This window comes from Euprymna scolopes, chromosome 1 (genome assembly GCF_053919585.1).
Source record: "Euprymna scolopes isolate OS-2025 chromosome 1, ASM5391958v1, whole genome shotgun sequence".
In the NCBI taxonomy this organism is placed as follows: domain Eukaryota; kingdom Metazoa; phylum Mollusca; class Cephalopoda; order Sepiida; family Sepiolidae; genus Euprymna; species Euprymna scolopes.
In genome coordinates, this window is record NC_136482.1 from 139,864,588 (window position 1) to 139,967,087 (window position 102,500).

The 102,500-nt window shown below is 33.9% G+C and overlaps 1 protein-coding gene across 1 annotated transcript; it reads right to left on the reverse strand.

The window, feature by feature from the left end:
* Positions 1–6,944: 6,944 nt before the first annotated feature.
* Positions 6,945–71,032, reverse strand: LOC145274611 (uncharacterized). Its single transcript, XM_080127458.1, has 11 exons — positions 70,855–71,032; positions 54,073–54,150; positions 53,380–53,424; positions 34,722–34,877; positions 31,313–31,393; positions 22,651–22,695; positions 16,627–16,782; positions 12,358–12,432; positions 11,248–11,292; positions 9,745–9,907; positions 6,945–7,081 (listed from the first exon to the last, which is right to left on the reverse strand). The coding sequence occupies exons 1-10, from the start codon at positions 70,898–70,900 to the stop codon at positions 9,759–9,761; spliced, it is 876 nt and encodes a 291-aa protein (XP_079983584.1). The 5' UTR covers positions 70,901–71,032; the 3' UTR covers positions 6,945–7,081; positions 9,745–9,758.
* Positions 71,033–102,500: the final 31,468 nt, after the last annotated feature.

Here is a 102,500-nt window from a genome sequence, read left to right on the forward strand (position 1 = left end):
CTTTTTTAAAGCAATATAAAAATAGAATTTTTTATCATTTGAAACTATGAAAACTTTTTTAAAGCAATATAAAAATAGAACTTTTTATCATTTGAAACTATGAAAACTTTTTTAAAGCAATATAAAAATAGAACTTTTTATCATTTGAAACTATGAAAACCTTTTTAAAGCAATATAAAAATAGAACTTTTTATCATTTGAAACTATGAAAAATTTTTAAAGCAATATAAAAATAGAATTTTTTATCATTTGAAACTATGAAAACTTTTTTAAATCAATATAAAAATAGAACTTTTTATCATTTGAAACTATGAAAACTGTTTTAAAGCAATATAAAAATAGAACTTTTTATCATTTGAAACTATGAAAATTTTTTTAAAGCAATATAAAAATAGAACTTTTTATCATTTGAAACTATGAAAACTTTTTTAAATCAATATAAAAATAGAACTTTTTATCATTTGAAACTATGAAAACTTTTTTAAAGCAATATTAAAATAGAACTTTTTATCATTTGAAACTATGAAAACTTTTTTAAAGCAATATAAAAATAGAACTTTTTATCATTTGAAACTATGAAAACTTTTTTAAATCAATATAAAAATAGAACTTTTTATCATTTGAAACTATGAAAACTTTTTTAAAGCAATATAAAAATAGAACTTTTTATCATTTGAAACTATGAAAACTTTTTTAAATCAATATAAAAATAGAACTTTTTATCATTTGAAACTATGAAAACTTTTTTAAATCAATATAAAAATAGAACTTTTTATCATTTGAAACTATGAAAACTTTTTTAAAGCAATATAAAAATAGAACTTTTTATCATTTGAAACTATGAAAACTTTTTTAAATCAATATAAAAATAGAACTTTTTATCATTTGAAACTATGAAAACTTTTTTAAAGCAATATAAAAATAGAACTTTTTATCATTTGAAACTATGAAAACTTTTTTAAATCAATATAAAAATAGAACTTTTTATCATTTGAAACTATGAAAACTTTTTTAAAGCAATATAAAAATAGAACTTTTTATCATTTGAAACTATGAAAACTTTTTTAAATCAATATAAAAATAGAACTTTTTATCATTTGAAACTATGAAAACTTTTTTAAAGCAATATAAAAATAGAACTTTTTATCATTTGAAACTATGAAAACTTTTTTAAAGCAATATAAAAATAGAACTTTTTATCATTTGAAACTATGAAAACTTTTTTAAATCAATATAAAAATAGAACTTTTTATCATTTGAAACTATGAAAACTTTTTTAAATCAATATAAAAATAGAACTTTTTATCATTTGAAACTATGAAAACTTTTTTAAAGCAATATAAAAATAGAACTTTTTATCATTTGAAACTATGAAAACTTTTTTAAAGCAATATAAAAATAGAACTTTTTATCATTTGAAACTATGAAAACTTTTTTAAATCAATATAAAAATAGAACTTTTTATCATTTGAAACTATGAAAACTTTTTTAAAGCAATATAAAAATAGAACTTTTTATCATTTGAAACTATGAAAACTTTTTTAAAGCAATATAAAAATAGAACTTTTTATCATTTGAAACTATGAAAACTTTTTTAAATCAATATAAAAATAGAACTTTTTATCATTTGAAACTATGAAAACTTTTTTAAAGCAATATAAAAATAGAACTTTTTATCATTTGAAACTATGAAAACTTTTTTAAAGCAATATAAAAATAGAACTTTTTATCATTTGAAACTATGAAAACTTTTTTAAATCAATATAAAAATAGAACTTTTTATCATTTGAAACTATGAAAACTTTTTTAAAGCAATATAAAAATAGAACTTTTTATCATTTGAAACTATGAAAACTTTTTTAAAGCAATATAAAAATAGAACTTTTTATCATTTGAAACTATGAAAACTTTTTTAAAGCAATATAAAAATAGAACTTTTATCATTTGAAACTATGAAAACTTTTTTAAAGCAATATAAAAATAGAACTTTTTATCATTTGAAACTATGAAAACTTTTTTAAAGCAATATAAAAATAGAACTTTTTATCATTTGAAACTATGAAAACTTTTTTAAAGCAATATAAAAATAGAACTTTTTATCATTTGAAACTATGAAAACTTTTTTAAAGCAATATAAAAATAGAACTTTTTATCATTTGAAACTATGAAAACCTTTAAGTTTAAACAATATAAATAGAACTTTTATAATTTTACACAACGTAAAAAGCTTTATTTTCGATTCAAAATTGAATCACGTGATTATTATTAAATCACGTGAGTAGCTATAAACGATACAAATTAATATTAAGCACGCGTATTCTATTGCGACTTTTAATAAGTTTATCATCTATTTTCTTTCGATTATTTTGAAATTTATTAATTTTCACGTGTATTCTCTTTCACAACTATGGCCACCACTTTTAACATAAAAATTATACTGTTTAATATTCGAAATACTACTTGTTTGCGGAAAATTAAAATATTTAATATATAAAATATTCGTTTCAGCATACCAGAACACCAGTGAAAGTTGTCATTTTAAAAGAAAAAGGTTAAGATGGAAACCAAATAAAAATTTCACCTTAAAAATTATAAAACGTTCGGTAGTTATGTATTTTATGTACCGTTCTGAATTAACGTTAATGTTTCGAAAGCCATTCTTAACATGGGGAGTGAGGAGTGTTTTGTAAGTATTCTCTGCTTCCACCTAACAATTTGATAAAAACAAAGATATCGTGAAACTTCAATTTAACCTGAAAAACTATTTTAAAATAGCGCAGTCGCAGTACCAAAAATACATAAGCACCAAACTTTTAGCTACATTGATTAAAATTAAAAATAAAAAAGATATAAAAAATTCTGTTTATATTGCTTAAAATAAGAAAGATTTATATTGATTAAGATAAAAAGAAAAAGATTTATCTTGTTGAAAATAAAAATAAAAAGATTTATATTGTTTAAAATAAAAAAAACTGTTTATTCTTTTTTTTTAAACGTTGTTTTCATTTATTTGTTTTTTTTAAGAAGTTTACTTAAAACTCAACTTCTGAAAGACCAATGTCACTGTTTATATATTGTTGGCATAGTAACAGAACGGTGATTAGGGAGTTTGGTTCCTCTTATTTGATAAAGGGTTCGAGATTATTTTGTCACCTACACGCCCGTCTTGACAGAATTTTGGGTACTTGTGCAGTGTACGAATCATGCTGAAATAATAACGTTATTATTTAGAAAACCATTCTTAACATGGAGAGGGGGCTTGTTAACTATTTTGCACTTTCACCTAACAGTTTAATGAGAAAATAAAAATTATTTTAAGAAAAAGGAAGAAGCTATGTAAATTAAGGATATAATTTGAAGAAAAGAAACTTATCTCAAGGAAACAGGTGTATTAAAGAGAAAGTAATGTCGATTAGCACTTGTATCGATGAGGGGGCGAGGATGATAAAGATAACATTTCATTTTTAGAGCAACATCAAATTTTATTTAATTTCGTTTAAAAAACGAGGAAGAAAACTTGTTTGAATGATTGCTTTCGTGTCAACCTTTCATGTGTTGAAATAGTCTCGTAGCCATGTTTTGATTGAAATAAATGGCAATCTGACTATTTTGGCGGATTTTCATCTGTTGAGGATTCGAACGTGAATACATGTTTTGTTTTTGTTATGAAAATCATATTCATTGAAATTACTTCTTCCACTGTAAGCGAAGTAAGTGTCGAAAATAATCAAGTGCATGTATTTTTATGATAAATGGAAAATATCTCGTGTTATTTAAAATATTTTAAATAACATTTAAATATATATATATAAAAAAAAAAAAACAGGGGTCACTAAGAAATTTGTTAAAGGTTTTTCTATGACTCAATTTTTCGGGAAGATGAGAATAATAGTCCGAATAAAATATATGAGACATTTTATCTGATTAGATATTATTATTATTATTATTATTTATTTATTATTATTATTTTTTTTTTTTTGGAAATAGACCTGTATTTTGTGTTGGCATAATGTCTTGTGTGAGAAAGCTCTCTCAGAAAAACTAAAAATAGTAAAAACGCATTCGGAAAAATTTGGCAGTTTCTGTTTGGTATCAATAGTTGTTCATCTAATCGAGAAATGAATAAAATATATATAGGTGTTTCGTAAATGCCATGTAACGCCTGAAAAAAAAAAAAAAAAAAAATGCATGCAATCGAAACGTAAGAATATTTAGTACTTTTGCATAATTTCACCCGGATTCTCGGGAATTTCCGTCAAGCATAGATCGGTAGGTGTATCAGAATTTTTTGGGAATTTTTGACACCCCTAACACAAAACTGCGAATAAAATATAAAAAACTCGTAATTTCTCTTTTTTAAAGTGGGTTGTTTATTTCCTGTATAGAGTATACTTCCAAAATAAACTATTAAAGTTGTTTAAAAAATAATAGAAATATTATTTTTTATTAAAAAAAACAAACAAAAAAACGAACAGTGTTTACAAAGTGCCGGTGCGTGCGCGTGCAACCAGCCATTTTTCTACGTAATGAAATCAATTGAATTTTACGCGTTAATTTTTTTTCAATTTTAAAAATTTAAAAATCTGTCAAAATTTTTCTATTGGTTCAATTTTTACAATATTTTCAGGGTCAATGTGGAATTTTATGCTCTTTCCAATAAACCGAATATAATATTTTAGACAAACAATTTTTTTAAAATTCACCCCCCCCCATTTTGAAATGTCTATTAAAATTTAAATAATTAATTTACGTACCAAAATTTTATATATCACAACTTGAAGATAAAAGATCAATAAATAAAATATTCTAATTTAAAACAAAAAAAGAAGTGTTTTTGGAAATTTATCTGTAAAGTCCAACGTGTAAAACCTTTTTTTTTTTTTTTAAACCACGTTGATTTTTTTTAATTAAACCTCATGTTATGTTTATATTGTCAAGTAAATACCGGACACTAACAACAATTTTTTCTATTTCATTTAATGTTTTCCTTTTTTAGATATTTAAAAAAAATCACTCGATAAAGTAGAAATAAAATATAATAACAAAAACTCGTGTATTTCATTAAGAGAATTTAAAAAAATATCGGTCGACTGGGTTATTTGTTTAACGGCAAAAACTTATAAGTGAATGTGTGCTTTTTTTTCACCTATGGCGGCCTCAAAATACTAATTTTGGTTAACAACACGCAATAAAAAGAGATATTAATTATGGCGTTTATAAGTTACCGTAAGATAATCGCGAAAAAAAAAATCAGATTCGTCTCCCTTTATTTGAACAGTCAAAAAATCTGAGTTGGCGTTTTTTTTTTAATCCTTGTTTAAAAAATTATTTGTATTTAAAAAGGACATGGAATATAAGTATAAATATGGATAAACTCTTAACAATGAACAATGGAAGTACACATTGAATAGAATTTTTTTATAGGTAAGTGATTTTTTGGAATTTATATATATTTTAGATTTTGATTAAAGAAAATCAACGAAATTTTACTTACTTCGATTATAATCGAAGTAAGTAAAATTTCATTGATTTTCTTTAATTTTTTTTTTTTTTAAAGAAAACCGATTTAAAAAAAACAAATATTACATAATTTGCAATTAAACTTGTTATTTTTTAAAAAGATTTGGTCTTTGCTCCTCTAATTGAAAAAAAAAATTCGAGTTTGAATCACATTTTTCAAGTAGTTATAAGCTTCGAAAGATAGTAAGTTGATTTATTCAAGTTCATATACGGCATTTTTAATGGCCGCTTCTGATACACTTAATGGATTGGGCGAGACCGGCAATCATCGGTTTCAGCCGAGCGCTGTTCAAATGTTGAAACGCTAAATTAACTTTTTATTTTTATGTAATGGATTTAGTATTTTTTCTGTGATAATAAGGGGGGGGGGCTGATTATTTATTTATTTGTAATTCATTGAATGGGCGTTTAATAAAAAAGAAAGATACCATAAAAATTTAATTTAATTTTGAAATCCTCGTACACTGTGAAAACACCGAATATTTCTCTGTAATCAATAATTGTTTATCTAATCGGTCACACAATAATAAATGATATACAGGTATGTTTTCGATAAGTGAATAATAAAAAAGATAAATAGGTTTTTCTTTGTATTAACAAATTGAAAACTGCGAGTGAAATTTACGTAGTATTTCTTTTTTTTTTTATTAATACAAAAAGACATAATCAAAATATGTATCGTTCTAGTATCATGCTGTTTTAAGTGTGCGCATGCGCAAAAATGTCGACTAGTGGTTAATATATTTTATATGTAAATTTGCCGATATCTGTACGCGTTATTCATGTATGTAAACAAAGATATTATTCACTATAAACCATCCTTGATGCATGAATATTATTTCCTGAGAATTTTAATGTTATGTAACTAGTATTTTAGGAGTTTACCTGTTAGATATTTACACACGCACATACATCTACTGTTTTATTTATATAAAATGTAAAAAAAAAAAAACTGAAAGTTTTTTTTTTTTACATTTTATATACTTTTTTATCAGAGTTAATAAGTTAATAATGTAAATATAAATTTATGGTTCTTTTGTATAACATGGGCACAATCTAAAGTTAATGTTTGCTTTTTTGCTGGTTTAGGAGAGATGTGGGGGCATTTTTATTTGGAGTCATACAAAATATCACACACTAATGACCTACAAGATCATCTTTGGTTTAAGAAGAACTGTAATATATGACCTTTTGCCTTTGAAACTTTAATTCAATACGAAAATTCACTTTCGAATTTCTAAGGAACACAATGTAATGTTAATTAATAATTTTTTAAAATTGTGTCCCTCCGAAATCCTAAAATGATCTTCAAACTCTTAAGCAACGAATAGATTGTAAGCTTGAATCAAAGTTTAAGCACAAAAGTGCTTAATTAATTTGTATGTCTATCGGAAAATATGAATTTTTGACTGTGCCACTGTTGTATCAAATAATAAATTCTTCTATAAATTAGTAATAAGAATTATTTTCTGGAACGTTTTCTTCGTCTGAGATTTGAGCGTTGAGTATTTGGAGTGTAGCTATCTGACCATTATATTTCATTCCAAAATATCTGTATCACCTGAAATATACAAAAACCAAATGTTGAATGGATTATAATACTACCATAGAATAATGATAATACTAGTTTATATAAAAAAAGAAATGGCATTCACGCACGCACGCACGCACGCACGCACACACACACACACACACACACACACACACACACACACACACACACACACACACACACACACACACACACACACACACACACACACACACACACACACACACACACACACACACACACACACACACACACACACACACACACACACACACACACACACACACACACACACACACACACACACACACACACACACACACACACACACACACACACACACACACACACACACACACACACACACACACACACACACACACACACACACACACACACACACACACACACACACACACACACACACACACACACACACACACACACACACACACACCTCTATATAATTAGAAAACTCTGTGGATCGTCCGGGCTTACTTACTGGCATAATAAAAAAGATATATAGGTTTTTCTTTGTATTAACAAATTGAAAACTGCGAGTGAAATTTACGTAGTATTTCGTTTTTTTTTTTATTAATACAAAAAGATATAATCGAAATATGTAGCGTTCTACGATCGATGATCGAGCGATTCTATCTTTAAAAAAGGGATGACAGATGAATTTATATATATATAGGTTATCTGTTGTGCAATGTTATTTTAGTTTTTATTTTTTTTCTATATATACACGTACATATACATACATACACACACGCATATAGACATGCACACAAATACATATGTATACATACATATATACATATGCCCGCATACACATTTAATCCTTTTGGGAATCTTCAGTGCAGAGTGTCACGATTAACACCAGTCGATAGAGTCAAACCCGGCAACACAAGCTATCTCTGGCTTGATTAGCAAGGACCGTATCCATTCGGCTACCATTAACCGCGTGAAATAACATTGAAATTAAACATTTTATTTTTTAAATGTTTTTTACGTCAGTCAGAGTGATCTAATCATTATATGATGATCTATGCATACGAGCTAAATTGACCGACTTGATTCAACTGAAAATGCTCAACGATAAGAAACGAGTTTCTTAAAGGGGCTGACATAATTATTTATTATAATAATTAAATACCTACAGATACTAGTGTTTCAACTGAAAGTACTCAACTCATATATATATATATATATATATATATATATATATATATATATATATATATATATATATATATATGTATATATATATATATATATATATATATAAAATTCCCCAAAACCTCTAACCTTGATGGAGGAGAGACTAAAACTGGCTGCTATGTTTTCAAATGATCTTAAATAACAGCAGGGGGAGACTTGATTCCAAATATTCCTAATATGTTATATCTCCCCTTTTTGGTTCTCATACATAAAATAAATTTCACAGTATATATGGATTATTTGATACTGGAAATATTCATAATCGTACCCTATTTTCAAAAGAAGGGAGGTATAACATATGAGAAATATTTGGAATCAAGTTTCTTCTTGCTGTTATTTCAGATCATTTGAAACCATAGAAGCAAGTTTTAATCTCCTCTTCATCAAGGCCAGAAGTTTTGGGGATAAGAGAATAGTCTGTTTACATTGAAAGAAATTATTGGCTGAAGGTGAAATTGTCAAACTGAAATTATCAGTTTGACAATTTCACCTTCAAATTATATATGAAGTAATTCACCAGTCTGCATTCTAAAATAATTATTTCATTTTTGTTCTATACATTTTTTATTTACCAAAGATAGATAGATAGATAGATAGATAGATAGATAGAGAGAGAGAGAGAGAGAGAGAGAGAGAGAGAGGGGGGGAAGGGAGAGAGAGAGAGAAAGAGAGCATCTGAACCAAAAGGAAAGAATAAGAGTACTTATGCTATTAAACAGTAACATCTATCTAGAAGAGGCATTCTGAATCGAAACAAGAATTATAAATACCTCGGTCTACAAGGATTTCTCTACAATTGATCGAGAACAGCAAAGATAGAGTATAGTATCAGAAGAAATAATACGTTTTTTTTTATTGATAATGTTATTTTACTTACTTTTTTTAATTGCTGTTTCACTCCAAATAAGACACTTGGATGTAAGGGGCTGCTATTTGAGACAAAATTTGCAGGGATAATGTGTAGGGAGTTGAGCAGCAAAAAGTCTGTTCACATTGCACGTGAACTTCTGCATGTCAGTAAAGTCGGGAAAGCAAGATCCCAGAAGGGAATTCCAAAGTCTAGCAGTTTAAAGGAAGAAACTATTTGAGTTCAAGGTTTCCCAACATCTAAGGATGGTTACAGCATAGGATAGGGGTGGCATTTTGCTGCTTGTTGGGTTAGTTGGGGTTATTTACAACGAGTGGGGTACAAGCGCTTAAAGTTCATTGGAGCAACGTCTATTAAAATACTAGTAAAATAGGCATAGGGACGCAATATTTCGTTGATGGAACATAGCCTGGAGCTTAGTTAACAGTGCAGAACTTATTAGGTTGGCGATTCTTTTTTGAACTTTGAAAATTTTTACTAAATGACCGTTCATAATTTGGTTTGTATTGTATGTTGCTGAAATAACTACACATAAAAATAACTCTTTAGATGACATTGATTTGTGAGAATTTTAACTTACACTTTTTATTGTCTTTATGTTGTTTTTTTCTTTTTTTGACATCTGTCTTCACACAATACCTTATCATAACCACGGCATTGACAGACAGTGCATTCATCTTGCATTGTAATTGATTCCAGTTTCATCATTTTCTTACCATTAAAGTAGCACACATTGTTCCTGTCTATGAAAGGATGAGAAAAATAAATTTATTGCTATTGAGATTTGAAATAAAAAACTATACTACCATTACAATCTGAAATAAGAGAGACGTTCCAAAAGTAAGGCCTCCTATTTTTTTGATGATGATGATGACGACTGAACTTATCTAAAAGTTTCATTTCTTTGTTGCAGATATTGACGGTGTGAGATTCTAAGAAAGCAATGCCTGTAATGCATGTGCATCAGAGGCAGAGATGCATCATTGAATTTTTCCATGCAGAAAAATGGAACTGATCACATTCATTGGCACCTGTTGAACGTTGCTTAAGCTGATGCAGTTGATGTCAAGGAATGGGTTCGTTGATTTCAGAGTTGTGAGTGACAAGGGACACCTGGACTTTTATGACCAAGGCAGCAAAAGAAACTTGCAAAAGCGCATTGAGAATAATGATGACTGTAGAAAAATAAATCTGGAGCACAAAAGGTTGCTCGTTTTAATGGCACCACTCCCGTCTTCCTAGTTCTTCAACATTTTAGTGTTTAGTTAAAAAATAGGAGGCATTACGTTTGGAACAACCCTTGTATAATACTCTTCCTTTTTGTATGAGTGTGTGGGGGAGATAGTGTAGTATCTGTTCTGTTGTCATGAAGCCATTCTCTCAAGCATTACTGCCTTCTTTGAAGAGGATACAGTGTAGTATATTTTTAGTGATGAGATGATTCCAATATTTTTCCTGATTCCGATACAATTACTGATTCCATATTAAATCCCGATTCTGATACAATTATCAATTCTGATTCTGATTCTTTATAAGTTTCTAAATATTTAACAATAGAGTTGCTGTTTTTTTCCCGATATCTATAAAAATACATGGTAAATGTGCAAATATTTTTGCAGACTTAAAATACACTTGTGGGGATAATCTATAAATTTTAATTTTACTCGTAGTTTAAAATCAATAAATATTTATTATTTTATCATTACTACCAGTAGTGGAAGAATTTGTTTTAAACAAAATCAAATAAAAAAAGACTATTAAAAGAATTGTCTTGGCATTGGAAAAAAGACGCAATTTTTCCAATATCCCCAAAAGTTCTGATTTTTCAAACTCCGATTCCAATTAATCGTCCCAACACTAATATTTTTGTTCGTCATGATACTATCCTTCCAGGTAGCAACGTTGTAGTTGAATGACTCATGTTCTTTATTCCTTCTACGAAGAAGCAAAGAAAGGCAAAACTTCAAAAAACGTACAAACAAAACCAACTCACATGACAAAAAGATATAGAGAGAAAAAAAAAGAGTTAAATATGATTGATGTCTGTGAAAAGCTTGTTTCATTAAAATGAATCATTACTCACCAGATACACAATATTTTCCGTCTTCAACAGTGCAGCAATTTTGTTCTGTAATGAAATGCATTTGTTAATCATTTTATGTTGTTCAATACTGATTAAGTGAATCATTCACTCACATCATTTAATGGAAAAAGCAATATTAGCACTCATTAGAATAATATGCACATATAGTCAATTAGCGTTTATTCAACGTTCTCAACTTCCGTCGTTCAAACCCTTTGGATTGTCTCATGTCTGAGCCCGAAGTATGCATTTATTAGTTATTAATTCCTTTCATTCTCGTGGTAATTGTTTGGTGGCTCAGAGGTAACGGTTTAGCAAATGGACACTAAGGTGGCTCTGTAGCTGGGTTCAAATCTTCTGTCCGGCAGGGGCTAAAAGAATAATTATTTAATATATATATATATATCTCCAGACAAGGAGCAAATAAAAAATACTTCAAGATCAAAAACTAGCCAACGATAAATATATTTTTCAATGCAGAGACTAATCCACAAAAGATACAGCTAATCAGCCACGTAAAAACTACAACAGAAGTAAAACAAAAAGATAGAACACTTTATGGAATCAAGAAAACTGAAACCGTATAATTATAAACTAACTCCACTCTCAAAAGAAAAAAAAATGTAGTGTCGGCATCAACTGACAGCACACCAAATAGTTGTGACGTGTCAAAGAGGATGGAAAAACTAAACCTTCACTGGATGAGTGAGACATTGGAGAGGTTTATTGCCACCCAAATTCTAGTGAAGTTGGTGCTAGTGAAAAATTGATGGTCAATGGCTATTGCAATAAGGCAAATTCATTTGGAAAAGTTATTGAAAAAAGTGAACAGTACAAGAAATCTGGGGAGACTTGTTGTCACCTACACTCTGGGAAACACAACAGGTTGTTCACAGAGGAAATCTTTGATGCTGGCCTGTGTGAAAACTACTAGTGACTACTACTACTACTACTACTACAATATAATAATAATAATAATACTAATAATACATCTTTTGTGATCGGAAGGTCACATTAAAAAAAAATGGGTGTGGAACGTACTAACGTATGTATAAACAAATGTACAAGCATGGCTAATCTAAAATGATCTTTAAAAAATAGCATTCTTACCTGGAGAACATTCCCTTTGATATTGGCATTTAATAACTTCGGTTGGGAGACGTTTCATAGGACAGAATGGTGTTTCTGTCAAGAAATACAATTAAAAGAAAATTAATAATTTTTAATATAAACGTAGGTGAAGTTATACTTTTATTAAATATGACATTTGTTTGCACAAACATTTATTTATGAAAATCAGATATCTATAGTAACAAATGGTCCAAATAACCCATTCATTCAAAACACGGTAGTGTTTGAAAATATGATTAAGTGCTAGTTTTAGTCATTTAGAACTGTTTTAAAGCTTCACCACTTACTCATTTTTCGACCAAACTTCAAAAAATTATTACAGTTTAGAGATCACATTCTCAGCTATATTGTGAAAAATACATTTTCAATTTTCGTTCAGTAAAACAAAAGTTATGATGAATTTAGTGGTGTTCAAAATCGTAAAAAAAAAAACGTAAGGAGGTAAGTGGCGTTTTTATGACTGGTTTCCATAGCAACCACGTTGCTTCAGTGTCTAGTGTTGCTACTAATTCACTGCTGTCGCGAAAAGAGAAGTAACAAGTGAAACAGACAGAATGAAAGAATGAAAGGGAGATAATTAGGGGGGGTTTATTGAAGTAGATGAGTGCTGTACATTGTATGTGTATGTCAATATGTTTATGAGGGCAGAAAAATAAGACAAAAATTGAACAAAAGAACAAGTGAATTTATTGAAAGCCTGGAAAAATCATGGATTGCAATAGAAAAATATGAGCATGAAAAGTAATATGGTTAAGCTTAAACATGGAAAAGTAAAGGACTAGTTGTTAAAACTGGAAAAAAAGGACAAGATATTCTAGTAAAAAATATAATAAATTTATAACTTAAATTTTTTTAAAATTCAATTTAACATTATATAATTAATTCTTAATGCTGCAATATTTTAAGCTATAAATTTATTATATTTTTTACTAGAACATCTTGTCCTTTACTTTTCTATGTTTAAGCTTTACCATATTACTTTTCATGCTCGCATTTTTTATTATAATATATAGATAGATAAAATAGATAGATAGATAAATATACTTTCATGTATACACATATAATATTATAAAGTAGTATAATATATTGTATATAGATTTTCAGTGTTTACTTCAATAGAGCTCAGTATAGCTTTGTGGTAAAGTATGAAAATATATTTATGGCAATTAAGCTATACAGAGACATCCACGTTTCAGCTCCACAGAAAATCATCACACTAAGTGCACAGATTTTTTTTGTTATTGTTGGTTTTTATATATCCACGTGGTGTTTAGTCTCGCTAACTAACCAATCAGATTTGTTGTTATTTCTCTCCCACGAATTATTGTTAATGGCTGGGCTTCTCTCAAACAAAGACACGGCTAACCTTTTTCTTTTATTTGACTTAATCAAAATCTTCTTGACACAATTCATATTACTATTACCACTACTATTATTGTTAATATTAAAAGCAATCATTTATAAACTCCAAAATTGAATTGCTGAATTGCACCAAATTTGCCTTGAATCATCATTGGCCAAAAGTCTACTACTACTACTACTACTACTACTACTACTACTACTACTAGCAGTAGTAATAATAACATTAATAATAATATCAATAATAATAGCTGAAATGTTATAAAATTTCATGAGTGCGGAAACCAAGCTACAGAGTCAAATAACTTTGATCAATCACAAATAAATTGAAATAGAATAAAAAATATCGAAAGAACATGAAACAAATCCAAGAGAACTGAAACTGCCTGATATCCGATAAACTAACGTTTTAAAAACTGGTAGCATCAGCCTTGATTGGTATCACACAAAATGCTCATAAAGTCAAGTGAGATGGAAAGATCAAGGCACTAGTGCATCATCTAGATCTCCACTGCAAGAACACTGCAGTCTTGGAAAGACTTAATACCACTTAAATTTTAGAGAAAGCCAACAGTCATTATCAATGAAACATCACTGGTTAGCGGCTGTTGTGATAATATAAAGTGATTTACAATCATTATAGAAAAAGATGCAGAGTGTTTGAAATCTGGGAAAACATATCACTCAGATTCAAATGCTACAGATGTAAAACACAAAGGAGTATCACATGGAATCATCAAATTTCTCATCTATTTTATTGTTGATTCTTATTATGCTATTACTACCCCTTTACATGCTTGTCTTTATTAGCCTCTCATTAACATTCAATTTTCTCAAAGCTCACTTGACTATTTCCCTTGGAACCCGATCAAATGTTTTTTCTAGATCAACAAAGATAAAGTAAAACCTTTTCTTCTTTTTAAGACCCTCTCCATCAACTTTTTGCGGTTGACCTGCTATAAATCTAGCATCTATAGGACCTTTACTAAGCATTGAACCAAACTGCAAGGCATCAATGTCTACATTTTCTCTAATTTTCTGCTCAAGGATTCTCTAAACATTTTCATGATATGCTCTAATAGCTTAAAACCTTTATAGAAAACCTTTCAGTTGCCATAACCGTACTCTTGAAATAACTCACAATCACACTAATGTTCCAGTCCTCTGGTATTTGGTTTTCTATATGATAGAATTTTGTAGTGATTTTACACAACCGTATGCTCTTACTAAAACTAACCAGTTTAGGAGACGGGAAACAGTATTTTTACTGCGACACCATCTCTTAGCTGATTAGCAAACAAAGTTAAGAGTTTCGACCCACCTTGTTTCTACTCCCTAAGTAGGTTTATTTAAGAGATTTCCTTCTCTTAAGCAAGCTGCTAATCAAAGTTTAAAAATTACTCGGCCTAAACAGTTAAAAGCTGCTACTCAGGATTTTGTTAGAGTTTGCTCCCTTAGCTTTTGCCTTTCTGAAGGCATCTGCAATATTACTGTGCTTATTTGACCATTGTTTTATGGACACCAGGGCGTATCTATATTCATGCACAAGTGAGCCCACGTGCCACACGTTTGGGGGCCAACCACTTCTGAGTCATTTGCAATTCAGTCTGAGCTTAGTTCATGCGTCTCGGTACAAAGAACCAATGCATAGAACTTGCTGATGGATAGAATAGACAGGGTATGGAGAAAGTCCTAATTTGTTTATTTCGTTTAATGGCATAATTAACCCTTTTCTGATAATTAAATGCAGAATTCCGTTATTTTGTCGAAAGATGTTATACTTCGAGTTCTCGATATCGTCAAATATTTATTCATAGTGATTGCTTGAACTATTTATTCATAATGAAGAGTCCTCAGGGGGTGGCAGCAAAAAAGATTCTTAACTTCCTTAAAACTTCCAAAATCAACGGTTTACAACCAGATGCAATTTCATGTCATTCACAATGCAGATTGTATTTAATTTATAGATGGTTCAACCTCTGTGAATTCATTACTTCTGTACTTTCTGTTGACATAATTTCTTGTAAGTTACCTTTAGTTTGTGTTATATTTTCAGGTCCTTTGTTTTATATGAAACAAACCATTTTTGATTCCACAGTTTTTAAAGTTCCTAAATTGAGCCCAACACATATTTCTAAATGAGAAAGACAGAAACAAATGAACTTATAGATAAAAAAAAAATCCTAAAACTAAGATATACAATTAGAATTTAAGGACCCATCTACTTTTCCTATATTTTTAACTTCTGGGGCTTAATAAGAGAAGAGAGACAAAAAAAAATTTTTTGTCACCACACAGCAGTACGACTGCGGCAACTGTCAAGTCAAGTGGACAATAAACGTAAACTGAATGTCTCTTTCAAAACGACCCAACATAATCCCAAACAACTACGTCGAAATGACCAAACATAATCCCAAACAACTCCATCGAAACGACACGATACCAGAACAACCTCAGCAGGCACTCGCTGAATGACTTGGCTTTTTATAGCCCTTGGACGAACCCATTTTCGCTGGAGGTAGATCAGACTAAAACAATGACACACCATTCTTGAGTGCTTCTTCACATGCTCGTCACATGATTGGAGTATTAACACAATTTACATAACTGGCTATACACAGGCTTCCTAGGCACCTTTGATAAAGAGGCAATGGAATTTTAGTATTGCACCTGTCTACATTCTGGAAATTGAGAAATAATAATATTAAGTGACACAAGAAAATTATCCACACTTGTCAGAATACCATATAGTGTCTTAATGTCGTATTTTGAATCCTTTTCTGCAGTTTTCCTCTGTGCTATTACCCCCCCCGTATTATCACAGCTTTCTAAAATATAAAAAATTCTTATTTCTAAATGTATAAAATCATTTTTGCATAACAAACCTACTTTCTTTGAATTCATGATCACCCCATAAGCATTCGTCGTCACTACATAAAATATTTTCATGTCCGGCGCATTCACAAAATGTACAATTGTCCGCAAGGTTTATGCTGTCTCCTATCCTCAGTCTCAAGTTTCCATATGTACACACATTTTTGTTCTCTGAAATCAAATTGATAAGAAAATTAATGCACAACTGAACGCATCAGTGATAAATGTAAAAGTGTTTGTTCTACAGTAATTTTATACAGCATGTTAACATAAACTATTTTAGTGAATATCCAACATAGTTCATTTAATGCAAAATTTAAAAAAATAAATATATTTTGCATTTAACAGGAAGTACGATTTTTAGATTTTGACGTGCATCTTTATAAGCAGCTGTGCATCTTGACCTTGTTGTACTCCGATTACAACTCTACATTTCCTGTAACAAAATCGGATGTTGGCCTTTTAACAACTGAAGAGCATGTGATAACGATGGGCACAATTTCGTCTCTTTCTGAACTTATCTTTCTTTGCACAGACAAATGGGGTGTCATTGAGACGTCACTGACAAACTGTATAAACGTGACACATTTTATTCCACACAAAAGTCAGTTAACAGTTCATCATATTGTTGCTGTTAGTCAATATGGTGATCTGTCACGACGACAACCAACCAGCAATAGCAGCAGCAGCAATAAATACTGACCCATTTAGTGGCGATCTACAACAACTAGAACTAACACCCTTATTCCGGCACTCTATAACTAGTAGCAGTAATGTCATCTCCATCAACGCAGTAACAGCCATCATCATCAATAGTTCCTACTCTATTTCCAACACTGTGAGAATTTAATCTTACATAACCCGATACCTCAGTGCCAGAAGTAACCCAACAAAGAAACAGGACTTACCTCCTCAATAGAAATAAATTCCATCCATTCTGGTTTAGCTTACAAAATAAGGGCGGACTGATTTTGTTGGCAAGAAGCCAAGTAGTTGAATCTTTCGATCAGATTTGTTAGTTGGATTCAAGATCAAATCTTATGGACAGTTCAGAAAGAAAAATACGAATAAAAAACACAGTTCGATAATTAATTATCGGTTTTACAATTTCCATTAATTGGAATAATAATTTTAGGTGGTTAATTTTTACCAACTCAAGAGAGTTCATACTTGAATTTGTCGTCAATCACATAGTTTGACTAGACGATTTAAAGGACATTTAATTATGTCCACTGATACAAAGACCCATTTCTTTGAGTTGTCGACGCCTTGATGTCTTCCTGGCAACTGGTTTCTTAGAAATAACACAATAAGACAGGACCGCTGATTGGTCTCCATCAAACCTTTTACTGGAAAACAAGTTTTGGCGGTATTTTGAATTCTGACAACACAGCAGCAGCTCTGTTCTTAGTTCCTTTGTTACATACCAATAAGTATAGACAGATCCTTTCACCAGTCAGCTACAAATCTGTGCCTTAAACTGCCAGGAAGTTAGACAAATTGAGTTGGAGGGAAAACGATTGCCGAAGATCGATCTGTATATTCAGGATGATGCAACTCCAAACACCTGCACTGCTATTACCATGGCTTCAAGTTGGAATTATATGGATACTAGCAAAGTCCCGACCTTAATATTTGACCTTGACTTGAAAAATAGTGTGCGCCATCCCTAGGTTGGAGACCATCATCATATCAGGTTTGATCATGATCGGTCCAGTATCTTATGCTGTAGAAGTGTTGTTGATGATTTACATCAATGGGTTAGCATTAGATGGTAATTCTACTTCCATAGTTTCTTCCCCAGAACTGCTAGACTTTGGAACTCCCTTCCGGGATTCTGCTTCCCCATCTGTATTGATATGCAGAAGTTCAAGAGTAATGTGAACAGACATCTTGCTACTCATAATACCGTCACAACTTAAGTCCCCGATAGTAGCCCCCTACTTCAAAGTTGCACTGTGCCTTGTTTGGGGTGAAAATTGAATTAAAAAATAAAAATAAAAAATAACAGACAGCGAGGGTGTTTTAGTGACAACCGGCCACCAAAGTGATATCTACATCCACAGATCCTTTACAATCCAACAAACAAATGGTGTTCTTTCTTCCATTCTGAGCTAAAAGCAATCAAGAAATCTTGACTGATGAATGTGTATCAAGGGTACGGCGAGTCAGTGATAGCTTTTCTGTTTTGTAAAGGCTTAAAGCAACTCAATGATGCATTTCATCATCGATTGAAGATGAGCTAGGCATCCTGATCTTGATTCAAGGCTCAGTAATATTGGGTGTCAAGTCACTTTTACATAATATCTTAGTCACTGTGGTGTCTTTAGTAATGAGACGGCAGATGAAAAGGCTAAAGAAGGGATAAAAAAGATCAATCAGAAGGCCGATATACTTACAGCAAAAGTGGTGATTACCCTGGCAACAAAATCATCTCCATGAAAGCATGAATTAAGCAGGAGGATCTACTAGAAAACTGAACTGATTAACTTAGCAGTCTCTCACAAGACAGCAACAAGTCAGCCTTAGTCGACTAAGAAGTGGTCATCACCCAGATCTCAAATACTGACTGGAAAAGATCAGAAGTGTATTAGTGTAAGTGTGCAGAGTGGGAGAGGAGATAGCAGAACACGTTGTCTGTGACTGCTCTTGGATCCATCATCTGTTGCAACGAATGGATATGAGAAAAGTGGATCTCCATTTCTTACTTAGATGTCTATCAACCAGCTGTAGGACCTCTCTAAATCATCATCATCGTTGTCGCCGTCGCCGTCGCCGTCGTCGTCGTCATCATCATCATCATCATTAGCAGCAGCAGCAACAGCAACAATGATAGCAGAAGCCACAAAACAATTTGTATAAATGCTAATAAATTCTGATTGATTAATTTTTAGGTACTAGTGCATTTTATGAACTGGAAGTCGGTACTGGTGCAAATTATGCACTGGAAATGTCGTAAATGTCTGGTATAGTCGAGCCAGAAACTTATCAAATTACTGATCAGGCTCTAGAAGTGTAAGCCATTTTGAGTTTCAGAACAGTTTCAGATGGTTCGCTGTTACACACAAGTCCTGGTAGGTGACTTGTTTGTAGTAGACAGTTCCACAGAACAAAATATTCTTACAGAAAACGATAACAGAAGACGACTTTTGATAAATTGGTAGAAAAGAAAAATTAACTTTTTTAATTTTAATCAATCATAACAAGGGACAACACGACAATGAATTTAACCAACTAGAATTTAACTAGAATAAATATTGCAGACACTAGAGCAAGTCCTAAACCCTAACCTATAACCCTAACCCTAAAATAAACCCTAACCTATAACCCTAACCCTAAAATAAACCCTAACCTATAACCCTAACCCTAAAATAAACCCTAACCTTAACCCAAAAATAAAACCTTAACCCAAAAATAAAATCATACCTCTAAATCTCACCCCAAAATATAACCCCAACCCTAACCCAGAAAACAAAACCCTAACTCCTATTCCCCCCTCAAAAAAAAAAAAAAATAAATAAATAAAAATAAAATAACCCCTATTCCCCCCTCAAAAAAAAAAAATAAATAAATAAAAAAAAAAATAAATTAAAATAACTCCTATTCCCCCCTCAAAAAAAAAAAAAAAATAACTAAAAAATAAAAATAACTCCTATTCCCCCCTCAAAAGAAAAATAAATAAATAAATAAAAATAAAATAACTCCTATTCCCCCCTCAAAAAAAAATAAAAAATAAAAATAAGAACAACCGGTGCGTAAGGTGCAATAGTATGTATTTATTTACACAAAATAAAATCAATATTTATTCATGATTTGCTTATGGTTTGTTGTTATATTATTAGTTTTCTAGTTTTTTTTAATTGTTATTAATATCCGATAAATGTTATTTTCTCCTAGCGTTTTGTAATTTGATTGGGTTTTCTAGCGTTTTTAAGATTTGAGCAATGCTTGGAATATTCCGGCGGTTGCCGTCAGATGCTGGCCAAACCCGGGCAGACATTTACGAGAAATCCAGTTCATAATGTGCAACAGGACCGACTAGCACCAATTTATGTCTTCAACCAATCATAAAGAGTTACTCTAAAAGCCGAGTACCTGTTTTGTACCAGGTAAGCAATAACTCAAAGGCAGTTAGGCAGTCAGCTCAAAACTTCCACACAATATTCAAATCCTCACCAGATGTTTCCATAACAATGCTATTACTACCAAACTCTTATGTGAACAAACTACATGCACGTAAAGCCTTTAAATCTCTCATTCTCGTTTAAATTAACAAATATTGAGTCTCTCTTTTTCTTCACGGAGACACCACTCTTTTACTTTTTTTTAAACCGAACTTACAAATAAATTCTAATTAATATTTCTGTGAATTGTCTTTGTCATTTATTAGGTGTGTCAGAATTTTTGGGGAATTTTTGACACCCCTAACACAAAACTGCGAATAAAATATAAAAAAAACTCGTAATTTCTCATTTTAAAGTGGGTTGTTTATTTTCTTTATGGAATATACTTCCAAAATAAACTATTAAAGTCGTTTAAAAAATAATAGAAATATTATTTTTTATTTAAAATAAAACAGTGTTTACAAAGTGATTGCGCGCGTCCATGCAGCCATGTTTTTTACATAATGAAATCAATTGAATTTTACGAGTTAAATTTTTTTCAATTTTTAAACTTTAAAAATCTATCCAAATTTTTCTATTGGTTCAATTTTTACAGTATTTTTCAAGTTCAATGTGAAATTTTATGCTCTTTCCAATAAACCGAATATAATATTCTAGGCAAGCGTTTTTTTTTTTAAATTCCCCCCCCCCATTTTGAAATGTCTATTCAAATGAAAATAATTAATTTTCTCACCTCAAATTTATATATCACAAATTGAAGATAAAAGATCAATAAATAAAATAAGCTAATTTAAAACAAAAAAAGAGCACTTATTTTTATAAACCACGCTGATTTTTTTGTTTTTTTTTTAAGTGAAACCTTATAAATTTGTTATATTGTCTAGAAAATTTCGTTGAATTACGATAATTTTTTCTATTTCATTCAATGTTTTTTTTAGATATTAAAAAAATTAACTCCATAAAGAAGAAAGAAAATATATTAAATCAAAAACTCATGTATTTCTTTGAGAAAAAAAAAATTGTCGAGTGTTTTTTTTTTTAAAGGCAAAAATTGATAAGTAAAATTTGATTATTTTTCATCTATGGTGACACATATTTCTTCACGCACAAGGCTAGATGGTTAATGCGTATGTGTTGCTTTTACGCCCTTCTATCCATCTGTATTTCAAAACAGGAAGAAACACAGCTTTGGCTCTTCGCTAACACCGGTTAATGCTTACATAATGGCAGTCTTTTCAAATAGTTGTTTTAAAAAATTCTTTTATTTAAAAAGTACATGGAATATAAAATATAAATATGGGCAAATTCTTATAAATGAAGAATAGAAGCACCCATTGATTAGTATTTTATATAGGTAAGTGATTTTTTTAAATTTATATATACTTATTATTTTTAGATTAAGTTAAAATTCGTTGAATTTTGTGAAATCTTTCTTAAAGAAAACCGATTTTAAAAAAATACTGTATATTTTTCGATAGAACCATTTATTATTTTAAAGTTTGGTCTTTGCTCCTTTTATTGAAAAATAAATAGGGTTTAAATTACATTATTCATATTGTTATAAGCTTCGAAAGATAGGGAGTCTATTTAATCACTCCTTTTTTAATGGCGAATTCTGACACTCCTAGTCACGCATTGATATATCGTTTTTCCTCTACAATATAAACATTAGCTTTTAATGATTTTCATTTTTAATGATTTTTAATGATCCTCTATGCTTACTTTTAATGATTTTTAATAATTCTACAATCTAAGCATTAGCGTTTAATGATTTTTAATAATTCTACAATCTAAGCATTAGCGTTTAATGATTTTTAATAATTCTACAATCTAAGCATTAGCGTTTAATGATTTTTACAGTAAAAAACAATCATTATTTTTCGAATAGATGTTGTATGAGAGATTGTCCACTTACTTGACACACAAACATTCTCGGTTGCATATTTGCAACATTGTTGATCTGAAAGAAGACAATGCAAAAAGAAACGATTTTATAGAAAGTCGAATACAGAAATGAAAAACTTAAACGAACAGGATAAAAAATCTAAACATGTTCAGCTAATACTGTATAAAATGAACTGCATTTGATAAGGAGAGCATTAGCGACCTTTTGCTAGATTGGTACAAGTGTGAAACGAAAAATTAAACAATGATATTTACCTTTAATACAGGATACAAATATGCAAGTTGACGAGTGCCCAATTTAATAAGTCAGTTAATTGTAAGTAAATACATGCCATTTGGTCCCACAAACTTCTTGGATCCTTGCATAGATATAACTGATTCACGTCACATAACCTATATCTTAAAGTTTTGCATTGTCCATCCTATTCGACTACATATTGATCAGGTACTGAATTAAAAGGATCAGTTTAAAATTGAATTTTCTCTCAACCAAGCAAACTATTTTATAATGCCGGAATAGCTTGTAGTTTGTAGCAATAATTTTCGCTGTTATAGCATCATAAAAGTTCACTTTACAATAAGGTTTACTAACAAATATGCATCTATAGAAGTAAAACGGGACCAGACTTTTATGTCCACAGCGTGCTAGTTATTATTGCAAAGACAATTTAAATAAGATGTCAACTTTGCTTTGATTATATTTTCCAGCGTGGCACTTGAGAGAGAGAGCAGACACAACAGAGCGCAGACATACTTATGACAGCAGCAGCAGCAGCAGCTGTATGTAAATGACCAAGCCATGTGCGAGGTAAAGCAAGGAAGAAGGAAAGCAAAAGATTATAAAAAAAAGAAAAGTGTGGTCGAGAAGGACAGAGATAAACGTGTTATACATGTGGTCTGACAGCAACAGGAAAAGATGTGTCCTAAACATGACTCAACAAAGACAGAGTACTACGTGTTTGACACGGCAGAGTTTTGTTAAGCACATTGGAGTATGAGAAGACTTTTGAACAAGAGACAAGGTGTTATTTTAGAAAGTATCTGTGAATAAATGTCTGTTGTTTCACAGAAATAAAATAAACAAGTCAATTTCTTTTCTTGTCTTTGTTTCCTTGTGACTGTCTCCAGATGAAGTACCGAGTGTTAACATGTAACGACTACATTATATAGATATTAGAGACCTATGTGACTCACCTCAAATTCATGATACAAACCATTTTACGATAATAGAAAACTATTATTTCTCAACAAATCACATAAAGAACAGAATAATTCATTTTAATGAATTTTTCAGCATTTATCCAATAATGCAAATTTTTAAATTTATCATCATAATGATTTTCAAATTTAAGTTTTGTGCCAGATTAGCACATATGTGCAATAATGCTTTTTGTTTTCAAAATATGTTATTACTAGATAAAAATTTTCATTGAAGGGACAGAAAATAAAACTATGAATGATCTCCAGATTGTTGGGTTTTCCTCTAAGATCCACTAACAAGCTTGGGCCATTCCCAGTTGGGAGTTTGGATGCAAGTAGCGCTGCCAAATAATCCATTATTTATTTATTAGTACTTTTTTTTTTTTTTTTTACAAAAAGGTCACCACTTACCAAGGCCCGGAGGCCACTTGAGGATAAGGTTTGATGTGTGTATGGTAGTCATTTGGACAATAGCGGACTAATCGTTAGTCATGGAAAGTTGGTATGATTAGATTATTTAAGAGGATAGTTCCACAAAGACTTGTTTACATTCGACTTGAAAACGACAATATTGTAGTCAACTGGAAAGTAGACCAGCAGAACAGAGTTTCACAGGTGAGCAGTTCTAGGAAAGAAGCTTTGCTCATGGAATCCACGTTAAGGTTTAGGTACTGATAAAGAGTGAGGGGAATTTTTGATAGTGATTTTGGCTAGACGAGTGTTTTCTGAGAAAGATTGGCAAGGGGGGGGTATAGATTGGAGGTCAGACGAGCACTTGCTATGACAATAACGATAGAGTAGAGACAAGCTCGCAACGTATCTCCTGTGTTAAGCACAGTAATACCTTCAATGGACATAATTAGGTTTGACAAAAAGGAATTTATATTTTATAAATCTTCAAAATACGAAGTACTAAATAAATTAGCAGTGCAAGCATTTATTCATGAAAAACTAACTTTTTGTTTTATTGGTACTTATGCATCTATGTTACCGTGCTGAAATAATAACGTTATTATTTAGAAAGCCATTCTTAACTTAGGGAGGGGAGGGCATTTTGTAACTATTCTGTACTTTCACTTAACAATTTAATTAAGATAAATATCGTAAAAATTCAATTTAACTCGAAAATACTATAAAAAAATAGCACAGTAACATATGTGCATAAGCACTGTTTTATTTATAGAAAGCTATGTACGTTCCTCCAGCTCTTCTAAGCACTAGCCTAATTTAACAATTATGAAACAATAGTGAAATATTAGTTTGCATAGTGTCAATGTCCTCTTAAAGATTTTTTTCACTGGTTTATCTTTGTTCTGCTGTTATCTTTACACATTTTTCTGAAGTGTTCTTATCGACACTCGATAATGTTTTTTCTGGTTTTATATCCAATGTATTTTATGGCACATGTTTTAGTGTTACATATTCAAATCTATATTTATATCTACCAACATTTCTAAAGGTTTTTCTAGTACTTTAAGACGGGGTTAATTTTCTTGAGAGATGGTAAAAAAAGTGATTCTTTATTTGGACGACCGTAACAAGCTTGATCTTCATAAATGTGAAGAGTTTACATTTCTAGTGTGTAGATTGCAGGTTCGAATTGTTAAAGAAGTGAAGACCTGCAGGAAATGAAATATTTCTATTGGTTATTATTAGTTTGCGATGTATACGTGTATATGATGCTATCGCTTGAGCGGAGCCTTAAAGATCATCAATATAGATAAATGTCTCATCAGTGTGGCTAGCACAATGATATTCAACCCCTAGGCCAAGTGAAGTGAGACTGCTGCTTGCCAACTAATTGCTGTAATTAATGGTATTATATTAATAGTATTATTTCTAATACGGATCCTGATTACGTTAGCCATTCATCCACTAGTATATATAAGGATACATGCATACATAGTGACAAAAGTATGAAAATTTCTGAACGTCCTGCACATATTAAGATCTTTGCATAACCTACCTGTCTACTCAGTAACCTAGCAATGGTATCTGTATAAATAAAGTTATGAAACTACTTCACTGTATGTTTTTCTGTGTTGTAGTTTTAATAATTACACTTCAAATTATTATTTTGGATTTACTATTTGTCGTACTTACTATTTGTTGTACTTTCTCGGTGTTGCTCAGGATGCACTAAGGTCATTTTAGTTTTTAACTTTTTTCTATTTACACATTTTTAAACTTAAGGTAAATAACTGTTATATATATATATATATATATATTTTACAAACGAGTCATCACTTATCAAGGTCCGGAAGCCACTCGAGGATAGAGGTTAATGAGTGTACAGTGGTTAAGGGGAACATGTTGTAGTCATATTTAATAGTGGAAAATTTGATAAATTGGATTACTTAAGGGAATGGCTCATCAAGAATTAATTTACATTGGACTTGAAGGCAACCATATTGTAGTCAGTTGGAAAGCAGGAAAACGAAACAGAGTTCCACAGGTGTGCAGTTCTAAGAAAGAGGCTTTGTTCACGGAATCTACGTTTAGGTTTTGGGGAAAATTATTGATAGTGGTTTCAGCTAGACGAGCGTTTTTCATAAAAGTCAGGGCAGGAGGGACCATAGATTGGAGTTCAGATGAGCACTTGCCATGAAAATAACGATAAAGCAGAGACAGGCTCGCAACGTCTCTTCTATGAGAAAGAGGTTGCAGGGAAGAGAAAAGGGTATCCCCCACTAGGCTACAAAGTCTATTTTGCACTCTGTCAAGACAGGATAAATTGCCTCTGGTAGCTCCTGCCCAGATGTGGCAACAATACTCCATCCTTGGACGTACTTGGCTCTTATACAGGTAGAGAATTGCATCAGCAGTGAGGTATCTACTAGAGCAGTAGAACAATCCCACCATTTTCCAACAGCCTTGGCGACGGATTTGATGTACAGTGCTGGCAAAAAGAAAGTCCGCACTTGTACTTTTTTCAAAAACTGCAAATTTAAGTTAAATTTAATGTCTTTTGTTTGCTGCCTATGTACATGTTCCATCTCAGATCAGGAGTAAGAAGTTTGTCAAAACATGGAGCCTCCCTAAAACAAGAGTCATTCATTTTGATTGATTACAGATAGGGATCAGAGTGTTGATGTTGGAAAAATAGAAGCTTGGTTAATTTAAAAGTTATCTCTCTTACTGATTCATATTTTTAGGTGATTATTTAAAAAAATATTTCATATTAGCAGTCGTGTGGGTCTGACTAAGTAATTTTTAAAGTAAGTTGTAGCCAAGTACATTTTTATATTGCCAATAACATAGTACAGCAATAACAAATAAAAATTGGCTAGTTAAAAGAATTTTTTTTTGCTTTATTTGACTTCCAATGAGAGATATTGTCACTGAAACTTACTGTGATCAAGGACAGAAGTAAATAGATGTGCAGCTAGATTTTTGTTTACATTACATTTAAATCTATGCATATTGGTATGAACACGGGAAACAGGAAGCAGAGAAGGAATTTTGAATGTAAACGTTCTAAGTAAAGAAACTATTTGACTTGAAAGTTATTTGGCATCTTTGCACGTCTAGTGAAGGGGTGAGATTTTGTTGCTAGTCGGGTTGTTTGTAAGTATTTACGTTAGCAAGTACAAGCTCATCGAAGCACATTTTGTAGAATTACTTGTCAAATAATCACACAATACAACATTCTAGTGATGGGGAAGAGGTTGGACCTTGGTAAAGCATGGAATATATAAAGTTAGATATTCTATTTTGCATCTTGTTAAAAAAAAGGGATGCACCAGCCAGGATATGGCAACAATCCTCCATGCATGGCCAAATGGTAGCTTTATAAATGTATCAAATATTAGCGGATACGAGAAATTTTCTAGTAAAGGGAATCCACTGTCATTGCAGCAGACTTGGCAGTATCTTCATATATATTTTTTCCAATTCCTGTTGTCTGTGAATATTAAATGGATTAGTTTGAACAATTTTCTTGCAGAAAAGATGTTATCAACTATGGCCATCGTTGGTTGCAAAGGTTCCTTATAATTATTAAAAGAAAGAACTTTGTCTCGGTAACATTAAATGTATTCATCCATATTGAACCTAATTTTACTACAAGTTGAAGGTTATTTTTTAAGGATTTCACCATTGTTGTGAAAATGTACATAGATGATCGATTTGCTTGTGTATCATAAATAAAGCATGGTGTCATCAGCAAAAATACCTATTTCAGACACAATTGCATCAAAGAGATCGTTTATGACGATCCAGAATAATAAAAATTCAGGTACCGACCCCTGGTCACCCAGATCTTTCTTTTAGCTAAGAAGGATCTGATTATATTAAATTACCATTAATACTGCACAAATTTATTTTGATGAGAAGATACCTTGAATATATTGAGTGTTACTGCCCTATGTCCATCTGCCTTATCCAGTACATGGTATATGCGATAAACAGCAGGCAGTCTGCAGTCGAACGAGATTGCCTAAATCCATAGTGTTGGTTAGATAGAAGTTTAGCTGTTCTGTTTTCACCTGATTATTTCGATTATTGATTACACTGATTTACAAAAATAACTTTTTGGTCTGAGGCAAGAATATGGATAGTGTTTTTTGGGGTGTGCTAAGTTGTTTTTTTGGGTGTGCTAAATTCAAACTTATAATAGTTTTGCTCTTTCACCTCTAGTTTTTTGGCTTTTAAATAGTCTCATTTTAGTATAAACAGAGAATATATGCGCATATTTCAAGAGTTGCAGCAACTTATAACAGCTAAATCAGGATATATAAAGAACACTGATTGGATCAATATACTTGGATGACACAATTACACAATTCATAGCACCAAAAACAGTCAAAAGTGTGTTTTCTTAGAAGGTCTGGTGTATTTTGCCTCCAGGATGTCATGCAAGAGCATCCAGCAGAAGTCTCCCATCATGCCAGGATTACATTTACCTTGATAGTTGCTCTCCATCTTCATAATGTCTTAGTGGAATCTTTGTCCACTCACTGCTCCAATGTTTGGTGGAAAGAAGTTGAGGTGGGAATGAAGAAAATGAATCTTGAGTGAAATTCGGCACCTCATATCTGCGTAAAACTTTAGCAACTTCTCAATACAGGCTTGGTAATCTGGTAATCTGTTACCAAGGAAGACACTATAGACTGACTTGAATGCTTCCCATGCTCTCAATTCCTTTAAGTTAAACAGCTCCTCAAAATCAGTATCCCTCAGCACTTCTCGGATCTGAGGTGTGACAAAGATGCCCTCTTTGAGCTTAACAGCACTAAGACCTGAGAACACAGTAGACAAGTGTTGGAAGGCAGCACCATTTTTGTCCAATGCCTTCACGAATTTCTTCATCAAACTAAGCTTGATGTGAAGAGGAAGAAGAAGCACCTTATTCATGCCCACCAGAGGATTCTCCTTGAGGCTGTGTTTGCCAGGAACAAAAGTGCTTCTAGATCCCCAGTCTTTCTGCTTGCAATGCTGGAATACAGAGACAGAGAAAACAACAATACTTTGTGAAACCTGCTTGCATACTCATAAGAAGACCAATGACCTTGGGGTCCCCACACAGACTCCATTGGTATCCGCTTCTAAAAGAAGCTCCATATTGTCATAGGACTCCTTTAGATGGACAGAGTGTGCAATGAGAATGCTGGGATATTTATTTCTGTTGTGCAGAAGAAGACCCTTGAAACTTCGTTTAAAAGAGTATAGACACCAGTCTGAAGGATTATATGGCAAACCAAGGGACGTCAACAAGCCAGGTATGTTTGTGCAGTAGCACAACTTGTTTTCTATGTTGAAAAAGAAAGCAAGGTCTTTGTTCCGATTCCTGCAACTGGTGATCCTTACATCTTCCTGGACTAGGTTCCACTGTTTAAGCCGAAAAGCCAAGAGCTCTAACTGCTGTTTTGACAAATACAAATCACGAGCAAGATCATTCAGGTCTTCTTGCGTGATCCAGTGTGACTTGTTGCCACTTGTTCCTGAATATGTAGACTCAATATCTTCCAAAGATATTGACTCGGCAAAAAGAAGATCCTTATTTACTGGAAGTGTGGGTACAGGAAGATCATCTGAATAGGGAACGTGTCTTATAGCAGATCGAAGGTTGGGATATTTGATCTTTTTTCTATAAGATGCATATAAACCAGTTATATTAGCTAAACAAAAATAACAATCATCTGCATGGTTTCCTGGCTCTCTCCAAACCATCGGGACTGCAAAGTTGAAAGCCGCTTTCTTTCCATTAAACCATGCAGTTACTCCATTGTAGTAGGGTTTACAACAGATGTGTGGAGCCCAAGATTTGTCCTGATCACCAATTTTACAGTAAAAATAGTGAAAGTAGGCGGTTCTAAGGAGGGAAGTGATGGTTCAATGCTGTGCAACTGTTGTGAAGTCCCCATACACGTAGAAGAAAGAATTGGCCTTGTTGAGGCATCCTCGACGTTGTGACGTGCTTGAAGCCATTGGAGAATCTGAAAATATAACAAAGTAAAACTAAATCAAATGCAAGGCAATACAATGTGCATTTGAACAACCCATAGTTGAGAGACACCAACCTTCTGCGCTGCCTGTGAGACAACCTTTTCCAATGATTGCCAGAGCACTTCTGAGTTTGTTGCCTTAACTGCTAAAATCTGCCTTGATACACACACACACACACACACACACACACACACACACACACACACACACACACACACACACACACACACACACACACATATATATAATGTAATGCTATCACTTACATTTAGTACATAATAGCTAAAATATAAACCATAAGACTCACAATATTAGATTTAACTCTGAATTCATATACATCTTTATGTACCACATATGCATAAAATGCACACTATGCATATCTAAAAAACTAGAGGTGATGAGTGAAAACGGGTTTCAAATTTGAATTCAGCCCAAATTAGGTAAAAACGGGTATTTTTGTGCTTGCCTCAATTTCTTTGTAAACCAGTGTTATCGATACTTATCAAAGACATTCTGATACAAAACTTCTCTAAGAACACTGCCAGGCACATAAAGCACCTTTCATAAAAATCGACCCAGCCGTTTTCGAGTTCATAGGGAACTCTCTCTCTCTCACACACACACACACATACACACACACACACACATAGACAAAGTACCTTTTACATAATAGTAGAGATGCAATAGCATAAAATAAAGTAAAACACAGAAAGAACATTTTTGAAAAATCCCATTTAAAAAGAATGATTTCATTTATATATGAAATCCATCAAAGTGCATTTCAACTTTCTATTTTCTAAATTTCGTAAAAGTTCACCAGCATTTTACAAAATTTCGACTGAGATGATTTCGTTGAGTGGGGGATATATTTTGATAATAACAATAAAATAACATAGAATACACGGTGCAGGAAAACAAAGAGTTCCCAATTCAGTCCTGAACAACTAGAAGTATTCTTGTTAATTACATAATAAATCCATGAATTTGCATAGGAAGAACATTCTACATAAATTTGCAATTTTTACCTCTTTTACAATCACTTGAATTGTTGCATGTATAATTCGCAAAACGAGGCTGCACAATTGGACATTTTGCAATCGATAGTACTGAAAAGATGAAAAAAATATTACAGCTAACAAATAAAAAATAGAGCAAAGACAAACACAAGAAAATATTCAATTTAAATTATCATTTTAAAAATAGTAATTAATCAGGATGCAATTATAAGATCAGTTCATTATAGTGAGACTTCTGTTTCATTTGGGATGGCATTATGATATCACTCCATAATCATATTTATTTTTTAGCCTTATTTGAGGTGATATAATGAGATCATTCTGTAATGATATTGATACTTCAGTTTTATATCATATGTAAAATGGTCTTGATGCTTTGGTTTTATTCAGCATATTACGAGGGGCGTGCAATAAGTAATGCCCCTGACCCACTTCCCATAGCAGTAGAGCAACGAAACTTGGCACAGTTATTAGTCTTTCTTTATATAGGAACCATCCAGAGTTATGCATTTCTCCTATCGTTTGATGCAGCTCTAGAGACTGTTTTTGTAGAACACCCCAGGTTGATCCTCCAATCACGACGTGACTTCAGAAATCAAGACTGCATCATCTAGGAAACGCTTTCCTTTCAAAAACAACTTCATGGCTGGGAAGAGGTGAAAGTCAGAGGGTGCAAGGTCAGGAGAGTAGGGAGGATGGGGGAGGATTTCTTAACCACACGCTCGTACTTCTGATCTGGCGACATGCGAGTTATGGACCGGAGCATTGTCCTGCAGGAGGAGGGTACCTTTGCTGATTTTGCCCCGCCTCTTGATTTTGATAGCTTCCCTTAATTTCCTCAAAAGTGAAGCATAATAGGCTCCTGTGATTGTAGTACCCTTTGCCAAGAAATCTGTCATCACTACTCCGTCCTGGTCCCAGAAGACTGTGAGCATGACCTTGCCAGCAGAGGGCTGCACCCTTGCCTTCTTTGGAGGTGGTGAGTCCAAGTGCTTCCACTGCATTGACTGGGCTTTGGTCTCTGGATCATAGTGATGGATCCAGGTTTCATCCTGTGTATTCAGTCTTTTGAAAAACTTTGACTCATCTTCTTGGCACATCTCCAAATTCATCCTTGAGCACTTGACGCGTTTTCGCTTCTGGAATGGTGTGAGCAACCTGGGAATTCATCTGGCAGACACCTTATGCATATGCAAATGGCCATGAATGATAGTTTCCACAGACCCTGTACTAATCTTGACACCTTGGGCTATTTGGCGAATAGTAATGCACCGATCTTCCAAAATGGCAGCCTCAACTTTACGGACAGATGCCTCATCAATGGCAGAAGGGGGGGGGCGGTCAGTTCTGGGAGCTGTTTCCACAGACTTCCGGCCATGTTTGAATTCACTATGCCAGCGTTTTACAAGGTCATATGATGGGGCATTATCACCATAAGTTTCTTTCATTTCATCAAAAGTCTCCTGTGGTGTGCGTCCTTTCGAATACAAAAACCGGATCACTGTTCGACATTCAACAGGCTCCATTCCACACCTGACTCAGTTCAAATACCTGTAAAACAGAAACCACAATTAGTTCAGAGCTGTAATTTGCCATATAACCCGTAGAGATATAAATCATTGAACACGCAAAATTTCATCTAGATCAGACAAATGGAAGGTGGCCAGGGGCATTACTTATTGCACGTCCCTCATATTTTTCCGTAAATGTGGAGATAAAAAAGAATAAAAGAAAAGAGTAAAAATTGACTGAAATAATAGACATTAAAACAAATAAAAAATTAACTTAATTTACGCTGAATGAGGGCCAAGAATATTTATTTTTGTTTATTTCTTTAGATTTTCGAAATAATTAAAAATTTTGACTTTTGTTTGCTTTATCTGTTAAATTATAGGCATATGAAATTGATATTTTCTTTTATCTAGAAATGTACATACAACTTTTGCCTTTCTTGTGAAAATGTGAATTCTTTTTTGTTTTCCAGACCATGTTTAAATTGTGATTTTGTAATTATCTGGACATGCATATTTTTTTTTTTAATTTGTAGTTGAATGTTAAAATTGCAAATGGATTTTTCCAAAAAGTTTAAGAAATGATAACTAGTTTTATTAAGGCCGGCATATTTTAAGTTTTCGTGGATTTTGATCCTGCATATCTTTGAGAAAATTCTAACCTATCCTTCATATTGTTTATAGATTGAAATTGGAAGTTTCTAAAATCAAAATATGTTTTCTGGAGACAAAATCAGAATTGGTCTGTTGGCCAACAAAAACAGACTGAATGGAATATTGTGTAAGAATTTCTTATGTCCAGAGAAATTCAAGGTTATATGAGTCAAAGGCTAGGCTTATAATGGAATTTTGGAATCAAAGTTGGATATCTCTGTAGATTTATATCGTGGCATATTTTAATTGGCAGCTATGCAGGTAACCGATAATCAGGATCAGAATTTGCACAGCATTTCCCATTTAAGAATAATACATGCATCATCAAAAGTTTAAGTATGCAACAAGTGCATACGCAAACTTGAGACTACAGTCTGTGATCATATGATATTTTAAGATTAGTTCACACAAAAACATTCATATATGCAGGTGGCATAAGGGCCAAGCAATTGCCAATTAATCAGTCAAGCGACTAACATATATAAATCATCAAGTATTAATAATTTATTCTGATTTAACACATTTTATTTATTATAGAAGAGTGCATTGCTTCATAATAATGATTCTCACCCCGTTTTAAGCCCTGTATCATCAGTGGCCTAAAAATAGAAATGTAGTGGATGATGACATTTGGAGTAAGCATAAATTAATACATAGTAAATATTTCCGTTATAAAACATGATTTTAAATACTGCTCTACTATTATTTTTACCTGAAATATAATTCTCGTAAGCATAAATACATGAAATTAGATGAATACGCATCAATTATTTTTCCACAGATTTAATTTAGATCTGTGAGCAAAGCAACACAACATAATGAAAATTTAATATAGATCCAATGTACCTGTAAATATATAGTTGCATCACATGGATTGTAAGATATGGATTTGTCAGTAGAGCTATGCTTCATGAATAGTATCTCTTTTTTTTAATGTACGTTTTAATATTATTAATTTCATAACCAATATATTTATTGTATATACATGTTTTTAAGTTATAAATATTTCATTAATCATTGATAGGCTTTAGTTTAATATCTTTTAAAATTTTAAATTACGCTCTCTTTTCTTCAAAATATGCAACATGCTCCATTTTTGTAACCAAATACAATGGACGTTTTGAAAAACATAACACTGTTATCACGAACCAATAGTTCAGGTCTACTTAACTCTAGAATGTTGTGATAAAGAAAAGAAAGATTATGATGGAAATTGTAAATAAGAAAAGGAAAAATATTACTATTTTCTTTACCATTGAGAGTTTTTGGTGCTTGCCAGCTACACGTTTCAGATGTACACACCAATTTGTCATCATCAAGGCAACTACATTCAGTACACTTGTCATTATCGACTACCAATTCACCAGCCAATATGGTACGTCCTTTAAGGTTGCACGTCTTCGTAGTAGCTACAAAATAACCAATTGAACAGATCTGAAATGTCATTGGAAGTAAATATTGAGTTTTTAGATGCGCCAATGAATCTCTATTAAGGGCTTTGTTTACCTGTTGTTGTCATCTAGCTGAACCAAATGTGCACGCCTACCATATTTAATTAATACCTCATGATCGCACTAAAGATGGTTTAATAAAAATCTGAACTGTGAATTCTAACTATATTATAATTATAATATTGTTAGAATTCACAGTTCAAATTTTTTATTAAAATTTTGCTCAGGGACATTTTCAGGTGCAAGATGAAATCCAAAATTGATTAAAAAATCTTTTTATCCAATTTAAGCGCTAGGTTTGGAGGGGAGATTCATATGAGTTATTTCGATATACGTCTGTATAAAGTGCTGTCTGCTGGGAAAAGAGGTCGACAATTCTCTCTTACCTTTGGACGTCACTCATGAGTTATGGTCACCTCTCTTTCCTTATGCAGTATAACTTGTTATATAGAGCACTGCTGGGAAATGCCAAGTAATCTGAGCGATTATTATTTTAATAATATTATTATTAAACGATTACTATTTATAATATATTTATTATATTATATTATATATTTATTATATATTATTTATTTATGATATATGTATTTTTATATTAATATATTTATATATATATTATATATTTATATTAATAATATATTTATTATATATAAATTATTATATATATTTATATAATTACTTTATACATATAATTATAATTTATATATATTATAATTATATATATTATAATTATATACATTATAATTAATTAAATTATATGTATATTGATATTTATAAATATTAATTAATTATTTACGTATTTATATGCATATTTATATTAATATATTAACAAATATATTAAATATATATTAATATATTTAATATATTTATTATATATTATTTATTTATTATATATTATTTATATAATATATTTATTATATTATTGTTATTGAGTTCAATGGTAATAAGAACGAAGGAAAACAGGATTTCAGGAAATGAGCATGTATTCACATATCTTACAGGCAAAGACAGTTGGGAATCCCATTCCTCAACTGTGTGCATTTGCACCCGACTGGCTTGGTCGTGTGCCAATCTCAGACTGCCGGGCACCAGTGCTCGATACCAGAAGTGACGTCGCCAACGGAAGTGACGCCATGAGGTAGTCCATTAATCCCATGGAGGGGCGTTTCCAACACCCCCCTTCCAAGCTTTTTGTTCGTAAAAGCTGTCAGTACCTCTTCCTTTTAGGGTTTACCATCAATGGCTCGGTAAACTTTCTCTTAGGAGTTGGTTGAGGAGGTTCAAGATCAAAAGTTTCGAAGACAATGTCTATCAGCTCATCTTCCAATGTTGGACTGTCACTGGTTTCAACTGATCGACATGTTCTCGTGACGTTTGTGGGTATATGTTGGTCCTTGGATGATATATACCATGTCACCGACTCTCTTAGTAATTGTACCCACCTCCCAGAATGATGCATTGTTTTTATAACTTTTGAAAAACACTCTTTCACCTGGTATGAAACGTTTACTGGGTACATAAGTGGTCACTAGTGGCCTTGACTGTTTGGGTAAGAGTTTGTCAAAAACGGATCTCACTTTCCATGCAAACATCGTTTCTGCAGGTGAGACTGCTGTTGGTGTGTTCGGGTTGGGTGTAATCCTATACACGTGTAGAAATTGTTGAAGTGCTTCCCTTTTAGTCTCCGATAGAGATACCGGGAGTTCTCTGATTGTGTTGCCCACCATTGTTTTTATTTCCTCGTCCGTCTGAAGAGTGGCATTTGATGGAATCTTCAAACGGATTCCTTTTCAATGGTATCAGCCTAGATAAGCTATCCGCATGGCTAACTTGTTTTGAAGACAAGTACTCCTTAGGTTGCTTTGGCTTGAGGAATTCTTTTGGCGTGGGTTTTTTTGCTTCCAGCTTTGCAGTTTCAGTTTTTTTGCCTCCTTTGGCAGATTCCGTTGCTGCAAGTGGAACGTTACATTTCTTCTTGAAAACGGGCAGAGTGTTTTATTTTAGTTCTTTGTACATTTTCCTAGTCCTGGTGAGAATACTTCTGAAAATTCATTTTTTAACTTGTCCTTCAGTTGTTGCACTTCCATAGATGAGTCTTCTACCCTATGACAGAATTTATTCATAGGTTGGTCCCACAATTCGAATCGCTCCATCCAACCAGTACCGAACAGGTTTTCAGATGTCCTATGTACATACACTTTCACTTTTTTAGTAAAACCATTTAAGGTCACCGGGAGTGTGTGCTCTCCCTCAAATTTCACTTTATCGCCTGTCACAGCTCGAGCTGATTTGTTTGTCTTCTGCATGGTTGGTTTCCTTAACCTTTTCCATGTCTTAAGGTTAATGATGGACCGGTCTGATCCAGAATCCAATTGTAGATGCACAGTTTTATTTGCAATTTTAACTGTGACATATTTGCGCTGGTTCTTATCCGGATCCAAGTTGGATCTAGTCTGTCGGACGCTGTTCTTGACCTTGTTCTTCCTGAAATGGGTCATTTTGTGGCCCTTCCTGCCACATCCATTTTAGTACTTATGTTTGTAAAAACATTGACTCGACTAATGTTTCCCTTGTGACTGGGTGGTACTTATTAGGTATAGCCTGAGTTTTCTTACTTCCAGCTTTGCTTTTCTGGGGTGAGTATTTTTCCGGTCTGAAGGTCGTCCTTCTAATGAATGTTGTGCTTGACTCCTCAATGTGTCTCGAGTTGTTTCTTACGCAGACTACCCATTGACAATCCTCGGCCAACTTCTGGAGAGTGAGGACCTGTTTGCTCTCAAGTCTAGAGAGAACACGTTGTCTAATCTCAGTGTTTTCGGATGAGACTAGACCCTGCGCAAAAATTGAACACTTGAAGTCATCTGCCAATAAGTCAGATAGGCGGAAATCATTGCAGTGTTTATTTACCACGGACACGAAGGTTAGGTAATCATCGTCGTCGCTTTTTTGCAAGTTAAAGCACTTCCATCTTCTATGAATTTGGGCTAAACAATTCGGATAAAAGTTTGACCGCTTCAAAAAATTCCAATTCACTCGTCTTCCTGGGGAGAATGTAATCCACAAACTTGCTATGTTCTGTGGTCCCTAATTTCCTCAAAAGTAGGCGAACTTTTTTAGCATTGCTCCACTTTTGACAATCCAGGGTGAACGTCCCCTCCAACTTCAGTCGGTAGTTGAACGTTTTATAGCGTTCCATATTGTACTTTAGGAAAAAGCAAAGCTGTCGTCTCTGTGTTAGAACGAATATCTTTAACAATAGCTTTTCTTGTTTCTGTTGTTGAAGTAGCATTATCTCCTCCAACGCTTGTTGCCTCTCTTGAAATTGTAACTGCAGCTGTTTATCATGTTCTTTTAAATTTTTCTCAGCCTTCTGCTCCTGGTTCATCTAGGCCTTAATTAGCTGTATTAATATTGTTTTAACCTCCTCCATTTTTAATGGCTTTTTTTCCAAACGCACGAAAAAAATTTTTATTTCCGTTTTTAACTGGAGAAGAGAGATAAAATAATAAAAAAAGAAAATGTCTTTTCTTTGAGTGTGTACGTATGAAAAGGGAGCAATGTATCCCTTACTTCTTGGTGAAAACCTTAGAGATAACCTAATGTGAGGGTGGATAAAAAAAGTTTACATTTTTTTTTTAACTTGCGAAACAAAACAAAAAAAAATGTACTGTGATACACTACAGTTGCAAAATAATAAAAATATTTATGGAATGGTCTGGCAGTTAACCAAAATGGCTAGTTTTTTTGTTTTTTTAATGTATGTGTGTGTGTGTGTGTGTGTGTGTGGGTTGTCCTCACGCGGCAGAAAAAAAAGTTTTTCACTTTAGAACCGACAGTTAAAAATAGAATATTTCAGAAAATTCCACTCAATGAAAAAAAGTCTTTCTTTTAGTCCAAGCAAAACGAAAAAGGAAAAACATTTCTCTCCCGTTAAAATATTGCATAAATTAGCAGCAAAAACAAAGGCAAAAAAAAGACTTTTCACTTCATTTGAAAAATGTTTAAATTTGCATACGAATAAACGGTTGACATTTTACGATAGAATTATTCTCGCGGTGAAAATTGGGTCAACATTTTTCTTTTTTCTTTCTTTCTACTTTCAATAAGCAAATAAATTAATTTTTAAACATTACAAAATGCGCTACGCATAGTTCTTTTCAATTTAAATATAGAGACAAAAAGATTAACTTTGATTCGATAACTTTGCCATGTGTTTGTTTCTGTTTTTTTTTGTTTTTTGAACGTAATTGCCAGCCGAATTCTTAGTTTGTAAATCCGACGTTCTTTTGAAGTCAATTAGAATTTCATTCTTTTTCCTTTTTTTGCGAAGGTAACCCGCGTAAAAGTCGAATTTGACGTCGCCAGTTGTTATGGGGTTAAATGGTAATAAGTGTAACACCAAAGAGAGGCAGCGTCAGACCATTAGGGTCGATGTGACGCTTTTATTTAACGTTAATAATTTATCCCGGGCAATATCGGGTAATTGAAGGATAGATGTTAAGATCTTATTCCGGGCAACACCGGTTAACTAAAAGATATATGTTAATATTTTTGTCCCGGGCCGACATCGAAAAAGAAAAGACCTTGCTGAATTCCAATTCTGTCAAAACATTTTTTTTCCTTTCTGTTTTTTTTGTTGATACACTTTGACACTTGAAACGGTACAAGCGCCTCAGCCAAGTTGAAATGCCCGAACGAATTCAAAGCATAATTTGATTGTTGATATTTTTTTCTCTGATTTGAATTCGCATGTACGCATTGGTCGGGTTCAAAGGATGTGCCGACCGTTTTGTTGTTGACAAATTCAAGGACACAATTCATGTGTCAGCTAGAAACAACAACAGATAGATTATGTTTTTGCTTTGAACTAAAAACTACACACACACACGTATTTGTTGGCGTCACAAAATATATTTGTGACAGATCAAAACAAGGATAAATAATTTCTTTAGAACTAAAATTTCATACACGCATTTGTCGGCTTCAAAGAATGTTTGTCGAATTAAATATTAAATGATTTTGTATGACTCTGATAAAACCATTTGAACCCAAAATAACATTCTCAACTGTTTTCATTCTCAAACCGAATCGCAGTTCTGAAATATAGATCAAAAGATTTTTGCCACCTGACAATTTTCAATAACATATTTTGTCGAGATGTTAACAGAATAATAAATTGTTTATTTCCTTTGATAATGACACGTGTCACATCTAAGGGCAGAATTAACGAAGCATTTTTTTTTTGTGGACGCAGTTTTCTTACTTACGCGGTTATCGCGTATTACGCAGTTTGGAAATTATCCAATGAGAAAAAACTGATTAGTTTCCATCGGGCGTTTTTGATTGAGCGGGGAGGAGTTAGAATTATTCTTGGATTGTGGGAGGTGGCCAATTACTGTCATCAGTCAAATTATCCAATGAGAGAGAATCAGACGATTTGGTTATCGAGCATTCTGATTGGTCGGGAAAGAAATTGGGAATTGCCGCCCCGCCCAGTGCTCTACTATATAAAGACCAAGAGAGTCAGAGCAAAACAAAGAGAGTCTGGGAAGTCGGAGCAAAAACAGAGCAAGTCCGAGAGTCAAGCCACCTCACCTCTCCTCTCTCTCTCTCCCCCCTCGCCTATTGGCAGATAACTAAAAAGGGTTAAATTAATAGACCTGTGAATTCCAGCAAGGGGAAGCCCCACTTAGAAGTTTAAATGCTTGCTTACAAATTCATACTCCAAACTGTACATGTGTTTGTATATATTTCTTTTATGGGTTTCTTTTAATACATTCCATATAACCCAATCTCCGGAGTCTTTGTTTATTCAAAATTCTTCGATTTGCTGATGTGCTGATGTTTTCATTATTATTTTCTTACTTGTGAAACTGCTTCTGTCAACGGGCACCCGGTATCTCCGAAGATGAAATCTCTAAACGATCACAGAAGATCCGGCCTTGTGAACATTGCAGCAAAGACGATTCCACCAACACACTGAAGAAGGGCTTACTGGGTGACGCGACGTACCGGCGGGGTTCATAATTGGTGCTGTGACCAGGATTCGACCCTGAAAGGTCGCTACGGCACATCAACCGGAGAAAAAAAAAAAAAATCCACAGCACAACATTCTTGAATGTGAAGAAGGAACCAGCCAACATCAAAGAACTACGGCACATCAACCAACTACGACACAACATTGTTGAATTAAAAAAAACCCAGCCAACATCAAGAACTACGGCACATCAACCTGGTATAATGTATTTTGAACATTATAAACTTTTTTTTCGCTCCGTGATTGAGCGTATAACTACAAGACCTCGACCAACGGGAATTCGACCCTCTGGATCTGAAGCGAAGCGGGATATAGGTAAGACCCTCTTATTTTTTGTGATTTTTGACTTGGGGTTTTTCTCGTTGTGGTTTGGGGTGCCTGGAGGCCATAATTTTGAAAAAAAAGAGAGAGAGAGTGATAGACAGGCAGATTCCTGATTGTTAAATTTTGAAAGAAAAGTGAAACAGAGAATGACTGAGTCGGTTGAAAGAGTGAGGCTTTGGGGGGAGTAGAGATGGTGGAGACTGTGACTGAGGGGGTGTCGAGACTACCAATAAGGGAGTTGCTCAGACTCATACAGGAGGCGGCTGAGGAGGTGGTATAACTGGCCGAGAGGGTGTTGGGGTTATCAATGAGGGCGTTTTCGGATGGCGCCCGGAGAGAAAATGGGGCCATCCAGGCTATGCCGGCCGAGGTGCTAGGAGAGGCCAGCACCGAAGGGAATGAGAGGGCAGACGTGGCCCTATCAAGCGGACGAGTGTGGACAGGGGTCCACGCCGCCCTATCGGGAGAGACGAACATGCAGGGCCCACCTCAGAGGAGGAGGGGGCTCTCGCCCAAACTGACCCGACAAACCCCACCCCAGCCCACACTCGACCCCGAAGAAGGTCGGAAGAAGGAACTCCCAGACGTCCAACCATGGGGGGAGGACGTGGAGGATTGGGAGGCGGAGGCTGACCCCAACCGAAGGGATTGGAGCCTTGCGGATGGGTTTTACAAACCCACTCCTGGCAGATATGGCTTGGTCTGTTGGACCTGCCAGGTTGAGGGGCACCGAGCTGTAGAGTGCCCCACGAGATATGGGAGACCACCTCGTTTGTTGGGACTGAGCTGTAGTAAATGCGGGCAGTTCGGCCATGAGAGCAGCTGGTGCAGAGCAGCGGGGGATGCAGAGCTGGGGAGCAATGCAGAGAATCTTTCAGTGCAGCCCCAGGAGAGAGGTACGAGGCCAAACATGGGAGCTAAGGGGCCCCAACATGGCCGCTCTCAACCGACTCCCGGCAGAGGTGAGTGGTTATGCTTCACCTAACACCCTGATGGACACGTAACGAAAGGGTGTCCCACCAGGTGGGGGGCGCCGCTCTGGGCGGTTCCCAGAGAGAAAGTGCTGATAACGGACGGGTCCCAAGTGGGCCTGTTGTTACCGGCCCCTATGTCCGCGGTGGTGGCTGGATACAGGGGGGACTTCTGATAAGAGGGTGCCCACTGGCTGGGGACGCAACTGCGGGGGGACGTCTAAAGGAACAGTGATCAGCGTCGGGGTTGTTCGGGGTGTGACCGTCTATGCTTGTCAGAATGAAATGTCTGTCCAGCCGTATCACTGTCGATGGGTGGGATGGTTCGGTGCTGGATCCTTTGATGCTTGAGCACGCTAGTACTGAGGGCACTCCTGGCAGTGCATCACAAAACCAGTGTCGGGAGGAGAGTTGGGGGCGACGAGAAGTTTCGACCCGCCAACTCTGTGAGCACGATTCAGCTAAGAGATACGGGAGAAAGTCGGCCGAAGGCACGAGTATCGGTCGCTTAGTTAAATGCCAGCTTTTTGATTTTAGCGTTAAGAGAAATGAATAATTAGCATGGAATTCATTTTAGAAAAAAAATAACACACTTAAATTTTGGAAGGAAAACCAAAGAAAAAAGATTTTATCAGAATATCTTCTCTTTAACTCACAGGGTGCGAAATGAGGTGTAATGGGCGTGGGCTGGTGTGGCGATGTGCACGGGCGGAGACAACATTCTGTAGCAGTCATAATTGTTGACTGGAGAATTTAATAAAATTCGGCAGAGAAGCCGGGAGGTCTCAGTCAAGAATGGTTGACTGGAGAATAAGTAGACTGAGAGGTCGACATAGACGGGCAGTAATACCTATCATAGGTAAGGCCCTGTGAGCTCTGTTTGGTGTGGTCGCTGAGGAAAATGTCGAAAGTATCCGACAAAGATTGAGAGCTGTGGAAAACGGGCAGAAGACATTAGCCCAGGTAATATAACGAGAAGGGCAGTGACGGAAAATAGAGCGACACTTAAGCACCCTTATTGGGTGGTTTGTACTCCTACAGGGAAGCCGTGAGTATATCAGTCATAAAGGCTGACTATACAATCTAAGGGGACACAGGGTGTGGCTCCCCAAAATGCACCAACGCACTGAAGAAGGGCTTACTGGGTGACGCGACGTACCGGCGTGGTTTATAATAAGTACGGAGGAACACAGGATTTTAGGAAATGAACATGTATTCACATATATTACAGGCAAAGACAGGTTGGGAATCCCATTCCTCAACTGTGGGCGTTTTCACCCGACCAGCTTGGTCACGTGCCAATCTCAGACTGCCGGGCACCGGTGCTCGATACCGGAAGTGACGTCACCAACGGAAGTGACGTCATGAGATAGTCCATTAATCCCAATTATTATTCATAATTATAATCTGAACGATTGTTATTACGTTTTTGATGTCTGTAAAATATGTATCAATGATGAAAGATATTTTTAGGATAAAATATTATGGTAGAAATGTATCAGGAATGTTAACGTAGGAATATTAAAACAAACAAGAATGTAAGAACATAAACAATGAAGATGATTTTAATGATGACACCAGGTGATCTTTATGGTACAAGAATTAATAACCTAATGAGATAGATTAGTAATACACGTAATCAGAGTTTTAGACTTTGGAGTCAGGCGGGAAAGGTCGGGTGAGTTAACACAAAAGATATCGTCTCCACATATTGGAAGCTGGGAGAAATGCGACTTCAGCATAATGTAGAAAATTACAACGTCGTCTTGCAGCTCCGATGGGAAGTCAAGAATAAAGTTATATCAAATATATAACCTATTGCTGTTTGGTTTCTTTCGGAGAGAAATCAACTTGAATAATAAGGAGAAACGAAGACACAACAGAGAGAGGTATGTTCTTTCGCTGACTGATGTTAACGAAATGTTTTGTTATATGTAAAATACCCACACGTACACACAACAGTAAAACATTTTAATCACTAGACGTCACACTGATATATCATAACGTTAAAGAGACATAATCTGTTTATATACCGCCCGACCATAAAACACACTTATCTACAATATTTTCAATTTTGATAACTTATAAAAATATAACTAATTTTTGAAAAAAAAAAAAAAAAAGAAGTTTTACACCCACGAATCATGCCAATTAATTCAATATCAAAACAAAATAACAAAATACACGAATCATAAGGTTACAACCGCTCTCCCACAAAAAGGACTGTTGAACATGCTCCCTCTTCAAATCTATCTGATATGTCATCGTCACTTTTCGCCTGCGCTCTTTATTTTATGGACGAAAATGAAAAGTTAGGCAACTTTGTTGGAAGAGAAAAGAATTTTATCATACATGTGTTGGAGTTAGGATCCGACGATAGCAATGATAGATTATTTTGTCTCTTAGTCGCCACAGGGCCAAATCCTATTGTATCTCAATAGAGGAGTGTAATGTCAACAGCAATGGGAGCCAGAAAGGAAGAAGAGCGAACGTTCTGGTCACTATAGCGTGCTGACCAAGGAAAATGAAGTTACCGTGCAGTTAACCTTTATATAAATTTTGTCACGTGCTCAGTTCGCCAGAGAGATGTCCTCTGATTAGGCAAACCTAAAGAGATGTTGACTGTTAGCACCTATCAGCTCGGAATTTACAAACAACAATATTAAAAATCTCAAACAACGTTACTGTTGCTGCTTTAAGAGCTTATGTGTTTGTTAATTTTTGGATGAAATCTGTCCGAAAAAGATACATTGAGAAAGATGAGCAAACTGCCTGCCCTCTGCTTTAATCCTCTTGATCTTTTATCTGGAGATCTGTCAAGAAAAATGTATGCTGTATACGGACTACCGATTTACACACGCTGAAAGCTAGGCAATAAAATCTGCATACTAGAAATACTTCAAAACAACAAGTGTGAAATTTAATATCGTTCACAGGTTTTAATAAAAAGCCCATGTCTAGGCTTACTTAATTTCGCATGTATGTGAATAATCCCACCCTCTGTGCAGAAATACACGTATGCCTCAAACTATAGTTCTCTTTTGTCCACATTAAGTGTAATAAAAGTTTATAATCAGGTAAAGATGATAGACCATCGGAAAACAATCTCGGGCGTAATTCACACATGGAGGAAATAGCTGCCCTCCCACTCTGCAGGAGTATCCTATAAAAAGAGGCCGGCAACCATGTACACTATTTGTGATGATGACATCAGGAGGAATGTGGCAAAAGTAATGAAAACATGACTTACACAAGCGACTGCGCCTCTGTCTATCCTGTTGGGTGACGAAATCAAGGGAGGAAAGAAGAAGGGAACACTTTCGTCTATAGATGGCTTATTAATATGCATATGCCATTAATTTGTATATGAGAACAGTGACGGCTGTGAAAAGGACGAATAGGGAAGCACAGGTGAGTTTTTGACAGCAGAGAGAGATATTTATAGAGAGCGGTCGGTGAAGATTACAGTTTAAGTCAGGAGTTGGCAAGAAAGAGTTCGAATAAATATTTATTTCTTTTTTTAAAAAACGTATTTTATTTTTACTCAATGTTCATCCTGTATGTTAACAAGTAAATGAGAATCGGTCGCACATGCAGGATAGTAAGTATATAAAAACTCACAATTTTTTTTTATCTTGTAATCCACTCGGGGATCTTTGCTGTTAGGTATTGAAATTCATTGAAAATGTTAGCAATTGGATACAACTAACAATGAACAAATAAGAAAAGCATTTCATCCAAGGCATGAAAATTGTTAAACAAAATGTTTTTACTATAGGCTTTAAAAATATAGGTACAAGATTCAATTTGAAATTTATTTATCTTCAAAGTGCACTTTTATAAATTTTACAAAGTAAGGTATAAAAATTTAATTTAAATTGAATAAAAAAATTACCTTGGATTTATTTTATGTAATGTACATCCTGTTGCACTTAAAAAAAATCATTGCAAATTTTATATCTATATCATTAATTGCTAGATGAAAGATAATATTTTTAAATTGCAACAAAATGTACATTACATAAAATAAATCCAAGGAAATTTTTTGATTCAATTTAAATTAAATTTTTATACCTTACTTTGTAAAATTTATAAAAGTGCACTTTGAAGAGAAATGAATTTCAAATTGAATCTTGTACCTTTATTTTTAAGCATTTTGATTAACAATTTTCATGCCTTGGATGAAATGCTTTTCTAACGTGTATCTTATCTTTTTAAGATTATATTTTAAAACTCTCCTTCTCTCTATTTCAGTTTGTATTTCCCCTCACACCACCTCTCATTTTTTGCAACCCTCTCTTTGTAATACAGGCCTGAATAATGAGAATATCTGAATTTTTTTAAACAAAAACTTTAAAATAACTTTTTTAGATTAAATTTTTTTAAACTTCTTTCAGAATAGAAAATCTTTAAAATTTAATAAGCAACATACTTCATATAGATTTCATTAACAAATATTCAGTACATAACGAGAAAAATAGAGATGAAAATTTCAAAAGGAATGTATAACTGGTTACGGTCAATAGTAGTCCTCGCCAGTGAAAGTCTTTGTTATTGTTATTCTATTATTATGATTATTATTTAAAACATTTTGTGTCCTGCTCTTTCGCGCAAGGACTAATTGATACATAGACTTTAGCCAATTTCGATAGTAATGTAATGTTACTCTGCTTTTGAGTCCACTGTTTCGGCGAAGCTGTTCTTTTGACAATGGTGATGGTCATATAGAATATTTTAATGATTAAATAAAAATTTCTTTTTGGTTGGACCGATCTGTGATTTCTTTGTTGGACGAAAAATAATCTAATCCTTGTTAATTTCAATTAATGAACACAGACAATTATAATACAGCCATTGTTTCTATTATTCACTTTTTCAATATAAGCAGAACAGAAAGAGAACTAGAGACAGTGTACTATATATATATATATATATATATATATATATATATATATATATATATATATATATATATATATACAGGCGGCAAAAAGAAAGCTCACACGTGTAATTTTTTCAAAAACTGCAAATTTAAGCTAAATTTAATGTAACTGTTTAAACAACCTATACCTCATTTGATTGGCCTTTTATTCTTCTATAATTTTACATGTTTATATTTGACTTTTAATTGAAATATTCTAGTGTTCACGTCAATTTAAAAAAATAAATTCAAATTGAGGAGGCAAACAGAAAGTCCGCACAATGGAAACTTGTTATTTAAATGTAACTTTAGGACATTAATGCAACACAAATACAACAGGAACACAATGAACTAGTTAAAATTTAGTAGCATAGTCCTTCTGCAATTTGACAGCCTGCAATCGTTTGGGAATTCCTTGACTGTAGCAATACTCCGAGGAAAGGGCATTTTTTTCTTTAATTTTTGTCCAAAGTTCTTCCAAATTTGAAATTTTATCAGTGCATAGCTGTTGCTTGATGTAATGTCATACGTTTTCGATAGGACTGAGGTCTGGAGATTGTGCAGGCCAATCCAAACACGGAATATCATGCTCTTCCAGGAACCTCTTGATATTGCCAGTTGTGTGAATGGGAGAATTATCCTGCATGAAGATGAGATTATCATCCAAATTTCGACCAAAGAAAGGTAGAAAATGCTCAGTCAATATATTAATGTTCTTGGTCGAATTAATTCGACCTTGCAAGCGAACTATAGGCCCTGGACCATTGGTACTAATAATGCCCCACACTAAAACTGACCCTCTACCACCTTGCAGTGTTGAAACTGAGCACTTAGGATTAAATTCTTCATTTTTTCTCCAATAGATGTACTGCCTACTATCACTGCCTAGCCTATTGAACTTGCTTTCATCACTAAAAAGCACCTTTGACCAATAGGAAGAGCCATGATTTTCATTACATCTGACGAAGTTCAGACGGCGCTTTCTGTTCTTTACAGAAATCATTGGCTTGCATCTTGCAACATATCCTCGCAAATTAAATTCCTTTAATCTGTCCTTGACAGTAGAAAGAGAACATCTTTTTACAAGATTGCACTGTTGTTGGATTTGGGGAGCAATTTCAAATCTGTTTCTTAGGCTGCGGATCTTGATAGCATTGTCTTCCCTGTTACTAAAAACTCTAGTACGACCAGATTTAGGGGCATCACGAACACTTCTGGTGTTTTGGTGCTTTAGCACAGTCTTCCATACCGTTTTCTCATCACATCTCATCTGCGGCCGATTTCTCGATTATATAAACCAGAAAGGTGGAGATTAATGATTCCTGACGATCACTAAGAGAAAGTCGTGGCATATGGACTAAATGTTATGTTGTATAACCTGGAACAACAACAATTACGATTAGAGATGCTTTGGTGCCTGGTGGTAGATATTTTAAACTGATCTAGGGGCGATAATGTAAGCTGGTTTTAAGCAAATTTGTTGTTGTGGACTTTCTTTTTACCTCCTCAATTTGAAGTTATTTTTTTAAATTGACGTAAACACTAAAATATTTCAATTAAAAGTCAAATATGAATAGGTAAAATTATAGAGGAATAAAAGGCGAATCAAATGAAATATAGGTTGTTTAAACAGTTACATTAAATTTAGCTTAAATTTGCAGTTTATGAAAAAATTACAAGTGCTGACTTTCTTTTTGCCGGCACTATATATATATATATATATATATATATATATATATATATATATATATATATATATATATATAAGTAAAAATGTGTGTGTGTGTGTGTCTGTACATTTCCCTACTAAATAACTCTTGTCCATTTTCGGTCTACAGACTCAAAATTTAACATAAGGAGTATTGAGATTTGAGAAAATCTTTTTAATTGGGTTTTGGTCAGAAATTTGGTGTTAAGGGGTCAAAGCTCAACGATTTGACATTTGAGAGCTCTACCCAACTCCTCCGCCAATTTTGGGTCTAAACACTTGAAATTTTAGATATAGGTTACTAGGATCTAAATTTATAATTTGATTTGATTATAATGCTAAGGGGGCATAATTGAGGTAAAAGTTTTTAAAAGATTGACCTCTGCAGGCCTCTACGAAATTACTATGCCAAGTTTTGGTCAAAACATTTGAAATTTTATATAAAGTGTATTCAGACATAGAGCAAGCTTTTTAATTGGTTTTTGGCCGAAAAGTTGGCTGCCAAAGGGTCAAAGTTAAAAAGATTTGACCTTTGTGATCTCTAGCAAACTATTAAGCTAATTTTTGGTCTAAACATTTGAAATTTTACATAAAGAGTATTCAGACATGCAGCAAGCTTTTTAATCAGTTTTTGGCGAAAATTTCGCTGCCAAGAGGTCAGAGTTGAACGAGTTGACCTTTGCAGGCTCTACCAAATTCCTCTGCCAATTCACTTGAAATTGTAGATGTAGGTTACTTGGACATGGGTCAAACATTTTGAGCCCAAAACAATACATGTCAAGGTGTCAAAATTGCCGCCAAAGTATAAAAATGTTTTACCTCTGCTGTCTCTACCAACTTTTCTATAGGGGTCAAAATTGGGGTTAAAGTTAAAAAAAATTTGACCTCTCAGCCAATTTTTGGTCTAAACATTTGAAATTTTACATAAAGTGTATTCAGACATAGGGCAAGCTTTTTAATCGGATTTTGGCCGAAAATTTGGCTACCAAGGATAAAAGTTTTGACCTTTGCGGTCTCTAGCAAACTATTCAGCAAATTTTGGGTCTAAACATTTTACATTTTACAATAAGGGTATTTAGACATGCAGCAAGCTTTTTAATCAATTTGGCTGCCAAGAGGTAAAAGTTGAAAGAGTTAACCTTTGCAGACTCTATCAAACTCCTCTGCCAATTTTGGGTCTAAACGCTTGAAATTTTAGATGCAGGTTAACTGGACATGAGTCAAACATTTTAATGTATATATATAAGGAAGGAAAAGATCTACCTTAAACCACTAACCTAGTTCTAAAACAGATCCTTTGTTCGATAAAATGCATGCCCATTGGCTGATAGGAGGGGGCGCGGTGGATACTAGAAAGCTGATTGGCTAACTAGAAATCCTCAACATATATAAAAACAAGAAGCAACCACAAAATTCGCGCATAAGCCTGACGAATCCTATAGTGGATGAAACGCAGAATATTCAGTGTAGCTTAATCGCCATATAAATTTTATAAATTACTATATATATATATATAAATATATATATATATATATATATAGATAGATAGATATATGCACATAAAGTTATGAACAATACATAGGGCTCGATCAAAGCTGGGCTGAACTGCTAGTATATATATTTAAAACAGTCAAGTGTTAACTGTTCTACACTTGCCCTGATGGATTGTTTACTATGAAGCGCTTTCAAGTAACAGATTCTGGAGTTAAATTCGACACACTACTATCAACATTCACTACTCAAAATTCGTCACACTGCTGCCAAAAAACTCCTTACTCCAAACCTTGAAGCCTTGCTGTCAAAAACTCAATTGCGAATCTCGACACTCTGCTGTCAAAATTCTCAACTTCAAAATATGAAGGACTGCTAGCAAAACTACCCCAACATTCAAATCAAAATCAACATAGTCTCTTAAAAATCAGTTTTTGTTTAATTTACAACAAAAAGTATCTCATTTGCATATTAGGTAACATATCGCAAGTATATAAAGACAAAAAACGGCCATTCTTTTTGTCTTTTTTGCTTCATACTTTCTGTTTGCACGGGACCGTACATGCTGCACAAAAGGCGTTTAATCACAGAAGAGTAACCCATCTTGCCTTTTGTAGCATTTTAGACAACAATATATATATATATATATATATATATATATATATATATATATATATATATATATATATATATATTAGAAAATTACCCGTCGTTGACTGGGTTCAAAAACAGCCTACAGAAAATGGACTCTGATTTATGAAAGTATGATAGGTTATGAAAAGGAAGAGTTGTAAAGAGATAGCTTCGAATTTGTGGGTATCAAAACCAAAGTAAAATATGATGAAAGTAAAAATAAAATAGATAAACCCCATAATTTATTATACTATACTTGTTCACACTGAAATACTTATCACAATATTCTGTGGATCTATATTAAAAACTATATTGTTAAACTTTGTGACATATTTCCATTCTATGGAGGTCAGTTGCGAACGAACACCCCATAATTTTATTATGCCATATTTCTTCAAATTGAAACATAATTATCAAAGTATACTTACACAGATAGATATGAAAAGTCTTTATTAAAGTTTGTGCCTATTTCCATTCTATGAAGGCCAGGCGCGAACGCAGACCTCACAATTTTATTATACCGTCCCTATTTAAGTTAAAACATACTTATCAAAGTACATCTATATCAAAAACATTTGTAAACGTTTTTTTTTTTTAATTTTTAAATTTTTTATTTCCATACTTTGTGGACCAGGCGCGAACGCAGACCCTACAATTTTAATTAACCACCGTTCTGCCAGATCAAACATACCCATTCCTGTGTCTCGATACATCTTCTATCATTATATGTAATCAGTTTCTTAAAATAGTCAACCATATAGGAACCTATTCGTGACCACACACACACACACACACACACACACACACACACACACACACACACACACACACACACACACACATTCAGCTTTATATATATATATATATATATATATATATATATATATATATATATATATATGTATAAATAACATACATAACACCAAAAGATGGAGGAAGTGAGGAAGCATGGCTGTGGAAATCTTTTTACCCGAATACGATGTCCAGCATGTTAAAAATATACCATTTGTTGTAAAAATCTAATGGATAAACATCTGAAGAAGTGGGTGAGGACATGATATTTTTACGGAAATATAAATCGTAAAATTGCCAACTCAGTAATGAAACGGCTGTAATGGAAAAATCCAGGAAATAAACGAAGGTTATAAAAAAGAAAACGTGAGTCTTTGAATTTTCAACAAAATTTTGCACTATATATATATATATATATATATATATATATATATATATATATATATATATATATATATATATATATAGCTACATCGTTAAACAGACTTCCCTTCTTTCGTTTTCCATTGAAAACTAACTAAAACTCGCCTCAGTTCTGACTCACGTGTCTCTTACTTTCGTTTCTCTGTTCCTGCATATGCCACATTTGACCAACTGAAGTGTCTGGCACTTACTTCCTATGTCTAGATGCCAAACCCATTCAATACATGACAGTAAAAGTAGATTTTTGTGAACGGTTCGAAGGTTTGTAACAACTACAAAAGTCCAAAATATAGGACCTACTATACGATGCAAAAATTTAAACTAAAACTAAAGCTTTCTATTAGCTTTATATTAGCTCTCTTTCTTTCTTTCTTTCTCTTTCTCTCTCCTTCTTTCTCTCTCTCTTTCTTTCTCTCTCTGACTTTCTTTCCAACACTGGCTAGCTGGTAGTAAAAGAAAAGCCTAATCATTAAAGATTGTTTTTGTAGACAAAATATTTACAGTAAAATAAAATTAAAAGGCCAATTTTGTTATTCAACAACGATAATAATCGCAACAAGGGGAAATATAACAGGTTATTCTAACCAGATTCAAAACTTATATTCTACTGGTTATATCACACTGAAATTAACAGGAAATACCAATCATACACCAAAGATGGTTTATAATGAGTAAAATCTTTGTTTGAATGGATGAATTACGCGCACAGAAATATGTCGGTAAGTTGAAACGAAAAATGTTAATATCAACTTGCCAAGATATTTCTGTTACATTTGCACATGCATAATTTTAAATGTTTCTTATCTATCTCCCTATAAGCCAGATGGTTGAGAACACAAATGGAGCGGTAAATGTTTTGGTTTCGATTCTAGCTGATGCCACCCAAGTCATTTTTTTAAAACTTGACCCCCCCAACCCCCCCAAAAAAAACAAATAAAAAAACAAAAGAAAAAACAAAACGGCAGCGATTCTTAAGATTCGCCCGTTCTATCTGCATATTTAATGATGAAAATAATATTTTAAACTTAAACACCATAGATCAATCATATTATTATAAAGGCTCTTATAGAAATGTTTAGGCGCATCTAAAAACAAACATCTTAATGCTATTTTAGGACTACATTTTTAGATAACTCTATCCATCAAGGAAATACACTTACTCAAAGAACAATAATTTCCGCCAGTAAAAGGACAACAGGAATATCCTGAAAATAAACATAAAATAATATTATTCATTTAATACAACCTTCTTCCTAGTAAAATACTTGTATGCTACCATAAAATCCCGTTTTGAATCTGTAGTTATATTTGTAATTTGAAAAATTATATTTTCTATTCATTTCAAAGTTTTCTTTTAGTGAAATTATTGATTTTATTTGTTAACTGTTCTTGTATAAGCTTCAAAATTACTCAATAGAGTTGTCTCCCATTTGTCGTGAAACATCTTTGAGATGTCAGGTGTGTCACGAGCAGGGCGGGGAGGGGGAGGCGGAAGAAGATTAAGATATACTGTTAATACTAGTGATGGGACGATTCCGATATTTTTCTCGATTCTGATACAATTACCAATGCCATGTGAGGCCGACAGAAGAACATTAGGAAAGACATACAACACAGCTATGCTTCTCTTAGTTTGTCCTTTAGTTCTCATATTCTATGAGCAATGTTTCGTAAAAAGGGGAAAGAATTGCTATTTTCTGGGTCAGAATCTATCCATCCAACACTTGTCCTTGGTTAATGTTTGACTTTGAAGTAGTATTTTTTTTTTTTTTTTTTTTAGCTCTTTGCATTAAGTGGCTTCATGCCTTGTCGGGAGCGATTTCTAGAAGAAAAAATAACAAGAAACTTCTTACCATTTTGACAATCAGCATCCGTTATGCATTTTACGGTCGTCACTGATGGTCGTTGGCGTGGGCATACCGACAGAACACCTGGAAGGTTAATAAATTGCATTCATTTAAGTATAGATTACATGTGAAATATCACAAAATATATTTTAAACATCTCTGGGGTTTGGTGTACGTTTAGGCAGCGTCTCTCTCCATATGTTCTATCGTACAAGAAAATACATGAAGTAAAGCAAAAAACGAAGGCAATATGTTTGAAATAGTACTTATTTATCGCGAACCCGGAATAGTTTGCTTCCAGTTGGATTGTGCGCATAAAATGTGTACATAGGCCCAAGAAAGTCTGAAGAAGAACTTGAAGGAATGTATTTCATATACATTAGATTTTGTGCGTGCGTTATGTGCCCGTGTTTCAAGCAAGACGAGGAAAAGTAAAGAATAAGAATCTCTTTGCATTTTGGCTTTTATAGTATCAATCTGAGTGCCTCCTAGCGTAGCAAAATAGGAGATAATTAGTGTATGAATGTGTAAATCATTGCGTGGGAAGGCAGGTAGTGTTGTATATCTTTGAAATAACTTAAAAAATATCGTTTTATCATCATTTCATATTTAAAATTAAAAGCAATGGGGATAGATATGTGCATGAAAAATTAACGGCTGATTCACAAAATGTAAAAAAATTTGATCCTTTTCAATTAGAAATTCAGAAAAATTCAGGAAATGAATTAATTTTAATGAAATTTTCAGTAATTATTAGTTAACAATCACGGAATATGGTGAACCCATTATCCAGGAAAACAATTTTGACTGTATCTATTGCGTATTCTCATTTCTCTGTTGGACATAAAAATTACTGGACAGAATTGCATGACATCATCATTCATGAGGTATAGAGTGACATTGAAAGTTAAAATATTACTACTACTATAGCTACTAATTGTAATAAGATTCTGTTTTAAACTTGGAAAAAATGCCACAGAAATGTATGGAATGCTTCAGACTGCTTTTGGACCATCTTGTATCAATCGAGAATCAGTTTTTGAGTGGCATAAGAGATTCAAGGGAGGCAAGGCGTTTGTGAGGGAAGATGAGAGGCGTAGGAGGAGAAAGGAAGTTAGAACACGACAGTTGATTGGCCAAATAAAAAAGTTCATGGATAAGGACCGTCGTGTGTCTATTGAGATAATATGTATCGACGAGAGTAAATTCCATGGATTTAAAAAAAAATATTCATTCGATTAAAACATGTTTTTTTTTTCAAAATATTATTGAAATCGTGTTAACATGGCGTGGAGGAATTGAGCGTATCATTACACTATTCGCATTCTCTCTTTTTTTTAATTGCGTAAATTGTCTTAATAATTAGGTAATTACAAATTGACTCAATCATTTGTTTTTCTTATTTTAAGTAAGATTTCTAAAGTGAATGGAAAAAACGCCGGATTCTCACACATTAAGCAACGTTTGGTTGATCTCTTCAAGCAGAATTCCCATCATTACTTGTAAATGATGCCAAAAATAACTAACAGTCAGCGACATGAGAACAATATATATTCGTGTCAATTCATACGATCGCTTGATACGTTTCGTTTCTTTTTCTTTGCCAAGGGCGCATTCTATTAATAATATCAATGAATTAACATACCCGTAAAGAAGTCGATTTAAAATGTAGCAAGATTGGTTCACATTTATTTATTAATCTTTTTTAGACATCTCTTATATTAATCATTAATTTCATTTAAACTTTTATGCAGTATTAGGTTTGTACAAGAATGCTCAATGCAAATTAGAGCAAGATTTTTTATTTGTTTTTTTTTTACATAAATATTTAGGTATTGTTACACAGTTATGATTATGTTTCCGTCAACTATTTATAAATAACTAGAAACATCATCAGGCGATGTTGCTTTTCCAAAAGTTCAGTCCTTAATGGATATTAGAGAAAGTTCCTATACGCTTTGGTTTGGGGAGCAGTCAAATTGTATTAAAACATATAAAATACATTAAAATAACAACGTTTAATGAGGATAAATTTATGACAATTTAATAAGACAAAACACCTATAGTGCCTAATAAAGAGACGGAACTAGTTGACTGAAACATACTCATTACTATTATGTAAAAACAAATAAAATGTATATATATATATATATATATATATATATATATATATATATATATATATATATATATATATATATATATATATATATATATAATTTCTATTATCTATCAATATAACATTTTATGTATCTATTTTCAGTACTTACTTCAATATGTAAATAGAGTTAGGTAGTAAGTTTTGAAAATATGTATGGCAATTGATTGCCATATATATTTTCAAAACTTACAACATCGTATATGCGATATCTTCGGTCAGTCTCAATAGACAGTGGACACACCTGTAAGAGTAGCTATGTGTGCAATTGTGAGGCAAGGGTTGTGTAATCTCTAACCACACCTTTCCTGAATCGGCACTGCTTAGGTTTAGTAGTAAGGAGAGGCCGAAAACTGCAAACAATGACTATAAGCGCATAAGCCTGACGAATCCTATAAGTGGATGAAACGCAGAATATTCAGTGTAGCTTAATCGCCATATATATTTTATAAATTACTATATATATATATATATATATATATATATATATTAAAACAGTTTCCAATAAAAACAAAATCTCAGAGTCCTTTTGTGCCGGAATAGCTGTTCCTAAGAGAAAATGTTATTTCCTGCTCAGAAAACATATTCAGATAGTTGGAGCAACGTATAATGCATATAGTTTCATTATTTATTCAAACCTAAATATTTAAGTTCAATGAACATTAAAGGTTCTTAGAGCAATTCCTGAGTAATTATTAAGATTTTGAGATTTGTTTTTTGTCGGAAACTTTTTCAAGATTTAATGGCTCTGAACTTACTCTAGAATCATCTAATATCCATTGAACTTAAACATCAAAGTTTGATTGTACAACCAAAATATATACATTATATATGCTTAGCAATAACGAAAAGATATTTAAGATTTCATGTAACATTCACAGCACAGCCCTAAAAAATAATTGGTATAAAAATACCATGATTAGAAACAAGCAAAAAAAAAAAAAAAATGCAGTAATTATAATAAAAATAAAAATAGAAGAAAGAGAAACATCATTTGGTTTACACTATCCTATAACCAAATGCTAAAAAAATAAACATTGAGGAGATTCCTAAAACTCATCAAAAAACAGTTTCCCATAAGTAAGTCTTAACACAAAATATGCAAGAAAAATAACTTAAAACTATTCTGGGCAAAGACTGATAGCATAAACAGAAAAGAAAATATGTTATACATGCACATAATTTAATTACCTATAAATTTGGCACCCTTAAAAAGAGATGCGCCACACTCTGCCTCAAATGATTGGATTTTTTACAGATTGTTCTTTTATTGGCCTTTTACCGGTAAAAATAGTTTTAAGGGATCAAAAATGAGTCAAAATTGACAAAATCGTTATACATTTTGTACATTCATCTTAGTTAATTTTTAATTTTTAATCAGTTCATATGCGTGTCACGTTAGTACAGTGGTAACGTCACTAGCTTAGAATACATTTTTTTTTTTACTTTTGAAATCACGACTTTATAATATGGAATTTCAACAAATAAAAATATCATATTTAAGCGTATTTGATGCCCGGGCAAAGGCCATCCCCCTCTGCTAGTAGTTAACTAAAAATGATCATCCCATAAGAAAACCGAAAAACCAATAGGGAATTAATTAAAATGAATATTTAAAATAATATGCAAATTTGCTAGATCTTTTGCAGGTGAATGCATATATAACAAAGTTGTATTTTCTTTTTAAATAAATAAAAATAAAGGTTTTTAATATTTTTTTAATTCAATTTTCACCCCAAACAAGGCACAGAGCCACTTTGAAGTAGGGGGATACTATCGGGGACATAAGTTGTAGGGGTATAATGAAGGGAGATGAGTAGTAAGATGTCTGTTCACATTACACTTGAACTTCTGCATGTTAGTACAGTTGGGAACGCAGAATCTCGGAAGGGAGTTCCAAAGTCTAGCAGTTCTGGGGAAGAAACTATTGGAGTAGAAAGCTTTCTTACACCTAGGGATCTCTACTGTGAAGGGGTGGGATTTAGCTGGTTGTCGGGTTTGTCGAGGGTATTCACGTCGAGGGGGTACAAGTGCTTGTAGTTCGTCAGAGCATTTACCATTAAAGTACTTGTAGAACAGGCAGAGGGATGTAACATTTCGTCGATGGGACAGAGGCTGAAGCTTAGATGAAAGTTCAGGACCTATCAGGTTGGTGACTCTCTTTTGAATCCTGTCAAGGAGTGAGAGACAAGTAGCAGAGGCACCAGCCCAAATGTGACAACAGTACTCCATACAGGGGCAAATGGTGGCCTTATAGAGGTACAGGATACTTTCAGGCATAAGTAGTTTTCTAGCATGGTAGAGAGAGTTGACCTTCCTCGTAGCAGCCTTGGCAATGTTCTCAATGTATCTATTCCAGTTCATGTTCCCTATAAACCTTAGGCTGAGGAGTTTAAAGAAAGTACTTTTGGGTAATGTGTTCTATTGGTGGTAGAGAAGGTTTCTTGTAGTTATTGAAGGAAACAAGCTTAGTCTTGGCAGGATCGAATGTGACTATCCATTTTTGTCCCCATTCCACTACAGATTGGAGGTCATCCTCTAGTGTTTCTGCCATTTCCTTAGATATGTGTTCATTTGTTTTCCCCTCATGCCTGTTATACAGAGAAATGTCATCAGCAAATATACCCATCTCAAAAACAATTTTATCAGGGAGGTCATTTATGAATATCAGGAATAATAAAGATCCGAGGAGAGACCCCTGAGGTACTCCCGCATTTATATCATATTGTTTAGATGTACGACCGTTGAGGACAACCTGAATTTTTCTCTTACTTAAGAAGGATTTAATTACATTATGTATTCTTCCAGTGATATCATATGATCTAATTTTCCTTAGAAGACCATCGTGCCATACCCTGTCAAAAGCCTTAGATATATCGAGGGCTACTGCTCTACCTTCCCCTGTTTTGTCCAGTGAATGGTATATATGTTCAGAGATTACAGTCAGGATATCTGCTGTGGGACGGGCTTGCCTAAATCCATATTGATTGTCGGTCAGGAGTTTAGCAGCTGTAAGGTGGTGGACTAGAGCTTGATTAATTATGGACTCAAATATTTTAATGAAAAACGGGAGAAGGTTAATGGGGCAATAATTTAATGGGTCAGTTTTTTCGCCAGAATTCTTGAAAACTGGTACCACAGAAGCGGTTTTCCAGCAGTCAGGAAAGCAAGATTTGTTAAGGCATTTGTTGTAAAGTTTGGAGAGAACTGGAGCAACCTCGGCAGAGCATTTTTTTAATAGCACAGCCAGGATGAGGTTGGGTCCACATGCTTTTGAAGTGTCTAGGTTTTTTATGATAACATGTACCGTAGAAGGAGTGATTTTCAAATTAAATATAAATATCAATACACACACAAAATACACACACAAAAAAAGAATTTATAGCAGTATATATATATATATATATATATATATATATATATATACTTGTTTATTGTTATATAAACATGGTCACATCCTGCTGCTACAAATAACCACTTGTTTCAATCAAACAACAGATATCATCAGGCAGCGACTTGACTATTCAAAAGTTCAATGAATAATCATTTATAAGTTTATTCATTGAACTTTTGAATAGTCAAGTCGCTGCCTGATGATATCTGTTGTTTGATTGAAGCAAGTGGCTATTTGTAGCAGCAGGATGTGACCATGTTTATATAACAATAAACAAGTATTATCAGCTCTTTTTATTGAGCACTATCTAACAACCTCGTTCATTAGTTCATTACTTTTGAATAAAAAACCCGAGTATATATATATATATATATATATATATATATATATATATATATATATATATATATATATATACTAGCAGGCTGCCCGGCATTGTCTGGTCGTAAGATACACTTAAATATGAAATTTTGATTAATGCAGTTTTAGGCCCAACATATATAGTAATGATTTAAAAATGACCGAGAATCGAAACCGAACCGTTTAGCTTACGATTTACTTCTTCCTTTGGCGTTAATGCTTGAGCTATGAAGACATGTTTGCTGCAAAGCTAAAACTTAAAACATGAACCAATAGCTATTACATTATGCATGCATATTCATAATGTTGTCGTTCGACCTTCATTTGGAAAATTCCATTTTTTTTAATTTTCACACTTTTGCATTGATTTTCCCTGGCTAAAACTCAAATATAAAGTTTCATGTCTGCTGACCAAAAACTGGGAGAGGAGTTTGGTAGGCAAAATTTTTTAAACAAATATATATATGCATACATAAATATATATAGAAAGAGGTTTGTGTTTACTATAACCTTTTTAAGCAAATATTATGCAAATATAAATCATGTACAATATCTGCATGAATATAATTACACGTAATAGTAAACTAAAAATGATTATCCCTTATCGAAAAAACTAATAGGGAATTAATTTAAATGAATATGAAAATTAGCTAGATCTTTTGCAGATGAATGCAATTCCACGACTCATATATAACAAAGTTTATTTTCTTTTTAAATAAATAGAAAAAAATGTTTTTAATTTGGATATAAATACACACAGAAAAATAAATTTATAGGAATATATATATATATATATATATATATATATATATATATATATATATATATATATATATATATATATATAGTGTATCACAAAAGTCAGTACACCCCTCACATTTCTTCAAATATTCAAGTATATCTGTTCATGGGGCAACACTGAAAAAATGATTTTTTTGACAAAATGAAAAGGAGTCTGTTTGCAGTATATATAACAGAGTTAATAAATTTTCCCCTCAAAATAACTCAAAATATAGCCATTAAAAGCTAAATCCCTGCAACAAAAGTGAGTACATCCCTTACAAAAAGTTGTCAATATTTACATACAATATGTCAACTCTCAATATTTTGTGTGGCCACCATCATTATCTAAAACTGCCTTTATTCTCCTGGGCATAGAGTTTACCAGAGTTTTACATGTAGCCACTGGAATGCCCTTCCACTCTTCAATTATGACGTCACGGAGCTGGTGGATATTTGAGACTGCGCACATCCACCTTCTGCTTCTACACATGCCATCAGAACCAACCAAATGAAATTTTGTCTCATCAGATCGTAGGACATGGTTCCAGTAATCTATGGGCTTTATTGACATGTCTTCAGCAAACTGTTTGCGAGCTTTCTTGTGTATTGCCTTCAGAAGAGGCTTCCACCTGTGGTGACAGCGATGCACACCAATTTGAGGAGTACAAAAACAAGTGTGGCATATCCTGCACTCCTCGGAACATTCAGCACACCAGACGCTTGGTTCAACCATGTTCACATTGGTCTGATTGGTCCATGACCGGTCAGTTACAGATTTACTTATCTCCTGACCTACATAGACCGTTTCACACAATGGCCTGACTCCATTCCCCTCAGAGACATTTCAGCTGAGTCTGTAGCATGAGCCTTATATCAGGCTGAATATTGTGTTATGGAGTTCCCACCACCATCACCACTGACCGTGGCGTACAGTTTGAATTTCAGGAACTTTCCAGAATTTTAGGGATCGAATGTATTCATACAAAAACCTATCATCTTGCTTCTAATGGGATGATAGAGCGCTTCCATCACCAATTGAAAGCAGCACTACATGTTTATCCCGATCAGCAGCGATGGAATGAATACGTACTTGTTGTCCTTCTTGGCTGTCATGTAGCTATCAAAGAGGACCTGGGATACTCTCCAGCTGAACTGGTCTATGGAGTACCTCTATCGCTGCCAGGTCAAATAGTGACTCAGATAGAGTTAACAACAACCAATTCAGCATTGTATGTTGACAGACTGTGAACTTATTTCAATACACTCCCACCTATGCACCCTAGGGAACAGACCATAAAATCTTCGGTCCCAAAAGACATTTCTTCATGGACTAACGTTTTTCTTAGGAAAGACTCTGTGAAAGCCCCTCTAACTCCACCTTACACTAGTCCTTATCATGTTCTTTCACGCACTAATAAACTTTTCACCCTTGACATAAGTGGTAAAAAAGAGACAGTGACTATTGACAGGATGAAAAGAGCATTTCTCAACACGAAAACAAAAGAGCCACCTACATACACACAGCATCAACATACACCTTAAGTGAAGACTCCTTCTGAAGAAAATTACATCACCACCACATGTAGTGGTCGATGGGTACATTGGCCAAAGAGATTATGTAAGACTCTATACATATAAGAAAGAACTTTGATACAATTCTTGCCTATATCCCTCCCCCCAATGAACATTTTGAAACATTTTTCACGGAACAGACATTTTTTGCCTCCCCCCCCCCACCTCCTCCAAAGATTTTCCTTGGAAAATAATAACTTTCACTGAAATGTGAGAACATTTTTTAAAACAAAAAAAATCTTTTTCTGTAAATCTAATAGACCATCCTATTTGCTATAATTTTTTCTCTTTGAACTGCTATCATTTCTTTTTTTCTATCGGTTTTCTGCCTAAGCAGGGGGTATTGTAGCAGTTACCATAACAGATTATTTTGTCGTGGATTAATGTCCCTTTGCTGACTGATTCGGCCACACACTGACCAGTCAGCTAACAGGTTGCATTAATCCTATGTGTCCCTTATTGGCACTTAATTTGATGTTCTGACTTCCTTACTCTTCCCACATCTCTCATCATCCCTCACAAACTACTGCCTTCCTTGAATCTCTTATGCCACTCAAAAACTGATGTTCGATTCATGCAAGATGGTCCAAAAGCAGTTTCTGTGACATATTTTTCAAGTCTAAAACAGAATTTTATTGCATATCGTTCTTCGTGCTTCTAAAGCATCCTTGCGTCCATATTGCATTTTTGAAATTTATCAGCTATGACAATCAGGGTGTATTCCAATTCCTGCTGTAGCTGTTCATTTGAACCTGAAATCAAAAAAATTAGTCAGTCATCGCATAAGATACTGAATTTTCAAGAGTCTACGACTATTTTAAATGCCTGTACAACAAAAGTCTGGAAACTTCATATATAAATTGTTTTTTGGATATGATTGCTGAACATAATTGTAATGCTTAAAATCTTGTTTGTCATGTGACAATTTCTACCATGTTTTTTCTACTGTCATTTTTCATGTTTTGTCATTGAGAATTCCAATAAAAGATGCAAGCAGTTTATGAAGTAAATTGCTTGCATCACTATTGTTTACTTTGCAGTTTCTCTAGAAATATATGTAAATCCATCCGAAATTATCATAGAATGATATATATATATATATATATATATATATATATATATATATATATATATATATATATATATATATATATATATATATATATATTACTTTTAAAGAACACCGAACGTAGTGTATAAATAATATTTTAAATTTCTATTTTCATCTGTTCTTTATATAAATTATTTTATGTATATTCAACACTTGTGATTAAATGTGTGTGTGAACTTTTGAAGAAGGCAAGCAAAATAAAGACAAGTTAAGCATTTTTTAAACACAGCTTTAATAACTGTGTTTATTGACGGCGGTAAAGTTGGATAATTACAAGGTCTGGCGACCTGGGTGTGTTAAATTCGTATCCTATCGGGTCATTAGCACGGCTTTCGCTTATGGATGTTAGCAACCTTTATGTGATCCCTCCTGCAAGTACTTGATTCTAGAAAGAATCTGGGAAATACATGCCAAAAACAAAACAAAATCAAACCGGTTGAATTTTTCTGTTTCATATGAATTTTCTTACTTTGTTAGCTGTTTTATTTGTCTCAAATAAATGTTTATCTATAAGCAAATAAATATGCTAACATGACGAAATAACTTTCTTTAGAGCAAACAGCAAGAAAGCATTAGGTAACAATATACGTACGAACATATTGGTTTAATTAAATCATTCGGATGTTGGTTTTTCTCAAGTTGCGTGTGTCTTTGTTTACTTCAGTTTTTTGCTGACTATTCTACTTCGCGATGAATGCCCTGGAAAAGTCCCTTCTGATTAATGTTTACCAGTTTTAAAATAAGTAATTCAAAATAAGCTGTTTTTCAGAATAGCAGAAGATTTTTAAACTGGTAAATGATAATCAGAAGAAACTTTTCCAAGTAATTCATCGTGAAGCAGAATGATCAGCAGGAAACGGGAATAAACAAAGACACGTGGAACTTGAGGATAACTCAAATACTTTATTTTTATTTAAATTATTTTTTGAATGATTGATTTTTGCTTTTGCTAAAATGATTTTCATGGGTGACCACTATCTATGCTATCCATTGTATGTGTAAAAAGATTAAAAACTCTTAGTTCTTTGATACGACAGGGACGCATTAGGAAATGTTTTTTTGACTTCTTTTTTTTAACTATAATTTGAAATAGACTTTATTTTCTAATCGACAGTTTCACTGCTTCAAAATCTGTTGGATTTCAAAGGAAAATATGTAGTAATTTTAATCTATTAGTAATATAGAGAAAATGTCGGATACTTTGGGACCGTCTGGAAAAAAGGTTATTTTGAAGTTTTTAAACTGACCAATAGGAAGTAATTGATGAAAACAGCCGGGATATTAAGAAAAATCATTGAGTGTGGAAACTAATATTGGGATGATTAATCGGAATTGAAAAAATCGGAACTTATGGGGGTATTGGAATCGGTGTTGAAATCTGAAACTTTGTGCCTATTTTCCGATGCCAGAGAGGATTCTTTTAATTGTTTTTTTTTATTTGATTTTGTTTAAAACAAAATCTTCCACTGTTGATAGTAATGCTAAAATGATAAATATTTATTAATTTTAAAATACCAGTAAAACTAAAATCTATAGATCACCCTTCACAAGTGTACTTTTTACATTTGTGAAAATATATGTGCATTTAACATGTGTTTTTATGGCAATCATGAAAAAAATAACATCTCTATAGTAATATATATAAAGAGTTATAAAAATCAGAATCAGTAATTGTATCAGAATTTAGTACAAAATCAGTAATTGTATCAAGATACGGAAAAATATTGGAATCGTCCCATCACTAGTGGAAACCAACTAATATAGTCAGGTGATGATGACAACAGATAAAGTGAAATATAACTAGTATGGAACGTATTAAGACAAATCCAAGGGAACTAAAATTGGGTAGATATATAAGGAAACGACTATAACATAGTATATATAAATTTTTATCACGTAGCATATATAAACTATTATAACATAGTATATATAAACTATTATGACATAGTATATATAAACTACTAGCAAGGCCACCCAGTGTTGCTCGGGACCGTATAAGAAAAATTTTTGAACATACCTGTTATTCTTAGGATAGAGGAATTTTTGATGTCTATGTATCATTTGCCATCTTGAACAAAAGAATATTTTACCTATCCTAGGACGAGTATTATATGTATGAGATAATTGTACGTTCCCTAGAACAGGAAATTTACAGCGCGTATATGAAAAAAATTTCCTTGCCTAGGGTGGGTAATGTATAACACATATTTAAAATAATTTAAATAATTTTCTGTTGTGCAAACTTTGCTGTATGTCACAGGTAAGAGTTTTTGTTTTTACATCGGTGTGCTATAGTGAAGAAGCACCTTATTTATTATTTGAAAGTCATACTACCTGAATATATTACATGATTTTTGGTTTTAATAACTTTTATGCACGTTACAGGTAGATTTTCTTTGTTTTTCATATGAGTACTATACTGCGCAAGTACCTTATTTCTTGGGTAGGATAATGTACAAGTACGTCGTTTCTAAGATATAGATGAAACTACTCGATAATGTTACATAATTTTCTGTTGTGCTAACTTTTCCGTGTGCCACAGGTGGGAGTTTGTTTTTACATCAGAGTTCTATAGTAAAGAAGCACCTTATTTCTTATATAAATATAATACTAATAGAATATATTACATGATTTTCGGTTTTGATTACTTTTATGCATGTCGCAAGTAAAATTTCATTTGTTTTTCACATGGGTACTATACTGTACAAGCACCTTATTTCTTGGGTAGGATATTGCAGAAGTACCTTATTTCTTGTGTAAGATACTGTACAAGTATCTTTTTCTAATTTATAAATGAAAGAACTCAATACTTTTATAAAATGTTCTGTTATGCTAAATGTTTTGTACATCAGGAGGTATGAATTTGTTTTGTTTTATCTGGGTGCTATAGTGAAGAAGCACATTATTTTTTAGATGTAAGTCATACTACTCGAATATTTAATGGGATTTACAGTTTTAATAACTTATGTACGTCACAGGTAAGATATTCTTTGTTTTTTTTTTCATTTGAGTACTATACTGCACAAGTACCTTATTTCTTGTGTAGGATACTGTGCAAGAATCTTATTTCTAATATGAAGATGAAACTACGCGATGATTTTACATAAGTTTTTCATATGAGTACTATACTGTCAAATTACTTATTACTTGGATAGAATTCCTTGTACACATAAATACATTAACAAAGTAAGTGAACATTGTATGCGATTTTTGGAATATGACATCTATAGACATATACAAACATATACATTACATATAATTCATAATGATCAGTTAATTAATTTTGGAGTTGATCCAAGATACAAAAAGATATAATCATATACACATAATTAAAATTAATAATGATCGGTTAATTAGTTTAGGAGTTAATCGAATACATACCAATATACAGACATATATGCATAAATAAAATTAATAATGATCGGTTAATTAGTTTAGGAGTGAATTCAAGGCACAGAAATATATACTCATATACACATCATTAAAAGTAATAATGATCGGTTAATTAATTTAGGAGCGAATCAAATACATACAAATATACAGACATAATTAAAATTCATAATGATCGGTTAAATAGTTTAGGGATGAATTCAATACAAAATTCCACTACTGGATCTATTTACGTAATTATTGGAATGTAACAAATAAGCTGATGTATCCTATATATTGGGAATATGACATTTTCGTTATATACAGCAAAAGCATTTTTCCGTATTTTTTTTTTTATATATAAAAGTGTTCTTTTATAATTATTACATAACATTTAAAAGTCCAAAATATCGGAATGTAAAAAAAAAAAAAAAAAAAAATGGCGGAGCTTGAACCCGCAACACTGGTGTTAGTAATCAATGATGCCACGCACTGCACCAAACAGACAACTGCTTTCATACGCTTGTAAATTTACTAAATAAATAAATCTCTGTTACAGATTGTGCGCATGCGCAAACGACGCCACTGTCGCTATGCTCGTTAAGTTGTCATTTCTTTCAAGTTTGCACCCCTTTTTTGAATCCCTTAGCAATTGTTTTAATCAATTAAACACCTTTAATAAAATTCTGCATCCTATATGCAATCTTTTGAATTATTGCACATCGTCTGTCGATCATCCGTCTAGGAAGAGATACAAATTGAAAAACGGACGCACACACACACACACACACACACACACACACACACACACACACACACACACACACACACACACACACACACACACACACACACACACACACACACATAGTGAGTTTTATATATTAGATTATAACATAGTATATACAAACTACTATAACATAGTATATATAAACTATATCTCAAATTCCAGAGAAAATTATTGATAATAACTACTGAGAACTGAATGGTAAACGGCTAGCACGAGAGCACAAGAGATGGCACTAGCCTTGGTTAGCACCACAGAAAATGGCTGTGAAGGGTCAAGGAAGCTAGAAAGTTTGAGGATGAAAAGCCCCATCCAGACCTTCACTCAAAGAGTATTGGAATCCTAATAGAGTGTATTGGCACTTAAATTCTAAAGAAGTCCGATGTTTTCAGCAAGAAATCAATAGTAAACGACTGTTGTGAGAAGAGATATCAATGAGTATCGAAAGAAACGGAGAATATTTGAAATGTTGGGAAACTCTGACCCCAATTGTTTCAAGTGAGCAATCACTGAATATGAGTCATGTAAAAAAGCATAATAATAATAATAATAATAATAATAATAATAATAATAATAATAATAATAATAATAATACCTTCCTTTTGCTTGCCACACACACAAAAAATGTAGCACTTACATGATACCACAGAAAATGGCTGTGAAGAGGCTAAAAGGATGAAAAAAAAATAAGAAGAGGGAAAGCACTATTCAGACATCAACTGGAAAAATATGGAGAATACTAAAATCCTGAGGAAGCTTTCAAATTTCAGAGAAATCCATCAGGCGTTATTGGTGAGAATTTAATGGTAAGCGGCAAAATAATTTGTGATGGCAATCGGAAGAAGTAGAGATTACTGGAAAACTGAAGAAACTTGTTGTCACTCAGACTCTAAGGAACACTACCTGTTTTTCCGGTGAATGATCATTGGTAATAACTTGTGTGATAACTCTAAGTATAATAATAATAATAATAATAATAATAATAATAATAATAATAATAATAATAATAATAAGAGACACTGAAGCAGCAAACACGACAGAAAAAGAAGAGACAAGAAATAAGATTAGGAAAGAAAAATGGGAAAAGAAACAGCTACACGGACGATTCATAAGGATGACAAAAGATGAGACTAACAAAAACACTTGGAAATAGCTACAAAAAGGAAACCTAAACAGAGAAACTGAATCCCTCATAACAGTTGCACAAGATAATGCAATTAAAACTAACCACATCAAAGCAAAGATCGACAAGACACAAGGAAATAGCAAATGCAGACTTTGTGCACAAAGAAACGAACCAATAAATCACATAATAAGCGAATGCAGCAAACTAGCCCCCAAAAGAATATAAGAATAGACATGATCAAATGAGAAAGGTAGTACGCTGGGAACTATGCAAACAACTGAATCTTGAACATCCAGACAAATGGTACAAGCAAAAACCGGCAGCAGTACTTGTAAATGAAAATCACAAAATCCTGTGACATGGATATACAAACGGATAAACCCATTCAAGCAAGGAGACTGGAAGGACCAGGAGGAAAAGACCTGCCAGACTATAGATTTTGCTGTTCCAGCAGATTACAGAGTGAAGATCAAGGAGACAGAGATACGGATCAAATACACGGAACTGACTAGAGAGCTCAAAGGAATATGAAAGATGAAAAAAGTCAAGATAACACCAGGAGCGCGAGAAACAATACCAAAACACTTTGAAAAGAGAATGGGAAAGATTATTATCAGAGAGATGGCTGAAAAGATACAATGGATAACACTAATGAAAACGGCTGAAATATTATGGAAAACTCTTGAATGCAGAGATTAACACTAACACATATGAACTACAGGCACAAACTGGACATACAGAAAACGCTACAGATGTAAAACACAAAGGCGCATCACATGGAACCATGAAAACTGAAACTGTATAATTATAAGTTAACCCCTGCGCCCTTAACTTCCCTCCATTTTTTCTTTTTTTGTGTGTGTGTGTCACTAAAAACTGACGTCACATGGTGTGACGTCAGTTTTTAGTGACACGCACACACGTGAGGAGGGTCAAGGGGGATGGAAAGACCGATGAGAGAAAGCACTAGCCAGATCTCCACTGGATGAGTGCAAAAAGGACTAGGACCTTGGGGAGGCTTTTTGCTATGCAAATTCCAGTGAAGACCAATGGTCGCTGCCAATGAGAAATCAATGGTAAGCGGCTGTTATGATAACGCAAATGCAACTGCAATGGTTATCGAAAGAGGTGGAGAATACTGGAAATCTGGCGAGATTTTTTGTCGTTTAGATTGCAGAGAACACCATGAGTTGTTCTCAAAGAGAAATCTTTGATAATTACCTGTGTGATTACTCCTAGTGAGTAAATAATAATAATAATAATAATAATAATAATAATAATAATAATAATAATAATAATAATAAACTGGAGCCATACCAAATAAGTGAGGAGGGTTAAGAAGGATGGAAAGACTGAGGGGGGGAGCTCATTAACCAAACCTCACTGGATGAATGGGAAGAGGACTGGGACCCTGGAGAGGCTTATTGCTACCCAAATTCCAGTGACCAATGGTCGCTACCAACGAGAAATCAATGATAAACGACTATTGCGATAATGCAAAATAATTTGTAAAGTCATGGTGTTTTCCATATATCTGTATCAAAGAGAGACATGCGATTGGTTGACAACAACAACAAAAATGAATAGGCAGAGTGATACCGATACAAAAGTTCAAATAGGATAATTGTAAAGATCTTTTTTAACTGGATACATGTTTTATAAAGAAAATGAATATAACAATAATAGCATAAGAAAATATTACACACATATTGTTTTTTTTTTCAATAACTTTTTTGGATAATTAAAAAAATGTAAATCTAAAACGTATTCAGCATTAGTTTGAAGTGAATTATTTTTGTTTAAACAAAAATAATTTTTAATGTTTTTTTTTTTTTTGTCAGGAAAAAGCAATACATAAATACATTCATCGTAGTTACTCTTTTATTAAATAGCATATTTGCTTTCTACAAAGTATTTTTTCTTTGTACTCACTGTACTTACTATAGAATGGTAGAAGTTAAGTAAAGATGGAAGTTGGGATACCTAAGTAATGTATCAACACATCTCAAGGAGCAGTTATAGACTAGTAATAATAATAATTAAGATAATAGAGATAATAACATAATAAAGATATAATAAGGGCGCTTGTTAAAAAAACATCAAACAAATAATAATTAAAAAAACTTACCCGTAGAGAAGACAATCGTTAGAAATGCACATATAGTTTTATGCATGATAATAATTTTAAAATTAATTCAACTCGTTATTTTTAAGGCGGCGGTTGATTCACTGAAACTTTGCGTATACTAAGCGAATATAAAAATCTCCTTAAATAACCAAACTGAAATCAAAAGTTATTCCATCTTCTTTATAAGCAGTGACTTGTATCAGTTTTTATTGGCTAATATTATTTTATCCAAAACAAAAAACAGCTATGAATTAAATAACTAGTCGTAACTAATGCATCTGACTTGATAACAACTTTACTACTTTCTAAATATACGATTGCTTACGTTCACAACTGGTAATTATCTATTCATCTTTTTCCAATATATTTTCAAAGGTGGCCATCTTGCGCAACGTTTGATTATTTTTATGGTTTAAACACTTTACTTCTCACGGTTCCAGTTCATTTTCTCAGTGACTACATCAATATCAATGGCAAACATTTTCATTACTAAAGATGGAATGAAATGAGTAAAGGGGTAGTGGAGTAAGTACGATGTGCATACACATGTCTATAAGAAGTTCTGTACGTCAGCCTCTGAAGCTTCTTTTCGTGTCTTTGAAAAACGGGGTTCGATGACAGTTTACTACTTATTTACACCCTCATTTGCTTTATCATTGAACATTGTAAGATTTTTTTTTTGAAGTTGTATTGGTTGGGTAGTAGATGGTATACAAGGCAGCATTGCATCGTATGGCCATCATCTCTACATTCATAAATGTTGGGACGGTTTTATAAGCCCATCTGCTCATAGCAGCTTTTAATCGCCCCATTCCTGTTATCAGGAGGTTGCGTGTCCTTCACTAGGACCTACTGTTTTCCTCAGATTAAAATAAGGGCGTCAGAAAGGAAGGTGAGGACACCCATGCCAACAGGAGAAAGTCATTCTCTAGCTTTCTGGTCCACAGCTGTAGTTTGGTTTCTTCCTGAGATGTTATTTAAGTCTGAAATAAAGTTGCAATAACTAATAATGCTTTTAGTGAGAGATCATTGTTCAAACTCCTCGGCTTAACATTCACATGCAACATGAATTAAAGCAAACACATTGAAGACATTGCCAAGGCTGCTGCAAATGAGGTAGGTTCCTTCTACTCTACTAGAAAATTACTCACACCAGAAAGCAACCTATATCTTTATAAATTTACCATTCTCCCATGTATGGAATATTGTTGCCACATCTGGGTTGGTGCATCTACCACTAGTCTTTCCTTCTTAAACGAAGTTCAAAAAAGAGTCTGAAATCTAATATATTCTGTACTATCAGCCCAACCTAACTTCTGTCCCATCACCACAATGTTGCATCTCTGTGTTTGTTTTACAAGTATTTTAATAGAATGTGCTCCAATGAATTCATAGCACTAGTGTCCCCTCCCCTTAACGTAAATACCCTCGACTAACCAGAGAAGTAGCAAAATACAACCCCTTCACTGTAGCCATCCACAAATAAGCCTCCTACTCTGTTGCTTACATTTACATTTTTTTCTTACTTAAACATATAGTATTGAGCTAAAGTGTTTTAGTTACAAGTTCGATTGAAATAGAAAGATTCAGTCTAATACCAAATCATATAGATATATATATATATATATATACACACACACACACACACACACACACACACACACACACACACACATATATATATATATATATATATATATATATATATATATATATATTTAAAGGTTATGAGTGTTTTTTGAGGCATGAAAACGATGTTACTTTTTGTATTTAATATTTTTATTGTTATTTTTTATATTTCAAGCGGACCTCCGCTCTTGGTCACAAAAAAAGTATCGAAATTTGGAAGAGAAGCTGCAGTTACCTTTATATTTTACCATTATGCCATCTTTTCGATACTTTTTGTGACCAAGACCGGAGGTCCGCTTGAAATATAAAAAATAACAATAAAAATATTAAATACAAAAAGTAATATCGTTTTTCATGCTTCAAAAAACTTTATAACCTTTAAATCACTATCCTAGTAGCATAGGTGGACTTTTAACATTATATATATATATATATATATATATATATATATATATATATATATATATATATATTTGTTTGATTAAAATCCAAGATGGCGTAATGGTAAAATATAAAGGTAACTGCAGCTTCTCTTCCAATTTTTCGGATTCTCACCATGTTGTATCATATTTTAATTCCTTTTAGTGGATTGATTGTTGCTATTTCTTCTGATGAGTTAAGGGCATAATAGATTCACTAATTGATATAATTATCAAATGATTGATTTTGCGCTACGAAACAGACACTGTCAAGAAATGTGAGGATCAATTGATGTAAAGGAATAAAATATAAAAATTGTCAACATCATATATTTTGGAATATAAATTTTTGTCATTTATTCTATATATATATATATATATATATATATATATATATATATATATATATATATATATATATATATATATATATATATATATAACTAATACCTCAAACGTCATATTTCTGACTACAGAGCTTAATGTATTTAACACACAGAGCAAATATTTAGTAATAAAAGATAACAGAAAACTTTAACACATACTAGACAATAATTATTTTGACTGTAAACGGTCTCTTTGGATCTGCTGAGAATGAATTTTAAATCCAACTATTCCACTTGACTTCTTAACTCCAATTCCTTTTTTCTTTGTCTTTTTTCTTTTTTTTTTCTTCTTAATTAATGCTGGCGGGAGTGTGGAGCTCGAATATACTGAAAAAGGTTGACTTCAGTGTTATAAATGTTGGAGAGCTTCCACAATGTTTATAAACCTACTAACAGGCAACCCAGCGTGCCTGGTCATAAGATACGTTTAAATATATTTTAATTCATGCAGATTACGTATTTATTTTTATAGAGACGATTCTCTATCGATTATTATATTGAACTTAATATATAATTGTAAGATCAAAACTAAAAAAATATATATATGACTTGGGTGCCATCAGCTAGAATCGAAACTAAAACATACAACTCTCCAACCTCATTCTTTAGCCTCTGAGCCAGGCCTCGGCCTCTCTCTCTCTCTCTCTCTCTCTCTCTCTCTCTCTCTCTATATATATATATATATATATATATATATATATATATATATATATATATATTATCCCACCCCTTCTTTAATGGAAATTTTATTTTAGTAATTAACTTAAAGCCATAAGAACTTTAACTTTGCTTCATGCCAGTCATGGCATACTTTCTCTCCTCAAAATTTGAAAAAGTCCGGAACCTTTTTAATTTTTGTATTTTAATTCTTCTTGCCTGATGAAATCAAATATGATTGAAACGGTAGCAAACATTGTAGCAAGATATGAGTGTATTTACATAAAGAATATATATATATATATATATATATATATATATATATATATATATATATATATGTGTGTGTGTGTGTGTGTGTGTGTGTGTGTGTGTGTGTGTGTGATATATATATATATATATATATATATGTGATATACTGAGTTCGTGTAATTCAGTAAATTTTCATATACCAATGAGTTTTAAGCCAAAAAGAGTTGACTTAAAAAGTAAGCTACAAAATTATCATATTTCATAATTGAGCATTAATATACTGTGAAAGCAAAATCAAGACTTCAAAAAAGGTGGTGATGGCAACAACAAGTGTATTTCATTTTACGTTACAATTGTTTCCATGTATAGTCGAACAATTTCAAACATTATGTCGTTTGAAAATTTTTCCAAACGTAACGTAAACGTAATTTTAAGAACCTAATGACATAATGTGCCTAAGGATGATGGAAATGTTCCAGTAGAAAGCGCTCACTATGCAAAAACAAACATGGATCCAACCTATACAACTTTGATAAAAATATAAAAAGAAAAAATCAGAGATTGGAAAAGATAAAAAAGAAGAAAAAGAACATCCGTGCTTTTTAATAAAATTTGCCCCAACGAGAACATGTTGCATATATATATATATATATATATATATATATATATATATATATATATATATATATATATATATATATATATATATATATATATATCAGTTTGATGGGTTTTAACTTTTAACTTCAGATGAACATATCTCGGCTCAACAAAAATTTATTGATCAAAATAAGCACCGTCAGAATGAACACACTATTGCCAGTGCAAAACAAGTGTATTTATGCCAGTAATGTAAAAATCTTACGTTCTGGTGGCGATGAAGTCGCTGACGGCGTTTTTTATTATCGCTTAGGTTTTTGAAGCATTTGTCACATGTGTATTGATATTCATATTTTCTATTATTTAAAATGAAAATATAACTTTGTTATATATGGGTCATAGAATCGCATTCATCTGCAAAAGATCTAGCTAATTTGCATATTTTTTAAACATTCACTTTAATTCCCTATTATTTTTTCGGTTTTCTTATGGGATGATCATCTTTAGTTAACTATAACGTGTAATTATATTTATGTAGATATTCTACATGATTTATACTTGCATAATATTTGCGTAAAAAGGTCATAGTAAATACAAACCTCTTTCTATATATATTTATATATATATTTGTTTAACAAATTTTGCTTAGCAAACTCCTCTCTCAGTTTTTGGTCTACAGACATGAAACTTAATATGTAAGGTATTCAAACCTATGCAAAACTTTATATTTGGATTTTAGCCGGGGGAAATATGTGACAATTAAAAAATGAAATTTGCCAGGGAAAGGTTCAACAGCAGGATTATGAATATGCATGTGTAACATAATAGCTATTGGTTCATGTTTTAATTTTAACCCTGCAGCAAACATGTCTTCATAGGTCAGGCATTAACACCAAAGGAAAAATAAATCATAAGCTAAACGTTTTGGTTTCGATTCTCGGTGGTGGTGCACGAGTCATTTAGAAAATTTTTTTTTTAAGTCATTACTATATATTGAGTCCCATATAATATAATAATGAATATGAAATCTGCATTAATCATTAATCAAAATATCATATTTAAGCATATTTTACGACTGGGCAATGCTGTGCGGCCTGCTAGTATATATATATATATATATATATATATATATATATATATATATATATATATATATATATATATATATACTAGCTGTACCCTGTCACGCGTTGCTGTGGCTCAAATTGGCGCAATGGAAAAGTTCCAAAATGAGAAAAAGCATGTTTCTTATAGGTTATAATTTTCCATTTCGTATGGGTACACAGTTCTTGTTGTTCCATTTTCTTAGCTCATGTAGAGATTTTCTGGTTTGGTGACTCTTGAATACGTAACATAAATTGTCTATGTGAAAAAACAGTCAGTGTGTAACTGTAAGCCACACAATTGTAAAGATTGTTCCTTGTGCTTTGTTGAAGGTTATTGCAAACGACAATAAAATTGGAAAGTGCAATTTCCTAAAGTGTAATGATGGATCGGGTGGAATCATAGGAATGCATGGAATGAAGATATATTCATCTGCAAAAAGTCCTGTTATGATTGTTGTTTCTATGATATTGTTTGTTAATTTGCGGTGGCATCCCTGGCAAATATAGCTGTTGGATAATTAACCACTTTATCTGCTTTCACAACAGTGTCGATGGATTTCTGTTTGACTACCTCACTTGGAATTTTACATTGAATAATAGCGTGGACGTCTTTGTATTGACCTGCAAGAATAGCTCGTTCACTCAGTCAAGTGGAATTCTTATAATTTGAATATCTGCAAAAACCTTTTAAACTAACTCTTCTTTTGATGTAATAAAATTACAGAAGTTTGCCCTTATCTCTGATCAACTGGCACTTTTCCATACCCAATTTCCCACAAGTGATGCAAAAATTAATGTGCAGATCGAATAGTCTTCAACTGGACATACATATTTTGAGTTAAGTTTAATGTCTTCACATGGCACAAAAAAGTAGAGTATTTGATGCAAGCACTTATTTCATCTGCTGGTGTTGATTGAAGAATAACAGATAACATTTGTCTAAAATCTCCTGCAAGGAATATTACTGCATTCCCAAATGGTCTGACATTTCCACACAAATCTTGCAAGGATCGACCAAGAGCCTCAAGTGATTTTTTTGCATACCATTGTGCATTCATCCTAAACAATAAGTTTGCATTTCTGCAATATTTTTCCCCATATTGGCTGTTTTGGAGATGTCGAACATGAGATTTTTGAAAAATTGAATTTTTCAAAGTAGAATAAATAATTCTTCTACTTGGCAGCAAGGTCGCAGGTATTCCTCATTCAGCAAGGGCTAAGGCTATGTCATTTTGTTACCGAATGGCTGCCAAAATCAATTTAATTAGAAAGGTTTTACCAGTTACTTCTGGTGCTGTTCAAGGTTGCAGTAATTTCCAAATAACTTCCATTCTCACAGTCAGTAAATTAGGTGACTAAAATAGGATTTATCAATGTTTTGACAATGCCTTATTCACTGTAATTAATTTAAGAGACTAAAATAGGACGAGGGATTAGAGATGGACAGATAGAGAGGAAGATATATAGATAGAAAAGAGAAAGTGAGATGAAAATAGAGAAAGAGAAGGAGATAGAGAGAGATAAAGGGATTGATAGATAGACAGAGAGAGGGGGAGAGTTAGAAACAGAGAGGGCGACAGATAGGAAAGGAGAGAGAGATAGAGGGAGTTAGAGAGAGAGAAAGGGGCTCAAAGAGAGATGGAGAGGGTAATATAGAGAGAAAGATAGATTGAGAGAGAGAAAGGGAAAGATGGATAGAGAGAGATATTAAGAGAGGAAGAGAGAGGGGGTAGAGAAACAGAAGGTGAATTACACTTCACCGTTTTTTTCCTCGTTCAGTAGAGAAGAAATCTTTCGAGTGAGGCAATTTTAATTTTTTATTACTATCCAGAGTACCCTTTTTTTCAGGAGCTAGATTTTCCACACATTAGAAACCGACCGGGTTATCTGTACTTTCGCCTAACAAATTAATAAAAGAAAAAGATATTCTAAAATTTGAATTCAGTGCGAAAATACTATTTTAAAAAATAGCATGATAACATGTGCATAAGTGCCATTTAGGCACTCCTTGGGCGTTGAGTTCCATGGCGACCAGCATAATTATTTAATGTTCGCTCCCTTAGCCCCCCCCCCCTAGTCTAGGCTAATGCATGCGCACGTAACATTTTTTATTTACTGACGTTGGCTTAGTAACTAAACGATTTATTGATAATTTTGTAACCCTTAATCGCATGCCGGAAGATTTAAATTGGTTCATTATTGTTGTAATGAAAAATACGTTTCATTCAACACAAAACCAAAAACACACATTAATGATGAATGATTTATTATTCTATTCATTGAAATTTACTAATTTTTAAATAAAAAAGTAAAAAAAAAAATTAATAAAAAATAGTTGCTTATGTGCGCATGTAAAAATGTTTGCAAAAAGTGAGAAATTATTTTAATCATCTAAAAAACTTGGTATTTTTTTTTTTTTTAGATTAGGTCCACCTTATAATCACCCTAATCTCTTCATCTTAAGAACAGCTTCCGGAATAAACACCATTTTTGGAGGGGTGTGTGAAAAATATTTGCAAAATTTAACTGATATTTGTTGTCAGCATATCCACCCGAAAATACTATTTAAAAAAAAAAGGAGGTGTTCAGTGCCGGTGCAGAGAAGTAGATTTATTTATCAATAAAAGTTGCAGAACAGTAGATTTATTTATCAATAAAAGTCGTCATTTAAAAAAGAAAATTGTGGAGGTGGACCTAAATGTAAATATTTACCCCAAAAATTATCCACTCATGTAAATTAAAAATGTCTGTAAAAGTGAGAAATTATCAATACATGGTTTAGTTATTTTTTTTTAATATTCATGAAAAGAGGTAAGCTAACGTAAGTAAATACATGAATTACAAATGTTTGTAAAAGTGAGAAATTATTAATAAATGTTTAGTAACTTTTTTCTTTTAATATTCATAAAGAGTAAAACTTTTTCCAATATTCATGAAAAGAGTTAAGCCAACGTAAATAAATAAATGTTTGTAAAAGTGACAAATTCAGGTTTAGTTACTTTTTTTATTCATGAAAAGAGTTAAGCCAACATAAATAAATAATGTTTGTGAAAATGCGGAAGGCAACGTAAGTAAATAAATGATAAATGTCACGTGCGCATGCGTTAGCCTTGACTAAGGGGGGGGGGGCTAAGACAGCGACAATTAAATAATTCTCCTGGTCGCCATGGAACTCAACACCCAAGGAGAACCCCACTTTATCTTAAATATTTATTTTCCAAAGGACTGTTTGAATAAATCAACAATGAATAAAATGGTGCTTCTACCCTTTATTGCCGAAATTGGAGACGCCAATTTTTTTTCATGCACTTCCTATCCAAATCTAGGGGAGACATCATTATATGGCCGAACGATTGCTTCCAGAAAGGGAAAGAATAAATTTACCAAAATTAACATTTATTACTGCTGGAAACGTTAAATTAAACCAAAATTATCATTTATTACTTCCAGAAACTTGGTAAACCGATATTACTGGAGAAAATGAATCTTGACAATTCAAAAGAATGTTTAAAATTATTTATTTGTTCGAAAAAAAAAAAATTAAACTTCCGGTAAGGACTATGAAAAAAAAAGTAAATAAAAAAGCTAAAAAGAACATATATCCATAATTGTTTAATTGAAAATGTTTCGATTTAATTAATGAGAACGGGAAAGTTTTTCATGGAACATTTCTTTTTTATTAAAAACAGAAAACTGAAATGACATATTCATAATAGTTTTAACTGGGCGAGCGCCATTTGAAAACCAAAACAAAACCAAAACATTTATTAGTTATTTTTGTTTGTTTATTTTTTCGTTTGTGTGTGTGTGTGTGTGTGTGTATTTTTTTTTTTTTCGAACAAATAAATAATTTTATTTTTATTTATTTTTTATTTTTTTTTTACACAGTGATCACCACTTATCAAGGCTCGGAAGCCACTCAGGGATAAGGGTTATTGCAAGTACATTACGTTAGTGTGGAGATTTGATGAAGTGTTTAATTAGGGGGGCGGTTCATTAGGAATTTGTTAACATTGGACTTGAAGACATCCAAGTTGTAGTCCGGAGGGAAGCAGGCAGACGGAACAGAGTTCCACAGGCGTGCAGTTCTAAGAAAGAAGCTTTGTTCATGGAATCTGCGTTTTGATTTAGGCACAGATATAGAGTGGGGGAAATTTTTCACAGTGGATTCAGCTAGACGGGTGTTTTTCGTGAAAGATTGGCGAGGGGGGACCAGGGATTGGAGTTCAGACGAGCACCTGCCATGAAAATAATGATAAAACAAGGATAGGCTTGAAACGTCTCTTCTGTGGGAGAGAGGTTGCAGGGTAGAGAAAAGGGCATTCCCCACTAAGCCACGAAGTCTATTTTGTACTCTGTCAAGGCAGAATAGGCTGTTTTTAGCAGCTCCTGCCCAAATATGGCAACAGTATTCCATCCTTGGACGTACTTGGCTTTTATATAGATAGAGAATTGCATCAGTAGTGAGATATCTTCTGGAGCGGTAGAAGGATCCCACCATCTTTCCAGCGACCTTGGCAACAGACTTGATGTACGTGTTCCATTTCAGATCAGGAGTAAAGGTCAAACCCAGAAGCTTGTCAAAACATGGGGCCTCACCCAGACGAGAGCCATCCATCACAATTGATGCCAGCTGGGGATCAGAGCGTTGATGATGTAAGGATAGGAGTTTGGTTTTGGATGCATTAAAGGTAACCAGCCACATTTTCCCCCACTGAACCATGCGCTCGAGATCAGAGGAGAGAGAATCAGAGAGAACTTTGTCATTTACAGCCTTTGATTTGTTGCCGTAGATGGTAGTGTCATCAGCATAGATGTCAACGAATGATTTAAGTATGTGTTTAGGGAGGTCATTGATGTAGATCAGGAAGAGAGTTGGGCCCAGGATTGACCCCTGAGGGACTCCAGCATTTATATTGCAGGCCTCCGATTTTTGTCCATCTACCACTACTCTTATGAGCCTATCGGAGAGAAATGATTTAATGATTGAGAAAACATTTCCAGTAATACCGTAGCTGGAAATCTTGTGAAGCAGACCCTTATGCCATACCTTGTCGAAGGCCTTTGATATGTCAAGAGCAATTGCCCTAGAAAGGAAGCCTTTGTCAAGAGATTCACTAATCCAGTGGGATATAACCGTCAGCACATCTGCGGTAGATCTTGCAGAGCGGAAACCATATTGTGTGTCACTAAGAAGGTTATTCCTGCTGAGGTGGTTGACTATTTCTTTATTTAATATGGATTTCAGCAACTTACTCATAACACACAGGAGACTTATTGGTCTGTACTGAGAGAGAGATGACTTATCACCTGAATTCTTAAATACAGGGCAAACTGATGAGGTCTTCCAGGGAGTCGGAAAGCACTTCTCCTTAAGGAAGCACTTAAATAGTTTCGTAAGTATGGGAGTAAGTTCTGGTTGAAGCTTTTTTAACACTATAATTGGGATGCCATCAGGGCCAGTTGCTTTACTGGAATCAAGGTTCTTGATTAGCTTGGCGACCTCATGCACGGATATTTGTATGTTACCTAGCTTGTTCTGTGTTATAGGAGGAAATATGGGGAGTTGATGGCCTTCGTCGCATAGGGTAGAATTAGCTGCAAAGTTCTTTGCAAATAGTTTGGCCTTGTCTGACGCTGACCAGATGACCTCTGGTCCAAAGCAATTTTGAAAGGCCAACAACAAATTAATTTAAATGATTGTTTTTTTTTTAACGGAGAAGTGGGTTGTTTTTTATTTATATTTTTTTTTTTTTTACTGGGAATCGAAATATAATTGTAAAAACATTGATTGAAAAGTTTGCGTAAAAAAATATAATTTTAAGAAAACAATTTTGAAATGAAAGCAACATTGGACATTTTTAAATTAGTTTTTTTTTCGAACAAATAAATAATTTTAAACATTCTTTTGAATTGTCAAGATTTTTTGTCAAATAAATAAATTTCAAGCAATTTTTGCAATAAATAATAAATAGCAACTTCGTTAATTTTACGCCTCACCCCAGCATATTATAAACACCCTAACCTCCACATGTTAAAACGGCTCTCCAAATGAACACCCCCAACCTCCCCATGTTAAGAACGGCTTTAATTTAATTTTGAAAGCCGTTTTTAACATGGCTGAGGCATGTCGTAAAAATGAAACAGTTTAGAAAAAGTTAAAACAAACTTTATGTAAACAATGCCGTGAAAGAAACTAAACAATTAAAACGTGATGTTTCATGAGTGAAAAGCCTTAAGATATTTAAAATGAAAAAATTGGTAAGATACATAAATGAATTTGAATTAAAAAAATGGGATTTTTCTGTGCTAAGGCAGAGAGTGATCCACGCTATTTTTTAAATCGTATTTCCACGTTTAATTAAAGTTTTATGATATGTTTTTTTATTCAATTGTAAGGTTAAAGTACAGAATAGGTACACAAAACACCCTCCTTCCCCATGTTAAGAATGGCTTTTTAAATAATAACGTTATTATTTCAGCACGGATCACTCTTTGCATGAGTACCTTTTTTTTTTTTACTTATCTCGTAATTCGAGAGTAGTTGAAACGGAAGTTACCGGAAATAAAACCAGGCAGTCTTGCAGAAACGACTTACGAAAAATATTTTTATTTTAATTAATATTTTTATAATTCGCAATATTAAATTATTTTAATAACATGCAAACATTCATTGACTTTACAGATAGATTTTCTGAAAATTTCAATTAAATTGGTAATGTAGAAATATCGTTTTATCGATGTTGAACGAACCAAGAATTACATTTATATGAGTTGTGAAACAACGAAACAGGTCTGTATGTCGATGACTAAAATATATTTTATATTTTATAAAGCTCCCCTCTTCGGTAGAGCACTCTCGTAAATTATCTTACTCGCTACTTAATTTAGCTGAAATAATGCGAAGCTCGCAATTTGTTTACAAACAAAACGTTTGAGCCCTCTACGAGTAGCGGACGGATGTTTATTTAAATACGCATTCAGACAGTTTAATTTCGGCCACCGATTCCGTAGTCAGGGGGTAGGACTGCCGACTGTCATCACGACGGTTCTAGGTTCGATCCTCGGCTTGGGAGAGGTGTCAGTCTAGCGGCACTGATGAGTTGTGAAACAACGAAACAGGTCTGTATGTCGATGACTAAAATATATTTTATAAAGCTCCCCTCTTTGGTAGAGCACTCTCGTAAATTATCTTACTCGCTACTTAATTTAGCTGAAATAATGCGAAGCTCGCAATTTGTTTACAAACAAAACGTTTGAGCCCTCTACGAGTAGCGGACGGATGTTTATTTAAATACGCATTCGGACAGTTTAATTTCGGCCAGCGATTCCGTAGTCAGGGGGTAGGACTGCCGACTGTCATCACGACGGTTCTAGGTTCGATCCTCGGCTTGGGAGAGGTGTTAGTCTAGCGGCACTGATGAGTTGTGAAACAACGAAACAGGTCTGTATGTCGATGACTAAAATATATTTTATAAAGCTCCCCTCTTTGGTAGAGCACTCTCGTAAATTATCTTACTCGCTACTTAATTTAGCTGAAATATGCGAAGCTCGCAATTTGTTTACAAACAAAACGTTTGAGCCCTCTACGAGTAGCGGACGGATGTTTATTTAAATACGCATTCGGACAGTTTAATTTCGGCCACCGATTCCGTAGTCAGGGGGTAGGACTGCCGACTGTCATCATGACGGTTCTAGGTTCGATCCTCGGCTTGGGAGAGGTGTTAGTCTAGCGGCACTGATGAGTTGTGAAACAACGAAACAGGTCTGTATGTCGATGACTAAAATATATTTTATAAAGCTCCCCTCTTCGGTAGAGCACTCTCGTAAATTATCTTACTCGCTACTTAATTTAGCTGAAATAATGCGAAGCTCGCAATTTGTTTACAAACAAAACGTTTGAGCCCTCTACGAGTAGCGGACGGATGTTTATTTAAATACGCATTCGGACAGTTTAATTTCGGCCACCGATTCCGTAGTCAGGGGGTAGGACTGCCGACTGTCATCACGACGGTTCTAGGTTCGATCCTCGGCTTGGGAGAGGTATTAGTCTAGCGGTACTGATGAGTTGTGAAACAACGAAACATGTCTGTATGTCGATGACTAAAATATATTTTATATATATATATATATATATGCATATATATACATATATATACATATATACATACATATATATACACATATATATATATATACATACTTATATAAACATATATATATGCATACATATATATACATATATATACACATACATATGTATACATATATATATATATATATATATATATATATATATATATATATATATATATATATATATATATATGCTTTAGTCAATAACGGTCGTTAATTTCTATAAAAACTAAAATTATAAAAATTTAGACGGCAGACGGATATAATATTTTGGCGCCAATCTGTGAATCTTCCTGAAATAAAAATGTAAAGAATTTATAAAACAAACTTTATGATCCTTTTTATAATGGAAAATACTTTGATATATTGGTTTATATTTCATGAAGAGAATGCAATAACTTTCTTTTTGTACAAACCTGTTTATTATTATTTTTTTTTTTTTTCACAAGTTAAAAACTGGCAGGAGATTATTATCCTTCATGCAAAACGCTTCTGATAAAAAGACCAAACGAACTGGGAAACTTTATGTAAAATCGGCCGATGAAACTCTCAAGTTCATTGAGTCAATATAGTTGTATAAAGTGTAGGGAAGCCTCCTAAAAATGACATTAGATGCCATATGAAATGAGCATTACATGACCGAACAAGATGTTTGTCTTGTCATAAAAGAACTCGTTTCAATAATTGTGGTCACTTGCAACTTCAATAAGATGGAAATAGCCGCATCCTCAGCAAAAACAAAGCGATAAATTTTGTTAAAATTGAACAGATATTGCACAAACAATAATAAAACAATCAATATTTTAATTACAACTCAATTAATGAAATATTTTCAGAAATACAAGAGATCCTATTTATTGTCTCCCAGGAAAGTTGAATGTGGCACAAGATTAAGCTTAATGTGGAGTGTAACATTATTGAACACCATACGAACTCATGGCCCTATGGCATTCTGTAATAGCCACTGATTGGACGGATAAATTCTTAATCAAGCAGAAAAGAAGTGTTAGATAAAATAAGACAATATAAAATTACTCTCAACCATATATTGTGAAAGTTAAGGAGCGAATCACATTTGCAACTATGTTCCTTTTCCATCCAAGACTGAACTCTTTTAAAATATATCTTATGACAAATATCATTTTTTTATACACCATATTAATCACCTGACACAGCAGTACAATCAATATAATTTTTCCTTATTATGTCCTCAGATTATAAAATACGATGAACCACAGTTTGACTCAAGTTGTCAAAAAAACAACTGCCCCATTTGAAACCAACTCAATCATTAATTTAATCATTCAACATAACTGCCACCAAAGCAGTGTTGGAACGATTAGTCAGAATCGAAATTAGCCATTGGAAAAATCAGAACTTTTTGAGCTATTGGAATCAGAAAAATTGTAACCTTTTTGATTCCAAAAATGATTTTTGTAATACTTTTTTCAACTTACTTTGCTATTGCTACTAATGATAAATATTTGTTTAAACTATTAGTAAAACTAAAATCTATAGATAATAATAATATCAAAATACAATGTAAATTTATTTTACTTGTGTAAAATAACAAAAATTGAAACTTTGTATAAATTAGTTAGGCAACCTTTAAAAATTGCACTTGATTTACAAGGTTTCAAAAAAGGTTAAAATTTGAATAAAACATTTTTGTCAATAAAAATACTGTCGAACATCATTAACAATTAAATTGAAAGTAAAATAAAAAAATATTTTTAATCTTTTTAATTCATTTGTTTTATACAGAAATCAGACAAAAGCCCTGTTGCGACTTTTGTCTGATTTCTTTTTATATGACTAGCAACCTCTGGCAAATCTTACCAGGAATCTACAAAATGTGTGGAAAAAAAATTGAATAATTTTCAAAAACCGAAATTAAGCAAAAAGTGCATTTGTGAATTTTCACGGCTCTGTGCCAGAAAAACCTTTTGCATTCATTTTTTGATCGTGATGATTTTCCATATCTATCTTACTTACTTATCGAGACTTTTGCCAAACTTTTACGAAAACACTTGTCTAGCTGAAACTACTATCAATAATTACCCCCACTTTTTATCTATATTTAAACCTAAACGTAGATTCCATGAACAAAGCTTCTCTTTTAGAACTTCATCTTTGTGAAACTCTCTTAACCTTGTTTCCCTGCTTTCCAGCTGACTACAATATGGTCGTCTTCAAGCCCAACATGAATGAGTTCTTGATGAACCGTCCCCTTAAGTAATCCAATTTACGAAATTTCCACTACTAACGATTATTGCTCCATTGATTACTGTACTACTGTATTCAATCCTTATTCTCGAGTGGCCTCCGAGCCTTAATAAGTGGTGACTCCTTTGTAAAAAAAAAAAAAAAAAATCCATAGGTGACGGGCAGTCAAAGCGATCCATCGTTTTCATTCTGAAGTGAGATCCCTCTCCTCTCTTCATGTCTGTATACTGATTGTAAAATAATTTTTTTAAATATATAAAACGTTGTTTGAGATGAAAATAGAAAGTAATAAAATCACCAACATATTATAGAAATCAGTTGATGGTTTCTCTTCTACTTGACGAGACACACGTGAAAGACGATGAAAAATTGCCAACATCAAAATGTAAGTGTATTTTCAAAACTATTTTAAAAATATTTGAAATGTGTTTTATGAATAAAATTTAATTATCAACATATTCTTTTATTAAATTTTGCTTCATATTTGAATTTATATTTTAATGTATCTTTGTAAAAATTAAATACATTCTTTTACAAGATAAGAACTTGCATAAAATAAATATTATTATTATATATATAAATAAATATTATTATTATATATATAAATAAATATTATCATTATATATATAAATATATATTATTATTATATATATATAAATATATATTATCATTATATATATAAATATATATCATTATATATATAAATATATATTATTATATATATATAAATAAATATCATTATTATATATAAATATATATTATTATTATATATATAAATATATATTATTATTATGTATATAAATATATACTATTATTATAAATATAACGGGGTAGAGGTAACTCTTCAGTCCTGGTCGATTGATTTTGAAAAGGTCAGCCTACTAAAGTTTAGGACCGGAATGTACGTGTAAAGTATGTAAAGTTTAGGACCAATGTACGTGTAAAGTATGTGATTTTATATCAGCTTAGGGAGAAGAGCAATTGTTTTTTTTGTCCAGTTGAAACAGGAGATATGATATAACTTACAAGAATACAGCATTAATATACAATATACATGAACTTGGGGAGAATTAATATACAATATACAGGAACTTGGGGAGAATTTAAGAGTATAAGGATTTTTAATGTTTATCATGCAAAACAGACAGGAAGGTGTCTTGGAGGCAAAGTATCATCCCTTTAAAGTAGACATTTAGAAATAACATTTGTGTCAGTTATTTTAGTAACATATATCAGTAACAATATACATGTGGCCAGGATAGGCCTTATATTTAAATATTACACTTAGTCATAGAATGATAAATTATGATTTCCAAAAAGAGGGAAGCAGTATAAGTAAATTCAAGAAAATAGGTTTGGTGAATAAGTAATAACTTAATTGCTTCCTAAGCAGTGGTTTGCACAATTTACCAGTTTTTTAATGTTTTTGCTTTCATTTTTTGAGATGTCTCATATTTTGTACTGTACTGTAATGGTTCCACTTGATCAAGATATTTCGGTCTGTCGGACCACTGCAAATCCTGTCTGGACAGCTGTTTTAGTTTTGGTTGTGACGTTATACAAGATTAATGAAAGTTCTGTCTTTGAGTGAGATCACTCTGGATTACATTGGATAACAATCGGATTGTAATCTGAAAGTTATCCAGTTACTGAATCAAATGGAATTTGGCAATTGGATTAGTCCGGGATCAATCTGGAATTACAATCTTATCTCCCCACTCAAGAAAATAATCGGCATAAATCAATAAAAAGCAACCCATGGACTATAGCCCTTTATAGCTTTTTCCTTTTTTTTTACATAGGAGTCACCACTTATCAAGGGCCAAAGGTCACTCGAGGATAATGGTTAATGAGTGTACAGAAGTCATTGGCACAATATCTTAGTAATCATTATTAGTGGAAATTTGGTGAATTGGATTACTTAAGGGGATGGCTCATCAAGAATTTGTTTATGTTGGACTTGAATATGATCAAATTGTAGTCAGCTGAAAAGCAGGCAAATGGAAGAAAGTTCCACAGGTGTGCAGTTCTAAGAAAGAAGATTTGTTCATGGAATCTACGTTTAGGATTAGGCACAGAAAAAGAGTGGGGGAAATTATTGATAGTGGTTTCAAATAGACAAGTGTTTTTCATGAAAGTCTGGCGAGGGGGCACCATAGATTGGAGCTCAGACAGGCATCTGCCATAAAATTAGTTATAGAGTAAAGACAAGCTTGTAACTTCTCTTCTGTGAGAAAGAGGTTGCAGGGAAGAGAAAAGGGCACCACCACCAGGTTACGAAGTCTATTTTGAACTTTGTCGAAGCATGATAAGAGTTTTCCAGCACTTCCTGCCCAGATGTGGCAACAGTACTCCATCTGTGGATGTACCTGACTCTTACTTAGGTAGAGAATTGCATCAGCAGTGAGATATCTACTGGAGCGCTAGAAGGATCCCACCATTTTTTCAGCCCAGAAGCTTGTTAAAACATGGAACCTCCCCAAGACGAGAGCCATTCATTTCAATTGATGCCGCATAAGAGATCAGAGCATTGATGATATAAAGATGCATTAAAATTAACCAGCCACTTCTTTCTCCATTGTACCACATGCTCCAGATTAGAGGAGAGAGAATCAGAGAGAACTTGGTCATTTACGGCTTTTGATGTGTTACATAGATGGTAATGTCATCAGCATAAATGTCTTCCAATGATCTTAGGATGTGATTTGGAAGATTATTTATGTAGATCAGTAAGAGAGTTGGGCTCAAGATGGGCCCCTGAGGGACTCCGGCATTAATGCTGTGAGCTTCTGATTTCTGACTATCAACCAATATTCTTATGAGCCTATCAGAGAGAAATGATTTAATAGTTGAGAAAACATTTCCAACTATACCGTAGCTGGAGATCTTATGAAGTAGGCCTTTATGCAATACCCTATCAAAGGTCATTGATATGTCAAGAGCAATTGCCCTAGAAAGGAAGCCTCCGTTGAGAGATTTGCTAATCCTATGACATATAACCGTTACCATATTTGTTGTAGATCAAGCAGAACGGAAACCATATTGCATATCACTAAAAAGGTTATTTTTGCTGAGATGGTTAACTACTTCTCCATTTAACACGGATTCCAACAACTTACTCATGACGCACAGGAGATTTATTGGCCTGTACTGAGAAGATGACCGATCACCTGAATTTTTAAATACAGGGCATACTGATGAGGTTTTCCAGGGTGTTGGGAAGCAATTCTCCATAAGACAATGCTTAAACAGCTTTGTAAGTATGCAAACTAGTTCTAGTTGAAGCTTTTTCAGCATTATAATTGAAATGCCATCAGGGTCAGTTGCTTTACTGGAATCAAAGTTTTGGCAAGCTTGGCAACATCATGCACAGATATTTGTATGTCGCATAGTGTGTTTTCTGATAAAAGAGAAAATACGAGGGGTTGACGGCCTTAGTTGCATAGGGTATTATTAGTTGCAAAGTTCTTTTTTAACCATCCCTTAATTTGCCTTTAAAATAGATATTAATAAAAAAAATTATTTTATTGCATTATTTTATTTCCATTTCCATATTCTGTGCTATCTACCCGCTTGAAACTATTTTCCCAGATTTTTCTCGCATGTCATCTTGTTTGTATTATATTAATAATAGTTAGCAATATATGTATAGACACAATAGAAAAATTGGAAATACGCATCTCTTTTCTAGCATTCATCACCTTTGGGAAATGAGTTTGTATGTTTTAAATTATTAATATAGAAATCGAAAATTATATCGTTTCAATTAAATAAAAGAAGGAAGTATTAAAATCAAAGCACACATTTGGCTCTTAAAGCAGATCCTCCCTCCCTCTCTAGTACTGCTCTCAAATAAACGCTAATCTTTGCGCCCCAATTCATTCCACGTGAAGCCATTAGTCTTTTAGCCAAACCAACATGGGTCGCTCGAAGAAAACCAAGTGCATCTGTGTTGTGTGAAACCTCTTTATGTATATCTAATTCCACCATTTCTTTTGTTTTCTTTGCTTTATATTCTCTTACATATTTAAATAATTATTATTAATATCCTATTAATTTATTTTAAAACAAATTAGTTGCTAGAGCAGATTGGTTTGCTCACAGTACGTAAGAGATAAAATTTCTTGTAAATCTTAGAGGGGAATCTATCTCCAATCCTGCGCTTATTTATGAAAAAATAGAGAGAAAAAAAGTAAGATACTTAATATCTTCATCCATGCGGGGTGGGGGGGGACAGAAATACCTGGTGTAAAAACCAGGTGCATGGTTAACCCTCTCAGTGTGATGGACCTGTAGATCTTGTCAGATCATCCATCTAAAAGAAAGAAAACTCTGATAACAAAACTGAGATAGGGAGGCCTCCTTAGTCATGATTGACAACCTTCCTGGAGCTGGTGACTCAAACAAATTCCCGGCTTGCAAATGTAACTTGCTTACGGAGTAGATAGGCTCTTCCTATCGCCGGCTTTCACACTTCTTCTTTGCCTAATAGCCAGGCCAGAGGTACAATACCAGGGACTCATTAAAGTTACCCTGTGCTTGGCCTTATTTCTTGACGAGGACATTGAACTCCATTCCCCTATTTCCTATTTTAAATTTCTCTCTTTCTCTCAGAAACAGAAAATTTGCTTGCATGCCACTTGTGCTCACTAGACTTGTTTGGGCCGGTCTTGTCTGAGAGGTTGAGGTTAACTGATTGACAGTTAGTCTTGCTGCTGTTTCCGACTGACAGTACAGGAGCCCTAACTCTTTGGTAACGCTTAGACTGGCTGCTCTATCATCAAATGCATAATATCAGGATAGTTGAAGTGCCATGTCACGCATCGAAAGGGACCCTGCTGCTATATCTGGTTGGCTTTCATGAGACCACACATTCTAGATTGGACTCGGCTATATTGGTATCAAAACAGGCCTACTTTGCTCAACACTCTTCCCCTAACCTAACATAATTAAATGACTACCTAAGCAAATATCACAATAAAACCAGACAACCACCCAAACAAAACCAATTCGCCTCCACCTTGAGGCTCGCCTTCAAAAATATCCGTGGGCTTAGAGGTAATATAGATGATGTAGAGTCTTACCTTTAAGTAAACTCCCCGCATTAAGTGAAATAAACTTACACTCTTCAATTCCCTCTAATTATTTTAACATGGCAGGATACCTCCCTCTTTGCTGTAAGGACTCAGATAGATGTATGCATGCACTTAGAGTCTATATTCGTAGCACTCTCCCTTAGAGAAAAATCTTGAATTGGATGACCAGGCTTTTATGTACTTTCGACTAACATTTCATCACTGTGTTAGTTACTTATATTTTCTCTGCCGTTTTTCCTCAAGTCAGGATTGTACTCTAATTGATCATATCTCTGATAGTATAGATGCAGCACTCTCATTTGGTGACTTTAATGTCTACGATAAAATTGACTTGGTTTCTTAGGTTACACAGATGTAGCTGGATGCTCTATTTATAGCTTCTCTATAACCCATTCCCTCACATAGACAGTAAAGTTTCCAACTCGCCTACTAGATCGTGAACCTCAGTAGACTTCACTTCTAGACCTATTCTTTTACCACAGTACCTGAGGATTGTGTGACTAATGCTCACAGTCCACTTGGAAATGTAGACCACCTAGTGGTATCAGTTGATATCACATTTAAATCCCAACCTCAAGGTGAGGAATCATTGCTCAAAACCACAAGGTACTACAGCAGGGCTTACTGGGAAACCATTAGAGAACACATCTGAGATGTTCCATGGACCGATATCGTCTCTCATCCTGCTGAACAGTGTGCCAATGAGACAACTGAATTGTGCAAGCGGGAATTGAAACACATGTTCCCACATGGAAGTATTATGGGAAACCCCACTCACCCCCATGGTTCACTACAGATTGTGCTGCTGCTATGGCACAAAGACAGCATGCATTCTGCCAGTTTGTACGTCATAAATGAAATACAAATAAGTAAAAATTCGTAGACGCTAGAAATCATTGTAAGAGAGAAATAGTGACAGTAAAAAGAAAGCATGCTGAAATAATCAGAAGGTTGCATGCACGGTAATCGAGAAGGTCTCTAACTCCATCTTAGAGCCAACAAACAACTCCCTCCCAAATTTCCCTATGCGAACTAAAGCCACATTAGATGATGTAAAAATCACCCCTTCTCATGTCTGCAACATCATAAAAAACTTAGACACCTCATTTCTGGTATACTAATTAATCTCTTCCTCCTCTTCACTAAAATCTTTGAGATCTTAATAATCAAGCACTAGTTCACCACCTCGCAAAAGCAAATCTTCTTTTTGACAAGCAGTATGGATTCAGGCAATGTCGTTCTACTGCATATATTTTAACATTTATCTGTGAATGCATTTACCATGTACTGGATAAAGCAGGTGGAGCCACAGCTGTAGCCCTTGATACATCCAAGTCCTTTGACAAAGTCTGGCACAAAGGGCTGCTAATGAAAACTAAATCGTACGTTATAACTGGACGTATACTAAATATAATTAGATCCATCTTAGACAATAGAAGCATACAGGTTGTCATTGATGGACATACATCCAACCAGCATAACATTAATGCGGGAGTGTCTCAGGGGTCGATTCTTGGACCATTATTATCCCTGCTATTCAAAAACGACCTCCCTTATAATATTGTGTCCGAGATGGGTATATTTGCTGATGATACAATGCTCTATAACATGCATTAGGGAAAAACAGATGTACATAAATCTAAGACAATGGTAGAATCATTAGAAAATTACCTCCAGACCATAGTTGAATGGGGACGCAAAGGAATGGTAACATTTAATGCTAGTAAAACTAAGCTGCTCTCCTTTAACAATTACAAGACGCCTCTTGAACCGCCAATATCGATAAAAAATAACACTCTACCTGAAAATTCTACCTTCAAACTCCTTTTTTGAGACTATTTTACCATATTTGACTTTGTGGGCAATATGAACTGGAACAAATACATAGAGGACATTGCAAAAACTGCTGCAAAGATGGTGGGTTCCCTCTATCGAGCTAGAGGACTACTCATACCTGAGAGTATTCTGTACCTGTACAAGGCCACCATTTGCTCATGCATGGAGTATTGTTGCCACATCTGGGCTGGTGTATCTTCCAAAAAGAGTTGTCAATCTAATCAATCCAACTTTATTAACTAAGCTCCCATCGTCACAATGTTGCATCTCTGTGAATGTTTTAATGGAATATGTTCTGATGCACTCGTTGCACGTGTACCCTGTACATATCTCTGACAAACCCGTTTAGCAATAAGATCTCACCCCTTCACTGTTGAGGTCCCTAGATGCCAGAAAGCTTTCTATTCTAATAGTCTCTTCCCTTGAACAGCTATACTTTGGAATTCCCTTCCTGCTACCAGCTTTCCTAGTCGTACTGATATGCAGAAGTTTAAATGTAACATAAACCGACATCTTGCTAATCTTTCTTAAACATGGTCCCAAAAAGTAGCCCTTTTCGTTCAAGTGGTGATATGCCTTGTTAGGAGTTAACATGAGTAAAATAAATAAATAAAGCTGGTAGAGTGTATATGTGAGTATTATAGAAGTGAATGTTAAACATAAAAAATGATATCCATGAAAAGTAATTATAAAATGCTGAATAGGTGTGGGAGGCTGGTATATGGATCTGCAGAATAGATTTCCACATAGGAGTCTGGAGTCGGAGTCAGAGTCTAAGATATCAAAGGAGTCGGAGTCAGAGTCGGCATTCTAGAAATTCGATTTGGAGTCCGAGTCGGAATCGGACTTTCACCATCCGACTCTGCAACCCTGAGTACAAGAGCCCTAACTCTTTGGTCACACTTAGAGTGGCTGCTCTATCATCAGTTGTATAATATCGGGATGTTTGTAGTGCCATGTTGCACACGGAAAGGAACCCTGCACTCATCTCTAGTGGGCATTCCTCATGCCACATTCCTGTGGATGAGGAGTCGGCTGATGGTCTACTTGTGTTGCATGATAGTGGCTATGCACAGTTGCTTCATCTAGCATCTCTTACCTTAAACCGAAATTAGAAAATAAAATTAAAAGACAACCCAATCTAAAATAACGATCAAACCAGATACACACTCGAACAACGATTTGCCTCCTCCCTTGAGGCTCGCATTTACAAATATCCATGGACTTAGAATTAACTTAGATGATGTAGAATCATTTCTCTTAGCAAACTCTGACAGACACATGCATGGACTTGGAGTCTATATTCGTAACACCCTCCCAAAAACTAAGGAATTAGATAATCAGGCCTTCATACATAGCGTTAGCTACCTATATTTTCTTTATCACTCTCCCTCGATCCACGACTGTACTCTAATCAATCATGTCTCTGACAACATAGTTGTAGTACTCTTCCTTCATACTAGCAATACATGTATTTGGTGACTTTAATGCCCACCACAATGATTGTCCAACTAGCATGTGTGCATAATTCAATGGGTCGGTCATGGAACGAAATGAATGAAGAAGAAAGAAACAAAAATGGCTGCCTTATCTCTTTACATGCCTGCAATTGACTCCTGTTCCTTACAGATGTTTCGAGCTCGGACTAATAACTCGTCTGTTGTCAATTCATCAATTTGTGATGATGCCCGCAACAGTTTGCTGACCTCCTCAGGTAAGCCTACTAAAAAGGCACATCTAAATATCTTATCATTGACCCCACCAAATGGTACCGACAACTTTCGTAGGTCGGCTAGGTACACGGCAACCGTTTCCTTGGGGTGAAGTCGCCGGCTCGTGAACTGTTGCCATGCAACAAACGGATCTGTACCAAACGCTGTATATAGACTGTGTTTGATTGTATCCCAGTCTGGTTCATCCCCAAGTTGCTGGTAGACTGCATAGGCCCCTCCGGTTAACCTCAGAGGAATGACTATGGCTGGTTCTTTAATTCTGCACAGTGTATATATCTTCTCAGCCTTTTCAACCCATTCGACGACAGATGGTACAGTGGTAGATCCATCAAACTCAGGTATCAAGCGAAAGTAGAATCTGTCCATTTTCTGCCTTTCGAGTCACCACACACCGAGAGCCGAAATAGCTTATAATTCAATAACTTGAGTGTTATTTTTTTTGCCCGTTACACCAATAATTTCCTGGGTAAGGTTGACACTGTTGTCCAAACTTCAAACTCCAAAACACGTCACAGACCTTCTCTCAACTCCAAACGAATTTCTGCTAATTCAACTTATTTCTTCAAAATCCAACTTCAAAATGCACGTCCCTCTAAAAAATCAATCCTTTTTTATCTCCAACCAGGAGCATCTCATTTGCATATCAGGTGGTCACATTGCAGGCATATAAAGAGATAAGGCAGCCATTTTTGTTTCTTTCTTCTTCATTCATTTTGTTCCACGACCGACCCATTGAATTATGCACACGTGCTAATTAGGTAAGTCATGCGTTTCCTTACACCATTATTCAAAGGCAACATGCATGCCACAGATTTATCCGGCATAAGTCTAGTACAAACAGACAAAAGTTTATAGATGCTAGAAGTAATTGTAACAAAGAAATAGCAACAGCTAAGAGAGAATATACTGAAACCATCAGAAAATGCATTGAAGTACAGAAATTAGGAATTTGTGATTTCTGGAAAATCTACGACAGTGTAGTAAATAATGGGTAATGAACAATTCCTCCACTATCCAACAATTATGATGTTGTTTGCACAGCAATCAAGAAAACTTGTCCGTCAGTTTGCCTCACACTCTACTTTGGATTCAGCAAACCACCCTCTCCCTGATTTTCCTTTGCAGATAGAAAACGCACTAGATGATCTGAAAATCACCTATTCTTAAGTACATGATATCATAAAAAACCTAGACACCTCAAAAGCATGTGGACCTGCATCCCGGCTATACTATTAAAAAAATGCTCTGCTAAGTTTGCTCCAATTCTCTCTAAACTTTTCAACAAATGCCTTAACGAATTTTGCTTTCCTGACTGTTGGAAAACTACTTCTGTGGTATCAGTTTACAAGAATTCTGGAAAAAGAACTGACCCATTAAATTATCATCCCATGAGCTTCTTTTCTCTTTTCATTCAAATATTGTAGTCCATAATTAATCAAGCTCTAGTTCACCATCTTACAGTTGCCAAACTTCTATTCAACCATCAATGTGGATTTAGGTAATCCTGTTCTACTGCAGATATCCTAACTGTAATCTCTGAACATATATACCATGCACTGGATAAGGCAGGGGAGGGAATGCAGTAGTCCTAGATATATCTAAGGCTTGTTTTGAGTATGGAATGATGGTCTTTTCATGAATTCAGATCCTATGGTATTACTGAACGAATACTTAACATAATTAAATCCTTCTTAAGTAAGAGAAGAATCCAGGTTGTCCTCGATGGTTGCACATCAAAACAATGTGATATAAATGCAGGTGTACCTCAGGGATTGATCCTTCAACCTTTATTATTCCTGATATTGATAAATGACTTCCATGATACAATTGTCTCCAAGATGGGCATATTTGCTGACGACTCCAGGCTCTATAACAGGCACGAGGGGGAAAACGAATAATCACATATCTAAGACAATAGGAGAAACCCTAGAGGAAGATCTCAAGTCTGTAGTCAAATGAGGACAAAAATGGCTGGTCACATTCAATGCTGCCAAGACTAAGCTCGTTTCCTTTAATAATTACGAGAAACCTTTTCAACCACCAATATCTTTGGTTAAAGATAAATTACCTGAAAGTACTTCCTTCAAACATCTCAGCTTAACGTTCATAAGGAACATGAGTTGGAACAGATTCATCAAGAGCATTGCCAAGGCTGCTGCGAGGAAGGTGGGCTGTCTCTACCATACTAGAAAGTTACTTATGTCTGAAAGTATCCTGTACCTTTACAAGGTCACTATTCGCCCATATATGGAGTATTGTTGTCACATTTGGGCTGGTGCATCTGCTACTAGTCTCTTTCTCTCCTGGAAATGGGTTTAAAAGAGAGATGCCAACCTAAAAGGTTCTGAACTGTCATCTAAGCTTCAATCTCTGTTCCATCAATGAAATTTGGCATCCCTCTGCCTGTTTTATAATAAGACATGGAGCGTAATGAACTACATGCTTTTTACAACAACGTGAACCGCATGCGCCTTACACGTGGAAATAACGAAAATTTCAACACCAACGGCAGTAAAGACAGTTGTTGTAAACAAGAATTGCCACAAGAAAAACCACTTTACGAGAGCATGCAAAGCAAAGCCGGTAAGAGTAATTCGTTTCACCTCCGGTATCCCCTTCTACGTCTAGTGACGAGTCTGTGTACTCGGTGAAATTTACACCGTCAATTAAGACACCAAAAGTTACCGTCCTTGTCAATAATTCCCCTGTAATGTTTATGGTAGACACGAGTGCTAGTGTCAATATAATTGCTGGACACATACATGATGGTTTAAAACACAAACCACGTATAAACAAAACAACGACCCAGATATTTGTGTACAGATCTAAACATGCCATACCCATCCGAGGATTTATTAATGTGAGCATAGAATTTCGTGATAAATCCTGTAGGGCTAAAATATTTGTGGTCAACAACGACAATCCTTTAGTTGGATTGCAGAACCTCTTGAGTGGTCATTCTGCTGAAGCACTGGGAATGATAACGTTTAACTTCATGTTCCATGTGACAGTCCCACTTCAAGACGACTTCCCCACACTGTTTGATGGAAAGACGAGAAAAATTTCTGGAGTTACCATTGGTTACACATTGACTCATTGGTTTCCCCTGTAACTCAGCGACACTGCAGGATACCTTTCCATGTGAGAAAATACGAGGAGACGGAACTCAAACGTCTCAGAGAAATGGATGTGATTGAAGAAGTCACTGGACCTACCCCTTGGGTTAGTCCGGTTATGGTAGTTCCTAAGAAAGGCAAATGAAGCCATTCAACGGATAAAACATGCAATGCCAACCATAGACGACTTAATAGCAGACTTAAATGGGTATACAGTTTTCAGCAAACTAGACCTCTCCAATGCTTATCATCAACTAGAACTGGAAGAGTCCAGCAGATATATAACAACATTTGCCACACATGCAGGTTTATTTCGTCATAAGCGTCTAAGTTTTGGCGTGAATGCAGCCTCTGAACTATTTCAAAAAGCTATGTCAGACCTCCTCAGAGACATCCTAGGAGTGAAAAACCTATCAGACGACATAATAATTTATGCACGTGATCAGCCATCACATGATATCAGCTTGAGGAACACCCTGAAACGTCTACAAGAAGTAGGAGCCAAGCTGAACAAATAAAAATGCTTTTTTTTCTGTATGGAAACTGATTTTCTTCGGACACATTTTCAGTGAGAATGGAGTGTCCCCTGACCCAGATGCAAATCTCCAAGGAACATCAGTGAAGTCAGATCATTCTTGGGCATGACACAGTATGTGGCTCGATTTATTCCACATTATGCCACTATTAGTGAACCACTGAGACGACTCACAAAAAAGGATACTAATTGGAGATGGACAGAGGAAGAAGAAGCAGCTGTAAACAAGTTAAAGGAAGCTCTGACTGGAGCTGAGGTGATGGCGTACTTCGACCCGAAGAAAGACACCGACATCCTGGTAGATGCAAGCCCCGTTGGATTAGGTGCAGTTCTGACATAAGATGGGAAGGTGCTATGCTATGCCAGTCGTGCCCTCACAGATGTAGAACAGCGATACTCTCAAACTGAGAGAGAAATGTTAGCCGTTGTATATGCAGCTGAACATTTTCATCTCTATTTATATGGAGCGAGATTCAAAATCACCACCGACCACCGTCCTCTTCTTGGGATTGTAAAAAGTCTTAAACCGACAACAACAAGGATTGAACGCTGGCGCATTCGTCTCATGCTCTACCAGTACAACCTGGTATACTGTCCCGGGAAAGATGACCAAAACCCTGCGGACTATCTGAGTCGTCATCCACAAGACATACCATCTAAAGACAATGTAGCAGAAGCCTACATAAGGTATATAGCTCAGAATACAATACCAAAATCTTAAACTCTTGAAGAAGTCAAACAAGCCACAGAACAGGACCCCCAGTTAAAAAAGGTCATGGTTGCTGTTAAAGATGGATGATGGAATGACCCCCAGCTGTCAAGTTTTTCCCCATTCAAGGATGAAATTTCAATACACAATGGTCTCGTCTTTCGAGGACACTGGCTTGTAATTCCCTCAAAATTAAGGAAGAGATCAGTCGATATAGCCCATCAATCTCATCAGGGCATGGTCAAAACCAAACAACTAATAAGAGAAAAGGTGTGGTTCCCAGGAATCGATAGACTGGTGGATGAAACAATACACGGATGCATTCCCTACCAAGCCTCAGACCCAAGGCACATGAGCCACGAACCCATACACTCCTCACGACTACCAGTTGCACCATGGACTGAAATCTCAGTTGATTTTGCAGGTCTGTTCCCATCAGGTGACTATGTGTTAGTCATAATCGACGATTACAGCCGAATTCCTGAAGTGGAGGTAATACCCTCAATATCTGCATGTACAGTTATTCCCCGTCTAAACATGATCTTTGCTAGACAAGGATATCCGACTGTTCTAAAATCCGATAACGGTTTGCCATTTCAAGGACAAGACTTTAAAGACTTAGCGGCACAATCAGGTTTCAAACATAGACGCATTACACCTCTATGGCCTGAGGCAAATGGTGAAGTAGAACGTTTTATGCACACCCTAAAAAAATACGTTCGTACGGTGGAAGGCCACAGCTGGAAGACCCAGTTACCACATTTCCTAAGGCAATACAGAGCCACCCCCCATACCACCACAAAAATATCTCCATTTGAAGCTTGTACGGGCCGAAAAATGGACATCGGCATATCTGGTAATTATTAAAGGAAATAAGCTTAGTCTTGGCAACATTGAATGTTACCATCTGTGATGTCCACAAGTAAAGGGACATAACCTTAAGAGTTATCTACCCTTAGATGCGCACTCTCTAATAAATTAAGCTCGGACGGCAGTTCTCTGGCGACCAATCTATCGTTAACACCTATGTCTGTGTTGTCGTTCTTTAATGCTGTTTGATTCCCGCCAGACGGGAGCCGCCAACATTATACCATCGATTTTTGTTCCCATACTCACATGGATCATTCTCAAGAGTCAGTTCCTTGTGAGAGTTGTAGTACGTAAGGATGGGTGAGTTTGTGATTGCTTCCTTTACAGTGTTGAAAGCTGCTTGTTTGGAATCTGACCATATCTACAGAACATCTTTTTTGGTCAAGTTCTGGAGGGGTTTTGTCATTGTTGCAAGATTTAGAATAAATTTCCCTATGTAGTTTGCCATGCCTAGGAATCTGCAGAGAACTCCAATGTTTCTTGATGCTGGCATATCAGTGATAGCCTTCACGTTTTCTGGGTCAACTCCAATTCCATCTTTGATGGTGTGATGCCCCATGAAAGTGATCGCATTTAGTTCGGGCTCTAGTTTTTCTGGGTTAAGTTTTACTCCTATTGTTTGGCATTTCAGCTGCTCTTCATATTTCTGTACTTTTAGCAGACCTGTTTAGTTAACTGGTCACGGATACCTTCTACAATTTGGTCCTGCAGAAGTGAATCACTAGATTGAGTGCAGAAATTACACGCCTTTGACAGTACTCTTATATCATTGTAGAACTTGTCAAAGGCCTCTCCATCACCCTGTTTCCTCTGACAGAACGCAAATCTCTTATAAGTTTCGTTGATAATTCCAATGAAATACTCCCCCAGTGCTTGCAGTATGTCTTCCACAGTGCGCTCAATCTCCAGGGTATCAAACTGCATGCCCTGATATATTTTCATGGCGTCATCGCCCAGGCAGTTCTCAAATATAACAACCTGAATTTCTTGTGGTTTATGGTCCAGACCTGTCAATAATGAGTACTTGGACTATCTTTTATGAAATATTTTACAGGAGTCTACCTTATTTCTATTAAATATGAGTCGTTCTGGTACTTTGATGTGTAAGCTGGACATATTGTCAATCAAGGAGACGGTATTAATTGTAGTAGTCATATTCTCTTTGGCAGACATCACTGTGAGGGAGATGTGTTTTGTTTTGGAAATTAATCAATGCAGAGACGAAAAAAAAGTTTAGGCAAAAATCACTTGTGACAACAACTCGAGAATATTAATAATAATAATAATAATAATAATAATAATAATAATAATAATAATAATAATAATAATAATAATAATAATAGACTGTAGAGATCAGCAGGGGCCATGAGGTGAGTGCATGCCATTAATATATCTGTGTGGGAGCAACCGAGCGCTAAAAATACACAACAGAAGTTAAAACCTAAAGGAATACTGCTTATATGCTTTTTGATGATCTGTCATTCTTCTTGGATGGTAAGAATTCTGTAAACGCACTTGCCACCATGTTATGTTCATGGGTTAGTATTAGAATGAAGACGACACAGTAATCGCAGTTTTATTGAGGGTACATCTTACAATGAGAAGTCCTCCGCTTTTTATAGGAGAGTTATGTAGAAAGGGAAGAGGGCTAGGGAGGGCAGTGGTGGAGATTTGGTTATATGTAACAATATACGAGAAGTATTATCGTAAAGCAGTATTACGTAAGGAAAGCAACCACATAATTGATCCCAAACAATAAGTAGTACTCTAATTAGAGAGTTTTGGCAACAGACTATTCCACCAATATAACAAACATATGCTATTATGTACCTATTCGCATTTATATGGTCTCTATAATGAAGCATATAAACATAAAATATATTTATATCCTAGTATTGAGGAAAAGATAAACAATCCAAATTAAAGAATGAAAACCATCGAAATTATGTTTATATATAGATATGAAAACCTTTTCCTGCGTAATTACTTCAGACACTGTGATAGAGTACAAAATATAACTCCCAGTATACCACCTTTATTCAAATCATATAAATAAGTTTGTATATTTGTTCATTGACTGTTAATTTGACCATGTAAACATATATTCTGTGAACAAAAAAAAAAAAATTAAAAACAAGAAATAAATGAATAGATAAAATAATCAAAGAATAAAATAAATAAATAAACAAATAAATGGAGTTATCAATAAAAGAGATGGATAATGAAGTTGTCACTAGACAAAGAAAAACAACCATAAAGACCTAAGATAAGGAAGAAACAGCGATGAGGGTATAATATTACTTCAGATCAAAGCGAAAACTTAGGCCAATAAACAACCAC

Bases quoted from the DNA above. Each gene is read 5' to 3' on its own strand.
- LOC145274611 (XM_080127458.1), bottom strand. From the start codon at position 70,900: ATGCATAAAACTATATGTGCATTTCTAACGATTGTCTTCTCTACGG. The intron at 31,394-34,721 runs GTAAAGAAAATA...TCATCTTTTCAG, and splicing joins AGCACCAAAAACTCTCAATG to TACTATCGATTGCAAAATGT. The intron at 16,783-22,650 runs GTAAGTGGACAA...ATTTGATTTCAG, and splicing joins CGAGAATGTTTGTGTGTCAA to AGAACAAAAATGTGTGTACA.